This window comes from Amborella trichopoda, chromosome 4 (assembly GCF_054954075.1).
Source record: "Amborella trichopoda isolate Santa Cruz 75 chromosome 4, AtrichopodaSantaCruz75HAP2 v2.0, whole genome shotgun sequence".
Taxonomy (NCBI): domain Eukaryota; kingdom Viridiplantae; phylum Streptophyta; class Magnoliopsida; order Amborellales; family Amborellaceae; genus Amborella; species Amborella trichopoda.
Window position 1 is genome coordinate 7,009,259 of NC_142339.1, and position 131,254 is coordinate 7,140,512.

The following is a 131,254-nucleotide window of genomic DNA, read 5'->3' on the forward strand; positions in this document are numbered from 1 at the left end:
TTCGTAGCAGATGTTTTGAGACACTTTCTAAATTCAAAAGAAACTGTTATAATAACCACTACATGCGTTTCATTCTCTTTTATCTTATATTTTATTGCTTTTTATGTTGCGCCTTTATGATACGATCCATTATTTGTCGATCCTTCACGAATGTCGATAAAGGTCCTAAAATAACATCATAAAGAACTCCTTTATATTCCCGACAATTACCCATCATCCATGCTTTTATAAGTTGTAGAGTTAAGCAATTGTTTTCGTAAAAACGAAACAATAGGTAGCTATAAAGTGAAAAACAACTCATGATACACCGTTTCTATAAAAAAAGAAGAAGAAAAAGATAAATATAAAGTGAATAACAACGCATAATCTACGGCCATTGGACAAAAATTTGAATAACTATAAAAACGAATAATAACTCATCATCCACCGCCTTTGGATAGACATGGACGGATTTGAACATGCATTCCATACTGCCACTAACTATGAATTTTCTCTCCAACTACTGTCCCAAATATTATATGCGATATATGTTTGTTGTTTTTAAGGTATGGGCTTGACGTACCGGCAGTCTACCATCCATGCTCTCAGTGGCTTACTTTAGCTTCCGGCATCAATAATGGACGGTGGATAGCCACTCTAAGCAGTTTACACCGTACACATAGCGTTTGCAGTACTACACCTTCAATGGCGGTTTTGATATCCAAGGAACAAGGACGGCATTAGTATCCATGTGAAAAATCAGACCGGGCTTTAAAACCATAAACCCTCACTCTCGCCCTCTATTTCTCTGCATTTTCCCCTCAATTTTGAACTTTCTCGCCCTCTCTGTCCCTTTTTTAACCTAATGTTTGTTCGTTTATCGGCCAAAATTACGAAGCAACGATAACAAATATCTTCAGATACTAGGGTTTCCAAATCACTCGAGTTATACTCTCCGGTAACATTCCATTTCTCGAGTTTCTGCCATGTTTATGCGGTTCTCTCTTTGTAGATTTAAGGGTTTTGTGAAGCTTTTTTGCTCTTGTTAATGGCGTTGGAATCTGAAGTGGTTTGGATTGGTACTCGATTTTTGACGGCTTAGGGTTTTAAAAAGTAAGAGCGATGTCCCCTTTAGGGGTGGAGCGTAAATATTTCACAGATGAGTGCCTTCGAGAATGGAAGGCACCTTCGACTTCGTTCAAGCTGCCTGTTCCTGTACCATCACTGCGATTCCTTTACGAGCTTTGCTGGACTATGGTAAGTTCTATTTATTTTCTGAGCAGCTATCTCTCTCCTATTTCGCTTCTTCATTGATATATGACGGTTAGGGGCATAAAAATTTTAGCCATTTTATTTGGTCATTGAAACGTGTTTGCTAAATTTGTTGAAACTTATTTGATATTTTTATTATATTGCGCTACCTTAATTGATAACAACTGAAATTTTGGTCTTTCTTCTTCTTGCATGATGAAACATGGGTTCTGGTTCACAGATTTTGGTCATCCATGAGTAATAGAAGCGGAAAATATATTGTAGATTTTCAGAATATTAGTTTGTTGCTTTTTCAGCACATTCGTTTTTTAGGTTTTTCAGCATATTGCTTTCCTCTTTCGGTGACTTCTTAAAATTACCCTTGGATGATTATGCATGGTTTATGTGTGAAGAGAAAAAAAAATGTTTCTGAAATCATCCTTTGTTCTGCTTTGCTATGCCATGCATGTCAGTTGAACAAACGAAAATACCAAACAATTGTTGGGTCAGTTTACTGTTTAGTTAATTCATTTTTAGATGAGTGTTCAATCATTTGTGTTATTTATTTACTTTTGACGATCTTGTTATCTTGCATGGTTTGCATATCGGTGTCTCATTGATGCATCCCTAAATCTAGAAGGAGGAGCTTGAAAGGTTCCAAAGAAACCGAGAACAAAGTTAAATTATTATCCAAAGAACTTTCTAGGAAACTTCTCTAGAAATAAAATAGTAGAGTTCACTCTATTGTGTCCTATCTCTTAATCCTTTTGTTTTAGAATACTTCACTCATATTAATCTTGCTAAAATAACAGGAGTATTTTCTGATTCTTTATTGTAGGTCCGTGGTGATTTGCCTTTTGCAAAGTGTAAAACAGCACTTGATTCAGTCGAGTTTTCTGACAAAAGATCAAAGGATGAACTTGGTTCTGTGTTTGCTGATATTATTGCACACATGGGTCAAGATGTGAGTATCAACAATGGTGTGCTGGTTTCCTTATTTGGCACTTTTTTATAATTTGTCTTTGTTTACTCTTTACAATATCATATGGTTCACTTTGAAGGTCTCCTAGAGATGTGGTGGCATGGTACTATTTATTTATTTATTTACTTATTTTTTTTTTTGGGGATAAGTGGCAATAGGGAAATATGAATTTTTTTAATCAAAGGCAAGGGTGCGATTTAAAATTTTTTGGTTCCTCCAAATTGGTGGGCTATAATCATCTCTCACTAGTTCTACAACAAAAAAAAAAAAAAAAAAAAAGAAAAGAAAAGAAAAGAAATGCTTTTAACTTGGTAATATTAGTTTTTTGCAATTGTTCTTCCAGAATTCACATTTATTAAATGCTTATTGCGTCACAGCAGTATGCTCCTAAGCATTTTACTTCTGTCTGGATCAGTTTTACGAGGCATATCTGGAAATTACCTTTCCCTGTATGATATGCTGGTGCGTTCTTCTATTTAAGTAAAAAATTCATCCTTATGGGTTGATAAATGAAATAGTTTAGCATTATTATGTCATTGAAATGTTTGATTTGATTTCATTTTGTTTTATGCATGAGGAAAGATGGACTCGTAAGAGATTTAAGGAGTGGCAATGAGTTGCATTATAGTGGGGAATAATTGTTCATATGTGTGTTTTTCATATATATATATATATATATATATATATATATATATATATATGCACATGTATGTATGTATGTATGCTTAGAATTTATATATATATATTCCCTTACTTGGTGTCCCCAGTTGACTGCTAAGATTTTGTGACTTGCCATAGAGTTATTAATGCTATACCCATTATTCTGATCTTGCCTTTTATCTGTGTGGCATACACTTGCTTTTGTGAAGTTACTCTTAATTTGGCTGCTCTCTTGTTTATGATGCTAGTGTCATCTTTCATGGTTTATTAATGACCCAAAGTAATCTGAAAAAAAGGAAAGGAAAAAATAAAATAATGAAAAGCTAATGATCTGATGACCAATGGAAATACCTATGACCTTACCATGGGACAAGCTTCGCGTGGCTTGATATTTAGTGAATTATAAACCCCTTAGATTCACGTAACTGTTCTATCTCTAACCTTTCACATTCTCTATTGTTGATCTAGCCTCTCTTTGTTCCTCTCCTACCCACCTTCCTTCTTTCTATTTCATATCTGTCTCCAGTAAAATGGGCTCTCTTTGAGCTCAACTAGATGCATACTTCTTGTATTGATGGTTACTTGTGAAAAGAAAATGATGACCTGACGAGTGATGGCATTCCATGAACCATGGATCTGCAAATGGCTTAATATATAAACTGCTCTACCATAGTTTTTGTCAGATAACCCAATTTTAGTTTAATATACTAACATGGGACGACCATAGTTGTTCTATGCATAGTTGTTCTATGTATCTCTCTTGACTTGGATGCCATGACGTGGGCCTTGGAAAGTATTGAAATACAAGAGAAATTCACGGATCATCTAGACTTAGAGCTTGCAGGGCTTTGAAGTTTAACCCAAATAAATTCACAATGGAACTACACATGTTAGTAAAAGGACCTTCCTTCAAAAGGTCCTAATCTGAATTTTTATAAATTTTCATTATGTTAATTTCACATAGGTTGTATCCTGTTCAGACCAATCAATAAAGTGAGGTTATAGATGGGGAGATGATGTTTCATGCTTCTCCTTTACCAGCTTGGGAAAGGCTTTTCTCTTATGCCAAATCAGTCTTTATTTATGCTGGTAGAATCTGCTGTGAGAGAAAGAATATAGGCTAGAAATGAGAATTATAACGTTTTTTCTTTAGCATAAATTTTTTCTTTAGCATTAGGGGTCAATGTTGAGCTCATATTTCTTTGTATTTAGTTATGAACGAGTTAACTAGGCATCTATAGGATGAGGTACTATGGTGTATGTTGTTTGCGAATGACATAGTTTTGATTGATGAGGCTTGAGGCAATTCCTATGCGAAGTTAGAACTCTGGAGGGATGCTCTAGAGTCTAAAGGCTTTCAAATTAGCCGGACTAATACAAAGTATGTGGAATACAATTTTAGTAATAACACGAGTAGAAATGAGGAAGGAGTTAAGATTGATGACCAAGAAATACCTATAAAAGATTATTTTTTTGATATCTTGGGTAGATAATCTAGGAGAATGGGGAGGTTGATGAAGATGTCACGCATAGAATTAGAGCTAGGTGGATGAAGTGGAGATATGCATCCAGAGTTTTATGTGATTGCCACATATACCAATAAAACTGAAGTGGAAATTTTATAGGACGTCTGTGAGACCGACTATGCATTATGGGATGGAATGTTGAGCGGCCAAGAAACAACATATCCATAGTATGCGTGTAGCTAAGATGATGATGTTGAGATGGATGGGTGGCAAGGCAAGAAAGGATAGACTTCAAATTGAATACATCTAAGGGAACTTAGGGGTGGCTCCAATTGTGATAAGATTAGGGAAAGTAGACATAGTTGGGCTGGCCGTGTGCAGTGTAAACCTAATACAATATCAATTAGGAGATGCAATTTGGTTCAAGTGGAGGGCTCTAAAAGGGCCAAGGGAAAGGCCCAAAAGGACATGGATGGAAGTAGTGAGAAGCGATATGGTGACTTATGGTCTGATTGAGGGTATGACCCGTGAATGATAGATTAGAATGGCAGAATATGATTCGTATAGTCGATCCAAATAGTTGAGATAAGTTTCAAATGATGATGATGATGGTGATAGACTCTTGATTACACCTTCCTATGTGTACTTAGTGCACTATTCTTGTAGCCTTTTTGGTATGGATCAACTCTTGATAAGAGTTTACTTTTCAATTTGGGCTTTGGATGCTTCACTTTCTTTTCAGATAGTGAGACTCAAATGTTTGAACAACGTGCTTAATGCATGGTTTTAAGTAAACATAAAAAAAAAATGGTAGGTTTTAAGTAGTGCCAATAGAGGGCCGTTGACTGTATTCGAGGGTATGCACTATTCTAACTTATTGCAATTCCATTGTTGAAGAAGGCAGCATGAAAATATATCTCACTTTTTTAATGATAGGTTTACCTATGACAACTTCATGGAAGAGCAATGCTATGAAAGCAATGATTTAGAAAACACTAGGCAGCCTGTAGGCTGCTGGCTTGGCTCCCAAATCGTAGTGCCTAGGTGGCACCCAGAACCTTAGGCACCCTGAGGTGAAATGTTTTTAGAAATATGAATATTTTTGCTGTTCAAAGCACATATATGAAGTTATTTGTGTTAATTTTTGTATTTTTGCATTTATATGTATTCTAACTAAATTTTGATGCAAATTTATAGGCATGAATGTTGATACATGTTCAAAACTTCAAATCATCAAAATATTTGGTGAAAAACATAAACAAGTCCATAGTGTATCAGTCTCCAACTCTCCAATCCATACTTTACAATGGCATACAATCATGATACACAATTACACACACATAGACATAGTCATACGGACTCTACGTCTGCAATAAAAGCCCAAAACCAAGACAAGATGATGCAATATAAAAGATATGAAATACAAAATTAGAGAGGATATTTTCGATTCTTCAATCATATTAGTTAGAATCTTCATCATCGCTTGCATCTCCATCTGAATCAAGGCCATCATCATCAGAATCATAACCCTCTTCAACATATTGCTCATTATCCTCAATTTCTTTTGAATCCGCCTCATCATCCTTTATCTTTGTCACCCTTTATGAAGTACCAACAACGGTTGATACTCGGTGGCCCTCTTAGGATCAGAAGCTGGACTTGAAGCCTCCTCAGCTGTATCCCAAGTCAAACTCTACCTAGGGAAGACCTCTTCAGACCCAAGGTCTCCAAATAACCACTCAATAGCATTCTCCTAATCGTTGGACTGGATATGATCCTTCTTTTGCTGATTTAACTTCTCCTTGAGCCTATGATTTTCTCTAACAAATAGCAAATATTACAGAGCTAGAACTCACCTCTTAAATCTTATAATACCCGTGCAAGCAACTTAGAAAAAATTCCAACAAGAAAGGGGTAAACTTTTGAATGCTTCTACAAACCTCACAAATTTTTTGATTCAAAGCAATTTGCAAAATTGATCAATTTAGGGTGCTTCTAGGGTTTAGGTTGGAGTTTTTTTCACTTTGGGGTTTTAGAATATCCCTAAACACCGCCTTTACTCTATTTCGTGGGTCAAAAAGACCCGAATTGTCCTTAGGGAATTTTTTTATTTCCTCAAAAGAAGGGGGATACCCTCGGTGCCAACCCATAATTGGGCTTTGGACCCCGCTTGGGCAGTCGCCCAGGCAGTGCTCCAGAAAAGGCTTGGCGGTGCCTAGGCGGCTAGGGAGGTCTAGACTGCCTAGTGCCTAGTGAGCGCCCATGGATCTAGGCGACCCAGGTTAAGAAGGGAGACATGGGATATCCATGAGTTTTGCTTTAGGGGCATCTTTTGTATAAAATAATGCATATTCATGTATATTTTTATACATTTTTATGTGGAATCATGCCAAATCCAAACTAAAGTATATGACAAGTTGACAATAGCACATTAACACATCACAAAATATAAAAATCCCAATATCCCATAATCTAAACTCCAAAGTTCCAAACCAAAGTACTAAATTACTAATACTAGCACACCCAAAAGTAAATATAATATATTCACAAACTTACAATACATAATCCATAGCCCCAACATTAAAAAAGATGGGGGCGACTGCTCAAGTGGTCGGGGATCCCAACTGCATGGGCGGTAGTGACTTGGGTGACCACTGTGTGAAAAATAAGGGGGGGGCTGGGGGGGAGGGGTTAGGGGTTTTTATAAATTTATGTTTTTTTGGGTAGTTATAAATCTGTAATTTTGCATTATTAATTACAGACATAGCCATACATAGAGTTATATTTTTCAAATATAGCTAAAACATAGCTATAAATATATTATAATCACAAAAAATAGCAAGATTAAAAAAAAAAACCACTCATGAAGCATAGCATAATGCAGTATACAGCCAACGAATTTTTTTTTCTTCAAGAAATAGCAATCTAAAAAAAGCATATCATCATAAATGTTAAGCCAAACTTCAAAAACAAATAGATGAAAAACAAAGCAAAAAATAACATAATACAATACTCACAATAAATGCGAAACCATAAACTTAAACAATTGAATTTACTAACCTTTAAAAAATGCAATAAAAATAAGCTTGAATCAGTCACTTTCAGTTGCCAAAAGTTATATTTTGCAACCTCTTTAATCCCTAAAAAGTTTATGATGGAATGCCTTTTGATTCTCCCTGAAATCGAAAACTACAAATTCGGTTGCGATCCTTAATAAATTTCATTTTTAACAAAAAAGTTTTTTTGAGACAAAATAGGTTTGTTTTGGGTTTTAGGGGGCTAAAATGCATCCCAAATACAATTTTACCCCATTTCAAGGGGGAAAGGACATTTTTGCCTGAATAGTCCTAGTGCGGGGCAGTGAGGCGCTGCTCAGGAAGTTGGGTGGCCGACTTTTTGAGCATAACATAGCCCATAGACCAGACTCCATAATAGTGTTATGAGACTCGGCCAAGGCCATTCGGAATCGGTCGAGTAACTCGACCTCGCCCTAAGGGCAAGGCGAGTTTTTGCCGAGTGAAGTGTACGCTAAAGTTTATAGTTTATATAAATTACTATGTCAATCTTAAGTCAAAAGTAGCACAAATGGTGTTTTGGATGGTGCTCACGCATATTTTACCTCACGGCTGGGGTTCGAATCCCCCCATATAACATTGCCATCATTATTGTCATTTTTTTCAAGTGTTAAAATAACAATTAACACCATCATCATCATCATAGCCTTTTGCCAATTAATTGGGGTGAGCTATACGAATCTTGGTCTGCTATTCTGCTCTATTAAAGGCCATACCCTCAGTGAGGCCATAATTCCCCATATCGTTTCGAATTATTTCCAACCACGTCCTTTTGGGCCTACCCAAAATAACAATAAACATGAGCTTAAAAAACAATAAAGAAGGGCTTAAAAAAAGGTTTGTGGGAATCGAACCCAAAATCCCTCGTAAATGAGGCCCCCAAAGGGGGTTGATATAGCCACTAAGCCATTCGACAATTGATGTTTAAAAGTGCCAGGTTATATTATATCTATCTTGCAGCCTCATCCCGTACATCAGAGGTGAGTCCTTCATCATCGAGTCATCCCTTTTCAACATAGCACTCATTCACCTTTGTTTCTTTTGAATCTGCGTTTTCCTCCTCTTCCTCCATCCCCTCCTCTATGTAGATGATGTAGTGGCCCTTGGATGGCGGTTGTGGCATCTGCTTTTTAGATGAAGGCTATAACTTACCTAGCCTTATTAACTGTGCTTCCAATCAATCTTGTATATACTGCCAATAGCGTTACGCATAATGACTATGCAGTGGGCTGCGAATGGTGTCCAAAAGATACTAAGAAGCAGCTAATTAGAAACAGGATTGTCTGTGACTGTGACCACCTGAACAACATGCTACTCTCCAACCTCCTTAATACCCATCTCACTCAATTTACATATTGTACGGGCATCATGATTGTCATCAAGAGCATCAATAGATCTGAAAAAAATTGTCCCAAAGGATAGTTGACGAACAAATTCATCTGACTCCTCTTCTTATCCCTCCAAGGGTTGGTCATAATGGATATCTCCTATTGAGCCCATGCTTCCTTATTTGTGTTCACGAACTCCCTCGTGAGTTCCACCTCTTTGTTCAAAAGAGGCTCTGAAAGCTCATATGGTGTAGGCAGCCGGGCTGTTTTTTGGAGCAATGTGTGAAAGAGAATCCTGATGATCTATATCTAGAGTTCTTTGGATGCTTTCTTTGAAATTTAAGTGTTTTCAAATTCATGTATTTGTACTCTCAATAGACTATTTTTCTGCTGTAAACCTTGAATAAACATCATATATGCTAGTTATATAACAGAATAAACTCTTTCATATATTACGCATCCGCAAGGCATTTCAAGATAGTAAACCTTGTGACACATGAAACAGTTAGTGGAAATCATCATCATCATCATCCAAGCCTTATCCCAAATATTTGGGGTCGGCTACATGAAACTGTCAGTGGACAATCTAGACTTTTGCTTGTCCATATTCTGCCTGGGACTTCTCTTATAGTTGTTCTGCATACATCTTTATGTATATAATGGATATTAAATAAGAGTGTAATTTTGAAGTTTCTCACTGCTCTTATTTCCCCCTCCAAATTTCCTAAAGTATCTCACTCTCTTATTATCTGTCGAATCTATAACATCTTTTCTTTAAGATCTTTTTTATTTGTTATCGAAATTCAATGACAGAGTTACCAAAAGGAATATAATATTTTTAAGGGCATAAAAGAATTTTTAAGTAAAGATGGACATGAATTAGAAAAACTTCATTATTGAATTTAGGCTAATCTATAAAACATATTTTCTTTAAGATCTCTTTTATTTGTTATCGAAATTCAATGATGGAGTTGCCAAAAGGAATATAATATTTTTAAGGACATAAAAGAATTTTTAAGGAAAGATGGACATGAATGAGAAAAACTTTATTATTGAATTTAGGAAACAAATCAAATACATTTTTAAGTTAAAAGATTTTAGAGATGACACTTCAGAGAGAAAGAAAGATGGAGATATTTTAGGAAATTTGGAGGGGAAAATAAGAGCAGTGAGAAATTTTAGAGTTACATTTTTATTTGTTCTTCCTTATTTATAAATGAGTAATGATCCTATGAGACCTCCCACACCCATATGTGTAGGACCCTAAAGGATCACTATTAAATTTGACACAGATCTCTAAAAAAGTTATCACATGGGTGTGGGACTTGACTTTTCTAGAGATCTGTGCCAAATTCAATAGTGATCTTTTGGGGTCCTACACAAATGGGTGTGGGAGGGTCTCACAAGGTCATTTCCCTTTATAAATAATATAGGGATATAGGAGTGGGGGGGGAAAAGAAAACTTAATTGAAAATCGAGAAACGGCTTTTTATAGGCTGATTATTTAATACGAATAAATTTTTATGAGATTATTTAGCTTATTCATAAAAATATTAGGAAATTTTTTTAAGCGGTTAGAAAATTAAACAACTATAAAAGTAACAATAATGGCTTAAAATGAAGTAAAAAATAAAAGTGAATTTTTAATAGAAAACTATTTTAAGTTTTATCATCTTACAAAACTTAAACAACTATAAAAGTAACAATAATGGCTTAAAATGAAGTAAAAATGAAAATTGAATTTTTAATAGATAAATATTTTAAGTTTTATCATCTTACTTCTGGGGAGGAGATTGTGCAAAGCATTAGCTAGTTATTACTTATGGATGAACTTGAATAGTTTTGTTGTAGATACATTACTTCTGGGGAGGAAATTGTGCAAAGCATTACCTAGTTATTACTTATGGATGAACTTTGGTAGTTTTGTTGTATATTACATGGCTTCTATCTATTAATTAATTCTTAGTTTACAACTTAGCATAACTATTTAGCATGAAAGATCAAATGAAAACACTGTTTTGCTCCGTAATATTTCTTTTCTTGTCCCTACGTGATGTTGTTGTGGTTCTTTTCTTATCCTTAGGGTATAATCAGCTTTAGTATTTTGGGAAGTTCTCTTGTTTCTGTTTGATTGTCTGTTTGGCACTATTAGTTTTGCAATGTAGGTGAATTGCTGTATCTGTAATTCACCAAAAATGAAAAAGAAAAAGAGAAAAAAACTAAAATGACCTTAAATGCTGCATGAAACATTCATCTACGTGTATTTTCTCCTCTTCCATCTTCCTGTTTTTTATCTTGATATAGTTTTTATTTTATTTTCTATTTTGGATCATTTAATACTTATTGTACTCTAAATCTGTTGCAGCTTACATTGCCTGGGGACTATCGCACCCGTCTTGTCAAACTGGTAATGTATTGTACAATGGACGTTTCTCTGCATTCACATAAACATAGTTTTTGTCCTTGAAATCATGTTCATTCTGGATCATATGATTGTTTTGCATAATATCTACTTACATTTGAGTGATACATCTTTATATTGAAGCATTCTATGTCTTCTACTTCGCCTCATTTAGGTGTTGTCTAGATGCTGCTGCAAAACACATACCATATGAGTTTTGGCGACTTTTTAGGTGACTTCAGTAATGTGTTTTAGTGGCTTCTCTGGGGGCCACCTTCTATGATCTTTTAAGTTCTCTCACACATGGGAGAGACTGCCGCTTTTGCCTGAAACAAATTAGAAAATACTTGTTTTAATCCTAAATGAAAAGGAGGCCCTCTTATCGAAATCAAGACAGAAACCAATGCAAACATGTACAACAGCCCAACAAGTGATCATTTCACTTAAATAAAATTGTTGGAATGCATACAATATGATTTTGTTGCTCGTAGTCTTCCATTCAACTTGCATAGAATTTGTATTTTATGAGAGATTGACATCCAGGCTGCAACATTGTAGGTTTTCTTAGTTTTATTTGTTTTTCTGATTTTTGAATTTCGTGGCAATCTTCCATTATTGCTGAGAGGTTTCAGATTGAATGATTTTAAAGCTTGGTCAAAATGGATATTGATGTTCTTAGAATGACATGAAACGACATGCTATTGGTTCATGCAGTAAAGCTATTTCTTTAAGTGAGAGAAAGGTCGAAAGCTCATGCAGATGCAATTTAAGATCGATACTTTCATTTGTCTTGGAATAAACTTCCAAAATACAAATGAAATGGATATGGTACGATGCACTACACTATTTCTTCCATATTAGAATTTGGCCTTCATAAATGCTTGGATCTCTGGTAATACCTCAACATCATCATCATCCAAACTTTATCCCAATTATTTTGGGTCTGTTACATGAATCATGTTCCTCCATTTTCACGATTCATCATAAGATGTGGCAAATTTTTACATTGGCTGCCAACCTAACACAACCCACCTCCTTTACCCAGGCATGGGATGGGTAAAGGGAAAGTTCATGATCCTCACTCTTATTAGACATTGCCTCGGGTAATATATATGATTGAAAAATCCCCAAGTTGCATATGAATCATCTGCTTTTGACTTGGAGTTGGGCAGTCACATGTTCCAGATACTCTAGAACTGCTGACTGTCCCTTAATTTTTTCAAAAATGGCCTGGCTCATTCGGGTGAAAGGGGTGATTTTCGGCAAAAAATTGGCCATTGGACATTTTTGTCATTGCCCAATTTTCTCATACTCCATTATCGGACCCACATTTTCCACCTTTTGACCCATTTTAACCCATTTTTCTCTAAAAACAGGTGTCCTGTGTACCTTTTCTCTCTCTACTAGATTCTTTTACATTTTCTCCATTTTTGAGGGCAATTGTTTTTTTTCCTTTTCTATTTCTCTTACTGATTTCCTTTGAAGTTTGAATATCAAATTTTGGTTTGCTTTTGATTCAGAGCCCAAATGGAGATCCTGTGTCATGCCCTCTATAGCACATTGGTGCAATGACATGAATTTTTGAAGTAGAGATTCATGTGGATCTACAATTTCTAATTTCAGATTGTTTTCTGTTTACCTTTTTTGAGCATATGTTTTTTCTTTCTTTATTTTTTATTTTTTAAATCTAATGTTTTTCCTTTGATTTATTAACTAGGCTCCTTTGAATTGTGATCTTCTCCTTTGATAAAATACTTATTTGAATTGAACTTCCACGTAAGAAAAGTCAATCTTTCACTCTCTTTTCCATCTGTTTCTACCAAAACTTATTCCATCCAGAATGGCATCAATGTATTTTTTAAAAAAATTCACATTTTTTCAGGTCAATTTTTGACGGATCTTCCTGAATTGAACAAACTGACTAGGAACCTACAATCCGACTAGGATTTTCAGGGGGCTTAGTTGGACCATAATTCCTATTTTTTAAAGACTTGGCAATACCATGGAATGAGGAAAGATGGAAATTCATGAGAAATCCATTGGTGTTATTTGTGAGTGTTGGCCTATAACAGTGTTAGAAACCTTAGATTCTCTTTAGGACTCTGAAGGGACCTGGAGCGACTCAGTGTGATGAGTCAGTGGACTTTCTCTTTCGAGTCAAATTCGACGTGCCCATAAAGGTGTCCCAAAAGGCGGGGACAATATAATTAATCCAACAAGAAAAAATAAAAATGTAAAAAGTTGCAACTTACAAAACTTATAGACAAAATGGAAAATGATAGAAATTGATTTAATTGGCATGGACATGCTCAAATTATCTGATAATCTAATGTAACAATCAATGGATCCATAATTTCTAATTTTCTAGGGCAAATTCAAATGAGTCCTATCAACATCCTACCTATAATCTTTCTCTGGCTCTGCCTTTTGCGGTGGCTTCCTTGGTTTCTCTCCCTTGCTCCTCTGGCTTTGGACTGGCTTGTTCTTCAAGGATTTTCTTGTTGATGATCGGTTCTTCTTGCTTTGCTAGCGTTCCTTTGCATGATCTTCCTCAAATATGTAGTCTAGGTTCGTTGGATTGTAATTCTTCACTTCCCTCCTTTGCCACCTCTTCTTTTGATTAAGGTTGTAGTTTCCTCCTTAATGTGTGGATCCACTAAAATGTACTTAACTTTCACTTGCACCCTATGGCGGAAGAAGTTTGGTTTGGAACCTGATTGCATTTCTTTGGAAGAGAGGGGTATTGCTTTCGTGTTTCTCCTACTATCTCATTTAACAGGGAGAAGATGAAGTAGTCCAATAAGATTAAAATCACATAGACTAGTTCTATTGTAATACTTAATGATTTATGAGAATTTTCGAAGTAATATGGTTCTAGATGTATGGTACTTCTCGTAAGGTTTGACCTAGATTCGCTTTGTATATTCATATATAATGCAAGCTAAACGAACAAATCAAACATTTTTGGTATACAAACTGCGGCAAACTAAAGATCTTTGCTAGGTCACCTTTCAAACAGAAGTTTACTTTTTTAAGGCTTCAATTCAGCTCTAATCTTCCAATGTAGAACTTCACCCCTACTATGATGGTAGGGTGATGGCTCTGACATGGTTGATTGTGGTATGCCGGGTTAAAGAAGAAACCTGAATGCATTGATATTAATGGTTAGGTCAAATTAGAAATTAAGATAAAACTATATATTGTAACTCGAAATTGAAAGTTATGTGCTCCATGGATAGGGTGGTGTAGTGTGTCAGTCCACTTCTCTCCGATGATACGGGTATTTGCAATGGGCTTGTATCTCTTGCTTTGCTCGGTCCAGTGCTTTACATCTGAATCAACCAACTTGAGGACTGCTTCAAGTCTTGCAGGGGCAACAACAATTTGATCACGCTTATCTCAAAACCTGCAGTCACTAATGATTCCTTTGAATTCTCTTGCGGGTTGAATCGTAGAGATAGCTGCAGAAACACATTCCTCAGATCCTACCATCTTCTTCAATCCCAATTGTGACCTTAGGATTGACTTTATAGTCAAGTATGGGGTGGATAATCTAGTGATAGCAGGCCTTATGATTCCTATTTGGCCCATTAAGTTAATGACGTGTAAGTCATTATATATGATTTTTGTAGTTGTCTTCCCTTTCTCAACCTAACCCCTCGCTTCTAAAATGAAGTTTATATAGTGAGCTACTGATGTAGAATCTGAAAGAACAGTAAAATCAGCAAGAAACAAAGCCATTTCTATCACAATTCAAAGAAATCTAGGGTTTATAGTGTTTGGAAAGCACTATTGGAAAGCCGCAGGGAGAACAATTTGGAAAGCTGCAGTGGCAGCTATTATTTGGACAATCTAGAATGAGATGAACTCTAGGATTTTCCAAGGAATAGCTACCGAAGGTCCAGCCTTGTTCCATAAAGTTACATCCTTAGTAACTTTTATGGCTTCCAATCACCGTATCTTTGCTAGTCTCCCTGTTAGTGCTTTTCTCTACAGCTGGAAAAATATCATGCTCCACTGCCCTCGCAAGGCTCAAGGACCCCATATGTGGCAACCCCCCACCCGAGGTACCATTAAACTTAATTTCGACGAGTGCTCCTTTGGAAACCCTGGTCATGCTGGAGCAGGAGGAGTGTTTAGGGACCACCGCCGGGCAATTTTGTTTACGTACTTCGAATACCTGGGCATCCAAGAGTCTTAGCATGCTGAGGTAATGGCCCTCTTGGGATTGAAAAGCTTCAATTCGTCCTGGGGGCAAAATCTTACTGTGGAAAGGGACGCTAGTAACATTATTTCTTGGGGATTAGGGGGACTCCTCCCCTCCTTGGTATCTTGCTCCCATTTTTGATGAGATCATTGACATTTGCAGGGCTATGGACGTCTCATGGACGCATACCTTGAGGACGTCAAGCGACTTGGCTGACCTTCTAGCAAAATACGGGACCAGAGCTCAAACTGAAGACACAAAAGGATAAAGGAACAACAGCTCTTGGCCATCTAATTTTGTCTTTTATCACACAATTTTTTTTGTACAAAGGGGCGACTTATAACCCCATTTCTTGTACCATAAAGGGCTGTTCTCTTAACTTCTTTGTATAAGGTTGTCTGACGACCGATTACGAGGAGTCCCACCACCTAGGGACCCTCGGTTTTAATACCTCTGTATTAACTATTTCAATGAAATACAGTTAACTTTTATCAAAAAAAAAAAAGAAAAAGAAATCTAGGGTTTCTTCTCCACACCCCAAGCTAGGGTTCCAAAAGCCTAAACTTTTATCTCTTTCAATTTCTAAAAATCATGTGAAATGACCCCATCAAGGCCCCACACCACTTATATATTATATTCTAATGTTCGAAGCAACAAAGCGTCCAAACAAATAATACATTGACCCATTTATCTTAACTTAACTTAAAAATTTGTAAAGACAGTTTTATCTCTATAAACAGTACTTGTGAATAGTACTCATGAAATAAGTAAAAAATAAATAAAAATCCTAGAATTCCTAAAAACTAAAAACCCCTAGAAATAAATCTTAAAACCAAAACTATAATATACATCCTTTGAAATTGAATAAAAATAAAAAATAAGGATAATTTTTCCCTCCATCATTTTCTTAATGCATGAAGGCAAGGTGGGAAATTAAATCCACCCTTTTCTTGAACCGTAAACAAGTAAAATTAAAAATATTGGAGAAAGAACATGGCTGTAAATCAAGCCAAGATATGAAAAACTTTCTTCTTTCATAAAATGAAATTTGTTATTAGCCAAGATAAGAAAAACTTTCTTCTTTCATAAAATGAAATTTATTGTAATAACATTTGTCTCTCAAAATGTGACATCCAACCTTCTATAAGCCTATGAAACCTTAAATTTACTTGAAACCTAAGTAAACAATTAAGACTTAGGTTTGAAGTGTGCTAAGATGAATTCAATGTCAAAACCACATTCTTCAACCTTCTTCTTCTTTGTTGGTTCAAATATTATTCATGGTAAAGATAATTCCTTAAGAAATGGATCCTGATATGTATATCGAGGAATCAATGCAAATTTGTCAAATTAAGTTATTCTTGAACTCCCATTGAAAATCATGTAAGATACTCCAAACTCAATTTTTTGTACTTTAGAGGGTTTCTCAACATCTATTTCATTACTTTTGGAAACCAGCGCCACAGTTTTTAAATTCTGATTCTGCCACGCCACAATTTTTAATTTCTGATTCGACCACACGTCCACCGTGCTACTCTAATCCCAATACCCTAAATCTCCTTAATGTTTTACCTCTTTGATATCCTTAAGACCTTTTACTTCGTTTTTGATCGGTCCACCCACGAAATCTTGATCATCATCATAGATTGGATCTCTTGCAAAATTTTGTTCATCATCTAAGTATGTATAAAAAATTGGTGGCATCAACGGGCACTCACAATGGACCAGCTTCAAAAGAGAGGGATTCCAATCCCCAACAGATGTGCCATGTGCTTGAGCGGGGAGGAATCGAATCTACACCTCTTCATCCACTGTGAGCTAGCCCACAACCTTTGGAGTCAATTATTGCAGCAGTTTGGTTTCCAATGGGTTACTCCACCGACAGTCAAGGCCCTAATTTCCTTGGAACATGCGTCACACTGGCCGAACGCCGGAAGAACCTTATGGAAGGCTGCCATCGCTGCTTCCATATGGGTGATCTGGGTAGAAAGGAATACGAGAATATTCCAAGGTCCCAAACTCTAGGTTCCAGCACTCTTCTACAAGGTTACTACTCTAGTAACATTTTGGGCATCCAACTATTGGGTGTTCTCGGGCCTTTCAGCAAACACCTTTCTCAGCCAATGGGAAAACATTCTCTACCACCATCCATGAAAGGTGCAAAGATCAAACAATGGGCTGCCACCTCCGGAGGGCACCATCAAGCTCAATTTCGATGGTTGATCCCTGGGGAACCCCGGCCTTGTAGGAGCCGGAGGTGTCTTTAGAGACCACCATCGCAATATACTCTTCACCTATTCTAAACATCTAGGCCACAAAGATTCTCAATATGCCGAAGCCATGGCGTTGCTGTTGGGTCTCAACAACCATTCTTGGGGCTCACACCTGTTAGTGGAAGGAGACGCACGCAATATTATATCCTAGGCAACTGGGACGACTCCACCTCCATGGTACCTAGTTTCAATCTTTGATGAAATTGCTTACATTTGCAGGGATACAGACGTTTCATGGAAGCATATTTGGAGGACGTGCAATGAGTTTGCCGATCTTCTGGCAAAAGACGGGGCTAGGACCCAAGAAGAAGACAACGCCCAAACTATCTCCTTTTTTCGATCAGGGACACAAAAGGCATACAACGTAGAACATCTCATTGTAATCGGGCAATTCTATAAGCCCAATTTTTTTGTGAACTTACTGTAAATCCTTTGTAATCGGGCAGGTTTATAGGCCCCCATTTTGTAAAGGGTCTGCTGACCATTTTTGTACCGAGAGACCCGTCTAGAGGGTCCTCTCGGACTACCACACATCTGTATCCCAACTTCTCTTAGCAATACAAAAGTTAAGCGTGGCTAATCCCAATTTACAACCTGCTGATTTCAGCCTCGTTCTCCTTCAAATCATGTAGATCAACTAAATCCCATAATTTATTCTCCTGAATATGAGGCTCCCAACACGTAGCGCGTGCATAGAACGGGTGGTTGAAGGAAGCTTCATCATTCCGCTGCAACTCTGAGCCGGACTCTGATTAGCGCCGTTCTCCATTAAAACCCTCATGATTTTGATCTACCCCTATAGATTTCTCTTCTTTTAAGGCACGATGTTGGTAGCCCACTTTTGCAATAATAGCTTTGTAACCCTCTCCGTCAAGTTGTTGATTTTCTTGTGCAATTGGATCAGATTGGTATCCCTACAGTTAAGACCTCCACGACCAGCCATTGCAATCTCCAGTCGTCCTCAAACCTTGATCTGATACCACTTGATTAGGAAGGAAATGTGGGAAATTAAATCTGCCCTTTTCTTGAACTTTAAACAAGTGAAATCATCAATATTGGAGAAAGAATATGGCTGTAAATCAAGCCAAGAGAAGAAAACTTTCTTTTTTCATAAAGTAAAGTTTATTCCAACAACATCTATCTCCCAAAATATGAAATCCAACCTTTTATAAGCTTATGAAACTCAAAATTAACTTGAAACCCAAGTAACAATTAAGGCTCTAAAATACCCCTGAACAATACTAGAATTCCAAAAATACTCATGTGAACAATAATTCTTGAATGGTACTCGTGAACGGTAACGCATGAACAATATCCATGAACAGTAACTATGAACAATGCTATGAATAGTGCCCATGAATAGTAAATAAAGAAAATATAAAAAACCCTAGAATCCAAAAAAAAACTTTAAAACCTTAAAAATAAACCCTACTAAAATCATAATATACATCCTTTTTTGAAATTGAATAAAAATTAAAAAGAAGAATAATTTTGCCCTCCATGAGCTACATATGGGCTTCAAACTAAATACCTCCTTTTTCTCAAAAGGAACTTCCCTACTTTACTGTAGTTTGTTGCATTGTCCATAAGCAGCTCAACTATATTCTCCTCCCCATCTGCCTACTACATCACCAAGCATCTAAATAAAGCCCCACTCTTGAGTTTGTTGGAGACATCTACACTAGTGTGGATGACTGTCGCTCCAAGGCATTACATCAAAAAATTTATCAAGATGGAGACGTATACACTAGTGTGGATGACTGTTGCTCCAAGGTATTACACCAAAAACTTATTAAGATGCCTTCCTCTCCCATCCTTCCGGCCATCTGATGTAATAGTAACCCTAATCCTTCACCACATGACCTTATAGTCATCAAGAAATAGGTGAACTTAGGCCACCTCCTCATTCAAGCAAGCGCCTGTATCCTCAAATGTAGTTGGGCAATTGAATCTTGGCTTGCATTCTTTGTAGTGGATATCATCGGTCGATAATATTCAATTTCAGGCATTAATTGGGATCAATGAGCCATTAAACTTCGTTATTGCTTTTGTATCTTCTTCTTGACTGCCTTTGCTCATATGGACTTGAGGATCCTCCGTTTTCCTTTGGGTTATATAGAAAGTTGTCAATTTGACCCTAGGTAGGCTTAGTAGGATGTGAAGGCTATGTACTGGGGTGGATGGGGTTGGGAAGCCTCGGAAGAAGTAGAAGTTCTATACCTCTCTACAAATGTGGAAGACGTAAAGTTTGCTAGGATTCTTGGCCATATCTCCCCATGCTCTGTACTACTTGTTCTTGAGGCACTGGATGAATACTTCGGCATGCAAGAATAAATTATACATCTCTTTTAGATTAGCTTTCTTTGCATGCTTAAGTTGGGCCATGAAATGTTCCTCCTCTTCCTAAAATGAAGGTCCATAATAGTCTCTCTATCTCCTCAGTTCTTCTGTCTTTGCACCTTATTTCCTTTTGCTTCCTAGATAAATTGCAGCATCTGTTGTTGCACTTGTGCTGACACACTTTCACAAGGCCGCATATCACCCCAAACTTTGGCAAGGTGATTTTTTAGGTGGTTAGGACTGCATAACATCTCTTTCCCACAACAAGTGCACGTCGTCTACCCTTACACGAATCTATTCTCAACCCATACCGCCTTGCTCGATCCTCAACACACACAAACCCTCTCCCAAACCTACAAAACCAAGCATTCTAAAGGCATAAAAAACTGAATAATATTTTGCATACAACAAATTATAAAAAAGTTAAATCACGAGTTTTTGTAAAGGAAATGTTGCTTTGGAATAATGCCGAGCCAACTCGGATCATTGCAAGCTATTGAAAATATCTCAACATCGTCATCATCATCATCTGAGGCTTATCCAACTATTTGATATGGGCTACACGAATCCTGTTCTGCCATTCTGCTCTATCAAGGGCTATACCATCAGTTAAACCATAAGTCTCATATCTCTTATCACTACTTCCATCCATATCCTTTTGGGTCTTTCCCTTGTCTCTTTAGAGCTTTCCCCCTGTACCAAATCACCTTTCCTAACCGGTTCTATTCTAGATCAATGCTGCACATGATTAGACCACCTAGGTCTTCTTTCCTTTAACTTATTGCCTATTGGAGGTACTCCTAAGTTCCCCCGGATGTATTCACTCTGAGTTCTATCTTTTCTTTTCTAGCTACTCATCCATCTCAACATCCTCATCTCAACTATACTCATTCTACGAATATGTTGTTTCTTGACCTCCCAACATTTTGTCTTATAAAACATGGTTGGTCTTATAACGGTTCTATAGAATTGCCCTTTTAGTTTCATTGGTCTGCGATGATCGCATAAGACTCTTGAGCACATCTCCACTTCGTCCACCTTGCTCTAATTCTATGAGCAACATCTTTCTTAATCTCTCCTTTATCATAGATTATCTACCTAAGATATCGAAAATAGTCTCTTTTAGGTTCTTGTTGGCCATCAATCTTAACTAATTCTTTGTTTATGTTCCTCTTATTATTAAATTTGCATTCCATACACTTGGTCTTAGTCTTGCTAATTTTAAAACATTTAATTTCTAAAGCATCCCACCAAAGTTCTAACTTTGCGTTTATGTCGTCTCTAGTCTCTTCAATCAAAACTATGTCATCCACAAATAACATGCACCACGGGACCTTCTCTTATAGATACCTAGTTAACTCGTCCATAATGAAAGCAAGGAGATGTGAGCTCATGGATGACCTATGGTGTAGGCCTACTATCACTTAAAACTCACTTGTCTCTCTATTAGTTGTCCTTGTATTATTTAGTACTCCCTTGTACGTATCCCTAACTATGTTAATATATCCTCTTGAGACTCTTGAGACATTTCAAGCATGCTAGAGCCATAAGAAGCCAGAAAAAATCTCATTGGCATCATCAAGTTTTTTTTAAAAAAACAAAACAAAACCGACATGAAAAAAACATTAAGAGGTTTTTTTGAGAAAAAAATAAAACATAGAAGTTATTGCGGGTATACGTATAAAAAGTATTTGTGTCTACATGAAAGTGAAAAAATATTTAATCTTACGATGTTTTGAGAGTATGCAGCAAAATTACAAACTAAAAGTCTAAAATATATTAGTAAAAGAAATTTTTATATTAATTTAAATGAAAAAAAAAACCAATTTTGGATACCAAAAATTTTGAAGGCAATTCCCCAAACTTTGCACTTGGCTAGAATTTATGCCTCCAATCTTTGTAAAAGGGTCCTCAAATACCCCAAATTGAAACCTGTAAACTAGATAAGGGATTCATGTTCCACACTTGAATTTTTTTAACCAAATATAATGTTTTGATATTTAATATCTTGTAAATATGAGATTTTTGGTGGAAATAAGCCTATAAATTGATACAGAGGACAACAAATCATAGTTGTTGGAAACGATTCCGATCCTGAATTATTTTAGGAATCGAAATCGGAATCATGGCCTGCTAGAAGATTTTTATTTTTTGAATCGACACCCGCAGAAGAAAAATAGTGGGAAATGAGATTCCTATTTTATAGGAATCAAGATTCGACGAAAATAGATTCGCGATCCCTACATAGATGGAATCGAGAATTGTAGGTCAATGGAATCAAGTTGACCTATTTGGAATCGACCAATATGGAATTGAGATTCCTGGACATTTTGAATCGAGATTCATACCAATTTGGATTTGAGATTCGACCTAGATTTGAATTGAGATTCATCTCTATTTGGATTCAAGTTTCGACCCATCTGACAATCAAGATTTGTAACCCCCTTATAATCAAGCATCTAGTGGACAAATGGATCGATAGTGACATGTTTAGAAGTTAGTTGCAAATTACATATTGCATGAATTAAAAAATAATACAAATGTATAGAGATATAGAGATTTTGACATTAAATGATAACTGAAGATTACATATTGAGCGTAATTAAAAAATAATAGATACATTGACTTTGATACACGACTTTCATTGTACACTAATGGGAATATTGCTTAGAGAGATAAGGGGCTCCCCTAGGGGGGCTACAATTTCTTTATTTTTCTGCCCCTTCGGGCCTTAGCGATGAACTTTTGTGTGATAATGGAAGATGATGGAGACCCTCTAGGGGCCTAGGTAAAGGCTTGGTTGGAAGACAATTATCTCTATTCAAGTTTGCTAATAACTCAAATGTGAACTATGTGAGACAATATATATTTGAACTATGTGAGATAGCCGTCTCTAGTCCAGTTTCAAAATAACTCAAAATCCAAAACCATAAATATCTGAACCAATCCAAAAGTCACATATTTGTGCACTTAAAACTTTTAAGCATTTGATTTTGTGGTATTACGGTTCTCGGAAAAAAAAAGAAAAGAGATTGAGATTCTATGAGGGTGGAAAAGAGATCTGATGTTTCATTAACTTGTGATTTCTTGTGTCTACGAACCTTGGTGCCTAATGTTTGGGAATCTGGATTAAAAAAAAAAAACTCGAGTATCATTACATGTGGAATACAAATTCAACAAGTGAAGAATCGAGATCCAACAAATGTAGAATCGTGAATAAATAAATAATGGATGTGAGATTCTTAAAGTGTTGAAATCGAGATTCCTAGAATAAGCAATCGAGATTCTTAACTTCATGGAAATAGAGTCCGTGAAGATTCCTTGTCAGAATCGCGGAGTTGGGGTTCCAAATTGGAATGATGACTTTGCGTGAGAGATTTCAGATTATTCATCTGCTTCTCACTTTGCGTTAATAGCCAGGACATTGAGAAATATCCAGAAAGGCATTTCGGGAATCGATCTAATTCTATTTCTGTTCGTTCCGTTTGAAGAAAGGAAGGATCCCAAATAATTGATCTTTCTTTTAGTTTCTCAATTTCCGTTTGATGCATCAATGTGTGATATTCCGAATGCTTATTACTAATGGAGTCAAAATGATCTCTTGATTGATCAGAAGGTCCTTTCAATTGGTTGGAAGCCATTACTTTAACGAAAATAAATCTTGTGGAATCGTATTGAATACTTGACGATACATTCCGTACATTGCTAAAAAACCTATCGTTGTTTATCACCCACATACTGCCTAACCAAATCAAATTCTCTCTCCATACGTTCCTCAAAAAATCTGATTCATGCTGATTCTTCCCGAATTTAAATAGCTGTCCTGAATTGAAGTTGATTATGTTTTGTTTCTTTCCTAGAGAAAGATGATCAAACAATTCCAAATCATGGTCCTTGCGGATCGGATCATCCGTGTATTTGCATAGGATACAAAAGAAACTCCAGATATTTGATATCTCTCTTTGAATGAGTTCTCAATTCCAACTACTATTTCATTGGGTGTCTTACAACTAAAATCCCTCTTTTTTCCAATCCGGTTCCTCCACCCTCACGAACCCCACTTTTTTCAAGCATGATACATTTTTTAGTTATTGGGAAAAGCCAATTACTCTCTTTCGGATCCATGAAACAACTCTCAAAGATCTTTTTCTCTTTTGGAAGATACAGAAGCAAAACAATAAACCTATTTATCATTTATGGGCCCAATGGAATTCATAGGTTTAGGAAGAAGCCTCATCAAATAGAAATTTTTTCTTTTGACCATATTTCGATGGTTAATACAATATATAAGGACCGGTACTAAAAGCTGTACTATACCTTTGATTATGAAATATCGATTGCTTGTTGTAACTCTGCAAATCTCATGAATGTAGGATACTCCAAATTCAGGGGTCAAAGAGTTTCATAAAACGTTCTTGGTGGAAAAAAATGTGAGTGAAAGATCCTACTAAATCAAATTTGGTCCATGAATCTAAGAAATAGTTCAAAATCACAATATCACATATTCAAGATCTTTTTATTTATTTATTCTTCAATTTTATCTTTTCAGTAGCTTGAGGATTCACAAAATGACCGTGAACCTCAAATTTCAGGTCAAATGGGGGTTTGGTTGAAGAGAAAATGTTAAATAGGATTTCGGTTTAGACCCAACATGTCCTAGAAATTAAGTGAGTTGTGATAGGAGCTCGCCAAGTTTACACAAACTCATCCGATTAAGTGTAGTAACTTTGGCGAGTTCAGGAACCATACCCCTTTGGGTGAATATGGGCATTCAGGGCTTTGTAGGCTGCCGACCCCGAATAACTCTCACATAGTCTGATTTGGACTAGGCATTCATTTTGTCTCTGATTTATAAAGATATGGCTGGAGTCAGTATGGGGGCAAGTTGATGGGCCCAACCCTATGGCAGCTATCTAGTGGGGATGGCATTGTAGAAAAAGAAGAGGCTATTGCTCCTAAGGCTTGTCAGATAACAAGTGTTAGGTGTATAGATGACAACAAAATTTCCATATCGAGGGAAACAAATCAGGGTAGGGGTAATTGTTGTGGGAAGGGTGATGGGCGAGAAATATTGATGTCTTGGTCATTGTAAGTTGGAAGGGGGTGGGTCAAAGTTAAGTTGACTGTTGGGGTTGAGTTTAGTAAAGTTAATATGACAACATTTGAGAATGGTAGCTCAAGGATTGTGGAAGATAATCTATGAGAATGACAGGTCTTTCTGCTGGCATATTGAGAAATAAGGAATATCACTCAATGAAGACAATACTAATGAAAATGTGCCTTCTTACTTCCGCTATCAGGTGTATGAGTAAAATGGCTGGAAACATGGAATGGAAATTGTGAAGAAGCTTGTTCAGGAATGAGTGTCAGAATTGGAACACGGAGGAGAATGAAAAGCGGCTCAGTGAGAGCTTAGGTCGTGGATTAGGGAGGGAATGAAATATGAAATTGGAGGATGATGACTGAGGGGGTGTGAAGCTATTTGCCATTCTTTTGTTGAAAGATAAGGCAAAATTAGTTTCAATGAAACTTGAATGTAACATGTACCTAGTTCATTGGAAATGGCTTTTTTGAGCATGGTAAAATGATTTTTTGCTTTTCTTGATAGATCAAGAAGTATAGGTAGTCATATAAGGAATGCAAGCAAAAATGACATAATTGATGGTCCAAAATAAAGGAAAAAGCAAAACAAATGCTCACGTACTGAAAGAGTGTTCCCCTATACTCCCTCATGTAAGGTAATCGACCTTTATTGAACTTCTCATGGAACATGAGATGGGAGGCAGGTTCCTCCTCCCTGGCCCCCCTCCATGATGATTGCTAATCTTGATGGTTTCATGTAACTCTGTTAGCCTATCTAATGACATTAAACCAGTACTCTTCTACAATGAAATTGAGCATGACGACAAACAGACGTAACCTGTTACAAGAGCAATTGCAACAAAGTTGATGGGCCATAAAAGTCTTCAGAATCCTGGCCCTGGAAACTCTGATTTATTGTGGGAGTTGCTGCTGTAATTGAGCCTTAAGGAGCCCAATGGTGGGTTTTCTCTTAAGATTACAGGTTGTGGCCTAGGCTGAGTCAGGCAAGCAGCTTTTATTCATGAACTTAAGTCTTCCTTTATGAATCCAAAGAACTTATTGTTCTACTTCTTAATCTGTTTTTTAGTCTGCCCATATAGGAGGCCTTAAAAGATATTATTTATGAACTGAGCCTTCTACTATGAATTGTGAAGAACTATTTGTGCTAGTGCTTGATGTGTTTCTTGATTCTTAAGCAACCCATATAGGAGGCCTTAAAGATCCTGTTGTTTTATTCTATTCTGGATTCCCTGAAAGCTAGCCAAGGAAACATTTCCAAAAATCGATGATCCCTTATGATCAGCCATACTTGGACTTGCCCATGGGACCTTGTTCTATATGACCTAGGACATCTTTGGAAAAATCCCAAAAGTTTCTGGTCTTCGGTTTGCTTTTATAAATCTTAACTTGTAAGTTACTGGAGTTCTTTGCTACATTGTTGTTTATTTTCAATAGGTGCTCATGTTTATCCTGGAAGAGAATTTGAGAATTATCAAATGGAGGGCCTTAAGGTGTCTCTAGCCTCTCCATAACTGAGAACGTTTTTGTTTTAGAAATAGTTTCGAATTTTTATTCTAGTGTCGAAGGCATTGACCTTGAATATATGTTGTTTGTACTTTACATATCTTTAGCATCGAATTGTGTCTCTCTTGTTTTGGAAGTATTGTTGAAAGTATCATTGTTGGGGGTCTCATCATTTGCTCACTATATTTGTATCTGTCTCAGGCAAAATGGTTGATGGAATCAGGTCTGGTTCCCTTAAGGCTTTTTCAGGAGCGCTGTGAGGTATAACTCTTTTTTTTCCCCCCCGTTCGTTCTTCTTTTTGTGAATATCCTTACTTATCATGGCTCTTATTATTGCTTTAGCCTTCAACCTGAACTTGTATGCTTAATTGATGGTCTCACTGAATGCTTGTTTGTACTGAAGGAACAGTTTTTCTCAGATTTTAGTCTTCAACATGAATTTGCATGCATAATTGACGGTCTCACTGAATGCTTGTATGTATCGCAGGAAGAATTTTTGTGGGAATGTGAAATGATTAAGATCAAGGCTCAAGATTTAAAGGCCAAAGAGGTATAGTTTTCTTTTCTTTGCCTTTTTGCTTTGTTTGAATATTGTATCTATTCATGCAAACAGTATTCAGAATAAATTGAAACCTGTTTTCGTTAATAAACGAGGCATGGATGATATGACACTCTAATTTGTTTTGTTATTACTTATTTTTATTTTTTATTGATAATGAGAAGTCACACCATCATTTACTTCAAAGAAGCAACAAATAGTGAGCATCAAGCAATATGCAACATGGTAGGCATATTCTGTGACCATCAAAGAAAATTGAGCAGTAAGAAAGTAGCATACTCATTTTGGGTTTTCTTAATAGGAAAGGCTTAGCTTTGCTATGTCATGCTCATGTTTGAGTGCGGCTTGTTGGATTGGTTTGAAGGTGGATTTTGGTCCAAGGCTTCGAATGGTATTCCCATTGCCATGGTGTTGCTTTGATTGGTTGGATGGTATTTTGGGATGTTAGGTTTAACCTGTGGCAATGATTCAACCCCTATACTGAAGCTGGGTGTTAAATGGCAAACCTCTATGGTCAAGTTTTAGGTCATAACATAGCTTATGGCCTTTTAACCCCAAGAAACTGAACCCTCGAAATCCATGGATACCAGAACTATATCATCCTGGTACAACGGGGTCAATCTGGCTAGTCAATCGTGTGAAGTTGATGCCTCCTACAGGGAAGGCCAACTAAAGAATACCAGGCCATGTAGTCAGAGAAATTTTCCAAATGAGTTATCACATGGAAACCTCTTCAAATTTTATAGGAAAGTCAGATTAAGTTGTAAATAACCACCTAATCACCAATACATTCTTACATTTTGACTCCGCAAGGCAGAATCTGTTGAGTTCTTACTGCTAAAAGACTTGTCTTTTTGCAAGTCATTCGGGCCATATGGCAATGTGAAGAGCCATGAGAACACATACTTTTGGATCTTGAATTTGTTTTGTAAGGAGACTTTCCTGTGATCACATGTCCTTCCTTGACCAGTGTGCTGTCATCCATGACTGTCCTTCCTCGAGGTGCTCCTTCATACGGTAATGTAGTCCAGCCACTCCTATCTCAAATGGATCTTATGATGATAGTGTAGTCCACCCTCTTGAGTTTGACTGTTGCTATCCAATATCTCAAACATCTTATCATGTTTCTTTTTGCTTGTGCTACTCTTCTGATTTTCTCAGAATCTGATGTCCTTATTTTTTGCTCTCCCTCCCTTTCTCTGTTTAGGAACCCTGTTTGGTCTCTCACTCTCTATGTCAAGATTTTCCTTTTTCATCCCTTTCGAGTTCAACCGTGTTTCTTCTGTCTTCTCCATCTCTCTCATTTGACTCCTCTTTTGTCTCACTCTCCTTGAGCCGCTGCTTCTTTTTCTGACATTTTTCATTCTCTCCTGTTGCCCCTTCTCGTACCCCCATTTCCCCTGGCTCTTCCACGCTCCCAATGTGTTGCACCTCTCTTGTGACTGAGTTGGGGAGGTTGAGCCTTCAAAACAGCTGAAGTCTGTTTGTCAGCTTGCTCTGCTTGAGCATTAGGTGGCCATAAGGATATCCTCTCTACTCCTTGTGCTTATTTACTAATTGAGGAGATTTCTACTTGACTAGGGTTTGTAAAGTGGCTCATGTTCGTTGCAAGACCAACTGTGTTACTATTTTTTAGCTTCTGTTGTGGTCCTCGTGTTTGTAGCCTAATATGGCATGGGGTCTTGTTGCCATATTGGCATCTTTATCTTTGTTGAGGATGTGGGCTATTCTTACTCATGTTCCTTTTGTTATCTCTCTTCTTTCATTTCCCTGAGTGATGGTATTTTAAAAAGAAATGAAGAGGAAAATATGATTGGAATTGTTTCTTGGACATCTAATCTGGAACCTTTACGACATTTTGATTATTTGTCCAATATATTCTTTTGTTGACTTATAATCTTTTTTGGAGCATGTTGATGTTGAAATTGATGAAATCATGAAGGCTTATTTCTGCTTTAGTCGCCTTCGAATTTTTTCGCTACTTTTTCTTTCATTTCTTGTTTTGCTTATTTCCTTTTCCTGTTTTTCAGATATTTTTCTGGAGAAATATTTCACATTCATTTTCGAAGTACGCATAAATATCAGTTGTTTATTTTTGTTTGGGACAATCGTAAATTGTCTTAGTAATTGGTCATGGTGCTATTCTTTCTTTGAAAATTTGGAGGTTCAAAGATAGCATTCATGACTTCTGGTTCTCTTCTGCACCTGTAGAGTTCCATTTGCTTGTCTTTTGTACTCTTGCATGGAGATAACTGCTGTCAGATGAACTGATGTTTGTTGTCTCATTTGAGAAACAATGTCAATGGTAGTTTCTTTTAATTCCTTAATGGGCACAATTGCTGTAGTTTTTCTGTTGATCATTGTGCATATGGTGAATATGGTAGCTTACTACTACTTTCATCTCAACTTCATCTTGGTATGATGAACTTCTAGAACTGAGATTATCCATGTGGTATTGTTGTTGTTATTGAATGGTAGGTGAGAGTCAACACCCGCCTTCTCTACCAGCAAACCAAGTTTAATCTTCTGCGGGAAGAGAGTGAGGGTTATGCCAAGCTGGTATGAGCACCATCATTTTACTTTTTTCCTATTAATTGATCTCATCTTTTGGTTGATCTTTACATCTCACTAGGTAGCATTTGTTCTGAGGTTTCAAGGTTTTACGTTTTAATGCTAGTCACTGTACTTTGCATATGATAACAGATTGTCCCAAATGTTGTGTAACTATTACTTTCAGTAATGGACCGTCAGGCCGCACTTGAAACACAGCCATTTCTTTTCTCGTTTAACTTAGGACATATGCCATGATCATACTAATTTTCTTTCTAAATTTTTTGTTTTCATCTAATTTCTTTTTATATGTTATGATCAATAATCACCTTTCTATTAATCTTATCTCTCCTTTCCAAGTGTAAAATTCTGCGATCTTTTGGCGTATTCCTCCTTGGTGGCTTTGTGTTTAATGCAATTGCTTATTTTCCTTTTTGAGTTGGGTTTGAATTTGAATACATAGCTTCAAGGTAAATTTACATTTATATTATATCTTTGGTTGATGAATATTGAGAGTTTTAACATTAATGAGTCTTTCTACCATGGCAGATAATGTAATTTACGTTCAAGCCCAGCTCACGTGGAAGCCACTCCATGTTCCAACTTTGAGATGTGGGTTTGAACTCAAACCTTCATCAAACATCAAGTAGTTTGATGATAACCCAGAGTCTAGTGGAGTTGTCTAATGTAAATGGCTTGTCGGACAATGGGTTGTGTATCTGAGATGGTGATCTTCAATGTTTTGGAAGTCCAGGAAAGTTGAAAAGCTACACCTTCTAGAAGACACCTTATAGGGATTTTTTGGAGGGATATCTGGGGGTGATGAGGACTGCATCCTAAACATGCTTGGTCTCCACGAGGCTTAGTTCCAATGTTGTCAAGATTGGCTCGATACAGTGAGGGCAGGTCCAATCAAATGGACCGGTCCAGATTGGTTCATAGGTTAGACTGCTGAGGTAATTTAATTTAATAAATAATTATAAAAATTAGGAAAAATCCAAAAAATGGAAATCATGAAAAAAAAAGAAAAAACCTGGAAAAGATTAAACAGGTAATTTTTTTTTTTAAGCAACAAACAAACAAATTATTTGAGAGATTTTACATATTTTAAATGCTTTTAAAATTTAAAAACAAAAAATTCATATAGAATCACTCATAATATATATATATATTCCCCCCCCCCCTCTCCAATTTTGCAGTTTAAGGGCTTCTACAATTTTTAAAAGGATTCAAATTTAAAAACAAAAAATGCACTAAAAATTTCAAGAAACAATACCAGGTTTAGATGGAACAAGTGGCCGGATTTTGCCCTTAGGTCCTCAGTTCTTTAGGTTTAGACAAGTGGCCGGATTTTGCCCTAAGGTCCTCAGTTCTTTAGGTTGTGAGAGAGAGAGAGAGAGAGAGAGAGAGAGAGAGAGAGAGAGAGAGAGAGAGAGAGAGAGAGAGAGAGCAAGTCCTCTCTCTCTCCAAAAGGATTTTTTATACACCAAATGAATCCCTCTCTCTCCAAAAGGCTTTTTATAGCCCAAAAGAGAGAGAGAGAGAGAGAGAGAGAGAGAGAGAGAGCAAGTCCTCTCTCTCTCCAGAAGGATTTTTTATACACCAAATGAATCCCTCTCTCTCCAAAAGGCTTTTTATACCCCAAAAGAGAGAGAGAGAGAGAGAGAGAGAGAGAGAGAGAGAGAGAGAGAGCAAATCCTCTCTCTCTCCAAAAGGATTTTTTATACACCGAATGAATCCCTCTCTCTCCAAAAGGCTTTTTATACCCCAAATGAATCCTTGTTTCCTTCTTTTACACCTATACAAACACTGAAAACGCCATAAAACCTCTCCTTAGAACTTCTTTTATTTAAAAAAAATGGAAAAAAAGTGAAAAACTCTACTTTTTTATGGCCGGCCAGTCTAGCTGTTCATGACCAGTTTTTGATGGACCGGTTGGTCCAAGGACTTGACTGGATCGGGCAAGTACCAGTTGATCGGTTCCTGGTTTGAACTGCTTGTCCGATTTGATTCTTACAACATTGTTTAGTTCTGACTGGTGTTTGAAAGTCATCGATCCGAGTAGGAAATCTTCGATCCGGATCGGGAATCGTTGGAGACGGTGTCGGACGGTACATATAATATAATATATCCAATTCAAATGTTGAAATGGCTTAGTGGCTATCTTTTATAGTTACTTGGCTCCACGGCATAGGTTCAAACTTCCTCAAACACAACATGTTTTAGCTATTTTTTTATAGCCTGTTGATGTTTATGTGGCCCTGTCCTTTTTTTGAGGAGTCCGAAAATAAATGCATGAAATGCGGGAAATCGATCCATGAACCTTGTGCAAAGCATCACAACTACTAGCCATGAAGCTAATTCAGGTTTATTGAATGAAACTCCTGCGCTATATGTTACGTAGTTACTTGTTTGTTTATTTTTATTTTACTTTTGCCAGATTGCCTATCTGGTAAGGGATGGTATGTCTGGAGAGGTAGTGGGAAGAGAGCTAGAGAGATGGATTTTGGTTGGTGTAAAGGCAGAAGACGCCTTGGTGAAAGGATATTTGTCTTTTAAATATGCGAAGGGGTAAAAAGTAGAATGTTTAGCAGATAGGGATGTAGAGGTGGAGGAACTATGGAAGGTGGGATGGTGCCTATGTGTGTGGGGAGTCATTGATAGATGGATTTATCGCTCTCTATAAGAGGATAAATATTACCAATTCTTCATAATTTCATATTTTGACAACAAAGAAATGTATTATCAATCTCTTTTCTCATAATTCTTCAAGTACGTTACATGAGGGAAGTGGTGGGCTGTTTCTTTTTGACTATGCCAAAGGGATGTGGATCACTAATTGGAGAAAGGAGGTCGATTTTTTTTTCTTATTTTTTTGGGAGGGGGTGGGGGTTAGTGTGTGTGTGTGCGCGTTTGTGTATGTCTATTGTATGAAGTTGTTTCCATGTCTTGCTGTTATGGTTTTGTCTTGTGTATACATTTATCAGCTCTGATTTTGTGTACTATTTTCCCCATCTCTATTTTTGAACCTTGTCTTTAATACATCCTTTTCCTTTGATACTTGCTTATGCTTTCGTTATTTGAGTAAATCGTATATATTATCATGTCTTATTGATGACTTGTTCAATTATTCATAATGCGCATTACTGGGATTCTTTGGCCTATTTGCAGTTGCAGAAGCATGTGAGTGTAAGAATTTACTTCAGGTGAAACTTATGTTTGTTAATAAATTGGTCAGATGCTACGATTATACCATAAAGCATTGATAATGAGTCTTTTGTTCTTAATTGTTTCTTCTATTGGAGCTTGTGTAAGATCCCATGGTTAGATGCACAGTAATCTTTATGCTTTCATGGTCTTGAATAATTTTCAGATTCTTTTCATTATCCAGTGATGGGTTTAAACTTTTATTGGTTGTTAAGTGTGGCTCTCCTTACCTTCTGGAGCTTTGGATTTTGTAGGTAACTCTGCTCTGTCAAGTTGGTCCAGAGACTTCTACACGGAAAACATCAGATGCAGTTATCAGCTCTTTAAAGGTTTTCTTCACACTTTGTTTTTTTAAGTGGATGGAGTTTATTTCATACCCTTCTCAACATTGACTTTATTTTATTTTATTACCAGTCTTTAATTGGGCATTTTGATCTGGATCCAAATCGTGTTTTTGATGTTGTAAGTCTCCCCATACCTTTGGATTTTTGTTTTTATATTATTGTTTGGTTAACTTTCCATTTAGCATTAGCTGTAGTTTTCTTTATTTGGAAGTCAATGGTCTCCACCTTTTCTCTTGAGTGATGTCAAGGAAATAAGTGCAAAATCTTCATTGAGGATGACTAAAAAGAATTATCGACTGTATCTGAAAGTCGATGGATCTTATGTTTCGCTTGTATTTTCTATCAGCTGTTTGACAATGTTATGACCTGGGGTCGACTTGTCTCGTCTGAGGTGCTGCTGCTTTCGTGATAGCAGGTCTTGGAGTGCTTTGAGCTGCAACCTGACAACACTATCTTCTTTGACCTTATACCCATATTTCCAAAGGTAATGGAGATTAATCTGATCATTATTAAGTCTTCTTTAAGATATGGCACTTTTAACAGGGTCTCTTTGAGTTGCTATGAACTTGGATAGTAACGAGTGCTAGTTTTTCCTTTTCTGTTAGTCACATGCTTCTCAAATCCTGGGATTCAAGTTCCAGTACTACCAGCGTATGGAAGTTAATGATCCTGTGCCCCATGGGCTATACAGACTTGCGGCGGTGCTTGTTAAATCAGAGTTTATAGATCTTGATAGCATGTGAGTTTCCTGAAAGCTGCTTTTCAGTTGACTGATTTTTATTTGTTTTAGTCTTGGTTATGTTTTAGCTTTCGGCTGATCTTCCTGCTAGTATGCTTTTGGAATGGCATCTCATGTCCTTGTTTCTCATGTTTCTAAGAGTTCCCCTTTGTTTGCCTAAAACATATTTTATGTTGAAAGTTGGCACACAGTTTATTGATTGTCATTCAAATAGAAAAATCAATTTTCGTATGTTTCGCCTGATGAGTATGGTGCTCTGTGCAAATTGATGATGATGCTCTGTGCAAAATTTCAGGATTTCTGAATGTGTTATTCTAATCTGTTATTCTCTTGGTTCTTGCCAAGTGCTAATCCTCGCATGTGGCAAATGTGGATCAAAAGATGATATTGGTTACTGTAGATTCCGCACTTGCAGAATTCCTGTTCTCTAATAAGTTGTAGTTGGGTCCACTTTTTAAAGGAACTTTAACCCTGGATTTTTCACTGAACCATTTACAAGTACCAATGGAAGTTACATGTGTCATTGAAGGGATCTTGGTGCTGGGCAGGTTGGATCCGGCACATGGTACCCCTGATGGATGGATATAAAACTTTGAAGTGTGCCTTCTGGATATTACAACATTCTTGGTGGTGCATCCCACTCAATTGGCGAACTGCATTGTTTAATTCTCAATTTGATATTCAATTGCAAAGTAATCTGAAGTCACAATATGGCGGTCCAAATGCTTATTATTTTCCATAGAAGTGATTTTAGCGGCATTTGTGATTAAGAAGGGAATATATTACTGCAGCCATGCTTTGCTATCTATTGAATAAGGAGTGAAGAGTTTGCTAAACTAAGTCCAATGATACTTTATGAGATGCAATGTCCACACAGAAGCTTAATGCATTGAGGAATGGGTTCTGTTTGCTATCGATTTGAGTGGCTGGATGTGAGTAAGGTTGCCTCAATGAAGTGCATTGATATTGTACTGTATCTCTTGATAGGTTATTGCTGCTGGAGATGGAATTTAATGTTATCACTATGTTAAATTATGAATTGACAGAAATTACATGGAATCCATAAGGAGGGTGTTTGTTTTGGTCTTATGTTTGGAGCATATAAATGATTATTGCCTCAAGACTGTTGAAAACTGCAACTTTGGTATATTATAGGGATGGAATTTCATCACAAACACTACTGCATCTTGCTGCTTAAAAAATGTCAGTGCAGCATGAAACCTTGGTTATTGTTGAGAAAGGCATGTGAAGGTAGAACATGAATTACAGAAGATCCTAGGCATTCCTTTTGGGAGTATATGTGTTGGTGTCATGTTTGGAGCATGCAAATGTTTATTCCTTCAAGTGACTGGTGATAATTGCAACTTTGATAACAATGTAAGGGTTGTCTTTCCTTGGGAACTCTCATTGCATCTTACAGTTATTGCACTGCTTGAAGAATATGTCAATGCAGCAGGAAACCTTGGTCATTGTTGAGTAAGGCATGTGAATGAAAGTATGCATGAGCTTCTGTGACAATGGAGTATGACGATGGAGTATTCAGTTTATGTGATGCACCTGGAAGCAGCTGCTCTCTTGACTGTTTTTGGTCATAACATGTACCATCCATATTGCTGTGCTGTTGAGGCATACAAGGCGAGTTCCATTTGTTTTTGAATGTTGATCTTCTTTCTGGCATTTTAATTTACCAAGATTCATCTTGTATTTTGCACGCACTCAAGGATTTGTGTACATGGCTATTCATTCCCTATGGTTTCTCTGCCAGCTAGTATTTCCAGTAACAGGTGAAAACACTTCTCTTGGGTTATAACGTGTTATTATCCTGTGAAGTAAATGTTGAGTGTTGAGTAATGATTTAGATGTGAATTGCTATAGGATGTTTGGGCTTTTGATGGTGCTTGTTGTCTTCTTTTGCTTCTCCCCCTTGTCCCCCTCCAACCCCTGCCCACTCTTCCCACTCTTGGTATGATGTTTTATATTTTGGAGGAATTTATGCAATGGGTCATGAACCTTCTTCTTTATTCGCTCCAACAAATTTGATTAATTATAGGTTATAAACTACTTTGGAGTTTATTCATCATGCAGTTAATTTCACTGACTTGTGTATAGCTGATGGACAAAAACTTCATTGTAATTCATTCATCATCCTGATAACCTCTAAATGAGTTGTGCTAGTGTAATTCATATGGCCTTAGATCAATGCTAGCAAGGTACTTGTCTATTGTATAATTATTGGTCATGATAAGTTGAGGATAAATTTTTTGTGATTGTGTACTTGTAGTAGGAAATAGTGGCACATTTATATTCAATTGTATTATGAGTAACTTGAGTTTTGAATGCTGTACAGTATTACAAGAGGAGAAAGATTAATGCGGGGCTCAGGTCCACTTGTTTTGGATGTGTGCGTGTTGGCTGGGTTCCCCTTTATGTGTATGTGTGTGTGTGTGTTTAGGGGTGTGTGTGAGCCTGCACATACGTGCATGTGTGTGCTTGTGCATGCATGTGCACATGTGTGTGTTGGGGTGTGGTTGTTAAGGTGACAGAGAATCATTGGCATGGGGTTATTGAGGGTACATGTGGTCTGAGTCTGGAACAGTGTGTTAGGATATCAAAATCTTATATTGGGGTGTGGGAAGTGAGTTGGGCCAAAACTTAGAGAAGGTTGTTTTGCATAGATTTGGAGATAATAGTGTGGTTTTTTGTGCGTACCCATGTTTCCCGGAATCATCCACTCTAGGTGGTAATTCCACTCCAGAATCTCATTCTGTTGCTCCTGACAAGGGATCTTTATCGAATTTCCATTTAACTTAGTATTCTTGCTCTCTGCTATTTAGGAATCTCAAACCTAAGTTACTTGGATCTAGATTCCACAATATCAAATCCCATGGTTCATAGATGCACTGAACCGTGATTCCTTCATTATGGGATCAAAGTTTTGATATCATGGAAATGAGATTCAAATTCAAACATCTAGAGTTGTAGAATGATAGTTACTTAAGAATGATACAACAAAGAAACTATTGTATGGTTTTATTGTTACAGAAATTAATATAAGGGTTATAAAATGATTTCAATAATATTATTCCATGCTTAATTTTTTTTAAGCATTATTTGAAACATTCAATTTTTTAAAATTTATCATTACTTAATGTAAAATTTGTACTTTCTTTATTCAATAGAGAAGGGTGGGTGCCTAGAAACTCTACTTAATCCCAATCCTAAATTCCTAATAATGGGGAAACCATAACAAATGACTTAAATTCTTGAACTCATGAATTAATGATACTTGCAAAGAAACCAAGTTTGAGGAAGGTGCGAAACTCAATAAGGCTCCTTCACGGATATGGCATTTGGTCATTGGGGTTTGGGAAAGATATTTAGGGTCCATGGTAGTATGTTTGCATGAAGTAGTTAAGATTGATGGCCAGGAAATACCACAAAGTGCGCACTTTCGATATCTTGGGTCGATTATCCAAGAAATTGAAGAGATTGAGGAAGATGTTGCACATAAAATTAGTGCTGGGTGGGTTAAGTGGAGATGTGCAAATGGAATTTTATGTGATCTCTACACATCAATGAAGTTGAAGGGCAAGTTCTATAGGACAGCTGTGAGACTAGCTTTGCTCTATGAGGCGGAATGTTGGGCAGTCAAAAAACAATATTCCCATAGAATGTGTAGCGGAGATGGGGATGTTGAGATAGATGTGTGGCAAGACAAGAAAGGATAAAATTCAAAATGAATACATGCGGAAAAATTTAGGTGTGGCACATATAGGTTGATAATATGAGAGAAAGTAGACTTTGGTGGGCTGGTCATGTATAGTGTAAACCCAGTACAACACCCTTAGGAGGTGCGAGTTTGTTCAAGTGGAAGGCTCAAAAAGGGCAAGGGGTAAGTCCAAAAGGACATGGTTGGAAGTAGTGAGAAAGGATGTAGGGACTTATTGCCTCACTGAGGGTATGACTCAGATAGAGCCAAATGGCAGACCGGGATTTGTGTAGCCGATCTCAATTAGTTGGGAAAAGGCTTTGTCGACGACGATGAGGACGATGGTAGTATGTCTGCACATGGGGTCATTGAGTAATGGGGTTGGGGAATAGGAGGTTTGAGTAGATTTATAGGCTTGGCATGCCGTTGATAGGGAATGAAAGCAAGCTAGGGCTTTAGGTGGCCCTACCTATGCCTGGGTATATGACTGTTGGCCCAAACTTCTGATGCCTTAATGTTAATTGTGGATAACCAGGCATTTGCTATTCCTTGATCTTGTGGTTGATCACAATGAAGTCTTCTATGAGCCCTTAGGTTCTGTTATTTACATAATGTGGCTCTGGCTAGTTTTGGGAGTGCTTGTTTAGGTGTAGGGAGGAAGATATCCTAGTTGTGCAGTCTAGACTTTAGCCAATGTTCTCTATGTTTTGATGGATGACATTCTATTTCAGTTTTTCCTTTTCTTTCATTGTTTGTGATTTATAATTTCTTCTAGCATGATGTAGTGGAATTTCCTTGTGAAATAACCAATCTGCAGTTCCTCTCGATTGTCTGTCTTCCATACCATTTTCAGATTCAATTACTTACTTTAATCACTCATATGACATAATTATTAGGGATGTCAAGTTTATCGGCCATTAAAGCATTTTCTTTTGTGAGATCTTTGTATGCTTAGTTAGTTCTAGGATTGTGATCTCCACTGAGTCTTTCTACTGTACCACTGTTTACACCTATTCTTTGTGTTGCATCTTTGAGTTTTGGATTTGTGGGTATATCCAGTTGGGGTAGGTTTTTTTTTGCCTTTTTTTTTATTGTGGGGGAGGAGAGGGCAGGGAATCATCTTTCGTTTTTGAGAATTGCCTGATCATTGATAAACTAAAGGGGTATACATCAAGTTGCTTCAGATGAAGGTTTTGTATGATATATCATTTTACGATGCCAGTTCTGTTTATCACTTTATATCTCTGACTATAGAATGTTTGTCTCTCAGATGTGCACACTTACTGCCAAAGGATGAAGAGGCATTTGAGCTCTACGAGACTTTCTCAACAAAACAATTTGAAGAGGTACATAACCTTAAAAGAGAAAACACTTATTCAGAAAACTTATGATAGAAATGTGGATGCTGGAGTTAAAGTAGCCAAATCTGGGGATGTACAGTTTTAACCATGTCATGGGTAATGGAACCATAACTTCAAGCCATGTAGGCCGTGGGGTGTCTTGGCAATTCAAAGTAACTAGATCGTAACTTGCCTTAATGTGAAAAAACGTTTTCCAATGATGGTATCATTTATTTATTTATATATATTATCTTGTAAGCAGTGTTCAGAAAGAAGGATTCGGCCACTTAGATGGGTGCCTAGAGACTTAGGCGGCGTATACAGAAGGGCGGGGGTTCCACGCCCCAAGTATGATTGCTTGGGGACACTGTACTACCACATGGCCACCTTGGCGTTACTGAATTGAGTAAACATTATTTTAATATATAGGTCTAATTTATTTAAAAATAGGAAAATAACAAATAAAGGTGGTCGTTGGGGTTTGGTCTCATTACCTCTTGAGTAGTGCTAAACAAGGAAAGAGCTAACCCTCGCTATGATGTTATATGGTAGGTATAAGCTTAAAAGCAGTTAATTTATGTTATTCAAACTATTGATTGTACGGACGTGTTGGGAAGTACTGGCATTTTAGCCTTTGAGTACTAGATATTCCAACACGTACTAAATGCCGACACACTTGTCGGTATCTATGGAACACTACATGAGTCATTCCCTCCCTTGTATAATTCTTCTTCCCTAGTCCTCCCTGAATTTGCTGCCTCCTTGTGCTCCCTCACGCTCTTCAACCTCTTTCTTTGTGATTGGGATCTGTTGGCCTGTATGAGGCTCAATTGGCTCCCAGAAGCCTCTCGAATTTGGCTCCAGGTCAAGTGCTCTCCAAGGAGTACTGGATCTCTCCACCTTCAACCAACCACTTGCACATATCATCTATATGTCTCGCAACAATGGGATTGATTACATTGTGATCTAGATAATGGTCCTTCAGCTTTGAATTATACTAAACAAAAACAAAGTTGTTCAGTATTTTCTGCTGAAGCCTATTTCCCTTTTTTGTATGTATCTGTTGGATAATGCATGAATGCATGATTAGAACTTAAAAAATAAAAAAACGTTATGGGATGCTTGATACCTCACTCATGAGTTTTTGTAACTACATATTGTATATCCTAATTTATACTGTTATCCATTTTCAAAAAAAAGAAAGAGAGAAGGGTTAGTGGGAGACTAGGTAACTAGAATAAATGCAAAATGAGTTGTAGTTAAGAAATTACCAACTCAAAGGTGCTAAAATCTCGTTTTCAACCAGATGAACTGGATGCTAATCTAGTATACATACAACCATCTTCTGCAAGTCATGAGCACTTGCTCGATGATTGGTCCACCATGAACCTGCATTACAATATTACACATAAATAAATAGATTATATAGTCATATTTAGAAACCTTATAAGTTAGAACTAGGTACTCAAATCACAAATTCACAATGAAGAAGCCAATTTTAAAATTACGGGGAAAGATTTTTTCTCTCTGCCTTATTTCTAGTTTCATTCCAACTGAGCCCATTGATTATCTATACACGCCTAGATCCCTAGATACTTGGTTTTGGTCTTCTATACTAGTGTTGAGTCTCACTAGGCACGTGTCAGTTACATAAATGTACCAAGCCATAGTATCAATCTAAGGATTATCATGGAAATTAGCAGGCTTGAGGTATGGGGGGGAGGGGTTGTCTAGTTGTGAGCTTCATTTCTTTCCATACAATTTTCAAAATAGGAGAATACCCCTCTTCATTATAGACAAAATTCCTTCTAGTATCCTCCTTGGGAACCTACGTTGATGGGGGGAGGGTTCTCTAGTTGTGAGTTTCATTTCTTTCCAATACAATTTTGAAAATAGGAGAATACTCGTCTTCATTATAGACAAAATTCCTTCTAGTGTCCTCCTAGGCAACCTCAATTGTCCGGTAAGTGTGACCCATAAGTGGCCCATTCTCACCATCCACAAGGCGCAAAATCTAAATTAACGGGTCAAAAGCTTGGAGGGCATTGTGAACCCCATGCTAAAACCTGGTTCTCTTCCCACTTGTAGTTTCGGCCCACTTACTTTGAACTGACTCTTACATGATACAAACATGACCATGAGCTTGTCTTTATGGGCCAAAATAGATTTTAACATATAGGAGGTGACAAATCTAGCCACTCAGATTTCACCGAGTCCCTCCTATCTGTATACTTCCTCATCATGGCCAATTTTGCAATGCAAACATGTGTCGTTTCCTCATCTCCTAAACTATCGCACTGCTTACATTATGGCTTGGAAGGTCTTTAAGGTAGCGGCATTGAATGAGATGCTGCCATGAGAATCTATTTTAGTACGTACTGATCTTTCTTCCTCAAATGAAAATTTTGGGGAAGGGGAGAGGAGGGGTGGTAAGAAGCTATGACCCCTTTGCTCGAGCCTTCTCAGTCCAATTTCTACTGGCTTATTGCTAGTCCCCTTTCCGGGGATGTATTTCTTCCTTTTCTCTCTCCCCAAGTCTTAACTGACCTGGTGGTGTCTTCCATTCCCCCCCCTCCCCCGGGCAGGTGATTCTTCCTTCTTTCTTTGGCAACCTTGCAAATGCTCCAGCATTTTCTCCTAACTTTTGTAGGGATTTGAGTGCATGATGCCCCTTTAATAGCTTTTCTTATAAAAATTATATTCAATCTTATCCTTGTCATTTGAATTGGGGGATGATCCATATCATGTTTATTAGAACTTGAAGAAGGCATTGTCACCTTCTAAGTTCAACAACCAACCGCCAAAATCCTGAACAATGTACAAAACCAACTTGAATACGTATTATTTATATCTTGGGTCATTAGAAATCAAACTCATGTTGAATAATGTAACTAAATTATAAAAACCATTGTAACCAAAATCAAATATCTGGTAAAGTAACTCACATTGTAAAAATGTTTATGTTAATTGACTGAATAAAATCACAAATCAAGCCCATTGCTGAATATCAAGAAGGCAAGAAGAAATACTTATTAATTTAATCCTAAGCCTTCGTCATCATTCAACCCTTATTCCAACTATTTGGAGTCGTTTTAATTTACTCCTAAGTGTTAATGAAAAACTTAAGATTTAAGAATTTACTATTTACTTATTTATTATTTAGTGACTTACAACATTAAATAAGTTAGTCTAGGGCACAACACTAATGTAAATGTTGAAAAAGTAAAGTTACCCGACTTAGAGTAATATTTCCGAATTTACAAAATCAAAACTATAAAAAAAGTCAAGAAATGATAAACCAAATACTTAACTATTTAAATAGTCATTAATGCAACACCAAATATTAAGGAGTAGTCATCTAGAAACTTAAAAGGAGTAATAAAGTACTAAAAAAACACATTATTGTCCATTTTCAATCTTTAGGACAATTTAAGGACCAATAAAATGGAGGAAAATCCATTTGGTTTGAGTTTAATGACATTTTTAGTAAGATTGGTTACCCAGTTGTTATAAGATGGCAATAAATTAAAACCGAAACGCACTTTAGAAATATTTGCCAAATATCCCAATTTCCAAGCCAAACTTGAAAAAAAAAGAACAAAAACCAAGTAAGGAAAAAAACCAAAACCAAATAGTCACATAAATACTATACCCTGAACGAAAAATTTAAATATACTAACCTCTCAATACCCAGTCAATCTTTAGCTAGAATCAGTTACTGTCGGCTGCCAAAAGGTCTCTTTTGCAACCGCTTCAAACCACAAAAAATGTCGGACTAATTGATTTTCGATTTCACAAGAAATTGAAAAGTTCAATTTTTTTTTCGATCTTCAAAAAAAATTCAAAATATCAATTTTAGTTGAGTTATTAGTTTATTACTCACTCAAGAATGGTTAATAATGTTTTGAGGGGCCTTTAAAACCCATTTGCCCCCTTTAAGGCATGCTCTTTTTTTCCCTAGGCTAATGGCTCTTTTCTGCCCTCGGCCAACAGTTATTGAGGCGCCGCCTAGGTGCGGGCTAGTTCGTGGATTGGGCATTGGGTGCCTAGGCCAATGGCTGCATATCCCATTTGGGCCTTGAATTTTCGAACAATGCTTGTTAAAATAGTTGTTGTACCACTTTCTTACCAATCCCAAAAGAAAGGGGAATTTTTTTTTTTTCTTGTAGCTTTCTTCTTTTCTACTTATCCTGAATACTGCAGAACTATGAAAGTTTACTTAAACAGTTTGGTTGTCTTCCCTTGTTGAAAAGCGTCCTTTTGAGTTTGCAAGCTATATGTGATATCTTTCTCACATGGTAGATTGTTCTTGCAGGCTAACAAAATAGGCAAAATAAATCTTGCTGCCATAGGGAAGGAGTTGATGGATGATGAGAAACAAGGGGATGTTACAATAGATCTTTTTACTGCCTTGGACATGGAGAATGAAGCTGTTGCAGAGCGATCTCCTGAACTTGAAAAAAATCAGTACTTGGGGCTACTTAATGGGTTCCTTGATGTGGATGACTGGTATTCTTTCTTTCTTTCTTTGTTTTTGTTTTTGTTTTTGTTTTTGAGTTTGGAGTACTAGTAAATATTTTAACATTTCCTCTTAGGGCACATTTGATAATAGGAATTTCCAGCTGTAGAAGCTGGAAGTTCCACATTATTGTAGCACTTCCGTGCTTGATAACAGGAAGTGCTACAAGATGCTTGCTTTAGGAAGTTTTGGATTCTCAAAAAATGAGAACCTGCAGCTTCCATTCCTCCCCCCCAAAATAACCAAAGAAGTTTGTTTGTCTTGTTTTTTTAGGAAGTTCACCTCTCATTCTTTTATGCTTCCTATGTTCTTTGTCTTTCTCTCTTACTTTCACTAACTCTTTTCTCTCTCTATGCATTCCATTTCTCTCTCTTCATCCTCTCTAGTGAATTATCCTCTCTCTCTCTTTCTCTTTGTCTCTCTCCCTCCCCCCCTTCCCTCCTCTCTTTTCTTATATGTGAAATCATTGAATTTTTGTCATGTTTTGATTTTTATTGAGTTTGATAATGCAATTTGTGGTTTTTTGGAAACTATCAAAATTTGTGCAGCTTAGGAGGATGATGATCATTCTATTCCGGAAGGTTTAGGCATGATATTAAAAAATCATCCTTCTTGTTTTGAACAATAACTTGGTAATTTACCATTACAAATGTGGAGGCCTAACCTATGGCCCAAAGAGGGTTTTATGGTATGCTTGAGAAACAAAATCTTGTTTCTTAGACTGTTACAACCTCTAATTATGTTCAAAATGGTTAATTCTCCTTGGTACTCGGGTTCTAATTACATGAGGAGGTTGGGTTTTGGTGTTGATCTATTTACGTTGTTTGTCATGTCATGTTTTAATAGATCTTAAAAAAAAAAAAAAAGAAATCAGAAAAAGAAAAAAAAGACAATGATTTTATGAAGTGGGATAAATTTACCGTATACAAGTAAAACTAACACAATGAATTTGTTTGAGAAATATTTCTTCGAGATGATCCAAATAGTAGAAATGTATCATCCAAGTTGCATCTAGATGCTATCCAAATCACAAAAACTCATTTTACAGGAAATATTTTTCGCAAATATATTTCACTGGGAATAGGCTCTTCCATGCAATTTTTCTCCAAGCATCCAAAGGGGCCTTTGAGAATTATTGATTATAAACAGTTCCTATAACAACCTTATACTATAGAAGTAAGGCATGCCTCAAAAATCCATCGAAAAAGGTTGTTCCGATACTGAAAACCCCTCCAATTGATTATATCGACCTGAAGATGTACGAAAAAAGAATTTCAAGTCGACATTATCTCGGCTGTCCATTTATAAAATTTTTAAGTGTTTGTAGATCTGCTCGATCTGCGCAATTTTTTTGAGTTTTAAATTTCATAATCAGCTGTGCAATAGATTTTTGGGTCATCGTTGAAATTTTCGACACCAAAATTACATCTTTCGACAAGATTTGGAGGTGTAACTTAGTTGAATTGTTTAAGGGTGACTCCCCATGCAAAGCGTATCCCTGATTGAAAATGAGAAGTGGATTGGGGATAGGGATGTGGTATTGCACTTCCTCCTCTTTGCTGGGAAGCCCATTATACTCATTTCCTAGAGATCCCATGTCACATGATCATAGGACTTCTCAAAATCAACTTCACAAAGCACTTGGATGCACTTCTATTGGGGTTCTTTGCTAGCTTACAGATATAGCAGAAATCTTATAGCCTACAAAGTAATTCTTTTTGAAGGTATCATTATATTCTCTTGACAAAGAACAATTAAGTAACTCCACATGAAATTAGAAACTTTAATCAAATACCCAGGGCATGCAGGGCATGTGATTTAAGGGAACTTTTAAGGTCTAGAAAAGAGTTCTTATTGATGGTCACCACTGCATCCATGTGTTAGTATACAATTATTCCTCAAGTTTGTTTAATGTTATTTCTTGCGTTCAACTTGGATTTATACGTTTGCTTGCAGGTTCCATGCACACATCCTCTTTGATCGGCTTGCTCCTCTTAATCCTGTTGCGCATATCCAAATATGCAATGGATTGTTCAGGTAGTTATGAAATTTGTCTAAGGATTGTTCATTAAACAGTAGTTTTTTCTTATGTTTATACTGGGAACTTTTCCTGCCTAGGATAGTGACCTAAATTTCTGTTGATTACCATGTCTTCTTTTCTTCTATGAAACCTTGTTATTTTTTATAATCATGGTTAACTTGCTACCTTGATTGTGATTACCCTCAACTGTGGGGTCAAACCCATTCCTAATGCCCTTTGTTTTATATATCAGGGCTATTGAGAAGTCGATTTCTTCTACTTATGATATCATTAATCAATCACATCTGCAAATTCTTGGGGGGGCTTCTGGTTCTGCATCAGATGCCATGGAGCTATCAGGGGAACCCCCTTGCCAAAGCACTTCTGTTGTTTTGCCTAAAGAACTTTTTCAGATGCTTGCTTGTGCTGGCCCATATCTTCATCGTAATGTAGTACTACTGCAGAAGGTCAAGTAGGATTTTCTCTTGTGCCATGTTGGTGAAACCATTAGGCTTGTTGACTACATAATTTGAAAGGCTTCATCACAGGCCAAGTTTTAACACAATTTGAAATGGACAGGTCTGTCGAGTATTGAGGAAATACTATCAATCTGCACAGGAACTTGTTGACTACCTTGTTGAAATTATTCCTAGATCTTCTCATGGTGATCATCGTGATCCTCGTCTTCAACTTAAAGAGGCTAGGTCAAGGGTGGAGGAGGCTCTTGGGTCATGCATACTTCCTTCATTGCAGTTAATACCTGCAAATCCTGCTGTTGGACAGGAGATATGGGAATTAATGAGTCTTCTTCCGTATGAGGTTAGCATTATATTCCTTTGGATGATGCCTTTCAGATGGGAAATTCATCTGCTGCAAATAAATTACCTAAGTGCTTTTCTTGGACTTAGGTGCGTTACCGTCTGTATGGAGAGTGGGAAAAAGATGATGAATCACTTCCATTGCTTTTTGCAGCCAGGCAAACTGCAAGGGTATGAAATTTCTGAGAGTATTGATTTGTATTGTTTTATGTTATGGATATGCATACTCTTTCGGTTTTTTTTTTTTGTATGGGGAATTAGTTCAGCTGATTTCACTCGGTCTATCAGCTGGACACCAGAAGAATTTTGAAACGACTTGCTAAGGAAAATCTAAAGCAGCTAGGTCGCATGGTGGCAAAAATAGCTCATGGTAATCCCATGACTGTACTTCGCACAATTGTTCATCAGGTAAGAACATTCATTCCTTTCTATGAAATTTAACTTGTTGCTTCTTACTATTAATAAAATTTATTTTGGAAAAGCTTGTTTGGTTTAAAACTTGACAAACTTTTGTTGGCTGCAATTTTATTATTCTATTTTATTTTATTTTTTTGCTATAGTTTTGTCTTAGCTTCGATATGTCTCCCTGAATTTGGACTATGATTGTGAAATTAGCAGTTTTTTAATGATGGCATTTAGAGAAGTGCCTTTTAGCAATTTAAAAATCTAAAGTCTTCACTAATCTCAAGGGTGATGAATAGTTCTAAATCACTTAAACCCGAAGGTGTTTTATGATGGAATAACTTTTTTGAACACCTCTATTGGAGAAAAATCATCATCATCATCATCATCATCATTTTAGCCTTTTCCCAATTAATTGGGGTCGGCTACATGAATCTTGGTTCTCCATTTTGCTCTATTAAAAGTCATATCCTTAGTGAGGCCATAAGTTACTATATCTTTTCGGACTACTTCCAACCACGTCCTTTTGGCCCTACCCCTTGCCCTTTTCAGTCCTTCCACTTGAACTAACTCGCACCTCGTAACAGGTGTTGTACTATGTTTGCGCCACACATGGCCAGCCCACCTAAGTCTACTCTTTCTCATTTTATCGCCTATTGGTTTCATACTTAAATTCTCTCAAATAGATTCATTTTGAATTTTATTCCTTCTTAGAAAACTTTTAATCTAATCCTTGAAGAATCTCATATGTTTCAATATCTGGGGCTCAACCATCTTTGCATCAAAAAATTTGTCAATCCCTTCTTCTGGGGGTTGAGCAATCAATACTCCATGGTGGTCTTGTGTATTTCTGAGGAGATGAGAGATACGTTTTTCTTTATTTGTACTCCTATTGTTATTCATATGCACAAGTGTTGGCTGTGGGGGTTACGTGGGCAAGTTTTTAATCTTAAGGTTTTCTCTTGTTTTGTGGAACTCTGTCGCTGGTTTGCTAGTTCATAGGCATTTTGTGTACGTAAGTCATGTCTACGTCAATTAATCAATGTCTTCCATGAGTGCCTCAATGATATGCAATTGTAGAACATGTCTTTATTCTGTGACAAGTGCCCCATTCAGTTCATGCAGTTCTTTCGTTCAGGTGTTTGAGGAGACCCATTGAGGACATCCATTTTATGCAGTGTTGAGAACCAGAACCATACACATGGGAACTAGCCAAGTATAGGCGGTTCCCATTATTTTATTTTTTATTTTTTGGTTGGACTTGCACAAGTCTGTGAAACCAGAGTCATGATCAGGACCCTTGTAAGTCCGATCGGAGTCCATGTTTTCTAACACTGGTTTCAAGAATCTAAGCAAGAAATAAGATGATACTATTACTTCAGAGATGATCAATGTTTAATTTGGTATGCTTCCAGGATTATTGGAGACTTCTAATTGTTTCTTTTTTTAAAACATTAGGGCTATAGATAGACCTTACTACTCTTTGGGGTTCTGGAAATTCATTCTCCACTGCCGCCACCTTTTCAAAACCCACATATATTTCCATCCCAAGGCGGGGAATAGAGTTAGGTTCTGGAATGACCTTTGGATAGGTTACCTCCCTCTGATGCTTCGCTTTCCCGACCTCTATCATCTAGCTAGAGATCCTGACGCCCTGGTTGTGGACCTTCTTTCACCAGTAGGGGACCCCCACATGTGGAACCCTTACTTTCGCAGAGAACTTTGAGACGAAGAAATCCCAGCCTTTATGTAACTCTCTTCCATCCTCCACTCTCTCTTTATCCCCCTCAAGGTGAAGACCTGATCCTGTTGTCCCCTACTACTTTGGGAGTCTTCACTGTTTCCTCTTTCTGCCACAAGCTCATCACCCCTATGGCCGAACCCCACACTCGGCAATTGGGTACAGCCCTAGCTTGGAATCCTTTCATCCCACTGAAAACCCAGGTCTTTAATTGGGTTGCCATTTCGGAGAGAACCTTGGCGGTTGACCAACTCCAAAGACAGGGAATGCAAATTCCCAATTGCTGTGCTGTGCATGGCGGACAAAGAAACAAACTCACACCTCATCATCCACTGCAGCACCGCAAGCCAACTGTGGGAACATCTATGCCAACTATTTGGGAGCTTTTGGGTGGCACCCGAGTCAGTGCCTGAGCTCTTCTGCCCAATTCAATACCTACCATGGCTCAAGTCTGAGGTCATACTTTGGAGGGCATCAGTCACTGCAACTTTATGGACAATCTGGAGAGAACGCAACCAAAGAATTTTCCAGGGCCAAATTTCCCTTTGGCAGACCTTGAAAGAAAAAGTCAGGTCCATGGTGATTTTCTGGACCACCAACCACAACCACTTCAAGCTCCTTTCTTCCAGATATCTTCTCAAGTGGCCTTCCATTATTCTTCACAGGCCCAGACCTGTCCCCCGTGCATCCCTATGCAGACCATCGGAAATTGATCAAACCAAACTCAATTTTGACAGGTACTCTTTGGACAACCCGGGCCCAGCAGGCGTCGGGGGTATCTTTAGGAATCATGAAGGCACCACTTTTTTCTCCTATACTTTTCCTATAGGGCTAGCAGACTCCACCACGGCAGGAGCCCGTGCATTTGGAGGGCCTAAAAACCTTCAATCCCTCTTGGAGCACTGTCCTGGTTGTTGAGGGTGACTCTAGAATGTTATCTCCTGGCCACATGAGAGACCACCCCCTCTCCCGTCCCCCCATGGAGACTCACAGCAGTATTTGATGAAATCTTTGACATTTGCAGGCGTAAACAGGTCTTACGGAGACATACTTGGCACGAGGCCAATCAGGTGGCCGACGCTCCGGCTAAGGAGGGCACTTCCCAAGCAATTTTCTAGGGGACACACTGCTATGGTCTTTTTGCTGTAATCTCATGCTTGTGTCACATTTTTTGCTTCAGCCACCTTCTTGGTGGCAGAAGATTGCTTCTCTGTTGCAGGCAGCATTTTTTGTAACTTATACATCCCTTTTACTTAATACAGTACAGTTAACATTTCCAAAATGAAAAATAAAAATAAAAATTAGGGCTATATTTGAGACTCGCGAGATTAACATGAGGGTTCTTTCCCATTATGCTTTCATCTCTATATTGGCAGAGGACCTTATCTTGTTGTGGTGCTTGTGCAATCTAAATTAGTGCTATATTTAAGGCTCCTGATTAATATTAGGTTTATTTCCCATTATGCTTTCATATCAATGTGGGCAGAGGACTGTATCTTGTTGTGGTGGTGCTTCTATAATATTTGATTTTCTGTTTAAGAAATTTTTTTGTACTGATCTTATGACTTTTGGCTTTGCAGATTGAGGCATACCGGGATATGATTGCACCTGTTGTCGATGCCTTCAAGTATTTGACACAGGTGAGAGTTTTCTCCTAACTACAAGAATTGCTTCTTTTTTAGTATGCTTTGGCATGTTCTTTGGAGGATTTGCTTCTAGGTTTTGGATTTGGAGATAGTAGCCTATGGAGATGCACTTAGCTGTGAATGCAAGTAAATAATGATGCTTGATCTTTTCGTAGTGTATATTCTTGAGGTTCCATCAGAGATTCGTCTCCATGATCTGTTGTGATCTGTAATGCATTCGGAGCTGTTAGAGAATGCCGAGTGACTAGAACTATGCTACTTTGAATTCACTTTAAGGTTGTGGTTTGGCACTTATGAGTGAGGTTCTTGAGTTGATTTGGAGTCGAGGACTCTGAAAATTCCATAAATTCCCAACGATTTGAAGGATTTTCAGGCATGCTTGATGTTTGGTTCTACATGATATTGTCATCTTATACACAAGGTGATACACTTGACCATATTTTTTTTTTTTGAGAAGAAGGTTAACTGCATTAAAATAAACATATTACAATTATTCTAAATCTAAAGAAGGCGGTCCCACAGATTGGGTACTTAGACAACATTAGATAGAGATATAAAAAGAGAAGAAGAGAAGAAAATAAGAACGACCTAAAGAGGGAGCATGGGCTGAGCCCATCAAATGTGTAAGAGATGATATTAGGAGAAGGGGAGAAAAGAAGAGGAGGAAAAAAGTAAAAGAAAAACTTAAAGGAGGGGGTTGCTTCCACTCTGGAAGCTCGATCCCGCGCTTTGAGATACAGGATCTCGATTCCGGGCAATTTCTTGATATTTGGGATCTCAATTCGGGAAATTGGGGAACTCAGTCCCATCAAATGGGATCCATATCCCTTTGCCAAAGATAATGGTTCCAGGAGTAAGTGGAACTGCGATTCTACCTGCTTGGAATCACGTAGCCTTTTTGGGAGCGAGTTTCACCGACACATTTTTTTGGTTCTTATACAATCGAGTGTGGACCTCCAAATTTTTATGACCTAGAAACGTTTTGAACTCCATGATTTCCTACATATTTAACAATTCGCAACTTTACACATCTTGTGAATCGTGATTTATGTCTAGTTTTAAAGAAAGTCACAAGAAAGGCGACAAAATAGAGGACAAGGAGAGAAGCAAGAAGATGGAAGGAGATACAAAACTTAGTCACGTTATGGTTCAATTGAAGAATGCCAATATGCTCAACTTCCTTGGAGGTAGTTCACTAGGTCTTGTCTACCTCCTAAAAGGCTTATATCGCTTGAGTGTTTGTCAACCAAATCAAGCCACTCATAAGATTGCCTTATGGGTGATGGAATAACATGTATTTGTGGAAATGTGAGGTCTCTCTCATCGTTATCGGGATCTCCTCCCTTGCTTGGCGATCCATTGCAGAACCTCGATTCTCTTGACCCCGGAGCGGATCTCGTCTGAAACTCAATTTAGTGTTTTCGGGATCTCTCTCCATCTTATATGGGAACAAGTTCCTTAACAATTTTCGCGTTCTTGAACATCACAGGATCTAGTTCCCTAGTCTTATGGTTTGCACTTCAGAGTGCATTGGGATCTAGATTCCAAACAAACGGAACACAAGCATCACCATTTATGGCATTATCCCACCAATATGGGATCGCTTTAAAGTTCCTTATTTATTTCATAGAAGGACTAAGCCTACATGCTATTGGTTATCAACACCGAGAGCTACATTTTAAAGCCACAGATAGTCACATATCCTCATTACCTACACGAGGAACTCGTGTTCTAAGAAAATGGAGCTCGCTCCTATAAAAGTTATTCCTCGCTCCATAATATTTTTTATCACTTTTAGTGATATGCTCCCTAAGTTAAGAAACTAAAAAAAATGCCCTTGGAAACTTCGCTTCTTACGTATAGGATCTCACACCTTTATATAATAATTCTCAATCCTATGTAATAAAGGAGCTCGATCCCGACCTTTGAGGTTGTATGGGCATCGATCCCTAACATAGGGATCTTCAGTATAGCTTCGATCTGCCGATCCCACCCCCGATCTTGGAACCATTCTCGATCCCGTACCCCTACTCAACAACTATGGTCTCTCTCATGTATATGTCTTTGAACGCTTAACAATCTTTGATATAGGAGAGTTATTGGGAATTATTTATGGCAATGTCTTTCCTCTTTCTTACTTTGCAAAGGAGAACTTAACTATTGCGGCATTTCTTTTTTGGAAACAATCTATCACAACATTCTTATATTAATCATCAATTGATATTTGAGGGGAGTCACTCAATCTAAGTGATTGGTGTAAAAAATGAGGACATGTGTGCTGGAGGCAGACCAGTGTAGGTAGGTGTGCAATTTTTGTAATGGACCCTCATGATTAGTTTTTTATATTGATGACTAGTTTTATCACCCTCCATTACCATTTGTTAACATGGGATCGAGAACTTAGGTATTACATCACCATATTGGATTTCAGTTATTGCTATGTGTAAGATCATACTCTAATGACAACAAAATGTTAAAGAGAATTTCAGTGACATGAATTTTGGTTAAATTGATATTAGGTTTGTTGAAAGGTGGACTGACCGGGCAAGTCAATACCAATTAGAATTTTCTATCTTTTTCTTATTATATTGCTACCCGAGTCACTTACAAAGTGTTCAAATACGATATAAATCAAATAAGATTGCCAAGAACTCTCACTTGCTTGCTATTAAAACAAAAATACTGGTCTAGAAATGAAAGATGCAATGGACTAAAGAGAGTATAAACCTAGAGAATACCTTATACCATGCCTCAAGTTGCCCCCAGGGACTTCGTACACCCCACACCGGGTGTCCTCCACCAATGGCACACGGGATCTTGGTCCAAGATCTCATCTCACAACTTGGGAAGCCTAGGCAAAACCACTAGAGAGCATAACATGCGATATCCCTTGACCAAGGCTCAACACATTTGCATAAGGTCAAGTCCTAGCGCTAGGGTATGTGGCTTGGGTGTGCCACCCCATAGGGTTAGGTTTCTGTCACACCCCGAGAATTTACAATACTGATATTCCTGAGATGTGACAGTCAAAACATATATACATTTCTTGATCGGACAAATTTGCAGTGGCGAATTCTTACAAGGTAACAAAAGATAGTTTAAGCACAACTACAATCTCTTTCAGAGTTGATCTTGACGAGCACTCAAAATGAAAACGCAGTTATCCTGAAAAAAATGTTTACCATAATTTGATGAGTTTGGCTACTCAGTAAGTGATTATCATAATCCTAAAAATAATCATGGTTGAAAGTTATCAATATTTCAAAAAGGAGATCTATTAACAGAAATGCATTAACAGTTTCACTTTCAAAAAATGCATAATTAAGTATAATTCGAATAATAGAAATGCATATAACATTTTAACTGCAGTGAATAATTCAAAGGATTTCACAAATTACCCTACTGACATCCCAAGTAGGTCACCTATATACCCCATCAGCGTTCTGATGGGTCCATTTAATCCCTATCGACGTCTCGGATAGGTCCACTTATACCTCACCGGCGTACCGGATGAGTCCACTTAATCCCTACCGGCGTCCTAGATAGATCCACTTATACCTCACCGACGAACCGGATGAGTCCACTTGCATACTTAAAGTATTTCTAAATCTTTTTAAACATTCGAAAGCAACAATATCCTGTACTCAACATATTACTGAAGTTATTAATATGAATTTCACTGAAACCATTAATAACAATCACTTTCAATAACATTTCTAAAATAACTAGTCAAATATTTTGGGCTCAAATGAAGAAAGGTAGCAGTTCGTAAAGGCATTCTAACATAATTGCCAATTTAATATGTACAGAAAAACTCTTATAGAAATTCAACAATACAGAATTATCACAATTTATAGGATGTCAGTTTGCAAATGAACATTTCACAGATAATGCTATAATCAAATGCAAAAATATCAGTTTTCAAATAATAAGGCAGTCATTTGCACATGAATTTTACAATGTCTAAATATTCAAAAACAGTAGAAAGAAATGTCACAATTTTACTAAAAGCAGAAATATCACATTTATTTCTAATAATTTTACAGTATCTAAAATTTTCTAACAATAGACAAGAAAAATAAATAAATTTATTTTTCTAAGAATTTACAGCATTTAATATTTCTAATATAGATAAAATATCACGATTTTATTAAAAAGATTATTTTTCAAAATAATGAGGTCTCTTGCGCATAAAATTTATCGCGCCTAAAATTCATGATAATAAGCAAAAGTTATTATTTCATTTCATTTTTAAAAAGACTTTTCAAGATAATGAAGTCACTAACTTTAACTCCAAAATTGGGGGAGCATCATTTCTATCCCACACAAAACATCGGTACTTTCTTCAGAGACTCGATGTGAATGAAGAATCTTTTCCAAGGAAAGAAAGCATATAAAATCAACTTAACTGGGATTGTGATTTACAGGAGCAAATGAAAGTAGTGTATGCAAAAGTTACCTTGCATACCAAATCGACAACCTCCTCCTTTTTCACATCCCCAATCTTCTTTTAAAGGAAGCACATATTTATCATTACTTAAGCATAAACAGTAACCATGCTAGAGAGAGAGAGAGAGAGAGAGAGAGAGAGAGTACAAAAGTTCAACCCACTCTTTGCATACAATTGTGAACTTGAGAATGGATTTAAGATGCTACAATGCAAGGATTCTAATCATCAAATTCTTAGGGAGAGAGAGAGAGAGAGTACAGAAGTTCAACCCACTCTTTGCATACAATTGTGAACTTGAGTATGGATTTAAGATGCTGCAATGCAAGGACGCTAATCATCAAATTCTTAGAGGGGGGGAGAGAGAGAGAGAGAGAGAGAGAGAGAGAGAGAGAGAGAGAGAGAGATTGTCGAATAAAGTGGAAACACCTGAGATGCAAGGTGTTGTACAAGGAGTGTTAACATAACGTTTTAAGGTGGTGGACCTAAGGTCCACCCAAATAAAATTGAACCCTCAAGTATATTAACAATAATATCGTTTAGTTATTGTTAATATAAAAGCAACAATATCTTAACGGTATAAAATTATTATTATTATTATTATTATTATCGTTACTAATATATAATTATTATTTTATTTATTTATTTTGTATTTATTTATGTTAACACCATTAATATTATTTTTATTATTTTATTTTATTTTCCAAAAGTTTTAGGTCGTCACAATTTTTTTCCTAAACCCTAAATTTTAGAGAGAAGAAGAGAAGTTTTGAGAGGGGTGTGGCACCCCTTTGTGGCTGAGAGAGAGAGAGAGAGAGAGAGAGAGAGAGAGAGAGAGAGAGAGAGAGAGAGATGTGTAGAGAATGAACCCCCCAAAGCTAGTTTATATAGAATAAGGCTAGGGTTTCTAGGGTTAGGGTTTTGCCATCATTATGAAATTTAATCTTGACCTTTGATCTTGGAGACCTGGGGGGTGAAGAGATCTCATCCATTCATTCCTTAGATCTACCATCTTGATTAAAGGAATGAGGTGGAACCATTATCCTTTGGTTTCCATAACTCCATTCCCATCAAATATTGTGTAGAGAAAGTAATAAATCTATTCTAATTATTTTCTTACTCTTTCTCTTTTAAAAGCAATCAAAATCGCTACACAAAACACTTTCCTAAAAACTCAAAACCACCCATGGCTTAATTGCCATAATAGAAAATAGGAAAGTTTGGAGGAGGTGGGGTGCACCACCCATGGGTGGGCCCCACGCCCCAAATATTGGTGGGCCCAATGAGCCCCAATGGGCCCCTAATAATTAAAATTCCATTTTCAACTAATAGTTTTATAGAGTCTCTAAATAATTTATTTTGCTCTTTGATTAAAATAAATCCAGAAAATTGATTTTTTATTTAAAAATTATTTTTTAATAAAATAAAATATCTAGAGAGGTCTAAAAATTCATTTTAATTTTCTGACAATTAATTAAATGTATTTAAACATATCCAAGTAAATTCGATGAGAATTGGATCTATAGAGTTAGGATTACGACAAATATACTGACTCCATCCTCTCTAGAGACCATATCTCACTGTATCTTCTCAAACTGACCTAATAGATCCCATTACCTACATCCTCTTACAAGGGTTCATGATTGGACTTTCAAAGTCAACCAGTAAAGTGCATGAGATACAATTCTAGACCATGGATTACAGGTCCCTCATGATGACAAGTCCAATCTCCATTTTAACAGTATGCTCCATGGGTCCTTCCAACATAGTCTAGTATTGTAGGGAGTCTTCTCTTCTACACATGTACATGTCACATACCCTTATCCATAAAGAGCTGCTTCTCGAATGGCTATCTAGTGTACATGCTGTGTGATGGTAATGATGAGGATTACCCTTATCCATAAAGAGCTGCTTCCTCTCAGGCCATCCATCACACATAGGGGTCAAGTCCATGTCCCCTGGCCAACAGTCTTAGGCGCAACTCTGACCTCATCAAGGGATTGCCCTTATCGGTTGTGTTCACATGTGCCCAGGACTACAGGTTTTTGGACTTCACATTGAGCTATAGCCAATCAAGGCCTAGGTGTGTCTAGGCATTAAAAATGCCTCACAGTCCAAAGTGGATCACACTCCCACTAGAGCAAGCATTTCACTATATGTTTTTTTTTAGTACATGCTCTCCTAAGGCCTTTAAATGGCCAAATAACCCCAACATTTGTGAATTTGAAAACTTAAAAATATTTTTCAATGGAATTCACTCTCAAGTTACAATATAGTTGATAAGTGAACTTGGGGAGCTTTGATCCTTATCATATGGGGAAAGCGATCCCATTTAGTTAAGAATTCGCTCCTGTGAAGATGTGGAATGCGCGCCCTAAAAGTCAGGGATATGGACCTCGTTGCCCCAAGCACAGATCTCCGAGCCTACCTCGCTCCGCGCTCCCAAACCAGGACCTCTTGTCGCTCTCGTTCCCGGTAACTATGCACCTGACCCCAAACCTTCTTTTGTTTTGAATATGCACATGAACTGCACTCCCGTTCCCGGTAACTATGCACTTGACCCCAAACCTTTAAAGAGATCTGATTGGTAACTGAGTACTACTACTACTAAACAATCAAAGTAAAGTGCACCTTTAAATAGTGTTGAGAAATGTGGTTTCAATACTGAAAATCTTTGTGAGAGCCTTAAAATATATTTAATTTTTAATTATAAAATTTAAAAGCTTCAAAAACAGTGTAAATCGAGCAGATCTATGAAAACTTGAGAATCTTGAAAATTGATGGTCCAAAAATGCGTTACAAGATGCACTATTTTCAAAACTTGAAATCCAATTTTTTCTCATGTCAATGCATCTTGATATCCAAATGATCAATTTGAGGATATTTGGGCATCAAAACAACCTCTTCTAGTAATTCATCAATTTAAGGTTAACATCTTCAAAAAAAAAAAAAAAAAAACCTCTTCTAGTAAATTTTTTGAGGTGGGCTCTAATTTGATTGTTTAGAGCCTCGGCTCTATATAAACTTTTTTGCTATTTTTATAGTCCACTATTTTTTTTTCCAACCCAAACATGAGTGATGATGTAGGCCGCTGATATTGTTTTCTTGGAATAGCCCTCCCACTGTGAGTGGATTTCTAAAACTTGGGCGAATTGACCTCGTATATAATTCAATTTCTAAGCTTAAGGTTTCATAATAAGACATATATACCACTTTACAGCTCCTAATGCAGGAATTTATCTGCGACAATGGATTTTCATAACTAATCCACCTTTGGCTTTGAGTTTTCTTAATGGGTTGTATCTATGACCTGCCAAATTCACTTTTACCTTTTTGGGAAAGATCTGCAAGTTCCAATTTAATTGGTGTTGGATGGGTCTGCAAGGACCAAGTAAACACTCTGGATAGCCTTATACTCTTAGAAAACCCAATGTGCTGGCTGTTGCATCTAGTCAGCATGGTCCCTTATTGCACCACCTTAGCCTGCCAGGTTTCTCGGGCGTTTGATCAAGACTTTTGTTGCTATATAGCAAGTTATTAATTGAATGTCCAATGTGAATGGGTCAAGGTACTAATGCCATTGAGAATTCTGAAGGATTTTCTCAAGAATGTCAGCCTCTGGCCATGTTCTTTGTTGCATCCTTTGGGAGCATCATGTGATGGCTAACTCTTTGGCAGAGGAGAGGTCAATGCAGAATTGACCTTTGGGGAATTCATGATCTCATCCCACTCCCTATCAGTATCTTTGATGTTGTTATTTTGTATCATTATGTAGTTGTTCTCTCTTACCTTGAAGGAAATGCTTTATGGTTGCTCAGGCACACTTCTATTATGCTGGTATCCATTTTTTTTATTTATTAATTTGGTTTTGGAATGTAATCTTGGTATTGTGACATTGTAATTGGTTTTTTTTTTCCAACATCTTCTTTCGTTTTGAATGTGCACATAATTTTTGTTCTTGTTGCAGCTTGAATATGATATATTGGAATACGTTGTTATTGAACGTTTGGCCCAAGGAGGACGTGAGAAACTGAAAGATGATGGACTAAATCTGTCAGATTGGCTCCAATCACTTGCATCTTTCTGGGGAAGTTTGTATGTATTTGCTGACCTTTTATTTGGTTTTCTGAGCAAGTTTCTTGATCATTATGCCATGTAGTTATTAGTATTTTTTAGTACATTGGTTTGTAACGTTTGGTTGTAGCCTAATGTTGCATACATTGTTTTGCCACTTAGCATACATGTTTTACCTACATCTTTGACCTATTAATTATAGCATTTGATTTTTCCCATCCTTTAAAATTCCATCATCGGGATCTTTTACTTCATGTGAGTATTAGTGCTGTAGGTTATCCCATCTTAAAATCTATGTGCTGGTTATCCCATCTTAAAATCGATGTGCTGTTTACTACGTCATTATACCTATATATAGCTATGATACTTGAATTCTAGTTTTATGTACACAAATACTTCTATGTGGTGCATACTCATTCACTGTATCTACTAAGTTTCAAGAGTAGGAACATCACTTTAGTGGGGAGTTTTGACTTCTGAAGGTGCCATGACCCTTATTAAATGGGTTACATAAAAAGAATCCCCATCCATCACTCAATATCTCAGATTATTGGAGCAACATTTTCACTTTACTGATTGTGGCATTTGCATCTGGATTTTTTTTTTCTTTTAAATAGTTATGATCTCCGTCAACATCTATAATCTGCCCTACTTTTCCCTGGTTCCAATTGCTTCTGTTTCTAAAACTTTACATATTATTGTCGTGGACTTCTCCTGTGGCAATAATTATGGTCTTCATAGTCCCTGAGCCACATTATTGTCTTTCTTCTTTAGGTTTCTTGATCTGTAATTTGTTGAGTGCCTAACAGTTTTATCATTTGAGGGATGTACCCAACTAAGCCTGTTGATTCTTGTGTCTACTTTACAAAGGCATCAGACGTCTGTGAATTGGATGAGCATTAGATCAAAGGCCAGCTTTATTGTTGAACATTGAGACATAAAGCTTAGTCGCATAACCCTTAATATAATATTAGATTGATATTCTAAATCTTAGTGAGTTTGACTCAAACTTGCTCATATCCCTCGAACTTGGCAGGTTGCCGGGTCCTGTTAGAAAACTTTGGGAACCGGCTGGTCTCATAGGTTCCCATGGTTACGGCATTATTTCTTTCCTAGACTCAGCCAAGTCTTTTTGACACTTGGCCTAGTCAGACTAGTGGACTCAGGCCTGAGCCCTGTGCTCCATTCCTGACTCCAAGTTTTTTATCACTGCTTTAGATTAAACTTTAGCATTAATACACATTTATTGTATGCAACTTATAAGTAGTAGAGAAATTTTCTTGTTCGGGAATACAACGAGATATCACTTTTCAACTGTTAGGGTATCTAAGAGGGAGACAATCATGCACCTATCATGTTTTGTCATGGACCTAGGCTTTTGATGAGATGATGGGGAGTCATTGTTTTCAGGTAATTTTATAGGCACTGGGAGAGGGTCATGGTATTGGTACTGGGCTAGGTTCTGAAAAGTTATTTTTTGAGAATATAGCAGCAGCTTCTTTTTTATTACATTAATAAGTAAAAATAAATGCCGTAGTTGGGGAATGTGAGGAGATATCACTTCTCAACTGTGAGGGTGACTAAGAGGGAGACAAGTGTGCACCTATCATGTCTTGTTATGGATGTAGGTTTTGATGAGATGATGGGGAAGCACAGTTTCCAGGTATTGTTGCAGGTACTGCAAGGGGGACATGGTACTGGTACTGCTATGCTAGGGTCTGAAAAGTTCCTTGTTCATTTTTATAGTAGCGGCTACAGTTAGATGATACATGTTTTTATGTAATTAATACTTATGTTTAGGTACACTCTTAGAACAAGCATGCAAGATTTAGTGGTTCTCGATGGCCAAGTGCATATACATAATCATCCTCATCAACATTCAAGCCTTATCCCAACTATTTCGGATCGGCTACACGAATCATATTCCACCATTCTACTCTAACAAGGCCATACCCTCAGTTAGGCCATGAGTCACCATGTCTGTTCTCACTACTTCCATTCTACTCCTTTGGGCTCTATCCTTGCCCTTTAAGAGTCTTCCACTTGAACCAAATTGCCTCTCCTAACTGGTGTGTTCTAGGTCGACATTGTGCATGGCTAGACCACTTACGTCTACTTTTCCTCTGATCACCTATTGGAGCCACCCCTAAGTTCCCTTGGATGTAATTATTTCAAATTGTATCTTTTTTTGTCTTACCACTCATCCATTACAATATCCTTATTTTAATGACTCTCATTCTATATATTTGTTATTTCTTGACTGCCTAACATTCCTATAGAGCATGGCTGGTCATATAGCCGTCCTATAGATAGAACTCCCCTATTAGTTTCATTGGTATGCAATAATCACAGAAGACTCCAAAAGCACATTTAGACTTCGTCCCCAGCTCTAATTCTATGCGCAACATCTTCTTCACCTCTCCATCACATGGACTTTTTTTTTTTGAGAAAAGGTTAACTGTATTAAAAGAAAAGGAATTACAAATTTATCTAATCCTAAAGAAGGCAGTCCCACAGATTGGGTGCTTAGACAACAATTGAGAGAGAAGAGATAAAAGAGAAATAAGAGTCAGAGGGAGAACCGACAAAAAGAAAAATAGGGAAAAGAAAAACGAAATGAAGAAAAAGTGGGCATAGCCATACATGAGAATAACCGGTGCATTCTTGAAACGAGTGACAAAGTTGCAAAAGGTTATAGGCGAGCGCCTCCATTAGTGGTAGCATCCTTTGATAAATGTGAGACCACTCGAGGGTAGTCAGTAGTGAGATTTGGACCTCAGCAACTGACAAAATGATAGTATAGGAGCATATGAGTCTGTTTTGTGGTGGTGATGTCTGATTTCTGGTGGTGAAGAGATCATACTGCAGCTTGAAGTACGACGCACGCAAGGAGGTTGAATTAGCAGGTACAATTGTAGATGATGACGTGGTCCAACGGACACCCACTTGAGCAAAGCATAATAACCCTCCCCATAATGACTACCCAGTTCTTTGAGAGGAGTGTAGATGAAAGGCGGGTGCAAGCAGAGAGGATGAGAAAGGGAGTGCAAGAAAAGAGAGAGATTGATGAGGAGCTCATGTATTGCCGATTCGATAGACCATGAGGGACATCTTGCCCAGCCAAGAGATGAGGCACTGAAAATCTTCCCCGAGAGAATGAGAGAAGGCCTTGTCCGGTAATACCCGACTGTGTAGAGTCAGGAGTGCAGGTAGAAGACGAGAGGCTCAACGCGAGAAAAACCTTGGTAGGGGCACTACAAGAGGTATATGGACAGGGGACCTGTGGGCAGAAAAGGCCACAAAGTAGTCCTCCGCGAGTAAAGGCCTTGCTATTAAAAAGAAAAAATAAATTCCTTTTTTTCTTTTTTTCCTTGTTCCCCTTCCCCCGCCCCCCCTTGAGATCAACAATAAAAATATAGCTAGATAAGAAGGGGATGTTGTAAGAGAAGGAGAAAGAAGAGGTGAGATTGAGGAAGGAGTAGAGAGAAGAAATATAGAGATGAGGGGCTTTACATTTTGCACATTTCGGGTATGGTTCAGTAGACTGACTGAGCACCTTTCGGTCGAATGTTTACAGGCCACGAGTTGCACCTTCCCTGGCTAGTCGATCAGCCAGCCACCAAGTTTACCCCTCTGTAGATATGGGTGACAGACACCTGTGGAAGGGAGGTACATAAGAAACGGATGTGGTCCAAAATAGCTAAGAGCCTCCAGGGAGGCTGCTGTGTCTGTGTGGCCCAGCAGACTGTATTGAAAGAGTCTGATTCCACTATGATGCCTTGTGCTGCTGATGCGAGCTCATATAACCTTTTTAAACCAACCAGAAGGGCCATTGCCTCTACAAAACTACAGTCATGATGACTAATGTATTCTGAGAATGTCCAGATGGTTGAATTAGAATCAGACAAAGTTCCTCCTATGCCCTTGGGGCCAGGGTTTCCTAAGGAGGAGCCATCTACATTAAGTTTAAAAAAACCAAAGGGAGGGCGGGAACCATAATGGTGTTGGTCTGTTTATTTGGGCTGCAAGAGACAAAAGACAATCCCAGTTGTTAAGAAAGTGAGATATGGGAAGGTTAGAAAAAATGGGTAGAGATTTGGCCCAAAAAGCAATAAGTGCAGTTATAGAGTTAAAAACTGCCTCAATAGCTTTCTGAACTCCTCTAAATGTCATGGAATTTCTTTCTAACTAGAGATAGCAAGATGCCACAGTCTCCTGCCATTTTTGGAGAAGGGAGGCGTGAAGTGGGTTTTGAAGAATTGGGTCAAATCTGCTGGGGTGACCCATTGAAGGCGGAATAGGTTAAGAAGGGAAGACCAGAGTCATTGAGCTACTTCACAGTGAAGAAAGAGGTGAGGAATAGTCTCCTTTTCTTGAAATCACAGGATGCATCGATTAGGGAATGCAAAGTCTTTTTAAGTTGATTTAGGGTGAGGGTTTTGCCATGTAAGAGAACCCAAATAAAAGCCTTAACTTTGTGAGGTATAGGTAACGACCATGTTAGGTTAATGAGGGGGTTGAGTAGTAGGGATGCATAGCAAGAAGATACTGAAAAGGTACCTGAGGGGGCTGGGGACCAAATCAAAGAGTCTGGTCTATACCAAGTACTGAAGCAAGTCTCTAAGGTTTGAAGGAGGGATATTAGGGTGGAGGATTCTTGCTTCCTAAGGTTTCGTCTAAAAATTGGTGTCCAGACCTGGGTGGAGTCAGTGAATGATGCCTAGTCGACGATAAGAGCCGCTGAGTTGCGGGCAATAAGGAAAAGAGATGGAAGGATTAGGGAAAGTGGGGAGGTCCCTATCCAGGTATCAGTCCAAAACTTTATTCTCAGACCATTGCCAAGCCAAATCGAGTTCTTGAAATGAACTTAGATCTGATGGAGGATATACATTTCCAGACTCCTGAGGATCTGTGTGGAGGGGATCTAGGTAGCCAATCAATGCCGTTCATCCCATATTTTGCTTGAGCGACTTGTTTCCAAAGGACGGGGTGGGGTGAAGAGAATTTCCATCACCACTTGATTCTAAGGTTTTTAATTCCTAGACCACCGAAGGATTTTGGAGTGCAAACAGCATCCCAAGCCACTAAATGAATTTTCTTGGTGTCATCAACCCCACTCCAAAGAAAATCTCTCATGAGTTTTTCTAGTTTATGAATCACCGAAATTGGGATTTGAATCATTGACATGTAATAGATGGGAATGCTGGCCAGGGTTGCTTGGATAAGAGTAATTCTACCTTCGAATGAAAGGGATCTGCCTTTCCAAGAGGCAAATTTCCATGCGAATCTCTCAATGAGGCTATCCCACATGTTTTTCTTAAGTTTTCCTATGCAGAGGGGAAGACCAAGATAAGAGGTTGGTAGATTTTCTAAGGCACAACCTAGGCGGTAAGCCAAACTGAGAAGAGCTGTTCTTTCAACATGGATACCCATCATTTTAGTCTTGGAAAGGTTTACTCTCATACCAGTAAGCAGTTCAAAGGTTCTCTAGAACCACCACAGGTTATCCACTTGAGTTGGATTGGCATCACAGAAGACGAGCGTATTGTCGGCATGGAGAAGGTAAGTAATTGTAGGACCAGAGGATGAGGTTTTGAAGCCCGTAAGAGACCCATTGGCATAGAGTTGTGAGATAGACTGTCTAAAAAGTCCACCTATCAGTGTGAAAAGGAAGGGTGACAAGGGTCACCCTAACTAAGTCCTCTTTGAGCTTGGGAGAATCCTTCAGGTGATCCGTTAATTTGGATGGAAAAAGAGGGATTAGATATACATTTTGAAATCCAACTTCTCCAAGTCCAGCCAAAGCCAGTCCTAGCTTGTATGGCATCTACGATACCCCAATCAACCCTATCATAAGCCTTCTCCCAATCTAACTTAATTACTAGGCCTTATTGTCGAGAAAGGGTTTTCGAATGAATGACCTCGTGAGCTGTAAGAGCCCCATCAAGGATTTGTCTGTTAAAGATGAAGGCCGACTGGGAAGGGGAGATAATAGAGGAGAGGACCTGCTCAAGCCTTGAAGCTAGCACTTTTTCTATGATTGTATATGAAGAATTCAGGAGGCTGATTGGGCAGAAATCCTTCATCCTATGGGCACCTTCTACTTTGGGGATCAGATTGGGGATCAGAGCTAAAAAAGTGCACTTATGTGCCGAGTTGATTCTACCTCTGAGGAAAAACTCTTCAAAAAAAGCCAAAAGATCTGGGACAGTAATGTCTCAAAGATTTTGAAACAGGGCAATGGGGAAGCCATCTGGTCCTTTGTCTTTCGGGAGATCAAAGGTAGCTTTCCTAATTTCTTCCAAAGAGAAGGGCCTCTCGAGGAGAGCAGCATCTTCAAGAGAGATTACACTGAATGGTAAGATGCCTAGCTGAATAAAAAGGCGGCTAATATGGTTACGATTAGTGAAGGTTTGGGGACCAACCGAGATTTGTGTGATGGAATTTCCTCTTCGTCTAGAGCTGGTCGTCTTATGGAAGAAGGTTGTATTCCGGTCACCCAATTTGAGCCATATTGATAATAATCTCTTTTAACTAATTTCTCATTTCTGCTCCTATTTTTACTAAAATTGCGTTACATATATTATGTCATTGTCCAGCTAATTTTAAAACCTTTATATTCTAAGTTGTTTACCAAAGATTGCCTCGGGCCACGTACTCTCCACTGGCGCAAGACGAGTCACTCAGGCATGTCCGAGTGACTAGCTTGATTAATGACCAAAAAATGAAATGGAAAAAGTAAATTAAAAGTAACAAATAAAGCATTTAAAAAAAGGGAAAAATAAAAAGAAAGGGAAGGCTTGGATGATGTTGATGACGATGAAGTTAAAAAGAAAGGAAGGGTAGCTGGTTGGCCATGTTCCCAATAGAGATGACATGTGGCCAAACAAGAGACATGGCTGCTACCACGTCTCTCTCTCTTTGCAGCACCCTGCCCCCAACAACTGTCCCAGGGGATTGCATGAGCTCTTTTTTTACCAATGTCTCTCTCTCTCTATGATATATATATATATATATATATATATATATATATATATATATATATATATATATATATATATATATATATATATATGTATAATCTTAGGAAGGAACTCTCCCTCTCTCTTTACCAATTACTCTCTTAAATCTTTCAAGCGGGAGGTGGGGTTTGGAAGAGTCAATTGAAAAAGTGAGAGATTGCGGTTTTGTACAAGGAGTTTGAGAAGAAGAGGAAGTTTGTTGTTCTTGCTAATTGTCTTATACGTGGTGAGGGTCTTGAGGCGCAGGGTGGGGGTTTGTGCTGAGTTCTCTCCCTATTTTCTCTCGTGCTTGAGTTTCTTTTCTTGTGTTGATGCAGTGATTCGAGGGTGTGTGGTTCTTAATTGGGTTTTCATTTTAGGTTTGGTGGGCGTTGTTGTAGTTGGGTTGCCGCTATCAAGTTTGCCGATTACCCATCTCTCTCTCTCTCTCTCTCTCTCTCTCTCTCTTTTGGTTGGAGTTACTCGCCCAAGTCAATGAACACTGCTTTAAAGCATCACTCCAAAGTTCTAACTCTGTGTCTACATCATCTTTGGTCTCATCAATCAATGTTATGTCCTCCGCAAATAATATACACGATGATACCTCATCCTGTAGATGCCTAGTAAACTTGTCAATAACCAAAACAAAGAGATCTGGGCTCAAAGCTGACCCCTGATGTAGGCCTATTGTCACAAAAAACTTACTTATTTCTCCACTACTTGTGCTCATACTAGTTAGCGCTCTCTCATGCATATATCTCATTATGTCAAGGTATTCTCTAAAGACTCGTTTCTTTTCCAACACTCAAAACATTAACTCTTTAGGTACAAGTATGTTTATGGAAATTTCCTCTTCTCAATAAACTTCTCAATTGAGTAGGAAAATAGCCTCAATTGTTGGCTTCGCTTACATAAAACGGAACTAATTTTTTGATATGCTCATTTCATGTTGTAGTCGTTGCTCAATTACTCCCTCCCTTAGCTTCATAGTATGACTCATAAGTTTGATCCATCAATATGGTTCGTAGAATTTTGTATGTCTCATTTGTTCTTATAAATAGGTAGACATATTAAATACAATTATTTCACAAATCATGATGTAAATGTGACTGTTAAAACTTATAAGAAGTTCTGAACCTATTACATATGACCTCTCTCTCTAAAATTTATAAGAAGTTCTAAACCTAATACATATGACCTCTCTCTCTCTCTCTCTTCATTTCTCTCTAGTAGGTTAATTTTATAAGCTTCTTTGTATCCTTATTTATTATTTTTATAACTTTTTATGATTATTTGTCACAAAATTTCTGAAGTGGTGACGTGTACCTCTTCTTTGGAGAACATTTTGGGTTCACAATCTCATGATGGGCATGTTGCTTTTTAGAGATTTTTCTACGTATATATGATGACTTTCTAATATTATCAGTATGAAATTCCATTAAAAATTCGTTCGGGGAATTTTTTCACAAAAAATACATGATAATTTGTAATATTATTGGTATGTTTTTGAGTTTGCATCTAAAATTGGAAAAAGTTTTCGCTAAACAATTGTTATGAGTTTCATGAATAATTGATATGCATTTCTTGTTTATAGGCACATTCTTATATGTTGGTACAATTTCCTTCAAGAAGTACCTGCAATTGTTTCATGCTAGTATTGGGAACTGGTATGCTTGGTATGACGTCTACCTAAAAAGACTACCTAGGTAATTTTGTGGGAAGTTTGATAGGCCACATTCAAAGTGTATGAGGGAAATCTTACCGGTTGAGGGATGCAGTTGTTCATTGGCGACCTGGTGGCATAGGTTCGAGGCTAGTTCTAGTTGAGGTGCCCCATCGCCAACTTTGCAGCCTATTATCTGTGAGCCAAGTAAATACACTCACATGATAAGCCCAGTAATGTGCTCACTTTTGTGACGAGCATAAAGATCAAGAAGACAAAGCCTTAAACCCGCAACAAGGTTGTATAAATTATTATGGTGTATCAACCTAGACATGTTTTGGAAGTGATCTTTGCCCATGATGACAATGTGCCTCTAGGTCATGAAGGGGAACCATTGGGCTAGAGTTGAATACAATTGTTAACCACGATAGCTAGTTAAATTAATTTTGATATTCCAAGTATTGAGCCTCCACCACCTTATGGATGGTCGTAGATGTATTGGGCTAGTGTAGCTAAACATGGATTGGTAGAGGTTGGGACACTCATGGAACGCAACAGTGTCATCATAATCATCATCGTCGTTAAAGCCTTCTTCCAACTAATTGGGGTCGGCTACACGAATCCTGGTTCGCCATTCCTCTCTGTTCAGGGCCATACCGTCAATGAGGCCATAAGTCCATATCTTTTCTCACTACTTCCAATTGTGTCCTTTTGGGCCTATCCCGTTCTCTTTTTTAGCCTTCTATTTGAACTAACTTGCACCTCCTAACATGTTGTATAAAGTTTTGGGAAAGTTTTACATTGGCTACCTACCCAACTCCTTTATCCAAGCATGGGACAGGTTAAGGGAAAGTTTAAGGTCCTCACCCTTAGTAGGCATTGAAATTAGCATTTAAAAATATATGTTATTTTCTGAAATAAAACAACAAATTTTTTGTCCCTAGTTTAATTGCTTTTAATTTGTCCTTCTTCTTGGAGTTACTTAGGAATTGCACAAAAATTCGACAACGAACATATCATAGTTATTTAGGTACTCTTTTGGGGTAGACATACTGCCTACCAAGTCTCCCTCCCAGTCCCCAATACTTATACAAAACTGCTTCAGGTACTGTTTGAACGAAACAGGACCAACATACAAGAAACACACACCAATTTTTGCTAAAAACACAAACCAATTATTCGTGAAACTCTTACCAATTGTTAGTGGAACTCGGACCAAGTTCTAGTGAAAACTCGCACTAATAATATTAGAATTCATCATATAATATTTGGATAATTTCTGAAAAGCAATGTGGTAATTGTGGGATTCAAACCCAAAAACCTTCTTCATAGAAGTAGCACATGTGGTAACCTTTAGAACTATTCTTGTGACAAGCAATATAGAAGTTATAATAATGAAAAATAAAAAGAAGGGTGGGGAGGGGGGGGAGGGCGGGGGGGGGGGGTTGGGGGGTTAGAGAGAAAGAGTTTGCATTAGTTTAAAACGTTAAACTCTATATGTTTTAATATTCACATTTACATCTTCTAAATTTAATTGTCAATATGTTCACATATTTTCTTGGCCATCGAGTACCAATCATACATGCTCATTCCAAGAGTATACTTGTATATGTGTATCGGTTATGTAGGAACTTATAACATCTGTCTTAGAAATTGTACCAATGAATCCTTTTTTGGTGTAATAGTTTAGCAAGGAAGGGGTTCCCTACCCATGATAGGAATGGAACTTAAGACTCACGTTGTGGTGCCCTGCCACCATGACCACCTAGCCTTGTTTTCTACAGAAATGTACTGGAACCCTTTTTAACCCTCACATACTTGTACCAGTACCATGTTCCTATCGCAGTATCTAGACAATCTTGGACTGAATTCGTAGATGCAAAATGAAGGAGCAATGTTTCGTGGATGATGCACACATCCAAGTGGGGCCTACACTTCAAATCCTTTATAAGAGATGTTGTGGATGTTTTCTCTTTCTCTCTAAAAATGATAAGTTGTTCAAAGGTTAAAAATATTTGAAATTATTGAATTATATACACAACCTCGAGGAGGTATGATATGAAGGGTACTCCATATCGAGTAGTAGCCTACCTTTGGGAGACATGGCTCTACTTCTTACTCTCCTAAAAAGATAAAGAGCATATCTATTACAGGGATGAGGTTGGTCGAGTCCTATGTATGTACATCCTCTTTTGGATGTTAAGTTCGAGGGAGAGGAGGGAAAGGGAAGAGAGGAGAGGGGGAGGGGGTGTTTGGCATTTGGAGGATGGAGGGCGGGAGGGAGGGAAAGAAAAAGACGGGGGCGGGGGGGGAGGGAATAGGAAGCGAGGGCCAATAAGGGATGAAGACTTTTGTGGCTGTTGGCTTGACATTATCTCTACCAATCATTTCTTCCTTGTTCTTGCTTGTTGTTTTTATATATTCTTTTCATCTCATCATTTGGTGGATTTCTGTTTTTCATGATCCTTAAGTTTGTGTCAACAGCAAAAATTTGCCTGCCCCTGACAGAAGCACGTTCTTAGCAGAAATGGTACTGTTTAACTCTACTTGGACCTTGGCTAGGATCATGCACATGCTTCCGACTATGTCAATCAGTGTAAAGTTGTGCTCGCACTGAGATCCAATGTTCCGCGACTCGCCTGAGTCAAATCAAACTCGGGCGAGTTAGTCAGACTTGCCCATAGGGCAAATCCGAGTAGGGTGTACACCTAGCATTTTGTTTATAAATAACACTATGTTTAATTCAATTCTAACTAGTAAATGTCTAGTTGGTTAATGTTCACCATATGTGGCCTTCATGTTAAGGGTTCGAACCCCCTTGTGTACCACCATATCCCCTTACTTTCGAAATAGCTGTATTTTATTTATTTTTTTATAGTGGTAAAAAAACAATTGCTTTTGGGTGGGTACGATCCCCTAATCTAATATAAAGGGTGCACACGATCTACCAACGTGCCATTTGTGGATTTGGGTGCATAAAAAGCATTATATATATATATATATATGGAAGATACTACAAAATGCCTATAGGCAAAAAATGAACAGTGATTTCGCCTACCCTCATCACTGTCCAAAGTTCATCGCACAGTCATGATGTTCGGTAGTGTTTCGTTTTTCATTTTTTTTTCTAAAAATCGGAACGATCTGAAATTTGGAGTGCTCATCAAAAATAGGTGAATCTACGAAAAATATCAAGAAAATATTTTACATGAAATAAATTGACCAAAATACCCCCGGAAAGTTTCAAGGGTATTTTGGTCAAATTTTTTTAACAAACTATTTTTTTTTTTTTTTATTAGACTTGCCTCACTAAGATATACACACGCTCCAAATTTCAGATAATTCTGATTTGTAGAAAAAAAAAATGAAAAATGAAACACTACTGGACAATCGTGACCGTGCAATGAACTTTGGACGGTGATGAGGGTAGGCGAAATCACTGTTCATTTTCGCCTATAGGCGTTGGGAAGACTTTTCTTTTATATATATATATATATATATATATATATATATATATATATATATATATATATATATATATATATATATATATATAACGATTTTTTGTTTTGCTTTCTTTCTTTTTTTTGAACGGGCTGGACTCAGGCGAGTTACTTGAACTCACCTGAGAACTCGCCTTGGCCAATGGGCATGTTTCTGACCAAGTAGAGCGCCAGTACCTTGCTGGGATCCTTGCTGTATGACAAGTCTAATGGCTGCTTGTGGAACCAGTTTTTGATAAAGGGTTCTCTCACCAGGCTTTGAAGTGTACATTTGTTTTCTCAATTTAAGACCCTAGCTCAAGATATGATTTATTGCTGCTCCCTTAGATGAATGCGGTCACATCCATGAATTTAGACCATACTCTTGCTTACAACTGGTAGAGCAGGACTTTGAGTTGAAGCCTTGAATTTTTGTGTTTGTCATAGATGAACATGGTGCAAGCACAGTCATTAAAGTTTCTGACTTACATGATCATCCAGCTGATGGTAAAGTGAAAAGTTATTCAGCTGAATCCAATCATCATGATTATAGACAAGATGTCTGTCAATTAAATTTTCATTTTCTTAGCCTGAACATGGATGCTTTCATGTGCTGGCAGCCTACATTATATAGGGAACTTGAAAGAAAATTTCCTATAATGGTTGGATTTCATTTTTCCTATGATGGATCCCTTGTTATTTCAGCGACCTCTTTCGAAATAGGAAAGTAGTGGCTTAGTCTCTTGCATCATTTTTAAAACAAGAACATTCAATGGCAAGTATCAACTGGTTTTTGTATTTGGGAACCAATTTCAAATGTTAATCCCTAAATTAATGTTATAATTACGATGCAGTGGTTCTGATCCACTTGATTTGCTTTTTGTATCTTGATTTCTCATTTCTTCCGACAAATCACGTTCTGATTGGATTAATGGGAAAGTAAGAGTCTGGGCATTTAGAATATCCAAGAAATGATGTATGATGAAATATCTCCCAAAGCGTAAGCATGAGAAGTTTGACATCCTGTATTTTCCATTTTGATTATCATGTTAGGGACCAGTGACGTAACATGCGAATGAGTGATTTAATTTCTTTAGTGTTGAGTCTGATATTGGTTATTTTGTCATTCCTATTTTTGTGATTATTCTTTTGCAGGTGTAAGAAATACCCCTCAATGGAATTGAGAGGGCTTTTCCAGTATCTTGTGAATCAGTTGAAAAAGGGAAATGGTATTGAGCTTATCCTTTTACAGGTATCTCCCATTTTCTTATGGTTGCATATCCTCTATGCAACTCGTGCATGCATTTTTTATTATAATGACATTTGTAATGAAAGAAAGCAATCTGATGCCTTACTGATTGTGATCCAGGAGCTTGTACAACAAATGGCAAATGTACAATATACTGAAAACATGTCAGAGGAACAACTGGATGCAATGGCAGGAGGAGAGACCCTCAGATATCAGGCTACTTCTTTTGGGATCACTAAAAATAATAAGGTGAGCTTTATCATCCAATGTTTTGCAATGTTCTTTGACCTTTTTTCTGTATGGTTACCTGTTGTATCTTATTGTCTTTAATGTAGCTATTTGTCACTTGTAAGGAAATGGTAAGCATCCATTGTTGCAAAATTATTAGACATATGTTGCATTGCTGTGTCTGCTCTCTTAATGTTGTTTTTTTTGGGTGAGTTTGTGGGGAGAGGGCCACTGCCCTTGGTAGGAAGTGAGCCTAGGACATACAAATCAAGAGCTAATCAATTAAGCTCGGGCTCTTTTCCTAAATGGTAAAGTCAGTGGGAAATTGGCCCCCTACTCTTTGGTGAGAATGGAGTCAATGACCTCACCATGGGACTCGGCAATACTACCACGAAGGCCCGAGGCCATTCTCTAAGAATGGTAAAGTCAGTGGGGAATTGGGCCCCTACCCTTTGGTGAGAATGGAGTCAAAGACCTCACCATGGGGCTCGGCGATACTACCAGCAAGGCCCCAGGCCATTCTCCTCTGCACTCCGAATGTTAGAATTACAGATAAGCATAAGCATTCTATGTCTAAAACGTGCTCTCTTTTATGTGATAGGCAATAAGCATCCATTGTTGCAAACTATTAAAAATGTCATATTGCATGGCTGTGTCTGCAGTCTTAATTTTGGGACCACAGATAAGCATAAGCATTCTGTGTCTAGAATCATGTTCTCTTCTATGTGATCTGAAAAAAAGAAGTTAAATCTTCTTAATCAGTAATACTTATATTTTTCACCCTTTTCTAGGCGTTGGTTAAATCCACAAACAGGCTTCGAGATTCGCTGCTGGCAAAAGAAGAACCGAAGTTGGCTATTCCACTTTTATTGCTCATAGCCCAACATCGTGCCTTGTGAGCTGCTGAATGTCTTGAACTGTTATGTTTTGATCAGGACAAATCTCATGCACCTCTCTATAATAGAAGAGATGACTGTTTTCTTTTTTTTAGGGTTGTCATAAATGCAGATGCACCATATATCAAGATGGTCAGTGAGCAGTTTGACAGATGCCATGGCACATTGCTTCAATACGTGGAATTTCTTTCCAATGCAGTTACACCAAGTACAGCATATGCTCACCTGATTCCCTCACTAGATGACCTCATTCATAAGTATTGTCTTGATCCAGAGGTAAGGCATTTACATTCGAAAGTGATACCATAATCCAACATGGTACTGTCCCTGTACTTAGTGTACTCCAAAAGGAAGCCCACTGTCCATTTCAGTTTTCACTAGTGGAAAATTCACAGTTCCAGGGTGAATATTCTGATGCCATGCTTAGTCTTCCTTCTTCATGAGTTGGAATGGACTGTGGGCACTCGTTGGTTTACTTTCCCTTTACATTGTGTTCCACCTCAACAATCCACTGCTAATGGATAATTTTGTTAGGCTTGTACTGTTGCTACTGGTATCCATTTGTATCTAATGCTCTCTGCTTGACAAAATCTTTGGGTTTGGCCATATTTGCATAATGCTTTAATTCCATCTCTCCATTTGCTTGACCAATTATATAAAAGTGATATTATGCTGAATTTCTTAAAAGTTTGCTTTCTGTTTTTTTTTTTTTTTCAGGTGGCATTCTTAATTTACCGCCCTGTTATGAGGCTTTTCAAGTGTTTGAGGAGTTCTGATACATTCTGGCCTTCTGAATTCACCAGAGAGGCTACTCAGTTGAATGCAGATAAAGAATCTGATCACTCATTCTCATCTAGTGAAATGGTTCTTGATCTTGGTTCACCTCGAAAACCTATCACGTACTACTCTCCTTCAATTCCTTTTCATGATATCTGCACAGTTATTCATACTTGCATGTTTTAAATGTTTCAATTTCAATGTTATGATCATCAACTAAACCAGGGTGATACTAGAAACACACCTCATTGGTTCATTCTTAAGCGTCTTTGGCTGAATAGCTTGCTTCAGCGAAGGTGAAAACTGCTGTTATTTAGTTCTGTAGGAAAATTTTTATATTTAACTTTGATTCTAGTCATGCTGGTCAGAAAAGAGAACTTAGTTTAAATTTGGGACCTTTCCCACATCAAGGTAAAATTTCCACTTAGAATTAGCTTGTCTTCATTTCTTCAAAACATTTGCCAGTTCCATTTGGTTTCCCGTATATTTTTCCAGAGCTAAGTTCTTTTGGAAATATTTGCGCTTGTTGATGTTATTATTTTAGCTTTTTAATTGAAAATAACTTGAAAGAAAATATTTATGATATGAAAATTGATACGAGTGATCATATTTATTTTTAATTTCAGACTAGTTATATGAAAATTTATTGCTAACTTTTAGAATGTGTTCCTTTTAGAGACATTCAATTTTCCTAACTGTCTTTTTATATGTTCTAAAATTTCAGAAAATTATGTAGTATTTTCTCAAAATAACAAAGTAATTCTGATCTCCTGAGAGTCGTGGATTCTGGTCATAGTAAAGATATCAATGTTGATCGTGTGTAGTAATCATTCTCTGAGACTGGCTACTGTACAAATTTTCCTGCATCACCGAGGTTTTGAAAATTCATGCAGGTGGTCTGATCTTCTTGGCACGGTACGGTCGATGTTGCCTTCAAAAGCTTGGAATAGCCTTTCTCCAGAGCTTTATGCGACATTCTGGGGGCTAACCCTTTATGATCTCTATGTTCCAAAGAACCGTTATGAATCTGAGATTGCCAAGCAGCATGCTGCTCTGAAAAACTCCGAAGAACAATCTGATAATTCAAACTCAGCAATTGCTAAAAGAAAGAAAGACAAGGAAAGAATCCAAGAGATCTTAGATCGTCTGACTAATGAACTCCATAAGCATGAAGAAAATGTTGCATCTGTACGTAAACGTCTTGCTCGTGAAAAAGATATATGGTTGACCTCTTGTCCTGATACTCTAAAGATAAACATGGAGTTCCTCCAGAGGTGTATCTTTCCACGATGTGTGTTCAGCATGCCGGATGCTGTTTACTGTGCCATGTTTGTCCACACACTGCATTCTCTCGGAACGCCATTTTTTAACACTGTGAATCATATCGATGTGCTTGTATGTAAAACATTGCAGCCTATGATCTGCTGCTGTACTGAGTATGAAGCAGGTAGACTTGGAAGGTTCTTGTACGAGACACTGAAGATGGCTTACTACTGGAAAGTATGTGCCTTTCATTTCCTACATTGTGGTTATCTCAAATTCTAAGTTCCCTTTACATTCTTTAAAGGGAAGTGCACCATCAGCTAGTGGACTTTGGAGAAGTGTAACCATGCTCATCAACATCCATTGAAGCATGAGATCCTGTTGTTCTCCTTCACTGCTGAGTGTGAGCCATTGCAATGAATGATGATGACTAGTGCGCTATGGTTTTCCCATAGTCCATTTGAATATAATATGCATTCCATTTTCCAATTAGTGTTTTCTGCAGTATAAACTAGTGAGTTATACGTTCTGAGATTGTTAAATGCTTCTTTTACAGAGTGACGAAGCAATTTACGAACGGGAATGTGGCAACATGCCAGGCTTTGCTGTGTATTACAGAGATCCAAATAGTCAGCGTGTCACGTTTAGCCAGTTCATTAGAGTGAGTATCTTGAGTCTCAAGGTGCCAGAGAGAATCTTTGTTCCTCTTTTGTTGCCTAATATGCTTCTTGTACTTAAACTCATACTATATATTTGAAGTTCTTTTTTTCTCTTGTAGATGATTTGTACCAATTAGTTCCTTTGAGAAATTGGTATTATCCCAATACATCCATACATTAGTTTTTGTATGTGTCATCCTTCACTGATCCTATTTTTCATGTAATTGAGCTTTCCAGTTTCTTAATATGTAACATTCTTTGCAATTGTAGTGATGTGGCCTTTTGTTCTGGTTTCGGCGAACTGGGCACAATAAAAAAGTTCAGAAGTATTGAAAAATGAAAAATGTCTCTTGGCCAAATGGGGTGCTTTGTGCTGTGTTTGGTTTGGGACTTGTTGAGATTGTGGTAACTATAATCACATAGCTTCATGTGTTTACATGTAATAGACAACCAATGGTTAAGTATTGCTTTACAAATAATGGATAGCATGCATCTATGATTGGAGGATCTAGATGAACTTTATCGACATGATTGTGGTGCAGGTTACTAACTAGTCAAAGGTATGTGTCCTTTTGGCTGAGGAAATCCTCTAGTGCTCTTCTTGATATACGCCACAGAATTGCTTGGGGCAATGACTAACCCCCAGATTTATCCTCCCTTATCACTACACACAAAACATGGAAGGACTCTCAGGAAATGCTCCAAATGTATCGTGCATTTGATTTGTTTAGGAGAAGCTAATTCATTGTTCATCAGCATTGCATTAAAGACTGTAAATATTGGGCAGCTGGAAGCATGGAACTCTTATGGGAATAAGTTGTGAAACATCTAGAACAGTATCTTGTGTGTACCAGTTGAGCATGAAACACGTGAATCAAACAAGTCTCTATGTAGTCAGGTTTGGCAAAAGCATCCTACCTATTTGGCAGCAGCAATCAATCCAAGAGAGAAGCTTCTGGTATAAGATCCATGTGCCTATGAACTAGTTAAACCTGTTTCAAGATTCCTCCTAACTATTTTTGCTTTCATCCACGAATGGAGGATAATTTGAGCCTCATCTAATATAATGTTGATTAGTATTTTTTGATTGATGGATCTCTCTGAGTGACCAAATGCTGATGTTGTTTGAATTGATCATTGTGATGATATAACATCAGAGACCCCATTCCGCTATAGTGGTCTTAAAACAGACAAGCGCAATGAGAATGGACTGAACAACTAAATGGACAATCCAATTATTAATTTGGAGTGGTTACTAATGCATTGGTTTCTTAACATAGGGTTTTGTTATGCTACACCACTTGGTGGTGTATACCCTTAACGTCCTCAACATTTTTTTGACATGTAGATACCATTGAAATGTAATACAAAATTTTTCAACTAGGGTCATTTGTGGTCATTTAGAAGGGTAGAATGTATATTTTTATAAGAAAATAGTGACATTCTATTTGTAGTTAAAAAACAATTAATGCTTCTTGTGGGTGATATCACACACAATGTCGGTGATGTCATTGTCCACTATTGTTAATAAATGCTTTTGTTTCTATTAGGAATATCTACTTTACCCTTGACTAATTATTTAAAATACCTCTAGACAAAAAGTTACTACACTATAAGATAAGGGTATCTTAGTGTCCAAAAATGTTGAGGACTTTAAGGGTATACACCACCAAGTGGTGTAGCCTAACAAAACCCCTTAACATAATGGGGGTACAATCTCTAGTTTCACTGATGTTATTGCATTATCAACAATGTCATCAACATCAACATCATTATAGCATTTTCCCAACTAATTGGGGTCTACAGAAATCCCAGTCTGCCGTTCTGTTCTATCAAGGGCCATACCCTCAGTGAGGCCATAAGTCCTCATATATTTTCTCACTATTTCCAACCATGTCCTTTTGGGCCTACCCCTTGCCCTTATTTATCTTACCACTTGAAGTAACTCACACCTCTTAATAGGTATTGTGCTGGGTCTGCATTGCATATGATCAACCCACCTAAGTCTACTTTCTCTCATCTTTTTGCCTATTGGTGCCACACCTAAATTATCCCGAATGTATAAATTTTGAATTTCATCCATTCATGTTTTGCCACTCATCTATCTCAACATCCTCGTTTCTGTTACACTCATTTTATGGAATGTTATTTTTTGACCACCTAACATTCCACCCCATAAAGCAAAGCTGGTCTCACAACTGTCCTATAGAACTTGCCCTTTAGCTTCATTGGTATACGGCAATCACATAAAACTCTGGCTGCACATCTCCACTTTGTCCACCCATCTTTAATTCTATGCGTGACATCTTCCTCTATCTCTCCATTTTCTTGGATTATTGATCCAAGATATTGAAAGTGCGCTCTTTTGTGGTATTTCTTGACCGTAAATCTTAATTACTTCCTCATCTTTACTCCTATTATTACTAAACTTGCACTCCATATATTCTTAGTCCGACTATTTTAAAATCTTTAGATTCTAGAGCATCCCTCTAAAGTTCTAACTTTGTGTTGATGTCGTTTTGGGTCCCATCGATCAAAACTATGTCGTTCGCGAGCAGCATGCACAACAATACCTCATCTTGAAGGTGCGTAGTTAAGTTTTCCATAACTAAGACAAAAGAGGTATGGGCTCAATGTTGAACCCTGATGTAGACTTATTGTCACTGAAAACTCATTCATCTCTCCACTAGTTGTTTGCATTCTAGTTAGCTCTTCCTTGTACATATCTCTCACCAAGTCCATTTAGTGTCTGAAGACTCCTTTCTTTTCCAACACCCACCAAATCAAATATTGAGGTACTCTATCATAAGCTTTCTCTAGATCAATAAAGATCAAGGTTTTAAAATTTGGCGATCTGAATTGGAATCGCCTGATCGGGGTAGGGAATCGTCTTGAAGGATCCGGATCTCGGAATTTATCAAAATCCGGCCATTTCCCCTAAAACCAGTCAATTCGAGCCAGTCCGTACCGGTTCTATGTCAGAGAATTGGAGAGAGAGCCGGTCTGTACCGGTTCTATGGAACTCTTTTCCAGTAAAAAATGTGTGGGCGCCTCAGCTTTACTTTTTGCTCAAAAAGTGTCGGTGGACTCCACCTACTCCACTTGCATGCACTAGGTTTACCTCGTGTGAGTGTTATGATTGCCACTGGGGGGTTCCAACTTTTAAATGATCATTTTGTCCCACAATTCTTTGATGTGAAATAATTGTTTTTGAACCTTCTCTCTCTCTCTCTCTCTCTCTCTCTCTCTCTCTCTCATATATACATAGATGCTCTCTCATATATACATGGACGTATAAAATGAAATGGTCTATGAATAGTGCTCTCTCTCTCTCATAAAAGGATGTCTATAAAATGAAATGGTCTATAAAGAAAAATTTATTTTTCTTTTTTAGATTAATTGCCTTTATTTATCTTTTTTATAATTTACAAAAAATAAAATACATATAATTAAGTTTTAATTACATGGAATACAAAAAATGAAATTACATATAATAATTTACAAAAAATAATATAATTATATGAAAGTGTTGTTTTATTTATGTTAATAAATTAATATAATTATGTTAAACTTATATCAGTATAATTATGTGAATATGTTTACATTAAAAATACATTATATCATTTATTTATTTTTTGAAAAAGGGGTGGCCCGCCCCATCTCTCTTGGTAATTAGTGCTTCAAACACATGCCATGTGTCCCATCATTAATGAGGTGAGCAAATGCACTTGCACACGTGGTTAACGCTCTATGTTAATATCATTATGTTGAATGAATTCCACTATTTTGGACTTTAAACTTTGATTCCACTAAAATTCTCTTCTCTCTCTCTCTCTCTCTACACTAACAACCTCTTCCATTAAATTTGTTCCATATAGCTTCTTTCAAAAATAAAACTTCTAAGTTAATACAATCATAAAGTAAATAAAAAGAGTTAAGAGAGATTCATTTTATTGTCGTGTTGCATTTTAAACTTTATTTTAATTATAATATGAATTTTATAGACAACAAACACTTAACATGAAATAGGTTCTCAGTATTTACATATTTTTGACACAATAATGAAAAACCATAATGCAGTTGCCACTATTTCTTTTAGAAATCTAGAAAACTAGATTTTTGATAAATTATAGTATTTTTTTGTAATTCGTTTAGGCCAAAACCGGTTGATTCTCCGATCCAGATCGTCGATCCACCGATTCGACACGATTTTTGTGGTGGCCGATCCGGGTCACCGATCTGTTTTGTTAAACCTTGATAAAGGCTATGTGGAGGTCTTTTCCCTTCGCCCTAAACTTCTCAATCAGTTGCCTAAGTAGGAAAATAGCCTCGGGTGTTGACCTCCTTGACACAAAACCGAATAGGTTTTCTGACACATTCATTTTGTGCCTTAGACATTCTCAATCACTCTCTCCCATATCTTCATAGTATGACTCATAGGTTTAAGCTCTCAATAGTTTACAAAATTTTGTATGTCTCCTTTGTTCTTGTAAATAGGTACCGCAATAGTTTTCCTCTATTCATCTGGCATTTTCTTTATTCTCAACACTTTGTTGTACAGCTTGGTCCGCCGGTCAATGCTATCTCCCCCATGCACTTCCAAACATCTATCGGAATACCATCTGGTCCTAAAGCCTTTCCTATCTTCATCCTCATGAAAGCCTTTTCCTAAATCTCTTCCATGGATAAAATTAATCATATTTGATGTCCAAGTGAATGCTACCTTGTTTAACTTGATAGCTGTTTACTTGAATAGGATAAAACAATGTGGGAATCCAAATGCTGTATTTCATGATTAGGGTTTCCTGTTGGCTTTAGCCTCAAGTTTAGGCTATGATGCCTTTTGAACTTGAAAAAATTTTAGAAAACAGATTCTCTCCAACATAATTTCTCATTTGCCTTTGCATAATGCATCATCAAAACAGTTAGAAACAGAGTAAGGAGCCATTTACTTATAGGCTGTCCAACAAAATTGATTTATATGCATCTCATTGCTTATGCAAAAATATACACTCTTGCATTATTAGAACTATACATTCTTGTATTATTAAAACTAAGTTCTCTTTCTGTCCTCTTTTGGCAATAGGTTCACTGGAAGTGGAGCGGACGGATAACACGGCTACTCATTCAGTGTTTGGAATCAACTGAATACATGGAAATTCGTAATGCTCTTATATTGCTAACGAAAATTTCAAGTGTTTTCCCTGTCACTCGAAAGAGTGGGATTAACCTTGAGAAACGGGTAAGTGAAAGTCACATATTACATATTTGCGTATAACTAAATCTCTTTCACATTTGTTTGAGTTTGGCCTCCGATTGCCTTTTCAAGAGTCTGAGGTTTCTCCCTGCAGGTTGCGAAAATCAAGTTAGATGAAAGAGAAGATCTCAAAGTTTTGGCAACAGGAGTGGCTGCAGCTTTGGCTGCTAGAAAGGTGATCTTCTCTAAGAAATCTACAGATATTCTCTCCCTTCAAAAGCATTCAATAGTCGTGAAGATAAAGACTATTGTTAATGGGAATTTGAGGTTGCAATCTTAACTTGAAAATTCCTTAAATTGTGCAGAGCACATGGGTCTCAGAAGAAGAATTTGGCATGGGATATGTTGACCTAAAGTCCGCTGCAGCGCCTGCTGCAAAACCCTTGACCAGCAATGCAGTAACTTCTGCAAATAACCAGAGTCTAGTAAATTCCCAGATTGAGAATGGTGCTACCCGAAATGTCACCTCAGCCACACAGGCATCAGATGGGTTGAATTCTTCAAAGGATCACATGTCTCGATCGAAGCCTGTAGATGGTAGGCTTGAACGGGCGGACAGTGTACCTCTTAACAAGATTGACGCTGGACAAGCTAAATCAAAGGGAAGCTCAGTAGTAAACACTGCAGAGGCTCAAATAAATTCAGCTGTCGCATTTAGTGGAACAAGCAGGTCACCTGGGTTGCAAAAGAATGCAGATGAACCTATTAAAGGCTCCACGGATGAAAGTATGAGCAAGGTGGTGGCAAAATTGGACACTGAGGTATCTACCCTTTTTTTTCTTTTTCTTTTTCTTTTGCCTTTCTTTTTTTTTTTTATTAGTTTTTTGTTTTGGATGAGATGTCTACCATGTTATGCTCCAAATTTTCTTAATAGAAGATTCTCACTTCAGGGAATTTAGAGTCCACTGAAATGGGCTTGATGAGAGAATGGGACTTGCCCATTGAGTTCATGTCCAGTTACTGTGGATCCGTGCTTTCATTTGATGGTGATGACCTCCATGGATAATGAATGTACCATTATATCATAGTCTATTGGTTTATAGAGGACTTTCCACTTTATATTGCTGTTCTATTTTCTTCACTAAATTGTACACCTCACCATTTCTTTTCATATGCTTGTAATCAAGATCATCTCAGGCATTTTTCTCATTGCAACAATGGTGGTAAACTTTGTGACCAACCTAGGTTCACTGGAATTTCTTGATCCAGAACACCTATGTTGGAGCAAACTGAGTCGAAAATTCATTTTTGATCATTTGAATTTCAAAATGCAACTTCCATTAGCTTCTATTAACATTCTCAAGTACTCATATATGGTTTAAGTTTACACTATTTTATTATCATTAATTGCCTTACTAGAAGTCAAGTTGAAGCTATTGGTAGATATTTTCCAAACAGTAAACATTTAAATGCGCAGTTTTCTTTGAACACCTCTACCTTTTGTACAAGGAGGTACCGACTGTCTTTCCTGTTTCCTGTTCCTGTTGGGTTGGATACCTCATCTTCTACAAGTATGATAGTTTGAGAAATCCTGAGGAGTTTAAAAACCAATTTGGATTCTACTACTATCATGTCGGATCAAATGCTGTGATATATAGATCTATCTGAAACAATAGAAAGTTTTCCTTCCCTTTTCCAATGTTCAGGTTACTCTTCAATTGGGTTAAAGAGGTCTCTTGAATCATTTTTTTCCTTCCTGGCTATACTTCTATTGCTTGATTTCCAAAGGCAGTTCTTTTGGGTAGGTTAACTAGAATTGGGTTCTTTCTCAATGTCCTGACCCTAACCACCAAGCCAAGAGCAAGAAAGGAAAAAGAAATCAGCAAATATCATCCAATATCTGGAGCATTTGCAAAGATAGTCTGGAAAAATAAAATTTCAAGCAGTACTTGGACCCCTTTTATTTTTCCCCCTTTTCTTGGGTGAGTGGGAAGGGTGGGGGTTGGGGTTTGGGGGTGGTCTGGTAAATGCCAATTTTACATTTTTTGAAGTGATTATCCTGGTCCTGTTTTTAAAATAATTGACAAACATAGTTCAAATCCAATTTGTAAGGTCCAGGTACTGTCCTGGTATATCTCTGACCTTCTGCATGACCTTTCCCAGTGTTCCAGGTCTATCCTGATATTTTTTCCAAGGAGGTTTAATTTGTGCACCATATAAACTCAATGCAGCAATATCTTAGTCAAACTTTTTTTTGTTTTTGGCAGTCAAGACCTCTAGCGAAACGAGGGGCCCACTCTGGTTCGCTTACCAAGCAGTCCAAAGCTGATGTTACTAAAGATGATTCCAAGTCAGGAAAACCATCCAGCCGGGTGACTGTGCTACCATTATCTTCTACTGGAGAAAGGGATGGCCTACTATCCAATCCCTCTGTAGCTGCTGGCAATGGCTCCACTGCTTCAGCTCCCATGCATGGCAAAGCTGCAGCTGCAACTAATATTAAAATGATTGTGGATAGTGGAGTGGCCAAACAAATGAGCCAGAGGGTTGGTGCAGAAAAGGATTCTGATGAAGTTGATGCGGCAGATGGATTGAGAGCTCTCTCTTCCCGACCTTCTGTGTCTCCCTTTTCAGATGAGGCTGCTAAATTTTCAGAAAAGCAGCTGAGGAGATCAAGCCCATCGGAAGAGCTTGACCGACACATGAAACGTCGAAAAGGGGAGATGGATGCAAAGGATGGGGATGGGCTTGAAGCTCGATTCTCTGATAGAGAGAGAGACAAATCTCACCCCTTAGATTACGACAGGACTGGGAGTGATGAGCAAGTTATGGATAGGCCGACAAGAGAGAAGCTTAGTGAGAGGTTTGATAGAGATCACCGGCCTCGTAGTGAAGACGTTTTAGTTGAGAAGGCGAGGGATAGATCAATGGAAAGGCATGGAAGAGAGAGGTCAGTTGATAGAGGCAGTGGTAGGAGCTTTGACAGGGCAGGGGACAAGAGTAAGGATGAAAGGGGTAAAGAAGAACGGGGTAAACCTCGCTACAGTGAAACACCAGTAGAACGATCTCATCCTGATGATCGATTCCATGGCCAAAGTTTGCCTCCACCCCCACCTTTGCCTCCCAATATCGTTCCCCAATCAGTTGCTGTCAGTCGAAGAGATGAAGAGCAGGATAAAAGGGTGGGTAGTGCAAGGCATATGCAGAGGTTATCGTCCCCCAGGCATGAAGAGAAAGAAAAAAGGCGATCCGAGGACAATTCAGTAGTCTCATTGGATGATGCCAAGCATAGGAGAGAGGAGGAATTTCGTGAAAGGAAGCGGGATGATCGGGACACCCTCTCATTAAGGGTATGTCTATTTCTTTCAGTAAATTATGTTTGATATTTTAAAATTGGCTTCTTAATTTGAAATTTCCATTTGAAGCATTTGTTATTGGGAGGGATTGTGCTCTTTTCTCTTTGCGTTTTACTAGATGTTGGATTTGTATATTGCTTGTATAGCTTGTAATTTCTGTAGTTTCGATGTTTCGACCACAAGAAACTTATGAGGAATGTGGTGCATAGAGTTGGTTTAGAAACTCAACGGCATGTGTAGCACTGTTCAAAGAATAGTCAAACATTTAATAGTTACCAAAGCAACATCCAGTTGAGATTTTACATATGCATTTATCTCTGAGTTCTTATCTTTATTTTTTTATTTTTTTAATTCCAAGTCAGGATACAGCCTCTCCTGGCTTCCCCATGATTTTTTTCCTGAAGTATGCCTTTTGGGGTAATGGCTTGGATATATAGAAAAAACTATCATGTCTTTTAGGGCACCTATTATTTCAGGTGACCTGTCTCCCCATGTGAAACTGCCTTACATGAGCGAGGGAGGGGGCACAGATGTGTTCCTTGAACAATGTTGAGTCTATGTGGCTAGATTTTATTCTCATTCATCTTTCTTTAAGTTTTGCATTTCTAAACTTGCATTTCTTTTCCCCATGTTCATATGTTTCACTTGACTCTTCTGAATCTCTTTTCCTCAACATCCAAATCAGTCATCATTATTCTAGTTCGTCGTGGTTTTTTTTTTTTTGGTTAACTACGCCTTTCAGTTTTGACTTGCCCAGTTCACCAGATGGACTTGTGCTCACGCTTTGCGTTATTCGATTCTCATAATAATCCTGTCTCTAGGTGGATGAGAGGGACAGAGAGAAAGGAAACCAGTTGAAAGATGATTCAGATGCTGCTGCTTCCAAAAGAAGAAGGATAAAAAAGGATCACATCGGGGATACTGCAGGTGAATATCCATTGATGGCTCCTTCACCTCTTCCCATGGGGATGTCTCAGTCCTATGATAACAGAGATAGGGGGGAGCGCAAGGGCGCTGTAGCCCAGCGTGCAACTTACATGGAGGAACCACTCCCAAGAGTGCATGCCAAAGAAACCCCAAGCAAGATCACACGTCGAGACAATGAACAGTATCTTCTTAAAACCATGAAATCTCTCTCTCTCTCTCTCTCTCTCTCTTTTCTTTTTCCTTTTTTATCTTTGTTTTAGAAAGAGAACGGAAAGTATACAATAATACCATGTGCTTTGGATAGAGCAGCATAGGAAAAATCTGGTGGTTAGAATTCTAACCACCCGGTCAATCAGAACTGGCCACTGGCCGGTTCCGATTTTGGTGAACTAGCGGGGTATTTTAAAAATAATTCCAAAAAATGTAAAATCCCAAAAAATAAGGGATTTTGTTTGTAATGTATTTTTTTAATGTTCTTCATCATTTTGGCAAAGATTGAAAATTGTTTTGGCCATTAATACTTCTTTTTATATTTTCCCATCTCATTGAAAAATTTCAAAAATACCCCTGGGCACAAATCAATTATTTAAAATCCATTTCTTTTCATTAATTTTCAACTCCATTTGGATGTGCTTTGATTAATCATGCTTTATATATACTTGTCATATTTTATTAGATTTGTTTTGTATGTTTTTTATTTTTTAACACTTTTTTGATTGCCCGGGACTTGTGCGGTTAGGCTGGTTGAACCGGGCGGTTTACCAATTAGGCCGGCTAAACCACTTCTGTCCCCATGTCCGATTAACCATTTCGGTTCAATTTTTCCTGCCTTGGGATAGACCATAATCCATTGGGTTCATCTCTCTGCAACTAACTGATGGTTGTGATGTAGAGTGGGACTCACCCAAACAGGACATGGTCTTGATGGCAGATCCTGCCCTTTATCAGTATCCACCGTTTCATTGGACAATGATTAACCCAATGCACTATGGAATTCCGTGGTCCATTTGGTTATACTATACCTATTGAAACTGAAAGTCATGGTTATCCATGGTCTTGTTGGTCACACATGGATATATATATTTATTTCCCCTCTCCCTCCCTTGGGAAACAAAAAGATAAAAAAATGAGGGAAAAGACGGGAAAAACTTGAAGCAATATTTTCATTTTCTATTGTACTTTTTCTATCTGAAGAAATTCTTGCATTTAACACTTTGGCCACTTTTGAAGTTATTTATCAACAAAAAAGATCATGAGGTACTTCAGACGTAAGAAGCATTCCTGACTTTTATTTCTTTGGATTTTATGCTCTGGGACAATTTACTTTTGGTACAAGGAGGACACAATCATTTTTAACCATTGGATATGAAATCAAATAGATTGAAGTGTGTCACAACATTTGAGAATATTTGTTTTGGACTTTATACCCAATCAATGATACATCCCTAACCACCAGATTTTACATCTAACGGTCAATAATATGTCAAAAAGTAAAATGATCTCATTGTATGCATTTCTTAATTGTTTTTATTGAGGCCGAGCAATTCCAGATTCATGTTTTTATTGCATTGATGAAATTTTGGGTTAATATGCGAAACTTTTACGGTCCTGATTCAGAATGCACGAAAGAGATTGGGACGATGAGAAAAGACAAAGAGTTGACACAAAGCGCAAGCATCGGAAGTAAGTCTGAAACTGAGGCAAATGAGAAGCTCATCCAGGTTTTCCATCATGCGTTCCTGAAACCCAAAATTTTGAGGAGAACAAGGTGATATGCCAGTTTTTTGGTATCAAATGACACTGAAACCTTCAGCACCTGGAGTTGCCAATTGCGACCATCTTCCTTCAAAGCGATTTCTGCCAAGTGGTTGCTATGTTGCTTTGGACTGAATACTGTTCATGGGTTTACTAAAATATTGAATGGGGTTTCTGCGCAGACCATATGCAGTTCAAGCGATGGATTTGCATTTGCATTTGATTCTGTAAGCTAAATGGGGTTTTGTTTGCCAGAAGTATGAAAACATTTAGTATCCTTTGTTACTTAATTTATCGAGTTTTTGGTGTTTGTAGAATCTCTATTAACAAAATATGTACTTTGTGTGGAATGGGGGGAAGGGAGGGGGGGCCCATTGGAGCGCCAGTGTGCTTCAGTAGTGAATGGTCCTGTATTTGTATTACTTTTTCAAGAGAAGCATTCTCAGCATTATGAATCATTAGCAGAAGGAAGAGCTATGAAAAAGCTTCCAGGGGAAATACCACTTGTAGAAAAAATTATGGCTTCTATTTGGGGCAATGATATTCCTCTCTCTCTCCCCCTCTCTCTTTGTTTGGAGGATTTGCTAGTTGCCCTGCAACTGGTTAAGTGGAGGGGCGTTTTTGTTCTTTGCAATTGTTTTTCTATGTTGATATGGTATCATCTTTGGTTTCAATATTTTTTGTGGGACGGCATCACCACACTGCCATAGCTCTCACTGTGTGAATCTCTCACTTTCATGGCGGAATCAAGGATTCCGGCCTTCTTTTTGTTTTTTTTTTGTGTGTTTTTAAACAAACGAGAGTCTCTTTCTCTACCGCCCAAGTGGCTACAGCTCTCTTTGCTATAGAGCTGGAAACGTGTATTCAGCTGCCAACAGCATTTACGTAATTGATTTACCTTAAAAATCCATTTCTGCCATTTGCTTTAATTGTGTTCTCTTTATGAGATACCCCATAAAGCAAGTCTCAAACCCAGATCCCATCAAAACCGACTTAACTACGCATCGAACCGATTTTAAGAGAAACAAAGGAAAATTAGTTAAAAATATCAACTGACATTGTCTAAAATCCAATCACTTAAATGTATCAAGCAAATTTATTGAATTTGACTTTGATATAAAGACTTGCCCTGGTACCAAATCAAAAGTCCTAGGACCCAAGCATTAACTTGAAGAAAAAGTTTATATATAGCTGAGCCCACCTCAAATTTTCACTGGAAATATTAGAGCTCACATCAAAATTTTCATTGGAAAGGATGTTTTGATATCCAAATATCTTCAAATTAATCATCTCCGCATCGCATGCAACTTGTAATGTATTTTTTGACCGTCAATTTTCAAGTTTTCATGAATTTATTCGATCTATATTATTTTTTAAGCTTTAAATTTTATAATTAAAGAAGAAAATATATTTTAAAGCAATAAAAAAAATTTCCAATATTGAAATCATATTTCTCGATACTGTTTGAAGGTGTGCTTTACTTTAATTGTTTAGAGCTTCAGCCTATACAAATCACACCAAGTTAATACTCAACGAGAAAGATTTGGAATATTTTTGAAAGACAAAATAGGTCTGGTTGTTACTAGGGCACTTTTGTCATTTACTCTTATAATGCAAATAATGGTTTTGTCATTTACTCATACAACGAAAAATAATGGTTGTCAATTTTCATTTGTTTGTGACTTGGAAATGAGATCAACGTGGCATTATGATCTTATTTGCTCTTACATTATTATCCATGCCTTCTTGGTTAAAACTTACCATTATTCTTATAGTTTGCGCAACCTTAAACAATTAAATTTAAATTAAGTTGCACCTTCAAATTTTATCATAAGATGTAATTTAAGTATAAAAAATTCTTAGGATGGCATGAAAATCTATCTTTATTTTAAAGTGTTCTTGTTTGTTTATTTCTAACACCCGATTATCCCAACAAACAATCACAAGTTTACAGCCCATCCCTTCCAAATGAAACAACCCAAAAACATTTTGTCTCATCCATTCACATTAAATAACCCAAAAATATTACTGTATTCCAATCACAATACTTTTTTTTTAGAAAAACAATATTTCATGCCTCGTCCATTCATATTAAATAACCCAAAAATATTACTGTATTCCAATCACATTAATTTTAAAAAAATTCCCGCCTCGTTCTAGTTAACTATGTGGCCGGCAGGCCGCCCCTTTTAGCTAGCCCTCTCCACGATGTAATCCACTTTCCTTCCATAACTCTCAACTAGCCAAATTCCGGCGATAATAGCCTAATTCGAACTGAATTCCGGCCTGTCGAATGAAATCCCGAAAAATTCTTCTAGAGATATCAAGTGAATTCCAGGTTACTTTTGGTCAAATTCTCGGCAAAATCAACAGAATTTGAACTAAGTTCCGGCTAATTTCCAGCAAGAATGACGACAATCCGATAATACTTGCCACAATAATAACGGAATATCTGATCAAATTCTGGCCAAAATTCCAGCACCTAATTTCAGCTGAATACCTGTTGGAATCCAGAAAATGCAGCAGAAATTCCGGCAGGCCATCGCCGCACTGCGTGAACAAACACATGCCGGAATCACAAAGCTCTCAAATTCACGATGTGGCTTGGACATCCTCATCCTCCACTCAACCTGGCCAAACGACCTCCTCGTCCCTGAAAGCCCCATACAAGACCTCCTCAAAACCCTAACCCTAAATCCTTCTAGCGCTCGCCCCTTCTGCCTGGCCTTTGCGCGCCGCTTCTCTCGCGCTTCATCATGGCGGGTGGCGCTCAAGTGCCTCATGCTCTTGCATCGCCTCATACGTCACCCCTCCGCATACATGTTCTCGGATGAATTCTCATGGTGCAAGTCTAATGGCCTGCTCAGCCTCCACCCTTGCACTTTCAGAGACCTCTCTGCTTCTTCTCCTGTAGCCTCTAACCATTTTACTAGCTTCATTCGAGCCTATGCCAAACTACTAGATCACGTCCTCGAGTTCTCTGGCCAAACTGTTGAAAATTCAAAGATCATTTCCAGCCGAAATGATCATAGTTCAGTAAACCTTTCCGGCCAAAAGGATCAAAATCCAGCCGAATTTTCTGGCCAAAATGACCAAAATCCGTCTCAGAACTTCTCTGACCAAAATGATCTGAAATTTACATTTCAGAATAACCAAAATGATCAGAGCACGGCATATTCTACCAGCCAAAATGAACAAAGACCCACCACCGAGATTGTGGAGATCCTTCCGCGACTCCAAGCCCTGTTGGACATGGCCATGGACTGCGAGCCCAGCAGCACAACGTCTGGCAGCTTCCTCGTTCGAGCAGCCATGAAGCTCATTGTACGTGACACGTTCCAATGGTACAGCATTGTTCGTCGTGATTTAGCTGCCATTCTGGACGAGCTTTGCAGTATGCGGTACACCCTCTGCGTGGCGACACTCAAAGCTTACCGCAATGTGGCGGAGCAAAGTGAGCGCTTAACCGCTTTCTACAACATGTATCAGACATTGGGACTTTGTGGTTCATATGAGTACCCGACTGTAGAGCAGATACCAGCTGTTCAGGTACGTGCTCTCGAATCTTTCCTCGATGGGATGTGGGAAATAACAGAGGACTCTTCATCTCTGTCGTCCTCTCCATTGCGTACCCCATCATCTTTACCATCTGGCTCATCAGACGACCCTAATGGCATCAAGTTCGAGAAATCCTTAGTGACAGTGGTGAGCACCGAGTGGGAAGAGTTTGTAACTGATGAGAAAACGCCATTATTGAAGGAAAAGGAGGCAATTTTGGCAATTGAAACGGAAAAACCATTTATTGATTTTGAGGAGGAGCACTGGGAGGTTTTACTTGAGTCTGCTGTGAGCCAAACTCCACTGTCAAGATTTAATGATGCTGTTTCTCCATTAGGGGTTGATAGCTATGGTTCAGTGGCAGGATTGGATCACCCTGTTTGCCCCTTCTATGACTACAGAAATGGGTTCAATCAAATGTATGGATATCGGTACAGTGGTGGTGAGTGTGAGCTGCCCGGACACGGACACGGATACGTCTCACCACAAGTATGCAGATACAGAGACACAGGATACCCGAGCATGGAAAGAGTGGGTGAGGAGAGGAAGGGGTGCTACAATAACCCTTTCTATGGTCAGCCTGATCATAGTTTTTGATGAGCGGGATGGCACGATCCCGGCATGGTTGCCGTATTGTCCATTACGACAGTACATCTCATTCCTGTGCTTAATGTACTCAATATTTTTTTATCATTAAGAGTGGTAAAATAGATTTTTCTATAAAAAAAACTAGTGACATTTTATTAGTAATTAAAAAATAATTAATACTATATGTGGGTGATGTTAGTGAAATTGATAAATATTTTTATAAAAAAACTAATAACATTTTATTAGTGGTTAGAAAACAATTAATGTTATCTGTGGGTGATGTTAGTGGTATTTTATTAATAGTTAGAAAACAATTAATGCTATATGTGGGTGTCACACTTTATGTGGATAATGTCATATTTCACTATAGTTAAGTTAAATTTTTAAAGTGTGTTTTTTAAATTTTATTTTTTGTAATTATTTATAAGAATGAAAAGAGTATATGTTTAAAAATTGATAGCCTAACATGGTTTTTTAAGATTATCTCATTATATTATAATACAACAGTTGCACGAAATTACTCCCCATATATGTGTGTGTATACCCATGCGTGCAATGAGACCATTTACTTTTTGATATATGAAATTCATAATCATTATTGACCATTAGATTTAAAATCGGATGATTGAGGATGTGTCATTATTTGAACAAAATTTTCAAATAAAAGTTCTCGATTGTTGTAATGTACTCTTATCTATTATATTTCACATCTGATGAATAAAAATAATTGTGATCTCCTTATACAGAAAATAAAATACTATACAATGCCATATATAAAAAGGGTGAAGTTTGTATAAGGTGTCAACCTTGTACTATTGAAGTAACATATACCTCAAAACTTTGCCCAACATGCAATTTTGATGCCACAAAGCCTTTGTGATGATATGAAAATCTATTGTTATCCTCAATTATAAAAATTTAAAATTTGATGATCAAGCCTATCTATACACCCGGGAAAATTTTGATAATGGATGATCCATTAAAAGATTGAGTATTTTTAAAATTAGAAACCCTTTTATTTCATGTCTATGAATCTCAAGGTCGAGATAATCGATTAGATTCGAGGATTTTCAATCATAAAACAAGTTAGTTTTTAGGTGCACTTTAACTGTGTAGTATAAAGTTAAAAACTTTTTTAATATAAAAAGCAACATAAAAGGAAGGGAAAAAAGCATACAAGACAATCCAACGGAGCACGCTCTAGGGTACTCCAAAGTGCGATTAGAGAGATTAACAGCGTACAGGAACCAACAGGACCATTTTCCTCTTCTATCGACCCTGAAGGGGCCCACCGGGAAATGCAGTCCCTCTCTCTCTATATGCATATGTCCTGTGAAATCTCTCTGTCTAACTCTATACTTCCCTTTGACAAATCTCTCTTTTAGTCTTTGGCCGTGTCCGTGTCCGTGTCCGACGGGGTTTCAATTCGGAGGTTGATCATCTTGCGACTTGTAGCAGGTTCTCTTTTTTTTTTTCTTCTTTTTTTTTTTTTTTTTTTTCTGTTTGTCTGGTTTCTATTTTTTATTTTTTTTTTCCTTTTCCTTTGGGGTTGGTTCATTATCTTAATAAAAAACGCATGTTACTCGGAAAAAAAAAAAAAAAATCTCGCGCTCAACGCTGAAGGGAATTCCGTCCCCATCAAGCGTCCCTCTCTCATTCTCTCTGTTTTTCACCATGAAATCTCTCTCTCACACACACACAGAGTGTTCTGGATAAAATATAAAAATTAACCCACATCCAAAGTCAAACATCTACCAGAAAAAAAAACTAGGGACAACCGTCCCATTCAACAAGCCATAGCCGCCCTTCTTTTCTCTCTCCTCCAACCCAAGCTCATAAAGCACACAGCAATCTCCTCACACAAGAATATGCAACCGGAAGATGTTCCCCCTCTTCCTCTTCCTATTCCTCTTCTCTCTCCTCCACCCAACATCAGCCCAGCGCCAATTCTCCTCTTTCTCTCTCCAAAATTCTCCATGGCGCCCTGTCCAAAACCTGACCCTCGTCTCCCCTAACCTCACCTTTGCAGCAGGCTTCCTACCATATCAATCGTCTTATATCTTTGCCATATGGTTCCGCCACACCCCAGGCCCAACAGTCACCTGGTCTCTCCCCCGTCTTAGCCGATCCTCCTCGCTTTCTCTCTCTAGCTCCGGCCTCTTATACCTCAATGATTCTTCGGGCCCAAACCTCTGGCCTTCAGCCCCTAGGACCTCAAATTCAACTCAACTTCTCTTGCGAGAAGATGGGAGCTTGGTTTATGGCAATTGGACAAGTTTCGACTACCCCACTGATACCCTCCTACCCAACCAACACTGCAACCCAAACAGAACACAGTTAACGAGCCGTCGAGCCCCATACTCGTACGAGCCAGGAATGTATAGCCTCGAAGCTTGCGGAAAGCTCGTGCTTAACTCATCAGATTCGTATTGGTCCACTGATAGCGCAATAGCGAACCTCACCACTGATGGAGTCCTCATGAAACAGAATGGGGGCACGTTTGTTTTATCAGACATGGGATCACCAAACAGACTAAGGAGACTCACGCTTGACCCAGATGGAAACCTGCGGGTGCACAGCCTGGACCCCCGCTTGAACGGGTGGGTTGTGGCATGGCAGGCCGTGCAAGAGGCATGTAGCATCATCGGCACATGTGGGCTCGGATCAGTGTGCACCAAGCTCAAGCCAGGTCCAAGCCCACCGGCCTGCATATGCCCACCTGGGTTCGAGCCCGGAGGCCAAGGCTGCACTCGAAGGCTTCCTCTCGGAACCTCGGCTCGAACCACGTTTCTTAGACTTGATCATGTGAATTTCACTGGAGGCTCAGATCGAGCATATACAGGGGCTAATAACTCAATTGGGTGTGAGAATACGTGCCAAACTGATACTCGATGCCTCGCTTTCATTTATAGGTTTGATGGCAGCCGATACTGTGTCCATGTCCTTGACCGATTGGTTTGGGGTGTTTGGTCCCAAGGACTCCCGACTGTTACCTTTCTGAAAGTCTCAGTGCAAGAGACTGAACAATCGAACTTTACAGGACTGACGAACTCGCTCGACTTGGTTTGCCCACAGACAATACGCTTGGCCTTACCACCCGGAAAAAATCGAGCCATGGCCAGAGAGATAGCTATAACTAGCACCCTCTTTGCCCTAGAGCTCTTAGCTGGGGCAGCAGCCTTTTGGGCTTTCTTGCGTAAGTTTTCAGAGTATAGGAACATGGCTCGAACACTTGGGCTCGATCTGGTGCACGCTGGCGGGCCAAAGAGGTTCACATATGCTGAGCTTAGGGCCGCGACCCGCGACTTCTCTGATGCGGTGGGTCAAGGTGGGTTCGGTGTTGTCTACAAAGGCCAATTACCTGACCAACGAATAGTTGCAGTGAAAAGGCTCAAGGATGTTTTGAGGGGGGAGTCTGATTTTTGGGCAGAGATAACGATTATAGCGAGGATGCACCATCTCAACCTTGTGAGAATTTGGGGGTTTTGTGTGGAGAAAGACGAGAGGCTTTTGGTTTATGAGTATGTGCCCAATGGCTCATTGGATAAGTACCTCTTTCTTAAGAATCGTGGAGACGATGATGAGAAGACGGAGAGACCGCAGTTAGATTGGGATATGAGGTACCGCATTGCACTTGGGGTGGCGCGGGCGATTGCATACTTACATGAGGAGTGCCTTGAGTGGGTCCTCCATTGTGATATCAAGCCCGAGAACATCCTCCTAGAGGACGACTTTTGCCCCAAGGTATGCCATCTCTCTCCATCTCTTCAGTTTCTTTGGGTTCCCTCTTGGATCTTGCCTCTTTTTGGAATCACTCACTCTTTTTCGAATCACTAAATATGAGGCCTGCTGGAAAAGATAATCCAGTTTTTTAGATGCATGGTCTCTGTAAAACAAAGGTTGGTACACTTTCATCTGTATCAAGTCACAAGACGATTGAAATAACACCACTTAAATCACCTTTTTTCTCCCACAAAAGTATCTCACATTGGGCTGATCGATCTCTTTTCTCCTACAAGGTATCTGACTTTGGGCTGGCAAAGAAAGCCACGAAGAAGGACATAGTGAGCATGTCAGCCATAAGGGGGACAAAAGGATACCTAGCACCAGAGTGGGTGAGGTCTGGAACCATCACGCCCAAGGCTGATGTGTATAGCTTCGGGATGGTGTTGCTCGAGATTGTGAGCGGGGTTCGCAACTTTGAGTTCACAAGGTCATCCCTTGAGAGCTCTGAATGGTATTTCCCTAAGTGGGTATATGACAAGGCCTACATAGAGAGGAGAATTGAAGATGTACTGGACCAACGACTGATAAAATTTTATGACCCCAACTTACATTTTGCCTTTGTGGACCGCATGGTGAAAACAGCTATGTGGTGCCTGCAAGAGAAGCAGGAGATGAGGCCATCCATGGGAAAAGTTGCCAAGATGCTTGAAGGGAAGGTGGAGATCTTGGAACCTCCAAAACCTCTTATTTTCTATGAAGATGAAACCGATGCATCTAGTGAACTTTGAAAGTGTTTCACTCCTCAACCTATGAACGCGACCACCATGCTCTCTACCTGATAATTTTGTATTTGTCTCACTATTGGCTGATTCTATCCAAACATCAAGAGATGCAAGCTTATTCAGCAAACAATTAGCTAACATCTATATTCTTTTGTTTGAGGAAGTGTTAACTTTGCTAGCTATATTCTATTTTAGTTCATGTAAAAATCGAAGAAATTCTGTTCAATATCAGGGTTTGCAGAAACCACAGATATCTGAGTTGTGAATTTTAAACAGGCTAAATGAAATCAGTGTTTGAAAACACTGACTTGGATCAGAACTAGCTAGAATCCCAAGCCCAAGTCAGGCAAGTTGAAAGGGCTTGAAAGATGGTAAGATCCAAGCGAGTCTCATGGTATTGCCACCAGACTTGCCAGGGTCCCAATGCGACTTATTCATGAGTCCCAAGTCAACTGGCTAAGTTTTAAAATACTGACAAACAAAACAGAGAAGATTTAGACTTTGAAGTTCAATAGAAGATTCAAAACATTAAGAATACAAAAATGAAGGCCACAAGATAGATATGAGCATATAAGCTCGCGCGCTGCACACATAACTATATTGCATCTCTCTCTCTCTCACACACACACACAAACACACACCCAAGTTTTCGCTTTCCAATTGCATCTATCATTGTTGCCCCTCAAGTTGCGTTCTTTGTTTGTAAATTTCCCCAAGATTGACCACAAGATTGAAAATTTGTTTGTCCCTCAAGTTCCGTTCTTTGTTTGTAAATTTCCCCAAGAATGACCACAAGATTGTAAATTTGAATCCATGACATTGACCACAAGATTGAAAATTTGTTGTCCCTCAAGTTCCGTTCTTTCTATGTAAATTTCCCCAAGATTGACCACAAGATTGGAAATTTGAATCCATGACATTGACCACAAGATTGAAATCTCGAAACCATTAAGCTACAGGGGTTTCTTCCCAAGTCTTTCTTCTGCCTTGTTCCTTTACTTCATGTTTAATTTCATGTTCTCTGGTTAAAATTTTCCCCTTATTCTATTCTTCATTTTTTCTAGTTTTCATATTTCTGTTCTTCTTTCCTATTGGTCATGCTCTACTTTTACTTTATCTGTGTTAATAAGATTATTACTACAATTTACTCTGATCCCGCTCAAAGTTCACTCATAGTGATTTCTTGACCATTACTCCATTTCATTTACTTTTCTTTCATAAGACAAGAAGGAAAATAAAGACGCCTCGCAAACAAAACAAACATCATAAGAGCAAACATCATCCAAAACAGTAAGACTTCAAATAGGTAAAAGGCTCATAACAAAACAGTCAGTAATTTCGCCAGATCTATCTAAAGCTGTCATGTAAGGCACCCAAAGCTCTCATAAAATGCCAGAGAGGAAAGAAAGAAGTCCAAAATCCTTCACAGTTCATACACAGAAAGCCGCTTAGTGTCTCCTCCTAGGACTCCTTGAGCGGTGCCCACGTGGCGACCTGCCAAGCAACAGACAAAGATCATGCTTGAAGCAATAGCCGTAAAAAATCCAACAGTTTTCTAGTTTCAGTCTCGAAAATTTACTCAAGACCCATACAAGGAAAGGCAAAATAAGATTCATATAAAATTGGCACGATGAATACAAAACCCGCATGCATGCGCACGCGCACACACAGAGAAAGAGAAGGGGGAAAGGAAAATGCCAATAAAATGCACATTTCCATTTGACAGTTGGCAACGGGATCTAGAGACTTTGCAGTGTTGGCTAAACATGCAAGACAAATCTGGAAGATGCTGTATTGCCCTATCCCCTTCTAGTCCTTTTTTTTACTGTTACTTGCATTTTCCTAATGTTTCATTTTGGTCTCTTTTATTTTTAGGTATTTCATCCTCTTGTGCTTTCCCTCTTATTAATTTATGTAATTCAAGATTAGAGATAGACCTTCTCCTGATGCCTCTTCGCTTGTTGGAGGGGCCATTGCTGAAAGCCCAGTCCACCGAAATAGTCTGCTCAAGGAGTTGCTGTCCATTCATGGTCAATATAGCTGACTGGGCCTCCTTGAAGTCCTCATACTCGATAAGGGCATACCCCTGATTATTACAATAGAAGAGAAACAATCAATCCAGGAACCATAATTCAATAAGGCAAGAAATTCCCAAATTCAATAAGGCAGAAAGATATCCCAGTAATCAAGAATAGAATTAATGTAGAAAATGTTAAGATTGTCACAAAGAACCACTATCAATGCTAAAACAGTAAGTTTTCAAACACAACTACAAGTTCTGAATTTCAAAGGAAACTATAAAAAAGATGCAAATCCCTATAAGCATCATATGAATTTTGTAATTGTTTGTTATCTAATAGGCAAATTACACAAAAGACTTCTTGTAAAAGAGACACTATGTATGGCAACATATGTACAAAAAATGGTGCTTCTGGTTATTGGCCTTGAACACTACATATGTCCTCCTATGAAGAGATGGGAATACATTCATAGAAGTGTGAGTGGCTTACGACACATCATGGCAACCCTAAGTAAAAACAAAGAAAGCCAGTTCACCATTAGTAGACCCTAAGCTTCTTGAAATATCTGACTCATTATCTTGACTCCCTAACCTAACACCAAATTCCACCCTAATTAAATCTTTTCAACAATTCCCATTCCTTACATTTCTTCCTAGGTGCTTGGCCTGTAGTAGGTATTTGGTTAACTACAGTTCTGTGATACTCCACCCGCCCCATGAATTGGTTATTCCTAAATGGGTCATGAAGGGTATAACAAAAATACCCTTGTCTCCACGTCATTAAGCCAGCCCTAAAAGGTCCGTAACAAGAACATAAGACACAAAATAGTAAACCGACAAAATAGTGAAGTATCAACTGCACACAAGGTGTGAAATTAGGCAAACCCAGTACAAATAATAACTGCAACCTTCCCCATCTTTCAACTAAATGTTGTGTATGAATAACAAAGGAGATGAGGGATCTCTTGATCTCAATTCCCTCCAACCACATAACTTAGAAGGTTTCAAGTGAAAAACAGGAGCATAACTGTCAGGGGAGGCATTAAGGCAGTAAACTTTACCAAGGATTTGCCTTGGAATCACCTTAAAATTCGAAGCTAAAGCACCTTCTGCATCCAAGCTGTAGAACAAACCTCTCAAACTATTCATGAAGATCAATGACATCATTTATGAAGCTAAATGATAAAGTGGATTTCATGCAATCCTTAATTCACCATCTCCACTTTTACCTAAGCACACCCATCCAAATACGTAAGATTTCAAGCAGTGTTTTAAAATGCAGGATGCAGACCCAATGAGGTCAGTGTCCGATGCAGCGATGAAACTCAATACAGTCTCGATGCAGGCAAGTCACCTCTAGTACGGTCAATAAATTTTAAAATTTTAAAAATGCAAAAAATATAATAATACATAGAAAAAAACATAATGTGATTTATGTGATAGTAGGTATTTAAATTTATTTAATATCTATAATATATTAATTGCCTGAGACTTCCCCTAATAGCCTGATAAGAGCAATAAGAGTTTGTTGTTCTAACTTCTAATCTTTGGTAATTCACATGTCTAACACAATTACAATGTAAACAAAGCAATCAATTCCATCTCATATAGAATATCCAAAATTCTGAACTTCAAAGATTAAACTCCAAACAAGCAAAGATGAGAAGTTTATGATATATAAACTAAAAAGATAATCAACTCTCAACTCTCAATCAGACAAGTCATCAGATACTTGAATTTCTTCTATAAATTCCTTTCGTTTCATGTTCTACTTTTCTGTGCTTTTTGTCTTGGCTATTCTATATGCCCTAATCTGTCTTATCATCTCATCGGTTTGCTTGTGGGCATGTTTTAACATTCATGGTAATACCCGCTGGGTATTCCTTTTGCTAGAAAATAAGTTCGTATAAGTATTCCCACAAAGAGAACAAATAGCGCAATTTCAATCTTGGGGTTTTTGAGTTCAGCTATTTCCATGCCAGATTCTTGTTATTTGAAGATGATGAAGACATTGCTCTCCCCTCCCTCCCCCCCAACAAAAGGAGAAAAGGAAGAACAGTATTAGGAAATGAGAAACTTGCCAAACAGCCCAAAGAAATTGCGATGTAGGCAATGCGGGCAATGCGCCACACATGCGGGCCCATCACAGTTTTCCGAATATGGCATGGACATCAGCAGCTGCATTTTCAAACAATGATTTCAAGCCTCCCCTTCCCATTCGTCAAATCAAACAATCAAGTGCAATGAATGCCTCATTTAAGGCAATCCTACCTCAACATAAACCACTCGGCAGGAAAATATAATAAACCCATTACCCATATTTCCCTCCACAGCAAGTATAGAAAATGGGTTTTTATGGATCTGTAACTTTATTGTCATTGAATAAATTTCATTTACAATGAAATATACCCTCTTTATGTACAAAGTTGAGCCTCCTTGCAAGCGGACTCTAAAAAAAAAAAATTAACAAACAAGGAGGTCTCTGAAACCCCTTTCCTTGCCAAAGCATCAGCACCAACACCGTTTTTTTTTTTTTTTTTTGAGAAAGTTAACCTTGTCAGCACCAACACCGTTCTCCCTACAAGAATGGGCAAACTGCAGCCCACTCCCAAATTTCGTTTGAGCACACTCTTTAGCCTCCATAGGCGGACCGCTCTACCATTACCCCAAGCTATGACATCTCTAGAATCTCCTTTGATAACCAGTTGTCACTAGGTTTCATGAAAGGGAAAACCTACTCTTGCCACCATACTTTCTGAAACTTCAAAACGGCCACCCTTAGTTTGAACCTTGAAGTATTCCAATTCTACCGCCTAAGCTTTACAAATCCTTGATTAATGCCACATTTTGACAATCTTAGTTTTTAGCTTTGAAAATGGGTATTTTTAATCTCTATCTTCCAAATCCAAAACCTGTACTTCTCTCTCCATCAAAATCCATGAACCCTAGGATCGCTCTCTCCTTCTCTAGCCAAAAGCTGCCTCTCCAACCACCAGAAACAATAAAATTCTGAAGGGCGCATTTGTTGCTTCCAGAATCCAAGGCTTCCATAACTGTAGAACTTCCCGTGTCTATTTGAGGAAGTACAGGATTGTTTTGGAAGCCATGGCTTAAACAAAAATGTGAAGACAACATGTTTGGAGAAGCTGCAGCTTCCTAAGTGTGTGGAAGATGGGCTTTTGGAAGCCCCACTTCTGCTCAATAATTTTTCTCCCTTCCATAGTCGTCCTCCCCAATAATTCTCCACCTTCTCTTTTTATTACTGCAGCACCATTGCTGCTTCCACCACATGCCTGGAGATCTTTTGTCCTTGTAGCTCCTGTTCTAGGCAGTTCTCCAGCACATCCTTTTAGATTCATCCTATTTGGGCGAGAGGCAGGCAGCAAGTCACCTGGCTACAGATTTGTCGGTTGGTTGATTCTCGAAATCTCCTCCAAGGAAAAAAAGGCTCTCGGGCCCCAACCAAAAAAGGAATAGGAAGCGGGGCAATGGATCCCTAGGGTTCAAGGTGTATGTGTGGGGAGAGAACAAGAGGGGGGTAAATCTTAAGGCTCCTATTTTTTGATACAGGTCCAGAAAGAAAGAGAAAGAGAGAGAGAGAGGTGAATATTTAGCCTTCTAGTTGTTGAAGGCGGGGAGGAGAGATGGAATCTTAGGGTTTCCAAGTTTTTGGGAAGAACTAGGGCCTCCAATGCTGGTCGAGGGATGTCATGCTTTGCGGTTCAGGTGGACAGAGATTATATCAAAGGTATTTTGGAAAGTAAATTGGAAATATTTACAAAGGTGGCATCTATGAAAGGCTCAAAGAACTAAGGTGGCAAATTTGGAATACTCATAATGAAACGCACATGGTGGTTATTATAGAGGTTCCTTCGAAACCTACAAAGCGCCCGAAAGCACCTGCTACGGAACTACAGAGCAGGGGCAAAAGGATTATAAGTACATACATTAGATCGAGTATGGAGACAACAAAAAATCTGACAATGACATAGCAACCTGTTTCAGCAAAACAAAAGGAACGGCCCGCCCGCCAAATGGTATTAGCCCCTCCTTTGTGTCAAGTCATGTCATGTCATTTTTTCATGCCTAAATCGCCGGCACCCTCTAAACAAGTGTGGAAGTTTCGAAGTTTTGAAGAACTGTGGTGGCAAAATTGAGGTTTACCCTTCATCTTAATGCTCCAAGCCCATACCAATGTTTTGAGCGGTTCAAATTGGAACCACCTGGTCAGATCGAAACTAGTCCTTAGCTGGTTCCGATTTGGCTAGTTGTAGTGATTCGGTTGGATATTTAAAATAAAAAAATCAAAAAAATTATATAAAATCTAAAAAAATAAGGGATTTGTTTGTAATGCATGTTTGAATGTTTTTTATCACTTTGGTAAAGATTGGAAAGTGTTTTGCCCATTAATACTTATTTTAACATTTTTCCATCTTTTTTGAAAAATTTCAAAAATACCCCTAGGCACAAATTGATTTTTTAAAATCCATTTTTTTCACTAATTTTCAGCTTCATTTGGATGTTTGTTTAATCATGCTTTAAATACAATTTACATATTTTTGTTAGATTCTTTTGTATATTTTTATTGCTTTTAACATTTTTTTGACCGGTCAGGACTTGCTCGGTTAGGTCGATTGAACCGGCCGGTTTACCGGTTACCAAGGTTTCAAAAAACGCTAGGCGGCCTGCCTGGCGCCCAGTGCCCAGCGCCTAGGTGAGTGCTCAGAACTCGTGCGCCCTGTAGATTTTTTCACTTTGGGGGTTTGCATATATTGAGGGTTGTTTTTTTCACTTTGGCAGTTAAAAATAAACCCCATAACGTTTTTATACAACTTTGGGATCAAAATGACCCCCTTTGCCCTTTTGGGCGATTTAAAAAAACGAAAAAAGACTTTACGGCCCTAGGCGCCTGCTTGGGCGCCCGCCCAAGTACATCCGCCCGTGTAGGGCCGCCTGGGTCTAGGCATGCGGATTTTTTGTTCAGGCCGCTTAGGCGCCAAGTGGATCGTTTTTTAAAACATTGCCGGTCACTCCGTACAGGCCCCCTTGGCCAGTTTTCGAGGCCGGTTTGACTTTTCGAACACTAGTCCATATATTAAAGAACAGGCTTCCACTTCATTAGCAACACACTCCAGACATTAGCGACACACTCTAGAAGTGGCCCTCAGTTGCTAAGAAATATCTTCCCTTGGTGATCCCCAACAAGCCCCCCCACTCCAACAGGTCCTCATTCACCATTATAGCTACCATCAAGGTTTAAAAAAACTGATCGATGACCCAAATAGCCCATACGGAAAACCGGTCTGGATTAATAGATCTGCAGTCCAAATTAGTGAATCAGCCTGATCCGACCTTGAAAAATTTTAAAAAAACACTAAAATAAAGAGGATTGTGTTATGATTTCTCATTATTCTAACGAAAATATATAAATACTGAGAACCTATCTCATGTCTTAAGTGTTTGTTGTCCATTACAATTATTTTACAATCAAAATGAAGTTTAAAATGCAACTAATTGCTAAATATGGATCTCTTTAACTCAATTTTTTTTTTTCTATCATCTCCAATGCCACTTGCACGAAATGGTTTCATTTTATACGTTTGTGTATAAATCAAAAACAATTACGATACACAAACTAATTTATTGCATCATGTCATCTCACAAAAGGAAAAAGTCTCTTATAAAACTCAAAGAGAGAGATAAATTGTCCTTAAATGAATGATTCACAATCAGTCCCAGAGGATGATTTAGAGCATTTTTTGAGCTCTAGAATTGGTTTATTTTTAAATTAATCATGGATGATTATAGATGCTCCGAAAATTTCAGATAAAAAGAATTCCCATGGAGGATCACATGCTTACAAATTAAAAATGACTTACAAAATCATTTACCAATTAAGTCTATGTAAAGAAGAAATAGAATAAAAATAATGAAGCATGATATGAATAGAAGAACATTTCCTTAGCCATGTAAAAATAGACGGAGCACACTTGACATTTACCCTTTTTTGTTCACAAGAAACATCCCACATCAGTGTGGGATTGGATGTAAACCTTGTAAAAGGGGGCGAAGGTACATACAAACTTCAAATATGGTGGTTACCAATTGATGGTATGGTGGTGGGCCCACCTCATTAAAGCGGTAGGGCTACTAAATAGTAATATATGACACTTGGAAAAGAAAAATGGGAAGTATAAAAAAATGGTTTAAAAGAGGAGGGTCCACTTCTATATAATAACACATGAATTAAAAGAAGCGAAAAGTAATTACTAAAAAATGAAAATTTTAAGAAAATAAAAAAGAGGGGCCAGTTCTGTCAGAGAACCAGCCAGAAACAATGGGAGCTGGTCTGTTTATGGGGGCAACTGACGGGATCCCGATATTTTACAAGATCTGGATCAACCAGACTGATTCCCGATCCGGATCGGCCAGTTCCAATCTAGGTACCGATTTTTAAAACATTGGTTGCCATCAACATTTAGTTTTAGCTTTCCTTTTAAGGTTTTGGAGGGCTCCACTTGAAATATTTGGCTTCCCTTAAAACACTAACAGACTCCAATATATATTTGGTTTCCCTTGGTAGGCATGTTCTAACAATCTCCTTATTAAAACATTAGCTTCCATCAACATTTAGTTTTAGCTTTCCTTTTGAGGTTTTGGAGGGCTCCACTTGAAATATTTGGCTTCCCCTGAAACGCTAAAAGACTCCAATATATATTTGGTTTCCCTTGGTAGGCATGACCTAACAATCTCCTTAAAGTTAGTATCACAGTCCGAGACACTAAATCCCAGTGTTTCAAAAAGCGAACCGCCAAATGCCTGGGCGGCCGCCGAGGAGGTTCTGGGGCCTGGGCGCATCGCCCAGGCCTAGGCGCCCAAAAAAAGTGGATATCCTTGGGCACCCGCCTAGCCGGCTGCCAGGGCCCCACCCAAGGGTGGAAATGCCCCTCGTTGTTTTTGGTCAATTTTTTAATACTCAAGGTGCAAAATTGTGGGTTTTAGGTTCATTTGAAATGTAAAACCCATTAGAGCCTATTTTAGAGGGAGAAAAACCCAAAAAAAAAATTCTATTGGGCCACCCATGTTTTGGGCGCCTGCCTAGGCGTTGCGCGGCCTGGACCCCCCCTACTGCCTAGGTGCCGCCCAGCGATTTTTGAAACACTGCCAAATCCCTAAAATTCTTTTCTTGATTTTGTCCAGATATTACTATGGCTTTTAGTTTTCCTCTCAATGTAACCCCACTTCTTTTGCCGATGAATGCTCTACCATTCCTCTCTAACCACACCATAAAATTGGTACCAAGGTTAAACACCATACCATGTCATTAATATATGGAGGGAGGTTAAGCGCTATACTTTACCCTTACAACCTAAAACAGATTTCCTAGTGTCGATTCACTCTGCTAGCGGTATGTTTTTTATTAAAGACTCTTGGGAATTTATTCGAGACAAAGGTTCATCACAGCCTATTTTTCGAACTCTTTGGAGTTCTAAATGTCACCCCAGCTCCAAATGATTTTCTTGGTTGGCCCTTTATAATCGCTTACCCAATGCGTTTCTTATGCAACAACGTGGCGTTGATCTGGACTTTGTATGCCCCTTCTGCATGAACAATGATGACAATTGTTCATTGTGTCTCGCAAGGTGTATGGAGATCGTTTGCATGGCGGTGTGGAAAGCATTTCATCCCTGGTGTTTCTACTCCTGATATGTTAAGGAGATGGTTACTTTTCCGTTTTAAATCAAATGGTCTTGTTAACATTTGGACTTCTATTTTCTTCACCACAATATGGTTCTTATGGGAGGAGCGGAATAGGAGAATCTTTCAATCAAAGTCCACTAGAAGGGAACAAATTGTTAAGCGGATTTCTTCTGATATTAAGGGAATGGAAGCTACGAAAGAATGGGTATTTCATTTGTCAGAAAATCAATCATTGATAATATTCATATCACATGGCGCCAAGAAAAACTCAGACCCAATATTCCGATGGCTTGGTCTTTCCCTGAGTCTCAACATTTCAAGTTAAATATTCATGGAGCTTCTTGGCTTAGCCAAGGATTAGCAGGTGGTGGAGGTGTTATCAAAGACAGTAATGGTGCTTTCGTTGGTTCCTTTACCAAGTCATTTGGCATCGCCTCCAACAATTATGCGAAGTTCCTTGCTCTTGAAGAAGGTCTTCATCTGGCTATTCAGTTGAATTGTTTTCCTCTTCAAATAGAGAGCAATTCATCTTTACTGGTAAATATCATTCATAATCGTTGTCGCTCCCTATGGAGATTACAGACAGTTGCAACTAATTGCCGGAGCAAACTTTCCACTCGTACATGGACAATTTCACATATTTTTCGTGAGGCCAACATTGTTGTTGATGCTTTTACTAAGAAAGCTACTTTTAACTCTAGAGTGACTGTTTGGCGCTCTCGACCACCAGACTTTATTTCCCTGTTTTTACTTCATGATTTGGAGTAACTGCCCTATTATAGGGTTGTAAAATAATGAACTGCTTCTTTCCTTATTTTATTAATAAGAAACAGGTAGCGGGTTGTCTCCCCCACAAACTTACCCAAAAAAAAAAGGGTTAGACACCACAAAATAAAGTGCATCTTGACAATAGTGCATTCTCCACTGCGGCAGGTATCACACATGTGACGTCGAATAAACCAAATGAAAATGACCACATGCAAGAGGCAGAACCTTGTAAAAAGAGATGACTTCCATTTTTGCCATTAATTTTACACAACAAGTAAATGTTAGGGATGGGAAGGCCCCTCATCCTCAAATGATCCACCATTACCACCTTATCTAGCGAAGAACCTTGAGGATCCTTAAGTCTTATGGGGACCTGGGATTGCCCATGGCTCCATAGGCTATGAGCCACAGAGTTTCCAGCATGATGCCCCCTTAGTATTATATACATAGAATTTACACAAAACTATCCCCATCTGGTTCCCAGGTCAAAGCATCTTCTCCTTTAGGGGAATAGAAAAAGTTATCATTCTTTCAGTGCACAATACAGGGCAGGAGTTCAAATAGCCTAAGAACCAGATCCTTCCCCAATCTCTTCCACAGTTGAATTTGGTACGATGGCCACGGTAGGAAGCTCGAGGTGTGTTACACTGAGTTGACATCGCTCCAACCATTTGTCTAACCAGAAGGGAGTAATCCTGCTATTGCCCACTTGCATTCATTCTCATATTGGTTATTGAAGTATGCCAACAGGTATTAACATTACTTGATTCACTGCCCTAATACCTTAATCCCAGCCTCCAATGTTGAGTATGGTCTTCTTTCACCAGTCCACCAGATTCATCAGCAACATTCTTGCTCAATACAACCTTCTCATAGGTGGACTGGTTCTCTCCCGCACCTCCACCACCACTTGGTTAACACTGCCTGGTTAATTGACCTAATACTTCTTTAATCCCAGCCCTCCTTTACTCTTAGAAATGCACACCCTCGGCCAATTCACTAGGAGGAATCTAAGCGTTGGTGCTTAGTGCCACCCGCCATCAGCTTCTCTATTATGTAGGCTACCAAGTAGACAGACAAGTTAGTGACAATCTAATCAGGGTAATCCTTCATTCAAAGGAATCTTACCTTCCATAAATCCAATTTCTTCTGAATCATTTCTATTACTCCCTCCCACTTGGCCCTAGAAGGTTTGCCTGTGGTAAGCAGCAGGCCTAAGCACTTGCTCTGCAACCTAATCACACCACAGCTAACAATGTTAGCCATATTGCCCACTACATGATCTGCGATTGCAAGACCCATCAACTCAGTCTTATCCATGTTTTCTCGAGGGCCTAACACTACCCCAAAACACCATAGAAATAACCTTAGGTTGCTCATTTCAGTTTTTATTGTGTATGAAAAGATCTGTGTGCCTGACCACACTACAGCCAACATGCTTAGGTATGTTGCCACTACCTGACCTATGATTGCAACACCCATCAACTCAGTCTTATCCATGTGTCCTCGAGGTCCTGATGCAACATCAAAACATCTTAGAAATAACCACAGGTTGCTCATTTCAGTCCTTATTCAATAAGAAAAGATCTACATGCCTCCTAATATTGCAGATTCAACACTGTAGGACCTCATGGAGAGACCTCAAAGCGTGTTAACAACCTCCAATCGTTGACTCCCTCTTTTGGGTCCCATTAACAAGTATTGAAAAGTGGGTGGTCGCTAGACAGCCTGATACCCACTTGCACCACCTGCTACCAAATCCCACCAATCTCATCTTTTATAAATATGCTCAACTAACTGTTCTATAGTCCTTTTGCAACTCTCTAAATTTTGCCTTTTTTGCCAAAAGCAGCCTGACGCAACAAAATTACCTGGTTTTTTTTTTCCCCTTTATGGTATTTGGGTTGACTTTATATTGGAAACATAACAAGCACTACATAAACCCCATCCTGGCTGCCCATAACTGGAAGCTCAAAACAAGAAGGGGAGAGCAGGCAAAAGTGAAAGAAGGTGCAGAAAGTGTCCTTTTCGGCTTCCCACATGCCAGGAGCTCTTGATCAAAAATGGCTACAAAAAATGGCTACCCACAAATTTGGGTACACCCAGCCTACAAACCATAGCCTACCAATGACATATTAGTATCTTATGCTATTTTCCAGAAAAAGCTAATAGGTTTAACATCACAATCCCATTCTGCACAGCTTTTGGGATAAGGTTCATAGAAAGCCATGTTCAGCCCCACATTAATGGGGGACATTGGACTAATGAAGCTGAAGGGCAAGTTCTATAAGACGGCTGTGAGACCAACTTTGCTTTAAGGGATAGAATGTTGGGTGGTCAACAAATAACATACTCATAATATGAGTGTAGCTGAGATGAGGATGTTGAGATGGGTGAGTGGCAAGACAAGAATGGATAGAATTCGAAATAAATACATTCAGGGAACTTAACTGTGGCTCCAATAGGCAATAAGACGAGAGAGAGCCGACCAAGGTGGGCTGGCTACATGCTGCGCAAACCCAGTACAACACTTGTTAAAAGGTGCAAGTTAGTTCAAGTGGAACGCTAAAAAAAAACAAGGGATAGGCCCAAAAGGACATGGTTGGAAGTAGTGAGAAAATATAGGGAGAATTATAGCTTCACTGAGGGTATGGCCCTTGATAGAGCAGAATAGCAGACCAGGATTCGTGTAGCCAACCCCAAATAGTTGGAAAAAGGCTCCGATGATGATGATGATGAGTGGACCTACGTCATGAAATTCCTCAAAATGCCTCCACTACATCTTCTTTACCAACACCTGATAACTCTAAAGGGCTGATTTGAATTAGTCACTCTACTTGATTTGATCCTACACCCAATTACAACACTAACTCGCATCCAAAACTATGAATTCCATCTCATCCAATAAGGCTACTTCGTGTCCTTGTTTTTTTATGAAGTTGATTGTAGGAATTAATATAATAATAATATGTGTCACAACTCACTTTACTATAGATATACTAAAATAAGAAAAAGTTCAGTGTAGAAGAAAAGGTCGATAAGAGAAAACTCAGGGCTTGCAAATGACAGAGAAACAAGATGGAGAATAAGCAAAAATGGCTGAGAGATTAATTTTAGACTTTAGAGTATACATACTATGTGACAAGGAAACGCAGTGTGAGCCAGGATTAATCAGGATATGTCATAAACTAGTGATTGATAAACAAGACTCTTGTTTAGAGCTCCCAGTTTGGCCAGGCAGCAGTCCGTGTTGGTGTTGGCTTCATGCCAAACATGCCAAACATGCCAAAGGGAGATATTGATTTAGGCACCGAGTTGCAAGAATTGAGCAGAAACCTGGTTGAGTCACCAAGGGCAAATGGGTAGTCATTTAGCCCAAATAAATAATGTTTTTAGGATCCCCCTCAACTACCAGGGCTGAAGCTTCGGTCAAGGTGGCAACGCCATTGGGTCCCAAGAAAAACTGAATGACAAGGTCTTTTTTTTTTCCATTCAAATGTGAATTGTCCACCTTTAAGTATAAGGTGGGGTTGACTACCAGGATGTGATTGCCACTCCATTATAATTCTATTCCCAAATTTCTCTATACCCTCTCTCCATTGTATACATAGTTACTAACAAATGCATTGTCATCACTTGAATTGAAAAAATTTACATATAAGTCGACTTCCTTCCTCTAACAACCTCATGGGACATCCTCTCTTCAATTAACATAACAATCAATCTTCTATTTCATCATATTTAAGTTGAGAGTTTCATATTTCATATTGGATACAATGTGAGAGACACACTTGTACATATAACACAGCAGGTAAAATGAGTCCTAGTAACCATCTCATCTCTCTTATCATTGGAGTATTCTTCCCTTAGTATCTAGCTTATTCATCCCAATTACATGTCAATAGCATTGGCTTTTTGACTTCTATAAAGCACAGCAGTGACATAGATAATAGTCTTTATCACAATGGCACCTTATTTATTGTTAGAACTGCATTACCCTTCTCTTGATTATTTGCATAGCAGCCTTGAGACCATATTGTGCACCACACTGTCACCTACCGGTGTAACTCGGTTCTCATTGTCCTCACATTCTGACTTCACTCGTCACAAAATATTGGAATTCTTTGAACTCATAGTTGACAAACAAGAACCTGACTGAGATTCAGTCACTGAGTTTGGTTTAAGCCAGCAACCCAAAGGGTCAACCAAGAGGTATTTTTAAAAACTCCGAATCTTCTCATAAAAACATTTTTCTCAAGAAAGATCGGACCAACCCTGTCTGGGTTTACCCTAAATTAATACAGAAATGGAGCATGCCAGGTCCACCAAGGTAAGTCCTGGGTCTGCCTACCAGGTTGGTAACTTTGCAAACAGAGTGAGCCATCCCTCACAAGACGACCATAAAATCCCTTCTTGAAACAACCCCAAGATCCACTTCCATGAACTCAAGAGATAAAACAGGTTCAATTTCCAGTTTCGTGCTCAGCGTTGACTTTCAAGCTTTGCATATCATCCAAGAGACATAGACTAAGGACTTCATATAAGCTATCAATTCTTCTTTCCTTATATTCAAGTTAACGATTTAATAATCAAGTTTCCCTTGTGACAAATGATCTCGATTTAGAAAATTGGGCGCAACCATAGAAAACAAAAATGACGATGATCAATTTGATTCATGTACCTATAGTGCATGGGTAGGTTTTATTCAAGATCTAAGGCCATGGGCATGGGTGTTCTGATTCCAAGATTTTCCTCTAGTGTAACATTTTCCATCAAAGATTTCCTCAATCAAATTTGTCACCTCATCCATCTCCATCAAATCGACCCTTCCGAGGCCCTAATAACACAGCCTTCCTCCCTCCCAAACCAATTTTCCATACCGTAAGCCCTCCAACCCTATTTCCAGCCCTAATCCCACCTTATTTCCAAACCTAGCCATCAGCCTTGCACTTATGAATTGCCAGCAAGATTCATCTCCATTAAACAGTTATGTCAAACCGTAAATGTTATCATCCCAAACCCACCAAACCATTTCCCATAACCTCAACTCCTTAGCCTTCCTCGCGCCTCAGATCATCCTCTCATGTTATAGTAGAAGCCCTTAACCTATCCTAAAACCTAACCTTACTCATATCATAAACCCAAGTCAAACTAAAATTCTAACTTTGTCATCCATAATTTTACCCAAAATTCCGTAACCCTAGCCCTTCTTTCTAAGCCCTTCACACATGCACACTCATATAGGAGCCAATCCCCCTTGGTCCTACATCAAGGTCTTAGCACATACCCCCAAGCCTGCTCCAAAGAAACAAATACTCATGCTTACAGCAGTGTGTTGTGCCCCAGAATAAAGTACTATAGTTTTATGAGAAATTTAAGAAATTAAAAAAAAAAAAAAAGAGAAATGGTAAGATTATTCATCACATACTCCTCTGCCACTCACTCAAAGCAATTCACTCAATGTCACACACATTGGGCCAAGAGGACTCAATTTATCCTTTGGTGTTAACAACCGATTAGATGAAGTTTCCACCTTTGCAGCTCTAGCTCTATTCAATGCTCCTTCTATCACACTCATAAAGAATCAAATGGATAATTTAAGCTTGCCAAGGATGGAGTGGGTCTCAGTTCTATGGCTTTGTGGACCCCATATCTCTATTTTTTCTATTCTGTTTACTCCCTCCAACCGTCCAATCTTTCCTCCTGCCCCTTCCCTTCATGCGCCTACAGTCTCCCTTTTCCTTTTACACCTCCCACCCTGCCCCTTCGCTCTGGTTATGCTCGTCTTCTCTTGTATATGCTCTTAGTACAACTTGATATATACTTTAATTCATTGTCAATTATCACCAGTATTTGAAAAATCGTAGATCCAGATCGGGAATCGTCGACCCATATCAGGAATCGCAGGTGAACATGTCATTCTAAATCGGAATCACCGATCCTTTAGTTTTAAGTAATGTATAGCATGTACATTTCATAACAAATCATTCAAATGTGTGATTTTGTTCGCACCTCTATTTATTGGTCTCAAGGTCAAAGGGTTGAGCCTCATGGGCTATCACTTTTAAATTTTTTTAACATTCATTATTAACATATAAATAAAGAGTGAAAAAGACATAAATTATCACGTGTGTTTGCTAGCCTCAGGATTAGACGTTCAAGCCTCATGGATTACCCCTTTCGTATAGAAAATAAAAACATTCAAGTGTTCAAAATTAATCTAAGAAAAATATAGTGAAAAAAACATTCGTATGTTAAGAGTGGGGGTTTAAAACCCCAACCTCGTAATAAAAGACCACGAGATTTAGCCGACAAAACATAAGTTAATACTTGTCATAGAATGCAAATGTTAAACCTTATATATATATATATATATATATATATATATATATATATATATATATATAGGGTGCAGTTTGTATAGAGCCTAGGCTCTAAACAATCAAGTTAGAGCCTACTTTCAAATAGTGTCGAGAAATGTGGTTTCAATACTGGAAATCTTTGTGATAGCTTTAAAATACATTTTCATCTTTATTTATAAAGTTTAAAGTTTAAGGCTTCAAAAATGGTGTAGAACGACAAATCTATGAAAACTTGAAAATCTTGAAAATTAACGGTCAAAAAATGCATTACAAAATACACCGTTTTCAAAACTTGAAATCCATTTCTTTCTCATGTCCATGCATCTTGATGTTGAGATGATCAATTGATGATATTTAGACATCAAAACAACCTCTTCTAGTAAATTTTTTGAGGTAGGCTCAAATTTGATTGTTTTGAGCCTTGGCTCTATATAAACTTTTCCCATATATATATATATATATATATATATATATATATATATATATTCGCCTTCTTTATTTTGTCTGTCAGATTGCCAATTTGGACAGGATCAACTAGTGGGTGATCCACCCCACAATCCATTTTCTAGAACATTCACTAACACAAAGAAAATGCTCCATTCAACGTCATAAAACACCAGATGAATTGTAAAACTTGGATTTCCTTGATCTAATATATAGCTCTAGTCATTACATCAATGTGCACAGTGCGATCACTGCAGCATCAAATTCATTTTACCTTTACAAAAACCACCAAGATATTCTCCCACTTCCACTTAATCTACAATGCAATTCAATATATCATACATGCTATATTGGAGTAAACTCCATCCAAATTATTCATACCAAAGATTTATAAGGAAGATTAGAAGCTAATAAGTAACAGATTCATCAAAGCAAACCAATGCATAAACCACCAATTTCCTAAATCTAACCAATATAAAGATAAAACATTATAAGGATGATGTGAAGCCCTTGGAGTAACAAAACATGAGTCTGTCAACCAAATTGGTCACATGATAAATCACTTGAATAAATGAAGTCGCATTGATTTAATCCTAACACATGAGATAGTATCTTGCATTCGCAAGTCAAGCATTCAATTATAACGAACGATTAAAGAGGACAACAATTAATGCTACCCAATAACAGAAGGCACATGAAAATTCCTAACCTTCACAAACCCAGTCCGACGATCAAGATTAAGATGCAAATTCTTTATCTCCCCAAATTCACCAAAAGTTGCGTGTAGATCGTCCTCTTGTGCCTCTTCATGCACTCCAGTAACTAATATGATCCATCCTTCAATAGCTATGCACATTAAAGAATGTGAGTAAACTTCTCATTGATTCATAAGATGAGTGTGTAAAATATACGGAACAGCCATGGACAGGAACAAAGAGTTTCAGATTATACAAGAAGCATATCTAATCAATAAGCTCCACAATAGATCAATTTCAACACTTCTAGACATTATGCAAACAAAACAAATTAATAAAATGTCCACAAGCACAAGTTATTCAACCAAGAAATATATTCAACAGAAAATAATGGCAACTAGGCTTGCCATGTATTTTCAGCACTTCCTCATAATATATATACGGAGTCCATAACACAATTAGTTAGTTTTTCTTTTCATTATAAGAAAAGCTAAGAACTCATAATCAATGATCTCTCGGTCACTTTCCTTGTAAACTATATAATAGTGGATCAAAAGACATGGCTATGTGGTCCTTTGATAAAATAAAAGGTATGCTCTATATCTTTTTCTTTGTAATTCTCAGCATGATTTTGTTAAAGAATAATGTCTTGTTATTTTATTCAGTTACTCCAGAGTATATGTATTTGAATTTATTTTATTTTCAATGTGTGAAGATATAAATACACTATGCCAGAGACAATTCAGCATCCATTCTCAAGATAGGTGGCGGAGAGCGAACTGGTTTACCACCTGAATGCCTCACCTCTCAATAGAACAGTTCAACTCCAAAGTCTATCTCGGGCATGGACGACGCATGGCCTGCTTGTACAATGCACAACATACGTATCATGTGGATCCTATGCTTATCCTTCAGTTAAATTTTCATAAAGTTCAATTCGGCTTTGTTCATCATGATTTATCGTTACTCAGCAGTCCAATAATATCTACAAAAGTAAACAGTTTGGAAAAATAAATAGTTGTTTCTCACTAAATTACTTTGAAATGACCACGAGAATGGAGGTACATATGTTATGACCAGTACAATGATTAAAATTTAAAAGCCAGGACTTGGGCTCTGACTCACCAGGTCCGAGCCTGAGTCAGCCACAGACTCGGTCGAGCTGGCAGTCTGACTTAGCAAGTCTCTCTGAGAAATACATTGGGTCCAAGCCTGAGTCACTGCATTTTTAGTCACTGAGTGAGACAATTATGGTACTATCATACCAATTTTGAAAACTGAAAGATTGAGAAATAATTTATTCAAAATATCAGTGTATTTTATGTTAAAGAAATTGGATTTCTTAGTATATACTTCGAATGTGAGCTACTTTCCAGCAGTGTTCCAAGACTTGGCTGAGTCGAAGACCGAGTAACTCGGCCTTGGCAGGGTGCCAAGGCAAGTTTTCGTGTACAAACTCAGGGTTATAGAAATTCTATTCTTTCTATAAATTAATACTACTACATGTTGCATGAATGGACTTTTACAAAATTATTATTGTAAAAATGTATTTCTATATAGTTTCTCTTTTATCAAGATTTGCGAAATTTCTTATTATAAGCCCCATTCTTATTTTTCCCTTTTTCTGAAATATTTCAAGTTATTAATCAAATTCTTCCATAGTCCATATTTTTTCCATCTTTTGTAGACTTTTAATGCCTTTTATAACTTCTTTTTCTTTTTTACCTTTTTTATTATTTTTTCTTTTATGAAGTTAACCTTATATTAATATGACCATTTACATTTGGTACAGGGAGGTTACAATTACTTACAGCCGTCCGATGTGAAATCTGATAGCATGAGTGTGTCCTAAAGTTTGAGAAAAATTATTTTGAACTTTGAGCTTGGTCAATGAAATAAATGCAGCCACCTAATTTCACATCCAATGGTCAAGATTAATTGTGACCACCTTGTACCAAAGGTAAATGTTCTCATTATATACTTTCCCTTATATATAAATAAATATATACATATATATATATATAGACACACACACACACACACATAACAACTACAAAAACTCACGAGAGGTGAGTAAAGGCAGCCCATAGGTCAAGTGCTCGTACGAAAATAAAAGAAAAACTATGGTCCATTTTGGGATGTCTACAAATCAGTTAGCAAAATGTTATATTTTATTTTCAATTTTTAACCCCTTTTGGGGTCGTACAAGACTCCGGCAAGTCCACAACTGAGTTACTAGGCTAGGGCAGGGGTGGAGTCCCGAACCCGAGCCCAGTAACAGAACATTGCTTTGCAGTTATAGTCTTCATGGATCAACCAATGGCTTGTACCCCATTCTCGAATATGGAAACAACAATTCAAGTTGCAGCCTGCAGCCACCTCAGTTGGGCATTAACAGCTAAGAAACAGATCTAGAGGGCAACTAATTGCCGGAATTGTTACTTCCATAAGGAAAGCAAAAAATTTGGTTCCTCGTACATTTTCTCTCATAGGGACCAAAACCCAAAGAACAGTACTATTCAATGGACAATCACCAAGCGCAAACCAATATGACACAATTTCTTCTAACTGGTTTCAGTGAATAAGTTGACAGAAAGTCCTAATGATGAATTATGAAATAACAGAAGTCAATTCACAGGGAAACCAAAATATTCACAAACCCAAATGTTTTCCTTCTTCCCATACAAAATAAGCCAATATACCATTCCAAAACATAAACATCCATAACCTGAACATTCAGACGGCAGTCAATCCAATATAGATAAAATGTTCGACCCTGTCAAACCGTAGCTGCAATTTTTTCACTACACTATCACTCGAACCCCAACCCTGAAACTACCAAAAACTTCAAACATCAAATCCAAACCAGCAAGCAACATCCAGGATTTCCACAAAAATTCACCATAAATGAAACCCTAAACATGAAGAATACACGAATACAAATACAAAAGCAACAGAGATGGATATTTAGAGGGAGCTTACATCTCTGAGGACCAACCCCTCTGCCCAAGTCAAGGGACTCAAACTCTTGAGCAGCAAAGCGGTTGTTTCTCTCTTCACTAGTCTCTTCTCTGAAACCCCGTCCCTTCTTCTTCTGAGCAATCAGCTCGGGGAAACGCGAGGAACCACCTGTGATGGTGGATTTGAGCTTAGGAGCAGAGGGGGCCTCAACCTCTATTTGTGCGTCCTCGTCCATGAGATCGTCATCCTCTGGTTCGAAATCCACTGCTTCAACCTCAGCCGTCGCCATCTTTATTTTGCTTTTGCGTCTTTCTTGGATGAGGAGTTGCAGAGGAGTGGAAGAAATGGGGATGAGAGAGGAGCGAGAAAAGGGAGATATTGGAACCTTTTATGTACTTGAAAAACATAATATCTTAATATTGAATAGAGCTGTGAAAGTTTGGAAAGGTGAAACCTAAGTATTGGAACCCAAAAATCAAAAAATTTTCTCTTGAGAATATTCTTAAGTTGTTTCAAAAATTTCGTACTGGAAAATCCTTCATAGAATGTAATAGAATAGGGCTACATTCCCTCTAATTGATCATCTCAACCTGATGAGAAGAATGACGGGCTACATTCCCTCTAATTGATCATCTCAACCTGATGAGAAGAATGAAAATCTTTAGTCTAAAAATAGTTCGTCTCTTAACAAGTTGTCTGTTTTCTAGATTTTAAAGTGTTTATAAATATGCTCGATATATCTATTTTATTTATTCAAAATTTCATAACTAATATTAAAATGGATTTGTGAATCGTTTTCGATTGGTACATCTTACAAAGGGCACCTTATATAAACCTCACCAAAATAAGAAATGGACTAAGACTTGGGTATTAATAATTAATTTATAGACATATGGGGCATGGATACACCAATATAGCATATACCGATGTTTTTTATGGTAATATGAGTGTTATCAAATTCACTTCGCTTTAGTCAAAGAGGCCGAAGCTTTTGGATTTAGGCATAAACCGAAGCGAAGCAAAACCTGAAGTTGTTGCTTCGGTCAGATTCGTGTCTGCTTCGGGTCTACTTCAGCTACCAAAGAAATAGCTATATAAAAATATTTTTCATTTTCCCATTATTTGTATATATTTTATATATATATATCTAATTTATTTATATTAAAATTTAAAAAAAAATTGAAGTCTTCCCTTGAATCGGCTGAAGCACCAAATTGTTTCATTTTTCTCTCCAAACCAATGCAGACTCCAAAGCAAATCTGATAACACTAAGTAATATTATATGCCAACCCAAAGGACAGATGCCATTTATTTAAAAGGTGAGCTTGTACATTATTTATTTAAATTACAAGATGGTCACAATCTCTATCTCTCTTTCAAATGTGAAAGTGAGACTGCAACATTTCTTCGCACAAAATTTGAGGGAAATTGATTCATGCGGCGAGACCGTATTTCTACATTTGCGATCCCCGAAGTATAAAGCTTTCATCTTAAAGATGAATGCAAATACGTGGTCTATCTAAAAACAATTGAAACTAACGGTCCAAATGTTTTCTTAATAAAGTTAATATTTTTAATTTTCAAGACTTATTTATTTTTTCATATTCATGATCTAAAAATTAGGTCCAAAAATCCATCTCAAAAATAGATTTTTAAGAGGTGACTCATTTCTACATTGACACATAGCAATCGTGTCCAAATTTAAGATAGTGTACTTTTTTGTTTTTTTTTTGCTAAAGGTAAGCAAGGAGAGTGTATTTGAGCATTGATGGTAGAGGATGATTGTGACCTTTTATTCCAAAGATAAACGATTTTATTGCATACTTTCCCTTTTATTATTTAGTAACAAACTCAAAATTTTCAATTCAATAATTATAATTGATTAAATTCTATGTTAGTATAACTTTCACAAGTAATTAATACTTGAAACAATCCTAAAATTTTTTTAAAAAAAAAAAAAAAAAAAAAGGAGAAAATATGCTTTTAAATAGGTGATGGTTTGTTTGAGTATGATGGTCCTTGGGGACCATCACTATTTTCAAAAGTTTTTACTTGGTTTAAACTTTTGCTTGCTGCTGCTTTTGCCTGCTGCTGCTTGCCACGTCCTTTAGTGGACGTGGTTTTCGTATGTTAAAAGCAGACTCTTAATGCGACACCTCAAGTATGAGGTAGAGCGTAATAAAATAATATAATAATACGTTATAAGAATTTAAATAGGGGAGGTGAGCACTCCCACCCTAGAAAATTTTGAGATCTCTCTCTCTCTCTGGTCGAAACACAGTGAACTCCTCTCTCGAATCGAATTTTTATCGGAAGCTCCCTCTCAAATATTTGTGAGTAAGTGACATCATCTTCCTGAAAAATAGTCTGTTTTTTAATAAATAGTGATATTTCCATTCAGGATCTTTATTTTATAAGTTTTGTGTGTAAGTGACCCCATTGTCTCAAAAAATAATCCATTCTTTTTAAAAATGAAATGAAATAATTATTTCTGCTTATTATCATGAATTTTAGACGCGATAAATTTTATGCGCACGTGACCTCATTATCTTGAAAAATAATCCTAATAAAAATTGTGATATTTTATCTATGTTAGAAATTTTGAATGCTGTAAATTAGAAAAATAAATTTATTTATTTTTCTTGTTTATTGTTAGAAATAAATGTGATATTTCTGCTTTTAGTAAAATTGTGATATTTCTTTCTACTGTTTTGAATATTTAGACATTGTAAAATTCATGTGCAAATGACTGCCTTATTATTTAAAAAAATTGACATTTTTGCAATTGATTATAGTATTGTTGTGAAATGTTTATTTGTAGATTGATATCCCATAAATTGTGATAATTCCATATTTTTGAATTTTTATAAGAGTTCTTCTATACATATTAAATTGGCAATTATGCTAGAATGCCTTTACAAACTGCTACCTTTCTAAATTTGAGTCCAAAATATTTGATTGGTTATTTTTGAAATGTTATAGAGAGTGACTGTTATTAATGGTTTAAGTGAAATTCATATTAATGATTTCAGTGATATGTTGAGTACATGATATTGCTGTTTTCGAATGTTTAAAGAGATTTAGAAATAATTTAAGTATGCAAGTGGACTCATCCGGTTCGCCGGTGAGGTATAAGTGGACCTATCTGGGACGCCGGTAGGGATTAAGTGGACTCATCCGGTACGCCGGTGAGGTATAAGTGGACCTGCAGGGATTAAGTGGACCTATCTGAGACGCCGATAGGGATTAAGTGGACCCATCAGGACGCTGATGGGGTATATAGGTGACCTACTTGGGACGCCAGTAGGGTATTTTGTGAAATCCTTTGAATTATGTACTGCCGTTAAAAGTGTTATAAGCATTTCAATTACTCGGATTATACTTAATTATGCATTTATTGAAAGTGAAACTGTTGATGCATTCTGTTAATAGATCTCATTTTGGAAAATATTGATATCTTTCAATCATGATTATGTTTAGGATTATGATGATCACTTACTGAGTAGCCAAACTCATCAAACTATGGTAAACATTTTTTCAAGATAACTGCGGATTCATTTTGAGTGCTAGTCAAGATCAACCTTGGAAGATACTGTTGTGCTAGCTTTCTTTATTTACTTTGTAAGACCTCGCCACTGTAAATTTGTCCTATCAATAGATGTATATATGTTTTGTCTGTCACATCTCAAGAATAACAGTATTGTAAATTCTTGGGGTGTGACAATTATGGTATCAGAGCAATAGGTTTAAGATCCTTAGGAAATTTAAAAAGAATGTACTTAAAATCACATTTATTGTGTGTACAGATCGGGATAAAGTCAAGATCCAGAATAGCTAAAGCCAATATGGAAGGAATTCACAAAGCCTTGGAAAATATGGTTGCTCTAATGCAACATCAGATGGAAAACAACAATCCACCCAGGCAGTCAATTCCAGGAAATGGTGGGAGTAATATCGAACAATTTAAGAAATTAAACCCACCTTCTTTTAAGGGTGCTGTAAACCCACTGGAAGCCGAGGGATGGATTATGCAATTGAAAAAAATATTCGAGGTTATGGAATGTCCTGATGATAGGAAGGTGGCCTTGGCAGTCTTTATGTTAGAAGGTGAGGCACAACACTGGTGGCGAATGGCAAAAGGAGTATTGGTCAAAGAAAATAAAACCTTGACTTGGGAAGTATTTCTAGAGGCATTTAATGAAAAGTATTTCCCAGATTTTATTCGAGACCAAAAGGAAATGGAATTTTTAGAATTAATCCAAGGAAATAGAACAGTAGCACAGTACGAGGCCAAGTTTACTGAATTGGCCAGGTTTGCACCACACATGATTAACAATGAGGCAAGAAAGGTGAAGAAATTTGAAAGGGGTCTCAGGCCAGCTATTAGAAGCAGAATATCAGTCTTGAAATTAAGAACTTATGCTGAAATAGTGGATCGTGCCCAAATTGTCGAAAAAGATTTTTAAGATTACCAAAAGACGAAAAATCAAAATAGTCATGTTAGACCTACATCATCTAATCGACAACAGTTTGAAAGGCCAAACAAGAAGCCAAGGCCCTCGCCATTTCAAAACCGAAGAGAACCATGTAGAAAATGTGGGAAAAATCATGGATCAAGTCCTTGTTATTGGAATACCGGAGCCTGTTTTAAATGTGGAAAATTGGGACACCAGATTAAACAATGTCCTAGCTTACAGACACAACAGCTTCCAAAGCAGGGAGAGATAGCTTCAAAGCCTCAGATGAAGGGAAAAGTATTTGTGATTACCGAGCAAGACTCTCAGGCTTCAAAATCAGTGATCCAAGGTACTCTTACTATCTTCCAAAAAGTAGCTCATATTTTGATTGATCCTGGATCTACTCATTCATTTGTGTCACAATACTTTGCATGCCACTTAAAGGTAGAACCAGAACAATTAGAATACATTCTAGAGGTAGCCACACCGATGGGAGATTCAATTAACACCAATATAATGTACAAATCATGTGTAATAAAGATAGAAGAAAAGGAACTGTTGGTTGATTTAATACTCCTGGAAATTCAAGATTTTGATGTAATCTTAGGCATGGATTGGCTTTCTGCATACCATGCAAGTATTGATTGTTATAAGAAAATTGTTACCTTTAGTATTCCGAATCAACTAATATTTTACTTCAATGGTGTCAAAGAAGACTCCCCATCATATTTAATCTCTTGTATTCAAGCTAATCGCCTCCTTCGAAAAGGGTGTCAAGGCTTTCTTGCCTATATCAAAGAAGATAGAAAGGAAGAAATAAATTTGGATACCACTCCGGTTATCTGAGAATTTCCTGACATTTTTCCAGCAGAATTGCCAGGATTACCGCCTGACAGGGAAATTGAATTCTCCATTGAATTATTGCCAGGGGTAGCACCAATTTCTAAGGCACCTTACAGAATGGCTCTTGCAGAACTTAAAGAACTGAAACAACAATTGAAAGAATTATTAGATAAAGGTTTTATTAGGCCCAGTGTGTCACCTTGGGGTACTCCAGTACTGTTTGTCAAAAAGAGAGATGGGACTATGAGATTGTGTATTGATTATAGACAGTTGAACCAAGTGACAGTGAAAAATAAGTATCTATTACCTAGAATTGATGATTTATTTGATAAATTACAAGGATCACAAGTGTTTTAAAAAATTGATCTTAGATCTGGATACCATCAGCTTAAGATTAAAAGTGAAGATGTACTCAAAACAGCTTTCAGAACAAGGTATGGCCATTATGAATTTTTAGTCGTGCCTTTTGGATTAACCAATGCACCAGCTGCATTTATGGATTTGATGAATCGGATCTTTAAGCCCTTTTTGGATAAATTTATTGTGGTATTCATCGATGATATTTTAATTTATTCCAAGAATCAGAAGGAACATGAGCAGCATGTAAGAATGGTATTGCAAATATTAAGAGAGAAGAAATTGTATGCCAAACTTAGAAAATGTGAATTTTGGCTTGAACAAGTGACATTTTTAAGACATGTCATATCAAAAGAAGGTCTATCAGTTGATCCTTCAAAGGTTGAAGCCATTGTTAATTGGAAACAACCAAGTAATGTGACTGAAGTTCGAAGCTTTTTGGGATTGACAGGATATTACAGAAAATTTGTAGAAGGATTTTCTCGAATCGCAATCCCATTGACTCGATTGACACAGAAAAATGTCAAATTTGAGTGGACAAGTGAACGTGAGGAAAGTTTTCAAGAACTAAAAGTTCGATTAACTTCAGCACCTATTTTAACTTCCTGAGGGAAGTGGGGATTTGTGATTTATAGTGATGCTTCACATAAAGGTTTGGGCTGTGCATTAATGCAATATGGGAAAGTAGTGGCATATGCATCCAGACAGTTGAAAGAATATGAAAAAAAATATCCAATTCATGATTTGGAGCTAGCTGCAATAGTATTCGCTTTGAAAATATGGAGGCATTATCTACATGGTGAGCAATTCGTAATATACACGGATCATAAGAGTTTGAAATACCTTTTCTCTCAGAAGGATTTAAATATGCGGCAGATAAGATGGATGGATTTCTTAAAAGATTATGATTGTACAATCCATTATCATTCAGGAAAAACTAACATTGTGGCCAACGCTCTAAGTAGAAAATCTACGGGAGTCTTAGCTCATCTAATGATCCAAGAAATGTGATTGTTAGAGGAAATAGTGGATTGGCATCCAACTCCGTCCATTAATGGTGTGGTAAGTATGACTGCCAACATTAAGGCGGAACCCCAATTAATCCAACAGATTCGATTGGCACAAAAGAAAGACCCTCAGCTTATAACAATTATAGAAGAGGTGAAGCAAGGAAAGAGAGATGAATTCTCTATATGTAGTGAGGATTTGCTAAGATTCAAAGGTCGGGTTTGTGTCCCGAATGATGAGGGTGTAAAGAAAGCTATCTTAGAAGAAGCACATCATTCTCGTTATACAATACATCCCGGAAGTATTAAAATGTATCAGAACCTGAAGAAAACCTTTTGGTGGAATAATATGAAAAAAGAGGTAGCACTATTTGTGTCTAAATGCCTAACATGCCAGCAAGTAAAAGCTGAACATCAAAGGCCCGCTGGGTTGTTGCAGCCTTTACCCGTTCCAGAATGGAAGTGGGAGCACATCTCTATGGATTTTGTCTCTGGCTTGCCTAGAACAAATTCAGGACATGATAGCATTTGGGTCACTGTGGACCGGTTGACCAAAGCTGCTCACTTTCTACCGATTCGCACGACGTACACTTTGGATCGACTGGCTCAGTTGTACATTAAGGAAATAGTGCGATTGCATGGAGTTCCTGTCAGTATTGTATTGGACAGGGATACTCGGTTTACTTCTAAATTTTGGGCTAGACTACAGTCAGCCATGGGGACGAGACTCACCTTTAGTACTGCCTTTCACCCCCAAACTGATGGACAATCGGAGAGGACCATCCAAACATTGGAAGATATGCTGAGGGCCTGTGTTATTGACCTTACAGGAAGCTGGGATGACCATTTACCCCTGATTGAGTTCGCTTATAATAATAGCTTCCAAGCCAGTATTCAGATGGCACCATATGAAGCCCTGTATGGAAGGAAATACAAGTCACCCATATGTTGGGACGAGGTTGGTGAAAGAAAGCTTTTTGGGCCAGAAATTATCCAGATAACCACAGATAAAATAGCATTAATTCGTGAAAGGCTCAGGACAGCTCAGTGTCGGCAAAAGAGTTATGCCGATAACCGAAGGAGAGATCTTGAATTTGAGGAAAGTGATCGAGTTTTCCTAAAAATCTCACCAATAAAGGGCATTATGAGATTTGGCAGGAAAGGAAAGTTGAGCCTACGTTACATCGGACCATTTGAAATCCTGGAAAGAATCGGAGGTGTCACTTATAGACTTGCCTTACCACCCGAATTGGCAAATGTCCATAATGTCTTTCATGTATCTTCACTACCAAAATATCAGCCCGACCCATCCCATATCTTAAAATATGAACCTTTACCGATTAAGAAGGACCTATCCTTCATTGAGCAGCCAATTTTGATACTGGATAGAAGGGTGCAAGTGTTGCGTAACAAAGAGATTCCTTTGGTCCGTGCAATGGTTTAAAAAACGGATCGGTGACCCGGATCGGGCTTTCAAAAAACCGATCCGGATCGGCGAATAGGCGATCGGGATCGGGAATCGGGTGAATCGGTCAGAATAAAGCTTCAAAAAAATCCGAAAAAATTATTAAAATTCATTATAAATATTGTTTTTTAGGAATTCAATAAGAAATGAGGGTACTCCATTAAGAATTTTCATGTTTTTGAATGAATATACGAATATTGATATGTTCTTTCCTTGCATGAACCGCCATTCAACATTTAATTTACATCACACAAAAGGATAAACATAGAATTATCATGGAATAAGTATATCAACATATATGGACTATAATAAAGTATAAAATTAGTAACATACGATCTAAAAATAAAATGATAGACGACGTTGTTGTTCTTCTTGGTCACGCTGGTGCCATTGATTGAATTCGTTTGACAATTCATTGATTCAGGGTCTTCTGTAGATCTTGACATGATTCAACTGTTTTAAGATGTAAAAAGTTTAAATTAACCTGACAGTTCAAAAAGAAAAATAATCACCATATGTAGTGATAATATGTTGCGGTAGTTCATGTAGTCATATTCGTTGTTATTTGTTATTGCAAAATACCTTTTTTGACAATAATATTTTCGTACATATCAATTACAAACATTTAGAATAATACAAAATGCAAGCTCCAAACATGGCTACAACTCAATTATCAAGAACATACATTTTTTACATTAAAAATTTAATAATAAAAACAATTCTTCAAAGAGCCGGCTAACATCAGTCATTCCAACTAAAAAATCCATGAACAACAGATAAAAAAAATACAGTTTTGTATTAAAAATATAATAACATGCATTTTTTTGCATAAATAATCCATCAACATACAATTTATCACGATTTTCACATCTTTTCAGAAAATCGTCATTTTTCAAAAAATTCGATCATGGATAAAAAGAAATAAAAAAAAAAAGTACAGCAAATTTTCAAAAAATTCGATCATGGATTAAAAAAAAAAATTAACAAATTTTCAAAAAGTTCGATCATGGATTTAAAAAAAAAAATCACAAATTTTCTAAAAATTCGATCATGGATTACAAAAAAAAATTCGATCATGGATTAAAAAAAAAAAATACAAATTTTCAAAAAATTCAATCATGGATTACAAAAAATTCGATCATGGATTACAAAAAATTCGATCATGGATTACAAAAAATTCGATCATGGATTACATAAAATTCGATCATGGATTACAAAAAAAAAAAAAACATAAAAAAACAAAAAATTCGATCGTGGATTACAAGAACAGAAAAAAACAATTCGATCATGGATTACAAAAAATTCAATCACGGGTTACAAAAAAAAAAAAAAAACAAAAAATTCGATCATGGATTACAAGTAAAAAAAACAAACATTTCGATCATGGATTACAAAAAAGTCGATCATGGATTACAGAAAATTCTATCATGGATTACAAAAATTCGATCATGGATTACATAAAATTCGATCATGGATTACAAAAAAAAAAAACAAAAAAAAACAAAAAATTTGATCGTGGATTACAAAAAAAGAAAAAAACAATTACATCATGGATAACAAAAAATTCAATCATGGATTACAAAAAACTCTATCATGGGTTACATAAAAAACAAAAAACAAACAACAAAAAATTTGATCATGGATTACAAAAAAAAACGAACATTTCGATCATGGATTACAAAACATTCGATCATGGATTACAAAAAATTCTATCATGGGTTACAAAAATAAAAAATAAAAAATAAAATTCGATCATGGATTACAAGAAAAACAAACAAACATTTCGATCATGGATTACAAAAAATTCGATCATGGATTACAAAAAATTCTATCATGGGTTACAAAAAAAAAAAAAAAAAAAAATTCTGTTCTTCACAGAGTCGTTTTACATAAGCGATTTTAACTAAAAAATTCACCTCTAAGTGAATAAATTACATCCAATTGAGTATATTTTCTGATAAACAACAATATAAGGAATCAAAACCCTAAATTTTTAACACATTATTTCTAATATATCATGAAAACAAAATCAAAAGGCGGAAAAAAAAAAAAAAAAACAGCAGAATTTGGTTCCGCAGACATCTCAGTGTTCATATCAAATTTCTTGCTGTAATTGACCAGATTACGTAAAATTGAAAATTTTAAATCATACTAGACACAATAAAGATTAAAAACCCTAATTATTGAACTCATTATGTTCAAAATATGCCGTGAAATAAATCAAATGGCGGAAAAAAAAAAAAACCCAAAGTTCTTATCTGATTTTGTGAACCGAAGCCTTCAATCTCCAAAAAACCCTGGTTTTCTCAACGATTATCACAAATTAGTAACAAAAAGTTTTGATTCACAGATTTAAGATCAAAATGCCTACAAATTTTGAAAGATTCATGCCCTATTTGGCATGAAACTTTCAGAAAAGGCGGAAACCCTAAACACCGAATTTTTCGTGATCCAAAAACAACAAATTTTTCCACCATTTAATCCTTGAAAAAGCTGAATAAAGTTGTTTACAGCCTGCAAATCAGATCACATGCAAAAAAAAACAAGAAAAATGATAAAAAAATGACAAATTTCAAATAATCCCGTGAAGAACTATGTGCAACCCGTGTTCTTCACGGACTCGCCGATTCCGCACAGTGAATCGGCGAGTCACTGTGCGGAATCGTCCGGTTCTCTCTAGAACCGGACGATTTTCGATTCTATTACCGATCCGATCCCTTTTCACGAATTTCGAGTCGAACCGGGCGAGTCCGGTTCGACTCGGCATTTTTTAAAACGCTGGGTCCGTTTATTATGACAGTATCATTCAAGAGAAGAGTCGACTTGGGAACGAGAAGACGAAATCAGAGAAAAATACCCCTATCTTTTTCAGTAATCAGGTACACAAATTTAGAGGACTAAATTTCTTTAAGGGGGGAAGAATGTAACAATCCTAAAATTTCAAAAAAAAAAAAAAAAAAGGAGAAAAGATGCTTTTAAATAGGTGATGGTCTGTTTGAGTATGATGGTCCTTAGGGACCATCACTATTTTCAAAAGTTTTTACTTGGTTTAAACTTTTGCTTGCTGCTTTTGCCTGCTGCTGCTTGCTGCTTGCCACGTCCTTTAGTGGACATGGTTTTCGTATGTTAAAAGCAGACTCTTAACGCGACACCTCAGGTATGAGGTAGAGCGTAATAAAATAATATAATAATACGTTATAAGAATTTAAATAGGGGTGGTGAGCACTCCCAACCTAGAAAATTTTGAGATCTCTCTCTCTCTCTCTGGTCGAAACACAGTGAACTCCTCTTTCGAACCGAATTTTTATCGGAAGCTCCCTCTCAAATATTTGTGAGTAAGTGACATCATCTTCCTGAAAAATAGTCTGTTTTTAATAAATAGTGATATTTCCGTCCAGGATCTTTATTTTATAAGTTTTGTGTAAGTGACCTCATGGTCTCGAAAAATAATCCATTCTTTTTAAAAATGAAATGAAATAATTATTTCTGCTTATTATCATGAATTTTAAGCGCGATAAATTTTATGCGCACGTGACCTTATTATCTTGAAAAATAATCCTAATAAAAATTGTGAGATTTTATCTATGTTAGAAATTTTGAATGCTGTAAATTAGAAAAATAAATTTATTTATTTTTCTTGTTTATTGTTAGAAATAAATGTGATATTTCTGCTTTTAGTAAAATTGTGATATTTCTTTCTACTGTTTTGAATATTTAGACATTGTAAAATTCATGTGCAAATGACTGCCTTATTATTTAAAAAAATTGACATTTTTGCAATTGATTATAGTATTGTTGTGAAATGTTTATTTGTAGATTGATATCCCATAAATTGTGATAATTCCGTATTTTTGACTTTTCATAAGAGTTCTTCTATACATATTAAATTGGCAATTATGCTAGAATGCATTTACAAATTGCTACCTTTCTAAATTTGAGCCCAAAATATTTGATTGGTTATTTTTGAAATGTTATAGAGAGTGACTGTTATTAATGGTTTAAGTGAAATTCATATTAATGATTTCAGTGATATGTTGAGTATATGATATTGCTGCTTTCGAATGTTTAAAGAGATTTATAAATAATTTAAGTATGCAAGTGGACACATCCGGTTCGCTGGTGAGGTATAAGTGGACCTATCTGGGATGCCGGTAGGGATTAAGTGGACTCATCTGGTACGCCGGTGAGGTATAAGTGGACCTGCAGGGATTAAGTGGACCTATCTGAGACGCCGATAGGGATTAAGTGGACTCATCAGGACGCTGATGGGGTATATAGGTGACCTATTTGGGACGCCAGTAGGGTATTTTGTGAAATCCTTTGAATTATGTACTGCCGTTAAGAGTGTTATAAGCATTTCAATTACTCGGATTATACTTAATTATGCATTTATTGAAAGTGAAACTGTTGATGCATTCTGTTAATAGATCTCATTTTGGAAAATATTGATATCTTTCAATCATGATTATTTTTAAGATTATGATGATCACTTACTGAGTAGCCAAACTCATCAAACTATGGTAAACATTTTTTAAGGATAACTGCGGATTCATTTTGAGTGCTAGTCAAGATCAACCTTGGAAGACACTATTGTTGTGTTAGCTTTCTTTATTTACTTTGTAAGACCTCACCACTGTAAATTTGTCCTATCAATAGATGTATATATGTTTTATCTGTCACATCTCAGGAATAACAGTATTGTAAATTCTTGGGGTGTGACAATACTACTCTAAAAGCCATCATAATTCAAATAATGAAACTAAGAGTAATTGAGAATTACCGCAAAAAAAAAAAAAAAAAAGGCTGCCTTATGGCTTAATAGATAATTGATGAGTATCTTATGTTTGGATGTGATTTACATAAGATATCAACCTTATACAACCAAAGTACGGCACACCTCCAAACTTTATTAACCAAACAGTTTTGGTGCCATAAATTTTATGATTATCTGGATGTATATTTCCACTCCTATATAAAATCTGAAGCTCAAAATTTTGTGTAGATCGAGCAGATCTACAAGTACTTGAAAATATTGAAAATAGACAACCTAGATATTGCGTTATTTATAGTACTTGGAATCTTTTTTATATGGAAAAAATTTATATAAGTATGCAACCTTATAATGTGGAACTACGGATACACCTCAAAAATCCATTTGAAAACGTAGTTTTAATGTTGAAAAACCCTTTAATTGATCATCTCGACATCGAGATGTATGATCATAAAAAATAAAAATATTTTAAGTCTCAGAAATAGTGCATTTTACAACATATTATCTACACCGTCCATTTTCAAGATTTTCATATGTTTATAGATCTACTTGATTTTAATCATTTTTTAAATTTAAAATTTTATAATTAGATATAAAAATAGATTTTGAGATAATCCTAAGAACATTTTAGATCAAAATTATATACCATAATAAATTTTGAAAGTGCACCTCATCTCTATAGCTGCAAATGCATTCATATTCAATTGCACCCTGTTTATATTCATAACCATGTATCTCAAGGTCATAATGATTAATTGGATATATACAACCTTTTATGATGAGTTTTAAAGTGTACTTTACTTCTACAACATAGGGTTGATGTAAGAAAAAAAATTTGATTACTGGGTTTTCCAATACTTAGGTTTCATCTATCCCTTACAACATAGGGTTGATGCCCTATATAAATATCTCCCCACATGTTTTAATATTATTGGGTAATATGTTGATAAATTGCTAGTATTTTTTCTTGGAAAATATATTATGTATTATCTCAAAATAATATTTATTTAAAAATTATATTTTTCAAAAATTGTCTCAAAAATTTTTTATTTTTTATTTTTTTGTCTTATTATAGAGAGAATGTGACAAATCAATGTTCAATGCCCAAGTTTCACCACCAAATCGAATACAAAATCAAAACTTCATACCTCATTAAAAAATTCAAACAATTAGTTGGAGTGGACCAAACATCTTAAAAAAGCCTGATATTTTGTTTTTTTTTACAATAAATTGGACCTTTTAAGTCTTTGTTTTTTCATTTGGGCCCTGCCAACCCCACAAGATTTGTGTTGAATTGAAAGAGTTGATCAATCTTTTCAAAAGTGGTCCTATCTTTGGCTATGACAGCATCCCTTTCATCTCTTATCCTCTTTTGAAATTGGTTGAGCATTGCTCCAAAAACCCTAGAACGTTTGTGCTTTCTTGTCCCCTTTGAAATTGGAAAAGTCTTTCTAATTTTTCAACAATAATTGAGCTTCCCAATATGTGTTCCATCTCTTCCCCCTCCCTTCTCCCCCTTCATCTATTTGATTCCAAAGACAAAAGGGAGGTCACAAAAAAGACCGGAAAGGGGAAGAGGTTAGAGAGAAAATAATGGTAATATGGAGTTTGGAG

The 131,254-nt window shown here is 37.5% G+C and overlaps 4 protein-coding genes across 14 annotated transcripts; 3 read left to right on the forward strand and 1 right to left on the reverse strand.

The window, feature by feature from the left end:
• The first annotated feature begins 727 nt into the window (after positions 1–727).
• On the forward strand, positions 728–87,809 carry THO2. Of its 11 annotated transcripts, none has more exons than XM_088864596.1 (34): positions 728–937; positions 1,082–1,236; positions 2,069–2,194; positions 2,628–2,674; positions 11,106–11,147; positions 26,769–26,828; positions 27,055–27,117; positions 29,605–29,685; positions 33,138–33,212; positions 33,298–33,345; positions 33,640–33,711; positions 33,833–33,966; positions 38,946–39,021; positions 43,331–43,524; positions 45,491–45,571; positions 45,808–46,021; positions 46,134–46,373; positions 46,463–46,543; positions 46,661–46,780; positions 50,096–50,155; positions 58,576–58,703; positions 71,984–72,080; positions 72,198–72,326; positions 73,097–73,200; positions 73,297–73,477; positions 73,919–74,100; positions 74,872–75,478; positions 75,798–75,902; positions 80,987–81,142; positions 81,252–81,332; positions 81,463–81,918; positions 83,365–84,447; positions 85,275–85,561; positions 86,998–87,809. In XM_088864596.1, the coding sequence occupies exons 4-34, from the start codon at positions 2,669–2,671 to the stop codon at positions 87,065–87,067; spliced, it is 5,313 nt and encodes a 1,770-aa protein (XP_088720722.1). In that variant the 5' UTR covers positions 728–937; positions 1,082–1,236; positions 2,069–2,194; positions 2,628–2,668; the 3' UTR covers positions 87,068–87,809. The 11 variants fall into 11 exon arrangements, with proteins under 11 accessions (XP_088720722.1, XP_088720723.1, XP_020518009.1 ...); XM_088864597.1 differs by having other exon boundaries at positions 33,643–33,711; XM_020662350.2 differs by lacking the exon at positions 2,628–2,674.
• A 1,457-nt stretch (positions 87,810–89,266) lies between these two features.
• On the forward strand, positions 89,267–91,445 carry LOC105420035 (putative clathrin assembly protein At2g25430). Its single transcript, XM_011622125.3, has one exon. It carries the CDS (start codon positions 89,653–89,655, stop codon positions 91,288–91,290), a length of 1,638 nt encoding a protein of 545 aa, XP_011620427.1. The 5' UTR covers positions 89,267–89,652; the 3' UTR covers positions 91,291–91,445.
• A 2,163-nt stretch (positions 91,446–93,608) lies between these two features.
• Positions 93,609–95,916, forward strand: LOC18421717 (G-type lectin S-receptor-like serine/threonine-protein kinase At1g34300). Its single transcript, XM_006826523.4, has 2 exons — positions 93,609–95,025; positions 95,301–95,916. Exons 1-2 carry the CDS (start codon positions 93,658–93,660, stop codon positions 95,793–95,795), a joined length of 1,863 nt encoding a protein of 620 aa, XP_006826586.2. The 5' UTR covers positions 93,609–93,657; the 3' UTR covers positions 95,796–95,916.
• A 1,052-nt stretch (positions 95,917–96,968) lies between these two features.
• Positions 96,969–117,058, reverse strand: Y14 (RNA-binding (RRM/RBD/RNP motifs) family protein). Its single transcript, XM_006826522.4, has 4 exons — positions 116,762–117,058; positions 113,794–113,930; positions 97,727–97,875; positions 96,969–97,283 (listed from the first exon to the last, which is right to left on the reverse strand). Exons 1-4 carry the CDS (start codon positions 117,027–117,029, stop codon positions 97,238–97,240), a joined length of 600 nt encoding a protein of 199 aa, XP_006826585.1. The 5' UTR covers positions 117,030–117,058; the 3' UTR covers positions 96,969–97,237.
• Between the last annotated feature and the right edge of the window lie 14,196 nt (positions 117,059–131,254).

Bases quoted from the DNA above. Each gene is read 5' to 3' on its own strand.
- LOC18421717 (XM_006826523.4), top strand. From the start codon at position 93,658: ATGTATAGCCTCGAAGCTTGCGGAAAGCTCGTGCTTAACTCATCAGAT. The intron at 95,026-95,300 runs GTATGCCATCTC...TTCTCCTACAAG, and splicing joins AGGACGACTTTTGCCCCAAG to GTATCTGACTTTGGGCTGGC.
- LOC105420035 (XM_011622125.3), top strand. From the start codon at position 89,653: ATGCAGCAGAAATTCCGGCAGGCCATCGCCGCACTGCGTGAACAAACA.
- Y14 (XM_006826522.4), bottom strand. From the start codon at position 117,029: ATGGCGACGGCTGAGGTTGAAGCAGTGGATTTCGAACCAGAGGATGAC. The intron at 113,931-116,761 runs GTAAGCTCCCTC...TAATGTGCATAG, and splicing joins AGGGGTTGGTCCTCAGAGAT to CTATTGAAGGATGGATCATA. The intron at 97,876-113,793 runs GTTAGGAATTTT...TGTAATAATCAG, and splicing joins GTCGGACTGGGTTTGTGAAG to GGGTATGCCCTTATCGAGTA.
- THO2 (XM_020662350.2), top strand. From the start codon at position 1,102: ATGTCCCCTTTAGGGGTGGAGCGTAAATATTTCACAGATGAGTGCCTT. The intron at 46,022-46,133 runs GTCAAGTAGGAT...TGAAATGGACAG, and splicing joins ATGTAGTACTACTGCAGAAG to GTCTGTCGAGTATTGAGGAA. The intron at 46,374-46,462 runs GTTAGCATTATA...TCTTGGACTTAG, and splicing joins TGAGTCTTCTTCCGTATGAG to GTGCGTTACCGTCTGTATGG.